Below are 144,179 nucleotides of genomic sequence, written 5' to 3' on the forward strand. Positions count from 1 at the left end.
CAATAGCAATCTGTTTGTGGAATAGAATACCAGAAAGTAAACTAAATGATTTTCTACTCTCAAATATAGAGAATTTAAATATTTTTATTTTGAAATATTTATAAAGCATTCATTAAAAAATAAATTTTACTTAATTAAAGATAAAATGCCTTATTTAAGCCTACGTTTCGTAAAGTTTAGCCTTCTAAGGAGTTTTATTTACCGGAAACGAAAACACGCTCTTTCGCGTGGTGTACACTGTGACACTATAACTTGTTTAAAATAAAATTTTCAGAATGATCCATAGTGCACACACAATAATAATACTGATTTAAATAAGATATTTGTACATAATATTGTGCTACAAATTGATGTGAACTTGCAACTCAAGCAAGTAAACAGCAGAAAGCTTTTCCAAAATATATGCACATTCATTGCTTTATATGGTGCGTGGAAACTTAAATTTTACATTCAGGTTGAAAACACTTCTACCTTAATAGCGCATGCTTATGATATCCATTAGAATTTGTTTGTAAACAACAGTTTATGATATTTTCACACATTCAGGTATATACTTGTTTGAAGTAGTTTATGGAACATTATGTTGGCAGTATGCACGATCTATGTTTAAGTTTTTGTTTGTTTGTTTGTTTAATTTTTTCTCCCATCTTCTACTGAGTTTGGGAAGGGAGTAGAAGTATAGAGGATGTTTATGTGTAGGTGGATGAATAGAGGTTTAATAAGTACGTTTATGCTAGATAAAATTTGTGTGAATTTTATTTCTTAGGGAATATTGTATTTTTCTTTTTTTTTTACTTTTTAAAAACTACCAAAGGAAAATAAGAACACAACATATTTCAGCACACCGAAGCTATTTCGTTGAAAAAGAGCAAAAGAGTGGTGTTAAAATGGCTTCTTCTAAAGGGTTAAATGTTGGAAGGGGAAGGGAGAAACTGTACTCTATAGAAAGAAAAGACCATTTCGTGAAGTCGTTATACCCAGTAGTCCTTTGGTTTACGTTACACACGCGTAGGAGAGGAAAGGGTATTTTACAGTGTTATCGCAATTCTCTCCTACTGCCACTAAATTGTGGCTATAATCCAGTTTAAAGCCCCGCAAATAACGTAACACATACTGTCAAAGGCGACATCTACGCCAAGCATCGATTCTGTTAATATCGACTACAAAAGCCTATATACACTCTACTCGAAGCACATGTATACATACAGAAAGTCTGTTTCAGATACAAGGTACATGAGATATTATGTCATGGTAGAACAAAACCTTTTTGAAAATATCTGCAGTTTTAGATCTATTTTGTATTGTTACTGCCTTTAGATAATTTTGATATTCATACTGAAAGATAGCTTTTGAGGGAGAGAGATAAAAAGATTCTCTTAATTAACTGTTTGAAATATGAATGAAACACAGTAAATATGGATGAATAATAGAATACAGTATCATTATGTAGCCATTAAAATTTGATGGCAAATTATGTCAGTGACCTTTGCACAAATACTAATGTTATTACGTGTATACAATTTCGATAACGTTTAAATTACAAGCACACAATTTTATTGTGTGTTTAACCTGTCAACCTATGATGGTGAACAAAATTATATTCAAGCCACCTGCACAGTGTTTGTATTTATAGAAACTAGTGTGATTTTATTATGTAAAGCTTATTTGAATCAACAGTTTAGTATTTTAAAGGCCTACATTTTAGGTTTTTAGTATATATATATATATATATATATATATATATATATATATATATATATATTAAAAAGTATAGGTATAGTCACGTAGTTTTAATGAATGAGAGAAGTGCACAATTTCTGGTTTCGTTGTACATAAATCTTCCTTAGGTTAAATTTTGTATAACTTACATGAAGCAAGTCTAAGAAAAAAAGTGTTTATTATTAGGAGGTTCCGAGTCCGAATCTCGTGATCAGTCATTCAGGCAAAGTTTTCTCCAATGACTTTTCCTGGGAAGGTCGGGGAGTGTCACTCTGACTTCGTATCGAAACTATTCTCATTCTACTCCTACTTACATGTGAAACAATTAGACAAGCAGGCAAATCCTCGATCGCAAGCGTGTTCGAATTACGAGCGTTAAAAGTTGAAAATTGAACAGATTTTGCAAAACGTTTTTGAGATGGAAGCTTCTTTTTTGGTATCGTGGGATTTTCTTGGCTTCCCAGCACAGTGGTGAGCTCAAAACGTATGCATTTTGCAAAATAAGGACAGGTATTGAGGAGAAACTAAAGGGTAATTACGTCTTACAACTTACGGATTGTCTTCCGTTTGGCACACTAGGTCGTTAGGCTGATAAAATGTATTGGCCACCCCTATTATATACATTGATATTTACATATAGTCTGGATGATCTCTTTACATATTATAGTACAATATGTTCCCAGCCGTATCTGGAACTCTATTTATTAAGAAAGCAGTGAGATAATTTACATGTCAATTCAACAAAATAGTGTAACATTTGTGAATTTTTGTTGTCATCGAAATATTATATATATACGGATATAATAAAAGGCAGATTGCCCAATTAAAACTTTCATTAGTTAGTTGCTTGTGAAAACGTCACATTGAAATCTCTAAACAATCACGTATATTGTTTAGTACAACAGCATGTCTCAAGCCATTATTGGTTTTTATCATAGTCAAATTATCACTACCTGAGATAATTTCCATTACAATATCTATTAAATTCCCTTCCTCTCACAGAAGCTTTCAGATGCTGCTAGTCTTACACTTACACCGTAAGAAACAAATATCTTTCACTGAAGATTCACAACATATTTTTTTATTCAAGATATGAACCAATTTATATCTTAGAAATAAGTTTCTATTTTTTGTAGTTACGTAAACAACAAACATAGAATCATGTTCTCCAAATTGTATTAAATTGATTAGTCCATGAAAAATTGAATATATATGAAAAAAAGCTCTTACGTTAGTTTTGAGTTCCACATTTCGTTTTGAGTTCCACGTTTCCACAGACGATGTATGAAAGTAATTGATTATGAAATACGTGGTGGAACGAGAACGTAGTATGAAGCAGGAGAATCACGAGAAAAGTCACACACACGATGTTGTCTACCAGAAGCTTACATGGACTGCGATCGAGGTCCCCTCGAAGTTATCCTTCGCACCAGAAGTAAATGCTGTACAAGTAATCCAGTGAGCCTCTTAATTAAAATTCGAAATTAATAGTCGAAATAAACTCTGGTAAAGACAGTATACAGGATCTTGCAAAACGTGGACTTATGAATGAATAGACTTGCGTTTGTTACAAGGATTAAAAATAAATATTTTTGCCTTGATGTTTATGAAACCTGCAACTCTCTAGTGTTTTGTGGGTTGCATATTACTGTTACTTGGAACATGACTATCCGTATGACAAAGGAATATAGATAGACGCTATTAAAGTTACCGTTAACTTTGTAGGTGTTAATGGATTGTCTCCATCAAAAAACTTTCCGAGATAATCGTTCTGACTGTATGTTGTAGAATACAGAATTTCTTTTTCAAAAAGTCGCTTTCGTTTAAGTTAACCTATGTAGTAACAAACAGACTAACATGTAAGATTATTATCATATGAGACCTGTTATCATGATTCTAAGAAAATAGTGATGTTTGTTTAAGTTGCAATACTAAGAAGGAATAAATAACACGAATTATACACAAAGAAATTATATGGTCGACAAATGGTTACAAATTCTGCTGGGTAGGGCATAAGTGGCTCTAGAAGCGCTCCTGGCTCGACGATTGATGCAGTATTGGGAGAGAGCAATTTACGTTAAACGCAGATTATGGGAATTGGAAATACGAGGGGTGACCGAAAAGTTTTGACCCTTGAGGAAACTATAAGAAGTACAGATTTGGTAATACCTTTATTTTTCAACATAATCCACTTGAACAGCAACACACTCGCTCCAAAGGTGCTGTAGTGCTTTTATCCCAGTAGAAAAAAAATCCTTAGGTTGTGACCACAGAAACTCCTTCACGGCTGTCAGAACGTCATTATCGCTCGGAAAACGTCGTCCTGATAGAGCCTTTTTTGGATTATGGAACAAGTGGAAGTCCGAGAGGTCAGATCTGCAGAATAGGGTGGATGAGGAACGCGCTCAAAGTCGCATTCGTGAATAGTAGCCATGGCAACTGCTGATCTGTAGCCGGGAGCATTGTCATGATGGTAGAGAATTCGTCTGGACATCATTTGTGGCTTTTTTTCTTAAAATTACACTCAAAGTTTTATTTGTTTCAAAAGATCAAAAGGTATAGTATTGTCCTGTGATGATATGACCTCTTTGCAGATAATCAATAAATATCACACCTTGGGAATTCCAAGAAACACAGGTCATCACTTTGTCAGTGGAGGGATCATCTTTGCCTTCTTTGGGGAAGGGGAGGATGGGTTCTTCCATTGTTTGGTTTGTTATTTTGTTTCTGGCTGGTAATAGTGTACCCACGATTCGCCCATAGCAATGAATCAACAGAGAAAATCCTCTACATAACGTTCTAACAGTTTGAAATTGCCCACAGATAGTAGCTTCCGAGTGCGTTTTTGTTCGGGAGTCAGAAGACGTGGGAACCATCGAGCAGAAACTTTTGATAAACCAAGCTCATTTTCAGAATATTATATGCTCGCTCCTGTGATATGCCCATCCTGTCTGCTATTTGTAGAGTTGGCAATCGTCGATCTTCCATGATCATATCAAGTCCCAGACCAATGTTTTCCATGATGGTAGCACTTGATGGTATCCCAGATCTTGGCTCTTCAACACTCTGCCTACCACGCGTGAAGTCCTGCAACCATCTTTTAATGATGGCATATGAAGGGGCAGGTTCACCTACGGTATTGACCATATCCTGGTGGATCTCAGAGTTTTTATCTTCTTTTGATATAACGAATCACCTTCCAAAGTATGTGCAATCTTTTTGTTCCGTTCCAATTATCACGAATGGAGTTTGGGTTCAAGTTGGCACCCCTCTCTCTCTTACAGGGTACGGAATTTGACAATTAGTAAGAGAACTTTTTATCTTCTTTTGATGTCACGAATCACTTCCCGGTGTTTGAGTACATCTTCCAGGTTCATCCTCTGTAACCCTCTAGATTTAAGTGATTTACCTTTTATAGTTCTATAACAAAAAATTAAAGAAAGCTACCCGCAAGCAACACTTCATATTTTGGCGAAAAATTTGAATTAGCTCATAGCGAAATTTCAAATGCAGTGCTCCAAAATCCATTAGGATGAATATTTAATACATGATATCATCATATGGATGAATACATTGATTTCTTCTCTTGTATAGGATAGGGGTACCATGCTACACCCGTTGACATTTAGGAAGGAGCTCATCTTTAAATTTTGAAAATTGTAAAAATTATTTGTTGCTAAGTGGTCTCTAAGACTAAGTTACGTTAACTACTTCTTTAAATTTAGATGGTTCACACGTTGCTTCTTACTATAGGTAAAGAAGTTATCTAAAGAAGAAAAACTACGTACTTGGGAGTTCTATGAAATAATTTATTCCATAAGGTATGGTTTAATTATAACATATGATTATGTGGATCTGCAGGGTCTCGTTTTAGTTCATTGGACATGAATACATTAAGAAATTCTTCTTAAAGTTTGATTTGATTTTGCGTTTAGCGTCTCCTTCAGTAGCAAGGCTTTATGAAACGTGAACCTACAATTTAATGTGGGATCTTAATCACACAAGCTCCTACCAGGAATCAAATCCTAGTCTCCCACGCCAAAAGCGCGCATGGTAACAACCTAGCCACGAGGGAGTTCTTCTTAAATTTTGGAAAGAGTACATTGATCACTTAAATTTGGAAATTTTCAAAAACAATACTTCATAACTCTTCTTTAGTAATTGGTGTAAAATCGATTAAAATAAAGTTTTGTTTTATGATATCATCATATGAATAGGTACATTGGGTTCTTCTCTTGTATAGGACAAGGGAACCATGATACACTCCCTGGAAATCTTGAGAGAAACCCACTCACCCTTAAATTCTGAAAATTGTCAAACTAAAAATTGGTTGACAGTCTATAGGATTAAAACGTATGCTTCTGTGAAATTGGATGGCTCATTTCACTTTATTCTATGGGTGACAAATTGCCAAAAAATCATATTTAGGATCTTTGTGACCTACAGTAATTCATCCTAAAATACGTGCTTTTATTTTAACATATGATTATATGGATAAAAACAGTCTCATTTTTTCTCTAGACATGAGTACCTGATTATTATTAAGTATTCAGCCGTTTCGCAGGCCCTGAGCCTGAGTGTTTTTTTTTGGGGGGGGGGGTCTGGAAATGTTTCTTCCACTTTTCTCGATTCAGCTTTCTCTTTTAACTCCCAATATTTCTTCTATTCTTCAAATATCGATCAGTTGTCTTTTTCTTCTTCCTATTTCTCGCTTCCTTCCATCTTTCCTTCTATGGCCGTATGAAGAAGACAATTTTTTTCGCAAGATATGCTCAAACCAATTGGCCTTCCTACGAAGGATGATGGCTAAAAGCGTCCTCTTCTCTCCTATCACCTTTAAAACATCTTCGTTTGTTGCTCTCTCTGTCCATTTTATCTTCTCCGTCTTCCTGCTGCTCCACATTTTAGACCTCCCTAATTATTTCTACTCTAACTTTCGTAATGTCCAAGCTACAATCCAATACTCCATATACAGCATTTAACCAACTTCTTCTTTAGTAGAATATTAAGCCTGCTAGTTAATAGAAATCTTTCCTTGTTGAATGGTTCTTTGCCTACGGCAATTCTTGACCTGATCTCTTTGATGCACTAAGCACCTTTCGTCAAAATACCTCCCAGATACTTGAAATTATCGATCTCTTTAAGTTTTCTTTGTTCCGTTCGGACCTGTAATGGCACGTTTCCACGTAATATTCTCATGATTTTCGATTTATCGCTGTTAATTTCCATTCTATATAGTTTTCCAATGTCAATGAATACTTTGAAATAATCTTATTAAATTTTGTGAGGAATATATTATCCCACCTCTTGAAGTTGGAAATTGTCATATTTATCCTCTAGGATTCTATGTATGCACTTGTGAATTTAAATGGTTCACGTACAGCCATTGCATGGTCAAAATATTACTAAAAATACAAACCTATAAGGGTTTTGAACTAATCTAAGAGGAGAAAATTTGTTATGTCGTATGAGTATAGGATATAGTTTAAGGTAATTGGTGAAAACTTTTCTTTGGTGAAACCAGATTGGTTGAGTCCTACATCTAACTCCATATATTGGGCTTCATATCTGATAGGTAGTTTCCTTAACCTATTGATATACTGTTCATCAACAATCTCATACTTTGGACTTTAGGATTGTAGTTACGATTCATAGTCTAAGGTTATTGGCGGAGGGAATTAGAGCCATAAACCTGATAGGTAATTATTAAAACCGATTGACATCTAACAATAACGATTTTACACTTGAACTTAGATTGCAACCCATAGTTTAAGGTAAGTGGTGTAAAGTTATTAGTAGTGCAATCTAATTGGGTGATCATTTTCAGTCTTTCTTCAAAATATTTCAAAAGTTTTGTTTACATTTGTAGTTTAAAAAATTTGATCATGGTTTGAAAATGTTGATTAAACATTTCGAAATTTTTGAACCCTAGCATTGTAGTTACGATTCATAGTCTAGGGTCATTGGTGTAAAAGTATTTCTTGCGCAATCCGAGTTTCGTATTATTTTCAAATATTTGTTTTAATTTTGTTAAAAATTTGAATTTTTTTGTTTAAAATTTTTAGTCTTATAAATGTTTCAACCATTATTGTAAAATTGTTTGAACATCCCTGGATCTTAGGATTATAGTTACGACTCATATTCTAAGGGCATTACAAAGATAGAGAAAATTTAGAACCTATTATTAGCAATAACAATTTGAGACTATGAACTTTAGTTACAACTCATTGCTTAAAGCTTTTAGCGGAAAACTATTCTTGTGCAATCTGATTGAAAATCACTTAGAAATTTACTTTTAAAATTTTAAAATGTTTTGAAAACCTAAATTAATTTTTTTGAACAGATTTAAGAAAATAGTTTAACATCGTTTGGCAGATATAAGTAACTTTATGAATAAACACTTGTTAAGTTACTATTTTCATAAACGAATAAAAATACTATGAAAACAACTATAAATCTGCGATTTTCTTACGTTCTTTTTCATCAAATTACATTTTTGTAGGAAAACAATGACCAATATGGAATTACATATAATGAGTTTATTTACGAAAATAATTGATTACAATTAAACAATAAACACTATAAACTTTTCTAATATGCTAGATACGATTATTTTACGATTAGCTTGTCCGTGTACTATTAGAAATTAGGGTCACTAACAGGTTGGCATAATTTAGTATAATTGTTGATTGATTTTGATTTATAATTAAGGTCCTATTCCTGAATAGAGTCGTAATTTCGTTAAGGGAGTATTAAGACTTAAAACTCACTTTTACACACAGCAGTGATGTTCGTGATTTTTTTTACATATATTAACTGTAAATGCTACCAGAAAGCAATTAACATCCTTGCTGTAAAAATGTATGACTGATAAGTTTTAATATACCCTTGAAGAAGCTAGTGGAGCCTACGAAGTGATTTTCTATATTACCTATAAATTAAATAATCAGAATATAAACTTCAAAATTGTTGTCTAATTGCAAAAATGAATATTTTCTCTCAATGTTAAACTCACGTAAGTCAAAACTTACTGTCTAAAAAACGAGTATTCATTACACTAGAGCTTACAAAGGATTATACTAGATTCGAATACCATACATTAAACTTCGCAAATCAGAATATAATTTGTAAACCTGTATTTATAGTATTTATGGCGTTTTAGGTCAAATTTCAGTACATCTTAAAGAAGCTCATCAACGGTTTTGATCTACACCAAAAATTCTGTTTAATCACAAAATCAAACTAGGAATCATTCGTATCAAAGGCCTGTTTGTGTCTCTAGTACAAAAATTGTCTCAGTAATATTCTAATTATTATTAGTATGGGAGGAATGGTGAATTAGTAATCTAGCGGTCATATTTGCTGTGAGAGATTTCTGGTTCAGTTCCAGGCTAAGCGGATTTGTTGTGGACATCTTTGTGTCTATGAATTTTCTCGGGGTTCTTACGTTTTATATTAGCATTATAATTCCACTAATTTGATCAAAGTCATTTCAGGTTTCTTAATTGTCAATCTTCTTTAGCCAAAAGAACATAATAGTAGGGCATTCCATTTCCATTTCTAATTAGTAGCAAGAAACATAATTGTAGGACATTCCATTTCCATTTCTAATTAATAGTAAGAAAATTTTCAAAAACAATCATTATTTTGTACTACTGAGCTAATACAACTTCACTAAACAGATAAAGGAAATGTTAATATTATACCGGATATACCATCTTTAATTTTTGGGTGGTTTGAAATTCGTACGTGGGATGCACGGTGCTGTGTAACCAACACCTTTAAGAAGATACCGATTAAACACATACTTTAAAACTCAACACATGAGAAATAAAATAAAAAAGGCAGAAGCGGAAGATTAATTCGATTAGCATAATGCGAGGAAAGTCCATAAAAAGAAAACTTTTACTGTGAGAGAAAGAACATCAGGGAAAAAATATTGAAAAATGATATTCGTGATACTTGCCTGCAGCAGGAGAGAGCTTAGTAACAACGCCCCAGCGTGGCTTCCACTAAAAAAGAAGGAGAGAAAGAAAAGCAGAAATCAATACACAATCATATACACCCTTTACACGAAATAGGATTATAATATATTACTCACAGAAAGAGAAAAAAACGTAACTCAACTATATTACCCTAAGTGAAGACTAGTGACACAGATAGTGAACAAACAATAAATTATAATATACAACCTTTATAGCTTTTGTTAAAGAGAAGGGAAAGAGATGTAATGTGATACGAGATTTGGTATACCTCCATCTTTAACAGGTGAGTGTGGGGTAATGACGCTGTTTGCCATTGACATTATACGTTGCGTGAGTTAAGCTTTTGCCAAATAGGAATATTGGTTAGTAAAGTTTTGAAATGACTTGCAATATGAAATTAAAATGTTCTTCGGCTTTAAAAATGATGTTTAAAAATATGCTGTGACGTAAATTAAAAACGATACTTCCTTTAATTGGCCACTTTGAAGGCATTGTTTTATTTGTTAAATTTTGGAAAGCGTGCCTTCGACATTACTTTGCTTTGTATTTTCTAACTTATGCCAGGCAGCTTACTGTTGGAGCTGACATTTCCTGGTAAGTTATAGTGTGCTAGTAGTGGGGTAGCATAATAATAGAATCATGCGTATTGGGATAAGAACATAAAATTTTGCACTGAGCTTACTGACATAGTAACAAATAAATTTTGACGTAGACCCCAAAAGTCTTACGACAATTTCCTGAAATTCCAGGCGCTGGAACATCTGGAGCACTGGAGAAAAGTATGTTATCGCTGGAATAGCCATTACGTGAAAACGGCTTGACCTACAGAGCCAAAGTAAGACTCAAATGCAAGAGAAATAACAAGCCTTTAATTTAAATTCTATATTGTCTTAATTGAACATCATCCAGGGCCGCACGAGGGGCCCAAAATTCACTAAAAAACAAAAAACTTGTGGCGTGCTTTTTCTGTGTGCTTTTTATTTGGTCACTTCATGAAGAAAATGTTACATAAAATAGTAATAAAGTCAAAATTTACATTAAGTAAACCAGAGTTTCTTGCTGTAGTAATTGCATCAGTTTATAGTCATTTACACATACCATCACAAGCACACAAGGCTGTGCATGGAAGGAATAGGCAAGCACATTTACACATATTAGTGCACAGAGATTTGCATCCACAACGAACAAGTTCTTGGCAGTGCTTGGAAAGTTCTGGTAGCACAGACCATAAAGGTGAATACCCTGAATCACTTCTTTTCCAGCTCCACTGTTCAGGATCTGGCAAATTAGGTTGTAGCGCAGACCACTGTGACCAAATATATCCTCCTTGCAAAAAGGCTCTTTTCACATGTTGAAGAAGTGCAGCCTCAGTGAGAGGTACGCTTTCCAACTGACGACATTTTTTAGTCACAAACATTCGACGACAGTCGTTTACATTTTGCAGGTTGCTGGTTCGACACGGTGAAACCTTGCAATTTCATGAATGTAGTATCGTCTAATTTTAAAGGTGCATGTGAAAGTTCTACAAATGCAGCAGTAATTTCTAGATTTGTCCGCCACGCTTCCCAAGCTGTTTTCTTTCCCCGACCTGCAAAAGCAGATACAGTATCGCATCCTGTGAATGCGTGCCAAAACAGGATGCCGTCACAGATTTCTGTCCTTAGTTTCTCCGCGTACTGGTGAATAGGAAGAAAACGTTTATGCTTACCAACACCATACTCAACCCGCAGGTGGGACAGAAGTAGTTTGGGGAAAGCATGCAAAGCCAGGACAACTACATCTGACTCTACCGTTTTGATGATAATGGATTTATGGCCTGCTTCGGCCATCACGGCCTCGCTTTTGTGCTGTCATCTCAGGTATATGTGCTAATATTGTTTCTTTTAGTCGTGAGCTGTGCACCATTTTCTCGGCATCATTTACTCCAAACTCTGACATTCGACGAGCAACAAGGCGAGAAAGTTCTGAAAGTTTGGAAGCTGGTGAAGATTCATCACGAGACAGGATATCTTTAATATAAGTTATAGCTTTGGTTAAAACAGTTCCATATATTATTGCATTGTTGTCCCAACCCACAAATGCGGGCTGTTTCTTGACCTTACGTGCACGGTTGTGGAACTGCACAAGACACTTATGATGATATTTGGCTTCTGTTGCGACCATATCCCCATACTCCGTTTTGCTAATAATTTAGTGTCATTTAGGATCACAGTTTCTTCGCGTACACGATTACTTAGTTCCAACGTGAGCACATTTACTAATGTTTCATCATCTGCTTCATCACAAAAGAAGCAAGTGAATTTGACTTCACCAACTCGGATTGATGATCGAGTAGATGGTATCTTCTTGCTTTCGTTTGGCAGCAACAGCCCGCGCTAGCTTACTTTTGTCGAACTTATTTCGGCAAGTTTTGTGAAATTTCGCATGTTTTCTACTCATCGTCTTCTCTATTCCATTTCCATCGTCGAGAAGATTAAGTTGAATGCTTGATGGAAGTCTAATCTTTTCTTTAAAATCTAGAAGATCATTGCACAAAGATTTATAGCCTGCTCCCTTGTCCATGCGCGAGCTGTTAGCAGGACAGACCAACGATTCAGCTTTATCATTCTGAAATAAAATACACATGTTCCATTCTATGATTTCAGAATTAGAATGGCTGAAATCGGCTGAGATCTTAACAATCTCACATTTTCTTCTTTTCGACGTTTTTTGTGGCTGTTACTGTTTGTTCAGTAGTTGTTTCTCTCTTATAAATACCTCAAAATATATCATACCTGCAAATATATATATATATATATATATATATATATATATATATATATATATATATATATATATATATATATATTGTAGCATTATCAGTTCTAACTGTTATATGTTCGACCATTATATACACATTTACATACAAATTAAAATTTCACATTACCGCCTGTTTTCTGTGATATTTTGTCCAATCTGTTTTTATATTTTATAATCTGAAAAAAAAATCTAGTCAGATATTTTACCAAAAAAGTATAGGAGTAATTTGATGCAAAATAACCTCAGAATAGTTTTCATTCCAAGAAAAAAGCATTTTTTTCTTTTTTGATATGTTATAACCAAACCTAACCAGATATATATCCACAAAATAGAACTCTGGAAGTAAATAGTCGAATACATTCCGCAGATGTCGGGATTCACCTTTTTATTTTCAGAAAAAAAATCTATTCAAAAAATGATCGTAATCCAAAAAATTCAACAGCTAAGTTTTCTTTTATTTAGCATCTCACATCACAAACGCTGTTGTATCCCTAGTTGCTTAACCTTCACTTTCTAGAATCTAATCCAACCTAATGTTTGACATGTTATCGCTTGTTAGGATCATGTCAGTAACAATGTAAATAAACCACATTTTTAGACCTTCTCATACAGATTGCGAGAAAGTTATTCTGTACTTGAGTAGAATTTTAATATATTCTGGTAGCTTAAACAACGAAGATTCTTGTGATATATAAATCTCTCAACTCTATTTCTGTTAAACAAGAACTTTATCAACATTACCTGAATATCAGCATACATCCCAATGAACAGCAGAAAGACCGGCTGGTTATTTAAAGTTCCACCTTTAAGCTTCTTTCACACATATGTAATATTAAAAGGCTTTCTTGATGATAAATATAATTTTATTTTTCGAGACAACAACCCATTTGTCAAATATAAATAGATTTCTTCAGTTACGGCGCAAAGTTGCTATCATTACAAACAGGCCCGTAGCCAGCCCAAAAATTTAGGGGGGCCCGGTAAAAGTTAGGGGGGCCCGACCCAATCATATTATACTTCATCACCATATTATTGTTCATTTGCAAGCCTACCGTGAAATTTTATGGGGGCCAGCCAAAATTTAGGGGAAGGTCGGCCCTCTCTTGCCCCCCGTGGATACGGGCCTGATTACAACCATATTTTCAGCTGGGAGTCACTGTAGCCAGCCACTGCAATTATCTACAAACATCTACCTAGCCGCACTTAATTTCTCACTGCTGCCTAAACATATGAAACTGTATACTGGGAGGAAACACTTACATACCTTTGTTATGCTTCCCTCGGTGTCAGATACAATCACTGTGTGGGTCACTTTTGCATTCATATTTTCTCACAAAATGATAAAGTAAAATGTGATGGTTGCAGGCTTTTATTCAATACTAACATGAATGGAAACCAGTGGTGTAGTGCATCACTTTAAATGCACATAGCTCCGAGACTATTGATCTCATATACACTAAAAGGATATCAACGTAAAGCTTAAGGTTTTGCTAAACGATTTACAAGAGTGTTATTGCGATATCTGTTAAACTAAAGCTCCAGATGGATAAAACCATAAACAAAAGCCATAGGTTTTTTTGTTTTTTAATGAATTTTGGGCCCCTCGTTCGGCTCTGAATGATGTTCAATTAAGACAATATAGAATTTAAATTAAAGGCTTGTTATTTCTCTTGCATTTGAGTCTTACTTTGGCTCTGTAGGTCAAGCCGTTTTCACGTAATGGCTATTCCAGCGATAACATACCGTTCTCCAGTGCTCCAGATGTTCCAGCGCCTGGAATTCCAGGAAATTGGCGTCAGATTTTTGGGGTCTACGTCAGAATTTATTTGTTACTATACTAGCTGACTGTGTGCAAAATTTTATGTTCTTATCACAATATGTATGATTCTTATGAATTTTTCCTTTAATCCACTCCACTACTAGTGGTTGATACCAATTTATTGTCTCTTTGTAGAACGTTGATAGGCTACTAGGGTACTATTGGTGGCAGTAAGAAATTATAGAATCTCGCAATTAGGCTTTGTCTAAAAAAATAAATATAACCACATCTATTTTGACACATCTGTTAGTTATTCTCCGATACTCTCCAAGTGAAGGTCCACATTTGTATCATAATAGTATCCCTCTACTGGCTATACCAAACACCAGAATGTGCCTCATTCGTAAGAATATGAGCTGTATGCTAGTGCCAGCTGTATACTACTTCCTAAATGGACATCTAGAAATACACACATCATCAATAAACATCTCTCATACTTTATATTTTTGTATGTATACTTAAGTATCACCTAGTAAATCCCCTACATTAAAAGCTAAACGCGTTCAGCTAAATACATATCTAAAGAAAACAATTCATTTGAAAAGAACCTTAATATTTGAATGTTGTTAAACGATACAGTGATCACAACAAACACTTTTCTTAAAACATAATCGCTATTTCCTCATGCGGTTATCTTTCTAACAGCTTCGCCCGAAGAAAATTTTCTAGGAGGGGGCCCATCTCCATGCGTCCTACATTACGTCTCTTATTCCTGGTATTTAATATACGTGGTTGCTATATTACGTATACATTCACTTGAGCCAGGGTGCGGGCCCCACCGTGCCCTTACATTCGGGCGCCCATGCTTTCCACCCATACGTGTGTACCTGGAATAGAATCGATATGCAACAATTGAAAATAACTAAACATTTATCTTTTCAAAATAACATTAATTTGTTATTCTCTATAAAAGTAGTTAATCGGAATAAATGTTAAAACTACAAAAGTTAAGACATTTTTAGAAAATTAGTTACCGGTACATTTCGTAATTGACGTTAAAACAGCAGAGTGAGAATGTATTAATGTATGCTACAAACTCAAGACAAAAGTGATCTGCAGCCTAAACTCTAATTCGGTACGTATTTATTTATTTATTTATTTATCCATAAAGTTTCATACATCACTAGGCTAATTAACTGAAACTGTACAACATAAATGCAAAAATAAAACAAAAACAAACAAAAAACAACAAACAGGTATAATACAGGAAAAAGTTCATCTCTTAATATACAAGGTCCTCATCAATTAAGTTCCAAAGTTTCTCTCGGAGGTAAAAATGTTACATTATCTTGATAATGTATTGTAATCGTGCGCTAGTCTGTAAATAAGGAACGCTTTATAATCGATAATCTAGGTGCCTCATAAGTTAGCAAAATGAGAGAGTGAGTTCGCATCTGAAGAGAGTCAACTTTGCCATTGATGATCTTATACAGGTAAAATAAATCAGCTACGAAGCGTCGTTTGTCAGGCGAATATAAGTTCACTAAAGACATTAGCTTTTGTTTTGAGTAGTTACGTAACTCGAGAATTCTAAATTTAACACTGGCAAGAATGAAGTTCAATACAAAGTCAATTCGAGCTAGATTAGTAGTACTGTCGTATTTCATACAGTTGAACAATATCCAATAATCGGAGAACTAAAAGCCTTAAAAACATCATAATTTAAGGGAGACTTTGTATTTCCGGAAATCTAAAGAGTAGACCAAGTATTTTCATAGCTCTGGACGAGATCCAACTGGTATGATGTTCAGAGGAGAGTTTTCCATCAAAGACAATACCTAAATCTTTTTGAAATGAGACGCGTTTGATAAGTACATTGTTTACATTATATATCTGCCGAAGAAAACTCTTTTTTAAAGGAAATAGAGATAGTGGTACATTTATTGGGGTTTAGAGGCAGATTCCACGTAGAGCACCAATTACACAAAATACCTATGTCAGTTTGCAATGAAGAAACATCGTCTAAGGTGTTAAAGACTCTGAAGAGTTTAAAAGTCATCAGCAAAAAGCAGTATATTTGATGAAGAGGTCGAGAAGATGCTAGGTAAGTTGTTCATGTACAATAACAACAAAAGTGGACCCAATACGCTTCCTTGAGACACACTGAATAAAACGGGACTAAACGGTGACATTGATTCAGGAAGAGTCACGAGTTGTTCTCTCCCTGAGAGATAACAATCTAGGAAAGAGAGGAATGTTATATCTATCAGAAAGTTTATAAAGAAGCAACTTGGTGTTTATGGTGTCAAAGACCTTTGATATGTAAAAATAAACTACATTAAGCTGGGAGATAGCTATGAATGCTTGGGCCGCATGAGTCAATAATACTGGCAAATTTGCAAGACACGAGCGTCCAGGTAGGAACTCATGCTAAGAGCTACTTAAAAAAGGTTTGACAAAGATGTATACTCTAATGATACCTTTTTCACAGAAACCTATTAAATCAATAGTTCGTGGAAGTGTGGATAACTTACCTGAAATTTTAAACACAACTGAATTTAGAGACTCCAAAGATATTTATTATAAAATGAATTGATAGAACTATAAAGGTAACCAAAAATTTCTGCCGCTTATTGTGGAGGTCTGTGTTCAATTGGACCTCACACTGTGAGTTGAATGTGAATGAAGATAAGGCGAAACTCAGTTGTTGGTGTGGGTATATCCAACATACTACCTGTGCGGCAGTTCAGTTACATCGTGAACTTTCGTAAGGACAGAGTGAACATGGGACCTCCACAGAGCATCATAAGGGCTTGTGTGCTGCACGAGCTCAAACTGGGGTCAAACGCTGATGCAGAGAGGCGGAAGATATGCATGGTCTTTAGTTGAAGTGTCATGACTACGTGTTAGTGCAGCGGTGGTTTAACTAGTTTAAGAAAACTGACGAAACACTCGAAGACTCATCATGTGACGGAAGACCAACACATGTACAAAATGAAGGTATTCCAAAGTCGCAGATTCTGGGGGGCCCGGATCCCCCAAAAAGCTCATGTGTGCCCCCCATTGTGTTTATGGATATTCAATATTTGGCAATATTTGGATATTCAATATTTGAATGCAAATTGTCTTAAAATCCTCATACATATACCTTCTGCATATGAATGACCCCCCCCAAATTTAGAGAGAAATCGGAGCCCTTGAGGTATTCAGGTAGCAATTGAAGAGAACATCGGCCAGACATGTGAGGAACTGAGACTACAATTCAGCGTGAGTGGATAAACCATTCAGCAGTACCTCGATCAACTTGGGAAGTACTACGAATTGGGTCGATGGGTCCCACATGATTTGACTCCGGGCAAGAAGACAACGCGAGCAGACGCCTGTATTTCTTTGCTGTCTCATCTGAGGAAGGAGCCATTTCTGGACAAGGTGTTAACATGTGATAAGAAGTGGGTCCTGCACGAAGCTCCACGGCGTCGTCATCATTGGTTAGCATCCCATGAACCAGTTCCAAAACAGAAGAAACCGGCACTGCACAAATAGAAGGTCACCATGTTTGCATCGGCATCGTGCATTTGGAACTGCTAGCCGCTGGTCAGAGCATCAATGTAACTGGGTACTGTCAGTAGTTGAGAAGTGTTCAAGAAAAACTCAAAACTCCGGGGCCGGCACTTCTGAATCGCAAAGAAACCCTCCTGTTAGAGGACAACGCTAAGCCCCACGTGGCTAGGATGACCCGGGGCACCATTCTACGCCTTGGATGGGAAACACTATTGCATCCACTATAGTCCCTTGGACGTTGCACGTCCAATTATCACCTGTTGCATTATTTGGACAATTACGTTAGAGGCACCAGTTCAAATCCTATTAGAGTTGTAAAATGTACCCGAAATATTACGGTCCACCAAGTTCTAACGCGATGGAATCCATGGTCTTCCAGAACTTTGGCAGAAAGTCATTAATGTTGATGGAGACTATTTTTTTTTATTTTTTATTTTCCAGGTACATCTTAGGTGACATATAGATGTTCAAAAGTGGTGGGTGAAAAAGTGACAGAACTTTCTTGATTACCTTTATAATAATGTCTACATCTGATAAAACACATAGATATTATGTTGACTATTTCAAAATATGATTAGCTACAAATGCTGTGGCCTATTATAGTTGTAATATTGTGCAAATTTAGTCATGGTACTAGATAGTAAACCACATAAAGCAAAGATAATGGGAAGTATCAATTTCTGAAGTGCTTCTGACTTTTTATTGAACACTCATTCACAACAAAAGCTTATGTCGTATTGCACAAATTAACCTCCCAATAATCCTAAGTTACCTCCTTTTCAAGATAGGTGGCTTTATTGTCACGTTGCGTTTAGCATTATTGAGTTAATTGATTTGGCATTTAGTATCCCGTTCAACACTGAGGCTATATGAGACGTGACCAACACTTTAATGTGGAATCAGAACTGCATTAGCTTCTACCAGAATGGAACCCAGGTCTCCCACCATGAAGACACGTAAGCTAACCATATAAACATGAAAGAGTATTAAGGTAAAAACGTATTTAATTTCGTGATAAAAATAAGTTCGGGATAACTTGTATTTGCGAGAAAAACCGAAGTTATTCGTTTCATTTGCGAAGGCAATCATGCAATCCTAGTTATATAAAACCGTAATATATCACTACAAATTCTCTATGTCTGGTCAATCGTCGCCACAAGAAGAAATTAAACTTCAGTTGACACAATTTCCTTGTTCTGAAAGTGTTCTTATCGCAGCGCCTGCATTTGTGCTTTCCACGTAGCTTTGCTTTAAATGTATTACCAACAATACAACATATTAATAGTTCGATTTTATCGTGACAATATCACTAGGTCCTAGTGTTTAAAGAATTATTTTGTTAGGTTTTATTGACCAGAAGGAATGTCAGGGACTATATAATACTTCTTTATATAGTTAGGGTAGTTTGGAAATCTAAAATTCATTTGCTTGACGATTGCATTCTGAATTACAGCATGAAGCCCTATCCATCACTCATTGTGAATTAAGAAGAGGCTCGAAGAATGATTTCCGCAGAAACAATAATTTGTTATTGTATCTTAACATTGTATTAAATTAACCCAAACAATATAATTAATACGTATATTTCTAAGACCCTACTCCACATTATCCTTCAACTTTATCACGTAGGACCAAAGGATCTCTTTCTTACAGACTATCAATCCACGATTATATACATTCACGGCGTTTTTCTCATGTGAGAGAAGAACATGCCTATCTTACTTATCTCGATTTCATTATTCATGCGACTTATTATCCTGTAGTTATTGTAAGATCCTTGGATAGCTCTCTTTCATCATATATCTCCTACTATTCTGATGCCATTTATTGCCCCAAAACTTTGTTCCCAGACAAGTTAGTTTCTTCTCATATGGTGCGACTACAGTAGATTGCCAAACTATAGATATTCAATAGGGTAGAGATGCAAAAAAGCCGGCTTTTTTGAATCGATGGTTTTTTTCACATAAAAAGCCGGCTTTTTTGGGAAAAAAACGAGAATTTTGGAAATTTTGGCTTTTTTCAACTTCATGATTTTTCTATCTAAATAGCTTTCTTATAGTATATTCTATAGTTAGATAAAAATTCTATGACCTGAATGTGATATTTCGCTCTGAAATTCACCATCAAGATGGATGGAGCACATATTTTACGAATTAAAGCTAACATGAAGAATGTAGTATTTGAGGGTAATTTTAGAGGCTATTTAACTTTATTTTAACTTTTGAGTTATCGACATCTTTTTTCTTCTCTAGTTTGTCATCCGTGTTTCATTTCTAAGAGCTTTTAGTACTCTAGCTTCTAGCGCAAAAGTTAAACTTGCCCGTTTTTCTATTTATCCGTCAAAGCGTACGTTTTTCAATATATCCGTCAAACCATACTTCCACATTTCTGTTATACTGTAGCTGTGAAGTGATTTAGCAATAATTTTCCGGACACAACCTTGAATACCAATTTATACAAATAATCAGTAGCGGATTTAGAAAAGTACTTTAGGAGGGTTTTTTCTGATTGTTTCGTTTCCTAAAAAGTTTTAATTTTATTTGGGAAGTGCTTGAAGTTTATGAGTACAGGCATAACTAATATTTCGTTTCGTTTATATGTTTAGCAATAATCTTCCGGATACAACTTTAAAAATCATTTTATACTGAGAATCAGTGGCGGATTTAGAAAAGTATTTTGGGAAGGATTTCTTACTAATGTTTAGTTTTTTTAAACATTCGTAATTTTTATTTGACGGGAGCTTAAAGTTTATGAGTAAAGGCATAAATAATAGATATTTCGTTTGTTGCAGACATTCCGTAACTTTGGGGAACGGGCTTCAGTCCGAAAGACCGCCCCCCTAACCTTCGCAAAACCGTCACTGCTGGTAATTAGTAATAATAACGATTTAAAAACAATAAAAAAGGAAGTCGCCCAACTCACAGTACACGCACTATTTCTACATTCACAGATGGAATGAAGAAAAGCTTTGTCAGAATGGTCGAATGCTGGTTGAATCCCGGACTTCCCGATAGAAGCGCAAAAGCTAATCACTCAGTCATGTTTGTTGTGCAGTTGTATTTAGCTTAACTTAAATATATTCCGTAGTCTTTTTTTTTTTGGGGGGGGGGGGGGGAGTTCCGTAATGATATGTTGAATCCCTCTTGTTAAAAATTCAGAAAACTTGAGGATTGGGTAAACTGTGATGGTGGTTCTATAAAACTTAACTGTAGAATTTCAAGAACATACAGAACCAAAAGCTCTAGATGTGCAGCCTTTAAGTGTATCATATAAATCTAAGTATTTCTCTTATGTTTTATTTTAATTTTATTTTGTTTCAAAAAGAGGGTATGGAATATTTTGAAGTAAAAATACTACATACTATTTTGCTAGTTATTTGTGTATTCTTTAAAAAGAAGTGTTTACTTTTAGGGTTGGCTGGTTTACACCAACTTTTTTTTATTTTTTTAAAAAACTGGTTTAAACCACAAAAATAAAAAGAATGAAAAATGCGAATCGTGTGAACTTCATGGTGACGTTTCCAGATATCAAACTACCTGCAATAGTTTTATTTCCCTTTCACCTTTTAATCAAGGTGTCCCATGTTCAATTCTCGGTTGAACCACAATCCTTCTTTCATGCGTAACCCAAGTAGCGGTTCGGATGTCAGTTTAAGCGAAAGTCTTCTCCTTGATAACCTCGGTATTTCGTAAGGATGTTAAGCCTAAATATACGAAACAAACCAAATTGTATATTTCTACATGCCTAAATGCGTGTTGTTTTATAAAGAAGCCAATATTGCTTAAATATATTGATAGAAATTGGTAAAATTTATCGATTGCCTACGTAGCTTCCAACATTAGCTTGGATTGGACTTTCAATGATATCTACGTACCGGTACTAAATTTGTAATTTAATACCTCAGTTTTAGCGTACTGATTATGGTACGTTGACCTTTAAATTTTACATGCAAAGCAATAACAGGATTTTTTCGTTATTGTCTTACATTTCAAGTAATGACGGGATTTTCCCAATGGCTAGGGCGGGAGATTCTCAAATTAAGAAATTTACTGACCGCACTTCTTTAAGCTTATGGGAGTTCTTCCGGCATAACCTCGCTGTCGCATAATAACATCAAGGCGAAACAAACTTAGGCTATTTCTGTGAATATGTAATATAAATACATAAAGCAAAAAATCTAAGTCAAAAAAGCCTGGTTTAAACCAAAAAAGCCTGGTTTAAACATCCCCCCAAAAACGGATTTTTGGCATTTTCAAAAACAACCACGGTTCTTGCCAACTCTGCTTACTTTTGTATATAGGAGGTTAAAAAATTCTTATTATATACATTGGTTAATCCTGTGGAATTCATAATGTAAATATGTTGAAGAAAAATTGTTTGAAATAGTTTTTCGAAATTCATAGTTTATTTTCGATGTTTTATATTGTTATCAGCAGCAACCACTAATTAAATGATTTTTTGTGTTATAGAGAAGCGATACAAAGTCTGTTTTATCAATCTAAAGCAGTATTTTGAAAAAAGCCCAAAATTTCCGAAGCAAAAAAGCAAAGCAGAAAAAACCGAGTTTTTTTCCAAAAAAGCCGGTTTTTTTCCGAGCCCTTGCATCTCTACAATAGGGTGACTGGTAATTGGACCTATTCCCTTAAAAGAGTTATACTACAACTAATTTGGAACCAACTTGTCCTTATGAACCGGGGAACGAAAATCAGAGACTTCGGAGTAATTTACAGATTTGTGATCTTACCGACTGACAACTAAAATCTCAAATTGTAAACAAGGTACTCCACTCTGACCACTAAAGTAATATTTTTCTAACAGCTAACGAATGAAGTACTCCTGATACAAAGAACATGCTCAAAATCAGCAGAAAGTTAGATACGAATGGGTCGTGAATTGCAAATCGTGGTATTATTTTAACCCTTATCCGGGCAACCGGGGCCTCCCAGGCCCAGTAGCTTCATTTTTCTAAAATTTATCAATAACCATACATATTTCGAAGCCATAAAATACTGAATTCTTCTATCTTTCGTCGAAGTTAAAATCATGAACATATCGAGTTGGTAAAGCTAATGTTTTTTTTTTTTTTTTTTTTTTAATTTGAAAATCTTTTCCTGACGTAACCGGGCAACTGGGGCCTAGGAGGACCCGTATAACTTTAGTGAAATTCCTGTCAAATATTAGATCAAATTGTCACATAATTATATATTGAACACGTGACTATTGTAACCTTTAGTCGGAACAGTATGCGGCAACAGACATTGAATTTTGAGTGTTCTGCACTTAAAATATATACTAGGCCTGACAGGCCCCGGTTGCCCGTTTACGTTACAAAAATGTCTGGACCGAATTTGCTATTCTGCTTGGCTTACAAAAGCGTGACACGAAGTTTCGCTACTTGACAAAAATATATACCGGTACATTCTAGACTAGTCTAAATAGTAGGTGACAATAGGCATTGATTTTGTGTATTCGGCACTCAAAATATGTACTGAGCCTCACAGGCCCTGGTTGCCCGTTTACGCTACAAAAATGTCTTGCCCGGATAAGGGTTTAAACATCTTTTTTATATATCAAAGGGTATAACAAAAGAAACTAAGATACTTGGTGCAAAAATTGTTAAAATGATCACCTCTTTTCATAAGCTTTCCTCAATTATATAAAAGTTGCCAACTTTGAAAGAGTTAAAAAAATACAACACAATACACTGTAGCACTAATCTGTAATTTCTCTAAATTTACTTGAGCGTGAAAATGTTGTTAGTTTAAAGAATTAAAATGAAAATGATATAGTATCAAGTTAAATGGGCAAAGTTTGTTCGAATTCTATTTCTTGGTTGTGTATGCAAACACGGAGCCTGCTAGTGCGTACTTCAGTCACTGTCACTGATGACAAGAGCAAAGCTTTATATTGGGCGGGTACCAAGCTCTCTTCATCTTTCCTATGGATCCTTTCGGTGGTGTAGTATACCAGATCTTTCGTGTGAGTTGAGATGTAAGTCATATGTTGTTAAATCCAGACTTCGCACCGGCCACGGTATCGGGCCACGTTCACAAATGTTCGATTTCACGAAACCGGTTACGCGTAGGTCATGGTATTTTTTAAGGTAGTACTTAATTTCTCAACTATTAGATAGAAACATATCGGCAGCGCGGGAAACAACGCACGCCTTCTTTCTGCTACAAAAAGACTGCATCATATATGAAATGTTTTTAAGGGAGAAAATTGTTATACTGCTACAGGATGTATCATTAGCCACAAAAAGAGAAATAGTTTACCAAACATGATGTCCACCCAGCTTACTTTGAATGAGGTGTGTAACAATGGCTGGACAACAATTACACTGTGCTATAAATTTTCATTTTTTTTCTCTTTCCTCAAGGAAAGTAAATGTTGTTTATAGTTTTTGACCTTCTGATTACGAATATGAAGTCAGATATGCTGTATCAGGTCTGGTTGTTGAGAAATTTGTAAATAAAGATTAAAATACTTTTTTAATGTATGAATTTTAATTAATATTGTGGCTTTGATGTTAAAACGAGATGTTGAAAAAATATATCCGTGGCATATGTGGATCTCAGAAATATGAACGAAAATGTATATCTTTGTATTTCGTGGCATTTCCATTCATATTTGACTGACAAACAATGAATAGAGGCAAGGCTTTTTTTGCAAGTTGATGAAGTGCGTATATTAAGCCTGTATTAGAGTATGTATAATATTGTATATTTAATCGTATAAACTAATTTACTTGGTGACAAAATGCGCAATTGTATAGCCCAAAATGCGCCAAAATGCGAGATTTGTATAAAAGAAATGCGACATTTTGTATGTTAAACTGCGAAAAACTCCTATGCCCCTAACAATGGAAACTACAAAGATTCAAGTGTTAGTGAGGAAAAGCCGCGGCTGAAGTCACTGCATTTATACATTGGCACTCAATCGAAAAGAAACACTTATGAAGCTTGCCTCTTGTGTGATGTGGGGAGCGTGTCACGTGCCAAGTTCCAGCAGGAATCTGCGAGCATTGACACACCAGATTTTCCTTTGTACCGTTGGTCCAGGGTCTGAATAAATTGGTGAAACTTCTCACCGTGCTCCTAGGTTTTCGGGAAAGATAGACAGGTGACTGTGTAGAAAATGCACTTTCAGTGACATGTTGCATCCCATAGTGTGCAGGTTTGACAACAACTCCTTCACTAGTTGCACATAGTTCGCACTTTTGTTATTTCCCAGAAAGTTTTCTGAGAAACTCTTTTTAAAAAATTCCAGGTTTTCCGTCCCACCTCAGTCAGTTTTGATTCGAATATGTAATCTTTCATCAACTGACGTATCTGGGGTCCAATAAATACACCTTCTTTTAGCTTCACATCTGATATTTTTGGGAACTTTTCCTGGAGATAGTTAAATCCTTTTCCAACCCTTTCACGTACACCTTCATAAGGTCTAATTTAATGTGCAAGGGAGGCAGAAAAATTTTCTTGGGATCAACAAAGGGTTTATCTTTCACATTCTTAATTCCGGAAGTGAGGGATGTACGATTAGGTCATTCTCTTGGTGTGTAGTGCAGATCTCTTGCTCTACTGTCCAACTCACACAAAAAACAACATACTATGTATAGCCCAAGTATAACCCTAACACCAAACCAACCACCTTCAAGTCGACACATATGTTTTACTGATGCTCACTTTGTCGAAAAGGAGTTTCACATTTTGATACGTCTCCTTCAAATTAACGGAATATCCAATTGGAATATAAGGGTGCGTATTACTGTTGTGGAGGAGAACACACTTTATACTTGCTTTTGACGAGTCAAGAATAAACGCCACTCATTGACTTTATACTTTATTTGAAATGCCTGGATCAGTCCTTCCACGTCAGTACAATATATGCAATCATCACTTCTGCTGTAAAATTTGAGGAAGACATGTTGTCTATCACGGTAAAATGTCACTTTAGTTTCCCTTTTGAAGAAGGTTTCAACCTTGAAGTCTTGAAGCTAAGAGTTCAGCTTGTAGTTTGAATAGTTTCAAGTCTCTAATAAAGTCGTTCAGTTCCTCTTGCGTTATAAAATATGGTTCTCTGGTACGTGCACTGTATGTAGGGTCTTCACTCTCAGTATACATAGCATCTTCACTTTCATCAACATCAATGCTCTCTACTGCCAATACGACTGGTGACACTGGCACAGGAAAACCTTCACCATGTGGGATGGGTCTTCTAGCTGATTGAAGATCTGGGTATTGTACTGATCGTTTACACTTGGAGGTTATTCCTTTTACATTTGGCAGACAAAAGTAACAATCGTGTACATGATCACGTGATTCAAACAATAACATTAGTATAACAAATACCATACACTTGTGAGAACCACGTAACCAGCCCCTTAGATTTACTGCACAGGATTTACAACAACATTTCGGTGCCCAGGGTTTGTCTACGTCGACTTCCGATGAAACATACAATTAATACAAATTTTTCACAACAGGCGTTATCTTAGTGAGCTTCGGTTTTGGAGTTATCTGTCCACACACATAACACAAGATGTCAAAATCATTTTTACACTTCCTAGATATTTTCAAAATTGTACCAGTATAAAACACAAAACACAACAACGTTTTTAAATGTTACCCAGTTCACAACAAATGATTCACAAGTTGTGAGTCACAAAAACACAAGTTGCAATGTTGTTTATCTTCTATCAACACAGTACGTCAAGAGAAAATGCAGTTCACCACACCAACAAGCAAGGAAGTAAACATACAATGTTGATGCTCAGTTGTCTCACCACCGTCCGATGTTGCTAGGAGTAGTTGGGAAAAGTTAGTTCCGACGGTAAAGTTTTCACTTTTTCCCGTAACATTTTTTCAACTTTAGTCTACGGTGGGGGCTGGAAGTAATATATTTTACATTAATGCTCGTTTGTATATATCATTATTATAAAAAGAATATGTTTAATAACAAATTCAAATTACTCCCAGAATGTAGAAACTTGTAATTACATTTTCCGGGTTTTCCAAAGTTTGAGACCTGATACGCAAAAATTATTATTATTTTCGAATTCAGTGGGAAAATACCTTTCAGAATCGCCTACTAGTTTCCAGGAAAGAAATTTGGTGTTGAATATTGTTATCAACTCAAATGAGTCGGTCGAGATGGCCTGACTTCATTGTCTGTGCGAAGTCCGGATTTATGGCCATGTGAATTCTACATTTGGGGTTCTTTGCACAGAAAAAAAGGCTTAATAAATAAAAACCGTGTCTTCTTTCCCTTTTTGAAGAGTATAGTTTTAGAAAACTATTAAACATATATTTTTTATTTTTAATATAGATTTTATATTTTACTTACAAATTTTTACATCTAAGATCCAAACAAATTCTAACTTTGGGCAGTTTCTGAGTAAAAATAAGGTAGAAAGAATTAATAATTATACCACTAGCAAAAAGTTTCCACGCTTGGATAACTTTCTATTTGCAAGTTTTATACTAATTTGAGAGTGCCGAATCAAATGAAATTACTTTTAGGCATATCTGGCCATCGATTAATGAGAAAAATTACCTCAAATTTGATATATATATCAAATATTTGAGATAACTTTTCTAGAAACTCCATGGACGGATATCTTTAGAAATATTTCTATTTGGTCTTAGTTCCCTCGAATTACTTTAAAACTTCAATAATAAATATATCCATGTATTAATAGTTTCACTATTAGCAAAATCATTACTTCAAAGGTTCCAAAAATGAAATCTTTAAGTTATACGTCCCACGATTATGTCGGTTAGGCTAAAGGAGAGGGTGATGATAAGAAATGAATGGATGATGGAATAAAGAAAGTGCTAGAGAACCCCGATAAAAGCCACGCACATGGTGTTTGTCCACCACAAAGTTTACTTGGCATAAGAGGGAATCAAATCATCGACCTCACGCACCAGAGGTGTACGCTCAACCACTGAGCCACAACGACCCTCAAAGATTCCGATTTTAAGATATTTTCTCTAGTAAACTACGGACGGAGGTGTTTAAAAATTGCTTCATTGAATTTTGTCGTGCCCAAATTAGCATAAAAAGAGAATATATTGAGCCCTTTTGTAGGCTCCTTAGGAAGCAAATTTTAGAAAATCATTTCTTACATCTTGCTTTAGTAACAAAAGGGGTTTAATATTGATATTTCACATTTATAGCTATTACTGTACATCCAAGGTGTTCATAAATGAGTCACGTTTCCTTTTTTTATATAAGAGTTAGGTTTGTGATCATTTTGTATATCCATACAAAACAAAATAGAGAATTATGGTTTATGTTTTTGTCATGAAGACTATGTCAGATATTTCCTGCCACATTTTGTTCGTATTTATTTCCACTGAACACGTGTATCGAAACTTATTCACACTCTCGCAACTATTATGATTGTTTATGACGTTTCCCTGGCAACAGCCTCCGATTGCCACAAGGTACTTCATCTTTTCTACCACATTTAATTAAATGAGTAGGCGTTCGATGTTTTGATATCCGTAGGACATTATATCTCTGATTGTTCTATATGCTTAAAGCAATATATTTCTTGTTGTATTCCTAAGAACAATATGTTCTTCTGACTAGTAATTGACATAGTTAAATGTGAATATTAGTAATCCAACAGTAACTCAAAATGAACTTTACAAATTGATTCTTCCTTTTTATTTAAATAAAGAAAGTGCGAAAAATCTATCATCCCATTCAGGAATATTCCTTTAGAAACATGATTTCTGCAGACATTTCAAAACAAATTATCCAGCTTACCAAGTAACGAAATTCCATCTTCAACACCAGAATTCTGGAATTCCTGCACTGCGACCATTTGGCGACAAGATTATACCACAGGTAGGAAGGAATTCGTAGTCTCCCACTCCCCAAGCCCATTAATTTACAACTCTGGTTGTAGAAGTCGAGTCACGTGCCAAACTGCTCCATACACTTCTAACAAGGTGCAAGTTTAATCCAGAACATGAAATACTATCTCTACTATATAATACAGTGTTATTAACTCTCGTTTTCGAGTATTTTTGTTGTAAAGATGATTTATAATTCAACGATAATTTATGAAGATTATTGTTTTAACAAAATTAGAAAAAGGTTTAGCATAACAAGCATATACGAAATTGGAATGATTCTCTAAACACATTTTTTTGGTTAATCATATATTAACTTTATTCACCTTAAAATTAGTGGTTAATAAATACATGTAAGTTAAAAATTGAAAGGGAAATAGATAGCACATGTACGACAAACTACATATAAAAGTTAGATATTACAACTTCACACACCTGAACTTAAACTTATGATCATTCACAAGATCACATCTTGTCTTTTAAATTACTCAGTTTACGTTATAAAAGTGCACCAAATCACAGTTGGAATTTACGAAAAAACCTTCTTTGTCCGAGTTATCAAAATTCTTTCAAATATCATCATTCTCTATCTGTAAATAACGTTACGTAATAAGAAAATTTCACTACGAGATTTTGGAAGAGCTAAAAGTAAACACATCAGAAGTCAATATCGTGATTAAAAATCATTTATCACTGATGTCATCATATACTGTACGGATAAAATCAATATAACTTATTTGACAACAATAAATTTTCTTTGGTTAAAGACCTGATGAAGGTTACTTAATTTAATTACAAATTTATACCATGAAATTTAATAACAAATCCACATTGCAACAAACATGATATTTTGGCTTGTATGCTTATCCTCGAACATTATTCATTAAGAGCAGAAAAAACTTGAACTTGCACTATTCGGAGTTAGTTTCTTTTAACACTATGCTCATATTTTTGTAATATGCTTTTCTTGTAAAAAAAATACAGTAGAAAACAAAACAAAATCCGTATTAACTGGGATCACGGGTAGTTCGGATTTTCAAATTGTTCGGATTTTCGAAAATTATTAAGAAAATGCCATTTAGGCTTAAATATACTGTACGATATGCTTTTTTATCGATTCAGTGGTTATACAGTACGTACAGTAATTACAATACCGTACGTAAGGCTACTTACATTTAATGTTTCTGAAGAACCTGCTCGTACACTAGATTATACTGTTCTTGTAACTCACACTTTACACTTAACTTGTATATGCCTAAGGGAAAATAAAAATAAAAATATATTTGACAAAAGTTAAATATTAATGAGATTTTGTAAAAAAAGAAACTGACAACCCTATTGTTTGTTTATCGCTAGTGCTAAGACAAAATGTAAAAGGCTTCTAGGGACCGCGTTCGAATTTTTGACGTTCGGATTATCGACGTTCTACTGTATTATTTAAAATAACCAATATTTTCAAAAAATCCCGTAATTTGAATTTTACTTCAAACAAAATTGTGACGTCTTAGACATAGTTGGCGTACCACATAACAAGATACAACTTTTTAAATTAATAACTATTTCAGATTATATCACTAAATTTTCCAACATATTTGTTTCAGGACTCAATCGTCTCTTTGGAAAGCTCAACAATTGGTAAAATAGCTGCTTGCACAATTATTGCTTCGTGAATAAGAATTTTATGTGCAGTTGTTAACATATAGTACCAAGGGTACAATCTCACATAGGGTATATAGCTTTGCTGTTTCCATGCAGTAAGTGTGGAATGCTGTTATACTCATTGCGTACCCACATGAAATTGTTGTAAATATTGTTCCAAAACGAGAGATAAGGTCTTGATTTATTATTGTCAATTCTGAACTTATTTGAGGTTTTCCGAGGAATCTTCAAGCTGTATTGCCGTCATTTGTAGCACCATTACTATGCTTAGGCACATCTACAATACTCCCCATCCTACTCTTAAAGGTGTCTTGGATATTTTTTTCTCGTCTTCAACATTTCATGGATATGTCTTTGTCAATTGCATTCCATTTTAAAAAGCCCAGTCTGTAAGATACATACAGGATACATTTAAAAAAATGTATCTGGGCATGCAATATAGAGAGTCCAAACTCAAGATTAAAAATATCTTCAAGTACTTGTTTAAATTTTCCAAATCATTTATTTCGGAAATTTTTGCTCCATAGATGTAACACTTTATGCTAGAAAATTTGATAATTGCATTGCCCATTTTTCCATCAGTCATTGATAATATTAACCAATAGTGTATAGCCACATTGTTAGATGCTAACGGTTGTAATTGTTCTGATTTTTCATGTATTCCCTTTCTTCTTGAGCAAGTACACTTGTTTCACGAATCCACTGGAAACGAATAGGCGTTCAAAAGCGGGTTGGCCGTTCGTTTTTTCACATATGATTTCCCATTTCCCTATTCACCAATAAAAGAACAATAAATTTATAAATAAACTTTCGTCACTCCTGCCACTTTTAGCCTGTATCTGTTTCTTTTGTCACCTGATTCTTAAAATGGTATTGGTAGACGTCCGGATGCCTGTGCAGAAGAGGTGGAGGGAATGTCTGTAATTAGTAAGTCTATTTCTTCTTGCAAACTTACTGGTCCGGGATTGAACCAGGGGCCCTACGTACCATTGAGCCACTGTGGGTCCACATTTTTAATCAAAAGGATTGGATTTTTATGATATGAACATTACTATCGTCAGGCTTATTTATATAATACTGTAAAGTGACTCTTTCGATAAAACAATTATTACATTTTATCAATTGCTAACCAAACACTTATACCATGGCCAATCCTCTTATTCCACACTTTAATGATAACACACATGTGTATATTAATTCTTTTTCCAGGTAAAAATATACATCTTGCAATATTTATATCACATGCAATTAATGTAAATGCTGTATTCCGTTCCCATCACACTTTTTCCCGTCAAACCATTCGGTTGCCGATACAAAGCAATACAAGTATCTTTATTTTGTCTCAAACGTGCACTGTATAAAATTCGTTAAAATCCGAGATGTATTTATGTTGATTTCACTTCCTCGAAAGGGTGTAATATTGAAGTTGGTTTTGGGAGTTTCCCTCCTTATACCCCATAGTTGCAAATAGAACAAAATATGAGTCTCTTTGTTTTGTCTCTACATAGAATCCAGTATATAAGTTTGAGGTGTTTGTATAGTTTTAGCTGACACCAAAATAATACATTATTGAAGTTGGAATGAGTTACCTCATTTAATCTCACGGTTACCGATATAACAAAATACGGTCTCCTTATTTTATCTCTGGTGTCCACTGTGTAAGTTTCATTAAAGTCAACATGCATTACCTACCTACTTTCCGTTGTTAGGCAATGCTATATGTCCTGACTTATATGCAACCGCGTGCTACTAAGCACTTCGTTGGGTTGCATATGCGTAAGGTGTGTTACACATTCCACATTCTAAAAGTGTTTTAACGGAGCTAATCAGTAGAAAAATGAAATAGAACTTGTAATTAACATATCCGGATTTTGCCCCACGATTAATTCTGGCGAATAATGAAAAAAGAAATGCTTGAATAAGTACAGTAAAAGGAATCAACATATACCATGTTCAAGAAAACAAAGTTATCTACCACAAACTCATATTGACTGGAAGTTAATCAGTACTCCTTCACACAAGAATTTGTTGTACTAATCTATCATGTATTAGAACATTGCAGTTGTTTTATAAAAATATGACAAAAATAATTTGAATTTAGATTGCTATGTATATGTCGTTTGGATAATTTTATCAGAATAGCAGATGATGTGTAGCAGATGATGTATAATAGCTCATGTAGGTATTGTGGACGTAGCATCCATTGGTTGGTTGGGGTTAAGTATCCTTTTTCAGGACTGAGACCGTATGAGACATGCGCCTACCATTTAAGATGTGTAAATGCGTCCAAACTTCAAGGAGCTCCTATTGGGAATAGAATACGGGACTCTGTTAACTAAAGGCATATGCACTGGACAGTAGGTGAACGCAGAGGGCATAACATCCGTGAAGATTGTAACATAAAAGGTATTTCGTTAAAAGCAATGGTCAAGTCCGAAAGAAGGTTATAGTTTCTTTTTCGTCAGTGATGTTTAGAAATCTGCTGATTTGTTTATGCGTTTTGCCCTAGAAATAAACTCTATACTAAAAATAAATAATAAAACTCTTTGAAAGTATTATAAGTGTTATTAATAAACTTATGTGAGTAATATTACTATTAAATATTTCAAATAACAAAATAATTCATAATGCGTTTATTTTTAAGAATGAAATCCAGTAGGTAAAATAAAACATGCTTTTACAATTACATTTACTTTTGCCTCAAAATCTTTTCTGTCCTCTATGGGAAAAGAAGGAACTTAGAAATATATTTTACGATGTCAAGAACAGAACGGGGAATTTTGACGTGACTTGAGCATTCAATGACAATAGATGTTGACTGTCGCGTGCTTCGAGAACCTTTGATTGCTCGCACGACAAGAATTTTCTATGTCTCATTCAAAGTAACCTTTACTTACTATTTCTTTCCTTATTCTTCTCTACAAATGGTACTTTTAAGTAATATTTTGTCTTGGCACGAGATGTCACTAATGATCCCACCTCTTTATTTTTCTTTCTGCGAAGATATTAACGACCAAAATCCGTCGGTTTTTCAAAGCCAGCACACAACTTCATTTCCTGCTGCACTGTTTTTGTTGTAAATCAACTTTATTTTGTTTTTGTTTTATGAAGGAAGTGGGTCGTCTTCATTGCAAACTTGTAACAAAACTAATTACTACGAAACTTGAGACGGAAATCTAACGTCATCTCTCAACAGATGGTTCAAGGAGAGCACTTACATTCTTATTCAGTAATGCTTCGTAAAATATTGCTGTTTTTGGAACTTTGAAATGGTTATAAGTTTTGAAGTTTAAATAGCGTAAGACTCGTATACTTATGGGATATTCTATCTTATATCCAGGAAGATGATATGTTTAATTTTCCTATTAGTGTTCCAATTTTTAAAATTATCAAAAGTAAGTAAATTGTTATCAAGTTAGAAGAGGTCTGACAAAAGGATAACTAGAGAAAGGCTCAAGATAAAACGATCCCGTTTAGAAACGGTTACAGTCAAAAGGATCTGGATCAAAATGATTTCGCGGCCACCTTTTGATGTAGGTTCTTCTGTTCCCACCTTTTCCGACGAACACGTAGCCTTTATTTTACAGAGTTGCACCGCATCCGTGGCTATAACAACCGGATCGGAACCTAAAGAGAAATGCTAAGTTCTCCTGAGGTTTATTTGCATCTTTATCTGGAAATTAATGTCCCTTTAACAACGAACGTATATGACACGAACATGCAGTTGAAATAAATTCCAAGCCAAAGCTTTGACTCTTAATCTCTAGTGTCAAAGATTGCAGAGCTATACAATTTTGTCTGCAATGGTCCACATAGATTTGTGTAGAAGAGCGCGGAATTTGCGTAGAGACTTCTGCACTAAGTATTCAAATCCAGAAATATTTAGCTTAATACTAAGAAAGTATTAAAAACATAGAAAAATGAACTTTTCAGATGAATATGTGTGAAACTATTAGTCATAGAACCAAGGTAGGAAGTTCTCGTCTTAAACTTCTAAAACTACTTGATCAAAAATTTAGTGTCGTTCATTGGTGGTAGAAAGAATTCTCGGATATTGTAAGAAGTAAAGTCCTTTTATTGTAATGTATTGTATTGTATTGTAAAATCAGTAAGAAATGTACAAATTCAAACTCACTACAAAGTTCTGTATGTGTTATTTGAAAGAAGTTCACGCTTCACCTTTTCAGAGAAACTTTTATGATCAAAGCATTTGATTTTATATGCTGTTTTGTATTAAGTTTTATTCTCTAAAGAGGAAAACTAGAGAAGCGCTATCCCTTCAAAACAAAGTCTTAATATTCCATGTTGTAATACAGTAACATTAAATATTGTACACTGGACTTGAGGTAACGAAAACCTGAATCAAAGTTTGCACTATAAAGTTTAGAGGTACAATATATGGAAACAGTAATTATCTTTTTATTTTGGTACTTCTTACAAGATTCTAACTATACCTTTACCTAGATTCGAGTGGAAGGTTGTAGAAAATTTGCTAGAACAAAACTTCGATATAGTACATATCGTTGGAAAGCTATAGTGATTCTATCATAGTTCTTTTAACAGTTTTCTTTATACGACCTACCCTATTCAATTTGAATATTTAGATATACGTAGGATTGGGTGCTTACTTTTGCTTCTGATTTTACAAAATAATAATCCTTATGGGCAAGTTGAAATAAAATCTTCAAATACAAATCTGTCTAATACTTATTTCTTTTACCATAAATGGAATAATATCCAAAACTTTCATTTATTTTCTTTCTTGCGGTAACGATTATTGAAATCTTAAATACACACTTTATCGTTTCTTGATCTCTTGATTCTTAATCTTATTCTGTTTCTATGCCTCTAAATAATCTCAATTCATTCAATCAACCGTATTTCATAAACTCATAATCTTAATTTACATCACAATTTAAAACTGATTACTAAGCATTCATGATTTTCCTAGTAATCTTGTCCTAGTAATGAATCACCCTATATCTTCAATCTATCTATTTGCACATGCTATCTCTCTTAACTACGTAACAGTCTGTGTCATATTTATAAGCACTTTGTGCCATGTTCCTATATCCAACAGCGATCAAGGGCACTGTATCGTTACTGAGCTCTATAACCTTGATAACAAATAATTTAAGTTTTTAAATTTCAATGTGCAGCATGTGTTGGTAGTTGGCCTTATCATGATGGGGACAAATAGTCTCGCTGCTGACATCTCCTTAAACATAATCAATCAAAGCATCTGCAAATGATTTTCAGTGGATGGTGGCCCTTTCCGGCCAAGTACTGATGCTCGGTTTACTGTGTCAGATACAATTTCTTGTGGGATAGTCTCGAAAGTAAAACCGAATAGTGGTTATTATCCCATTTTAAGTCTACGTTTCACCTCGTATAGCCTACAATACCTGTAAAGAATGTTCAACTCCATTCAACTGTTTTAAGTGTGTGAATTCTCTATATTACGCAGACTAGGTACTATCACGCAAAAGCTCTTTATGTATATAGCTAATATATAAAATGTGCTGAAATTCTAAATTAAATAATATGCTCAGGTTTGCTTCTCACCAGGTACTCTGAATGAATTAAGCGGTTAAAAATGTATATTTTCTCTCAAATGTGTAGTTTGTTGTTGCTTGTTTTTGAATTAATCATTTTAGTATTATTTGTACCTATTTATCTTAAACTAAAGCATAAAATGTTCTACATAAACTCCAGTTACTGAATATAAGCACTACTAAACTTAATGTACGTTACAATAGAATTTACAAATAATCATATAATTTCTCGTCGGAGCAATGATTTGGTCTCTTACGGTTTTTATGGTCTGTGTTTAGGTTGTAACGGCGAATTCAAATATTACGCTTGTCATAAGCAGTTCACAATAGCATTTCTATATTAGTTGAGCACAAGACGTTTCTCAAGTGAATACAATTGGTAACTTTGCAATCCATCAAACATGAAATATTCAGAAGTAGCAGGCTGTCATATATAAAATCTATTCCTGCCAAAATACACATGAAAGAAATTCAATCAGTTCTCTGAAAGTGTCACGTAAAATATTATGCTAGTTGACAGATGATTAATATTGATTACATTTTTTATTTTGATCGATAAAAATGACACAAATAGTTTTAGCTGAACTTCAGATATATTTTTTTAAAAGAATTGAAACAGTCTTGAAAACTTCCAAACAAAACAAAAGGGTGAAACTTGTTTTTATCAATTTTAATAGGCACTGAACATAATACTTTAATCGCCTTAATATATTCTAGAAAGGGGGTTTCTCAACCTGCGAGTCTTGACTCCTAGGAGTTGCATGCCTCTAAGTAAGTTTTGTTCTAAGCTGCACGAAATACTCGCGTCAAAAAAAGATGAAACGTGCAAAAATTGCAACAAATGATTCGTTCAAACATTCGAATGACTATACGAGGGCTTCCTGGAAAACCAAAACATCTCGTATGGGTCCGTGGAAATCATTTTAACTGCCGATGAAATGAGCAATGGTGTTCTTCTTCATCACGAAAACGTGTCGTGCCTCTGCTTGCTTTTGATCCGCGGGTTTTTGGCAGAAATAGTATTCCTGTCTGTCCACATTCACTGTGCTCTCCAAATATAGCATCATGCGACTTCTGGCTCTACCCCAAAAATTAAGACCGTGCTTACAGGAAAACGTTTTCATACCATTCCTGACATTGAGAGTACCACGATAGAGGGGCAGAATGCCCTCCCATAAGAAGCCTTCCAGAAATGCTTCCAGTCATTGATTCAACGTTGGGATAAGTACGTTGCTAGCCAAGGACAATACTTTGATAGAGTTTAAATCAAATTCTATGTAAGCTTATTATTTTATTTCTAATAAAATTATTCACCGTATTTTTTGATTACACCTCGTACAAGTTTTAAAATTATGTAAACATTATTGAAAATAAACCCTAGTAAAGGCAGTAGAGGTGATCACTCGAAATATTTCCATGTATGGGATATGGATGACTACTGTTAAGGTCACCGGTACCCATTAAGATGTTAGCAAATTGACTCAATTAACGAATTCATCCAAGGTAATTACTCCAGCTATCTATTGCAAAAGCATAATTTTAAAATAAACGCCTACAAGCATGGAATATGGGCTATAAATAATTACGATTAAAGTTTTCGATCACTTAATATATTAAAGAATTGACTCATTAAGAAGATCGGATGAGATAATTGTTATAACTATCTATTGGAAAAATGCAATCCAAAAATTTGCTTAGATACAGCTATATGGTCCACAGAGAGCCACCGTTAAAGTCTCCATTACCCGTTACGAGGATAACGGATTGATTCTGTTAACGAGCTCAGTCGAGGAAATGCTCTAGCTTTCTCTAGTAGAAAAGATAATTAAATAAATAGCCTACATGTGTGGGATAGGGCTATTGATAGCCATTGTTAATATCTCCGTTATCCGTTAACACGTTGGCGGATTTACACCGTAAAATAATTCGACAGATATAACTGTTCTAGCTATCTATTCCAAAACACAAATTTAAAAATTCACTTCTGTTCAAGAATTATTGCGCAAACTAACGGACGGACGGACTAACAACGCTATCTTCTAAGTCTCATTGCGTAATCCTAGTAAACATTTCTTTGTTTTCTAATGAGGAACTACTTTCGAGATCACTTTCGCAGTTAATCAACATAATCAGTACACGAATCACTGTGTATGACCGGTAAATAATCATTATTGTATTTACCACATCTATTGTATTTAATTTTTCTAAACGCGTAAAGTAAAATTAAATAATATTGAGGATTACTTTTCGTCGTTTCTTAAAAGCTATTTTGAACTTTGTCAGCGTGGTATAATTTTTATTCTGTTTGCGTCTTACTGATAGGAGTCATAGTGGCTCAACCTTAAAGCGCTCACTTCTGCTGCGGGAGTCCGTGGTTTCATCCCTGGCCTCGCAAATTTATGATGAACAACATTGTGTCCATATCTTCAATACATTGTCCCATTTCCTTTCACGTTCTTATCCCATCAGTTATTTTAAAATAATTCACTTTATTTGTTAATCATTTGCCTTCTTTAGCTTAAAGAGTATAATCATTTCATTTTATTTTTTCTTGGTATTTGTTTTGGTGAAAATACTTTCGCCAATAAAACTCTGGTAGCTTCTTTGTCTACATCACTATTAAAATCGGCTAACTAAATTGAGAGTTATTGACAAATCCCTTTATGGTGTATATACGAGATTTTACTCATTTCCTCGTATTCCATTTTCTTTCTAATTCTTCTATACTCATAACAATTTTATTTGTGGAATTCGCACTTTGGTCTGTTTACCTCCTTTTGTAATTTGGTATGGAACTTCCTGTACATTTTTTCTTATCAACTAATCACGATTCTGTTACCAGTCTTCATTAGCTTAATTTTGCTCAACACAACTTTGTTAACCTATAGTCTTCTTAGCCTTCCTTCCGCTGTTCATTGCAACGATCAACTTTTTTCCTACCTGCATTATCCGTTACATCCCATTTTTCTTGTCAAATTTCTTATGGTACTATTTGCTTTTCCTCTATTTTTAAACCGATTTTTATTAAAATTGTTTCGTGAAAATTTCACAAAATCCAAACTCTAAATTCGATAGTCCGTTACTCAGTAATCAATAAACCTTGAACACCATAATATTTTACACACTTGTATAGCAAACCATTAGTACGGCATGTTGGGTTCACATCGGACAAGTTCGGTTAAACACGATTTTCGTTTTTCAAAACATGATCGCCAAATTTGATGGCTCATAACTAGGGAGACAGAAAAGTCTGCACACAATAAAATTTTATGTGCGTTCTATACATGTGTAAGGTGTAGAACCATGTCAGCTCTGATCCACATAAAATGATTTTAGTTGAATTCGTTATGATATACTGTATATTGTTTCTAATTTCTATGTGGGAAAATAAGGGACGAAAAATACTGCGTTCGATCCCAGTCGATATACCTAGGTAGGTATCACAGTGCTCCAACAATTACTATCATATTAACTATGCGTGAAGTTGATATTAATTTGTCGTACCAAACACAACGTTTTTCAGCAGCTTGACTACTGAAAATAATTCTTTCGTCTGTATACCCTATTTAGACTAGCTTGACATAGCTAATCGCAGTGATAGTAATCTCAGCTGACGTAGCAATATATTTTAGTTTAATATGCAGTTGTTCTCAATCAACACAGGGGAGTTGGCTATGTAAATGTGATGCGTACCAATGAGAAAGAAACATAAGAAATTATGGAAATATTCGTGATCGCACAGTTTTTAACATTACTCTAGCAGCAAATGCAAAAAAAAAAAAGTTTCTGTTGGTAACTTTTGATATTTATCAATAATATGCTAGTCCTACCGAAACTTGCAGAGTTGAGAGGAGACATTTACCAAAAGGGTGGCGTCATAGTTTAACGCTCCTATTTTCAGCAAACCATATATAGAAAACAAGGAACAGACAGGGAATTAAGGCTGATAAAAGACTGGGACAAAGAAGTAAAACATCGATGACATAGTCGATCGTTACCCAGCTCTGCTACTCGTGGTCGTTTTTTATCACTAGTGCGCCGCTAACGTTTGTTTCATTCTATTAGTTCTCTCCTCTCCTCTCCTTCTTTGTTGATCCTACAGTATTTCTTATTGTTCTTTCTCTAGTCGAGAAAAGTGTGCTGCTACGTCATACATCGGACATTTGTAATTGACTGGTTTGTAGTTTCAAAGAAAATACATAAAAGCTTCATTTCGGATGACACAATTTATGTATTTCGGGCGCAGGAAACGAAAGAAATTATAAGCAATTATGGAACTACCATATCTCAACACATACAAGTATGTATGAACTGTAAAGTCCTTTTTAAATCCTTGTACTTCATATAGCAATATATACAATCTTTTACTTCACTGTTGCCTTATTTCATACAACAATATAATCCAGGAATATAGATACAAGTAAAGAAAGGACTAATTCTAAGTAGAATCACATATGGAATCAGCTCACATATGGTCACGGTAGTTGAAGGAATCTTGTAATCTAGCTTTCTTCCAGGCTAAATAGTGTGAAGGAGAACGATGTATGGTGTGAGGATTTATCCTAAGTGATGTTTGTGCAGCCGACATGCGCACCGGCATTCATGCCTCAGTCGCAGTGCTCATGTTAATTGTACGTTCAGTCCTTGATGTTGCATTAGGTCACAAAAACTCAAACTCAATTCACGTGTAGAAAATATATTAAAAGAAGCAAATTTCATGTAATGCTGCATAAAGAGTCTTAAAAGTTAGCTGGAAACGTGTTTTGTGAGTCACAATTGATATTTTGTTTGTTCGAATCTTGTATATTTCTCAGTCAATTCCTGACTTGGAAATAATATGCTATCGCTATGCCTACTTGCAATACATTCATTAACTATTTTCAGAAAAAAAATGTATGAAACTTTTTAGACATACTGTAGATCACCAATCAGAACGGCAAGACTGTAGTTTCACATGCGATGAAAATAATATAAGCAAACTGTCCCTTTTTGTAGCAAGAGAAAAAAAAGATTACGAAAAAGCAAGATCTTCGTGACCAATACAATTTTTTCTTTCTTCTTAAGCCAATGACCCAAAGCCAACTACTGGGTATTTATTTTAAAATAACAATTCGTGACATAAAGCTATAACTGGATTGTCACTCGAAAAAATCTTAACTTTCAACAGATTCTTACAGACTTCAGCGTCTATGGTCAGCACACGCCCTCTGCTTTACTTCCTATCCTCCTCTTTCTCTTCTGAACAGAGAGAATTCGTGCTTTCCTTTCATTGACCATTTGAATGGTCTTTATGTGCGCAAAAGTTATCCAATAAAAATTCTTAATAGAGATAATTGGAAATTATTATTGTAGTAAGCATGAGTTTAAGCTATAAAACAGAATTCCTTTCAAACATGTGTAACGAGAAGGAAGATTTTGAGCTTAATCTTTAGGCATTAGATTTTAATTTATCAAGCAAAATAAATCAATTAAATACAATTGCAATATATCTATCGGTATTTCTATGTCTCTAAAGAGGTGCAACCAAACATAGAGACTCAAGGATTTTCCAACAAAGGATCACTACAATGATAACAAAGCGATAATAATTTTTATATTTCTTATTTAAATTATCAGTACTAGTTGCACCACAAAAGCCTTTGGGTCGTCTGTTTAATTTCAGGTAGGACTTCAGGTAGGAAGACAGTGAAGCTTGCGATAATTATTAGCCTGACTGTGAATCATTAGGAATTAAGCCTAACAAACTGAAGTATCATGCGTTTATGATAAAGATTAGAATATGTAAATATTGTGTTGCGTAAATGTTTATTCATCCCCTAACGGTTATATGTTTTGAAGTCTCTACATTAACATTACTCACAGACTGAGATATTTTTGTATTATACATTGGATTACATAGTACTTCAGAAACTCAACTCTTGGGGTCACGGTGGCTCAGTGGTAGAGCGCTTACTTCTAATGCGTGGGATCCCTGATTTCGAACCCCAGCCAAGGAAGTTCGTAGTGGATAACATAGTGTCCGTGAGTTTTCTCGGGATACTTCCGTTTCCTCGCGATTTCTCATTCCACAATTCTTTCCAACATCATTCACTTCTTGAATAATCGTCTTCCATAGGTTAGAGGGCATAATCGTGGGACGTTTAACTAAAGATTTCATTTCATTTCATTTACAAAGTCAATTCAAAGTAAGTAGTCATGTATTCAAAAGTACAGTAAACAAATTTCATGCTAATATTTATCATTATACAAAGTATAAAAAATAGCTTTATTATGCCTATGATGCTGTTGGCGAAATGCTCATATAATGTTGATCAAAAACAGAAATTTTGCTCCCAATTATTCGTGTTAAATGTTTATTTTGTTCTTAAAAATCTGCGTTCTGTAACCGAATCTTTGATCCCAGTTGTATTTATAAGAACTGCCAGTGAAATACTGCTTACAGAGAGCGAATTAATTAAAATACTGCAGTATGTTGTCCTCTTTCTTCTGTACAATTTATTAATTTTTCTGGGGAGCATAATGGCTCAGTGGTAGGGCGCTTACATCTGGTACGTAGGGTCAATGGTTCGATCCCCGACCAAGTAAATTTGTGGTGGACAACATCGTGCCTGTGGGTTTTGTCGGGGTACTACTGTTTCGTCCCACAATATTATTCCACCAATTGTTCCATCATCATTTATTTGAGTTAATCATCCGTCTCTTTAATCTAAAGGGCATAACCGTGGGATATTAAAGGGAAAACATAATTTAATTTTTCTTCAACACACTCATATAGATCACATATGGAACACTGTCTGTTATTTCAAGACAATCCAAGCCAATTCAATTGAGTTGTAATTTTCATATTCAAAAACTGCTAAAACTACACACACACACACACACACACACATATATATATATATATATATATATATATATATATATATATATATATATATTCAGTAATACCTATTCATGTTTATTTTTTAAAATTACACGAAACATTGAGAATTTCATGAAATAGTCATCTTTTTATCTACTTACTTAGAAGTTACATAACCTCTATGTGTAGAAAATTGTTTTTGATTAACAATTCATTATCCGCCTATAATTCAGACTTAGAAGTCACACCGTTCAACAAAACAACTTATGATTTGTAAAATATTCTCAGGAGATTTGTTTTTCCCATATTGACTAACAAGGGAAGAGAGGGAGATTATATATCAAAGTGGAAGATGGCTTATACACCTATCGAAAGAACTAATGACACCTATTACGAGACTCTAATATAAACTTTCCGAATGCAGATACTGTGCGAGTTATATGAATATACAGGGTGTCCAGAAAATCCGTTTATCCCCTAGAATCGCAAACGATGAGACAGATGCCAAAACAGGAAAACACGTGTTTGATCATTTTAAAAGTACAACATATCAAAGCAAAAAGTGTTGTTCCAGGGGCACCCACAGGGTCCCAGGCGGGGTCCAACTTAAAAATTGCAAATGGTAAGTTGGGTCTAGTAACACATCGTCGGAAACGTGTTGGGAAATTGAAGAAGATGGAAAAGGTCTGGACTCTCTAAAAATCATGCTGTGTTAAAATGTCAGCAAAAACGTAATTGTAAAGTTTATGGACACCCCTAAACAAACCTGAAACGGTGAGACAGATGTCAAAACAGGAAACCACGTGTCATCATTTCAAAAGTACAGTGATTGAAAGAAAAAATATTTGCGCCAGGGTCCCAGACGGGGTTCTACTCAAAATTTGCAAATGGCAGGGGGTATCACGTAGCATATCGTTGGAAAGCTGTTGTTAACTCTTTGAGGCACGGGAACCAGCGTTATTTTGTGCCCCTTGCTGTATTTTGTGCGGAAAAAAATTCTTTTGATTTTTTAAAATTTTCATTAAAATTATGCATGTAGACAATCTCAAAACACACCAAATAAATTTAATTTAATTTTCCAGTTAATAGATGGACTAAAAAATGAATATCAAATGTGTTAAGCACAACTTTCCACCGTGCCTTAGAGTTAAATCAAAGTAGATGAAATAAGTCTGGACGCTCTACGATAACACTGTGCACATTTTTCAAAGTGGTTCTTTCTGTAGTCGGGTTTTACTTTGTTTTCACTTTAATTCTTGTACTCAACGGAAAGAAAGGAAATGCCCCTATTGTGGGATTCTGCTCTTTGGGCCCAGTAATGTCTAAATGAATAAATAAACAAAGAGATATAATAAAATAAAATTAAATTAAGAAATAAAAAAAGAAAAGAAATAACATTTGACATCTTTGATCATAGAACTGACTGGGTAACATATATTGTACAATAAGGGTACTTATCCTCGTTGTCTGGATTATTAAGTAAAAAATGACTCAAACAAGAAAAAAATCTTGCACCAGGAACAGCTAATACGTGCATATGTCTCACAATGACAACAAAGTGCAGATTGCAAAATGGAAAGCGAATGCGCTTGGAGAATCGAAATGAGGATGTTACTTTTGACTGACCGAAAGTTTGCACAGGCTAATTTTATAGAGTCGAGACTTGTTCCATCTTCTTTCATTTCGCAACAGCTTTCAACGATATGCTACTTGACTTCCGTTGCCATGTGAAAATCTTGAGTACCACTCTGTCTGGGACCCTGGGACAAATATTTTTACTTTCAATCATTGTACTTTTGAAATGATGACATATGTGTTTTCCCCTTTTGACATCTGTGTCATCGTTTCAGATTTATAGGGGTAATCATAGACTTTACAATGACAATTTTGCTGACATTTTGACCGGCCGCCATTTTGTATAGGGTCATTTTAGAGAATCGAGACTTGTTCCGTATTCTTTTACGGAAAACGTTTCCAACGATATTCTACTTGACCACTTTACCATTTGCAAGTTTTGAGTTGGACCCCGGCTGGGACCCTGTGAGTGGCCCTGGGACAACACTTTTTGCTTTGGTACGTTGTACTTTTAGAATGATCAAACACATGTTTTCCTGTTTTGGCATCTGTTTAACCGTTTGCGATTCTAGGGGTGGAAACGGATTTTCTGGATACCCTGTATATTCATATAACTCGCACAGTATCTGCATTCGGAAAGTTTATATTAGAGTCTCGTAATAGGTGTCATTAGTTCTTTCGATTGGTGCATAAGCCATCTTACACTTCGATATATAATCTCCCTCTTTTCCCTTGTAAGAACTATTCTAGGAAGGTGCATGTTTTTATAAACAGTATGTGTGTCACCATGAAGAGGAAACTAACAACAATTTCTTGGGGTATAGTATATTATATTATATATACAATGCACAAATAATTAATAATTTCTTTTTGAGAAACTATCAATTATTACTGGAAACGAACAATATAAGACCTATATTAGTTAAAGAGGTCCAGCCTTATTTTAGAAAAAAAATGATAAAATTTCGCTTATTTCTGTTAATATTAGGTTAGTTACGATTAGGTTATATTTGATTAGGTTACGTTAGGGCTAACTACTTGCATATTGGTATTCATATTCACTTAGGTGGGCTTTTAGTAAGTACATATAGTCTCTACAGCATTTTGTATTTCTCATTTCTACTACATGTAGTACTATTACGTTCTTAAATAACACAGTAATAAATTGCAATTTCCTTACTTCAACTCATCTCTCCTGTAAATGTTCTATTTTATATGTACTTGTGGACCCCTTCAACTCAGCATACTCCCAACATAATTTTTAACGCCATAAAAGTTTAATGTTTCGACTTTCTCGAAGACGACGCGTATTTTAGTTAAAGAGAAATTAAAATTTAAGCATTAACTATACTTTCAGCTATTACTAATAAACATACTGTGTATTGTCATCATATTAGCGCCATAAAGTAGAATTTAATGAGGGTAAATTTCAGTATCAATTTCAAATCAGGTGTGGAAGACAGGAGTTCGATTACCAGAGGGAGCTCATATGGTTCAGGTCGCACGTTAGACCTCTCATATACACTCTGTAAAGAAAAAATAGCGACACTTGCTCGGATAAGGTTTTCTCAACATACTTTAATCAATATGATTTTTTACATGAATTGCTGATAATATTACAATGCATATTCCTAATGAGCAGTTCATTCTTAATACTTGCGTCAGAGTTTCAGGCTTTTGACATCAATTTAGTGAATTTATATGCATATATAAGTAGCTATGTGTGTTTTGAGCAAAATCGTTTGTAGGAAGGAGTAATACATAAAATTGAAAAATATCAACAACTATAGCAGAAAACAAGAAATGGAATTTCTTAAGGGTAAGACATATTGTGTGCAAAAATCGGGAAGTACGATACACCAAACTAGTATTTTGTATGTGCACCATGGGCTTCCCACATTGCAGCGAATCATCGGAGCCCTTTGGTAACAAAGCTATTGCAAAATGCAACCTCGATATCACGGAATAATACCCGGATTATCTGTTCCTTGAATTCCATTCTATTTGAGATAGTTGTCTATTGAATTTTCTACTCACATTGATCCACAAATTTTGAACTGGATTCATGTCGGGTGAGTTTGTAGACCACATGAGTCTCTAAATAGTCATATTCTTGAACGACGTATTAACAATTTTCGCTCTTTGACATGAAGCATTATCCTGGGAAAGAAAGTAGTCCAAATTTTCTTCAGAAAAGTCATCTTCAGCTGTTGTAAGAACATTATGTACCAGAATTTGAAGATATTTTCGTGCATCAAACGATCCGTCACATTTATCCGTCGTTCTGACGTTTTTAACGGTGAACCATACCATCACTGAGTAACTGAATGTTTGCATCTCTTAAACAAAATCCTTGTCAAGCTCCTTGCTTGTTCGTATCCACAACTTCACACCACCATCGTTTCCCACTATTCTAAACTTCTTTTGAACGAAGAAAACGACATGCTTTCAGTTGTCATAAGTCCAAGTTGCATATCGACTCACAAAACTACTTGTTGAAGTCCTCTGTGTTTTGTCTGTTTCGACTTTCTACGCGGTTTCTTCTTTCTAATATCCTCTTCATACAGTCAAGACAATACAGTTGTACGAGTAACTGCAGTTCCAAGATCATGTCAAACTACAGAAGCGATTTTTGGGAAAATCATTCCTTAAATCTGCGGTACTATTGATTTCATTTAGCAATCTGCTCTGGGTGATGCTTTCTTTTTTCTTTCACATTGTTGACGAAGGGACGATTTATTATACTGTTTCCACGTGTGAATTATTCTTCCTGCCGTAGAATAATGGATTTTCAGAATTCCATCTATTCCTTTAGAGATTTGCCTTAGTTGCGCAAAGTAAGAATTATGTCTTGTTCACATGGCAACAACTCACATTTCTTACTCGTCTTATTTGTTTACAGTCGACATGTAGCAACAATATCACACACAAACAACACTGCACAACAACACTTTCGCCACTTGACACTGTCCAAACAATAAGAAAGCATAGAACAATCATAAAATGCTATTTATCTCAGCCTACACATCACAAATGCAATGTAAAATTCTCACTACAATAATTTACGAGATGCACTCAGTGCCATCTATCGAAAATACTACTGATATACAAACAATTGACAAGCGATGTCGTACACCACAAGTGTCACAGATAACGAAAATGAACTATCCCACTCTTCATTTCCTTCTATTCCTCTTCTAACGGGCTGCAACTATGGTTTCTGTGTAAGTTACTTTGAGAATTGAGGTGTCGCTAATTTTTCTTTACAGAGTGTAGTCTTCCTGCTGAACAGAAGGTAAACTCAGAAATCAAAATCAATTTCAAATCAGTAAGTAGCATGTTTCTCGTACTGACTCAATTTTTAAGTTTATACATTTTTTTAATCTTAAAAATTCGAATAAACTTTCACACTATTTTTAATAAACAATTTATCCTACAATTACTGGAATGAGCCAATCAATTTCAATTAAGTATGTGTCTGTGGATAGATCCTAACTTTCACTATAGCATAGAAAACTGTATTGTAATAATGGTCGAGTCTTGCAGCCATTGTCAACGAAAAAACATTTAGGCTTACAATGTATATAATTTATTTCTACTAATGACTTAACATGTAACTATGCGCAAAATATAAATTATGTATTTAATGCAAATTGACGTGTGATCACACACATATATAGATAACAAATAGTTAATGCACATCATTAGTAAAATAATCCTTTCTCGTCTGTCTCACTAACTTCAACACAAAACTATACTAGCAAGGCATCAATCTCCCACAACATCACACTATGTTTCATAAAAATCAAAGTATTTTAAAGAAATATTCAAAGAAGATATTTTATTTATAATCGTGCTGAGGATATTTTCTCTTCCATTACTAATCATTTCAGTACCAAGTAGTGAAGATGCTTTGTATTCTCAGGAAAAAATCCGTCAAATTTCACACTAATGTAAATTTTTAAAGAAATGACGGAAATTGTTATGGAACATATTTTTTTAAAATCAGCATGAGAATAAGGGCCTAGCCAACATTAGAGGGCTTAATCTACTATAAATCTTGAGTGATTTTGATTCTAGGCACTAGTGATTGTTAGGATGCTTGAATGTGTATACATACCATTATATCAAATTTTGAAACAAATCTGCAAAATAAAAACATATGTGGCATAGGTAGAAACGTAAATTACATGCATAAATCCTGTATTTTTCTGACTTAACGTACGACTATACGAGTACACGTAGTTAACATCCTGCAGCAAACTATATCTGAAAAAGTATGTTTTATAATATTATACTTTTCTATCAGTATTCCATTTATGCGTAACTTCGTTATGAAACAAGGCAATGTATTTGTATAGGCGGCCAGGATCTCACATTCAGATGGACGTATATAACATATAGCTGACGTATGTAACATACATATACAGAATATACATAATGTAACATACATGTACCGAAGATTGTTTGATGTTAGACATCTTGCAACGACATGATATAACATCTAAGCGGGAAAGAGGCAGTACGTAGGTATTATATGAATAACGTATACTCCGTATAAATTTCAGTACTAAACTTATGAATCCCGTATATTTGTACAATACACCAATGTTCGGATACCAGATTTTTCTCAGTGTGAGAAGGTCTAATCAAATTTTCTATTCGTCACTGATTTTAAGTCCACTCAGACGGAATGATGGGGAAGCATCAAAGAAAATATAAACATTATTACATCAGAATCGAAGATATAAATATATTACAAAAATTATCGTGGAATATATTTTTGAATTAAAGAAGGTTAGTCCTTTTGTTTAATTCTTGACAGATTTTAATACCAAGCTGTAGGGATGATCAGAGGTTCCTAAATAAATTATAAATTAAGTTTTAATTAAACTCTATTAACTTTTCCGTAGTTTGTTCTTTAGTACGCACATGTTTAAACTTGCGACATGGGATTGATTCTGTACGGATTGCAACCTCAAATAATAAGCTGATTTCAGAAGGTCGTAGGAAGGCGTATACTAAGTTTCATTAAAATTGGATAAGTTTTACAAGAGTTATCATGGGACAAATGGACAAAATGTACAAACAAATGCTGATCGATTCAAATGACAAAAGCTTCCTACCCTAGCTTCGAATCATGGTACGAAATTATGATAGTAGTATCAGAAATTTAAAATTTCGCATATACTAAGTGGCTATTTTATGGCGTGCTACAGGATTTGGGAAATCTTAGAAGCTGTATTAGTTATAATAATAATAATAATAATAATAATAATAATAATAATAATAATAATAATAATAATAATAATAATAATAATAATCACCATCATCATGAAATCAACCATCTATTACATGTAATAAACACAAAAGCTACACCACTTCGTCTAGCCACGGCAGAGTTTACCACAGAATTAATTACCAATACTAAGCTATAACGTTACTTCAAATACCTACCAAATCCAGTACTTGACGATAAATTCAAACACTACTTGGATCGAGAAATCAGAAGGGATGTAACGTTATCTGTAAACAGACTCAATATCACTATTATCAATAAAATAGACCAAGAAGTAACTCTCACAGATGTATCAGTACCATTGACTCATATATATAGCATTCAGTACGAAAATAAACAAATATAAAAACCTGGCAGAAGAAATCAAGAAGAAGTTATGGAAATATCAGAAAGTTAAAGTAAGATCAATCATTATCTTAGCTACTGCAATTCCCCTGTAAGTACTGTGACGCAACTGGAACAGATAAACGCAAAACATCACCTAACAAACCTACAAAAATCAGTAATACTAAACGCCTGTCATATGGTTACGAAGTTCTTTGGAGAAGAACTCTTCAAATAATTTCCACTTGCTAGAGACTGTCGTTAGATTAAGCTGAAACCGAGTTAAGCCAAGATACAACACTAAAAATAATAATTCTTCCGCCACTGGTAGAATTCTTGCTGCTTCCAATATAGTGCTTCACTAATAGCTACATTTTAACGTAAGAATATGGGTAACAAAATTAAATAGTAATCCATTTAAATTGTAGTCAATACCTTATATTGAATGTAAATGAGGTATCACAAAATCTTGCAGAAAGGAGAATAACATTGCTGTATAGTATAATGGTATAAGATAACCATCTAAGCTAAAATACGAAACAAAAGGAAAAATAGATGATCAGCGAACCACAAAAACACAAAATAACAGATTTAGCATAATCTCACTTAACCAAAAGAAAAGGAAGAAGAAAGGCTACCAAGAAAACAAATAAAACGTTCTTTTTTCTTTTTTCATTCCCTCTTTCTCCTTTTCTTTCTTCCTCTCTCTCTCTATGTATTTGTGCGTATAGAGGCTGGCATGTTTTCCTTGAACCTTCATGAAATATTAAAACCGAGTCGCTCTTTCAGAGATCTTCTCCCAGCTACTTTAAGAAGAAGAGGTTCTAGTATCTTCTTTTTTTCCGCTCCGCTACTACTACTACATAAGCAAGAAAATACAGGAAAAAAGAATGTGAATAAAGAAAGAAAGACAGCGAGAAAAGGCGTGGAAGAAATGCCTTGAAGATAAGGCTTGATAAGTGTGATGTTATTTGTAGGCACCTATGAGGAATCTCCTTCCCTTGCGATACATCTGATTTGACTTGGCGTTCTCCATGCCCTGAGGCAATATTTTCTGCACACAGATGTTCACTCACATAACAAGCAATTCCTCTCTCCCTCCACATGTCACATGCCTAAGCTTAAGCTTTTTCAACAGTGTTGCAAGCTAGAAATGTTTGACAATATCTTACGCTTAATGGAAATTTTCATAACAAACTACCAAGTTGGATTAGTATGGAAAAAGTCGTTTTACATTCATTTTAGCAGATATTTTGTATAAGTACGTACAATATTTAATAATACATCTAATGAATCGTCTCATCATTTACTTTTTTATGGGTTGAATTAATTTTAAATAGGTTTGCTTTAAGTATTTTTTTCTTAATAGCAATTAGAGAACTATTTCCGAACGGTTGACTGACTTGACTTACAAGTCCAAACGCCAACTTTGATAGCCTATAATTCAGGAACCAAAGGTCAGGACGAGAACGTCTTTCACATGCTTTGGAAGTAGTCTACGATCTACCACTATGTTAAGTCAATGAAGAGCGAATGAGTTCATATAGGAATGTTCAGATGCGCATTAACAAGAGCAAGGCCTACCGTTATGATAAATATGACGAAGATAGAGTCTGTTCATCCGAGGACGTTTAGAAAAGTTTTGAGTTAGAATTTTTGCAAAAACATCTAGGTAAATAAATTAATAACTCAGTGTAAGCCAAAAATTTAGTTACTCTTAACTTGTTAACCAAAAGCTCCATGATAAATTTGAATTAAATATTTTCTGTTCCAAGTATAATTACTAAATTTCTGCTTTGGTATTAAGCACAACATTACCGTGTACAAGGTTACCGTAGTAAATATCTTTAATCGTAACCGATATATATCTGAAGATCCTTCACCACAGCAACAAAGTCTACTCTCCATCCTTAGCAGGGTGTGTTTTATAAGTTGCGTCAAGCCAGTAAGAACTGCTTTTTATATCAAAAGATCCAATAAATATTTCAATCAATTTTTTTTTTGTATAGCTTATATCTAGAGAGCTACATAAAGTGTAGCCAAACCCAAACTATCACGTAATTCAGTATGATGTTCTTATTCCGTAAAAAATACGAAAACTCGATTTAGGGTCCGTTCAAACATTTTGTGGCCCCTGATCCGAAAACTAATTATTGGGCAAGAACGCAATCTTTTGATGCATTTTGGGATCATTCCTAAAATTCGTGAAGAAGATTTCTACCTATTGATCCATTTTTTGGATCATTCCTAAAATTCTTGTTTCATTAATTCCGCAAGGACATCATTATTTTTCTTCCACATTTTATTTGGTTTATCCAGATCCTTACGATTTGTTATTAAACACCATACATCCCACGCGTAATTCTTGAACGAGTACCGTGTCCCATCTGTGTTGACGCCTCAATCTCAGTAGCCATCTAATATTTAATGACGTATTACCTACAGCAAATTTCATCACGATAATAATTTTTTCATTCGCTTGTTTCTCATACTTTTCACATCATAATATAGAAAATACACTTATGTAAGATTAATTTTAAGATTTACATTGGATAAATATTAGTGAAAAGTTCATAAATGTCTTTAAACTTTTATTTTGTCAGTTAAGCTACTTGTAAACAATGAACTTTGTATTAGATCTCCAACATGATTATACCAAGCTATGACTAGCATACTTTAGGTATGAAAATCCGAGTTCGATTCCCGTCCGAAGCTCATGTAGTTTGGATCAAACGTTAAGCCTGCAGATTCACTTCTTATATAAACTATGTGCTAAATATGGGAGTCAAAACTCACAAATATACAAAACAGAAATTATACTAAAAGCATCTATTTCATTGATCGTATTTGTAACTTTCCATTAAATAAGACCTTGATCCAGCACAATTAATCACAGCATATTAGAGCTTCTACATGTATCAAGCTATTGACATTGTGTATTATCGACCACACCAAATCGAATAACGAGAACCTTCGTAGACATGTCATTAATAAGTAATCGTGTGCTGATAATCAATTTAAAGAATTGTCAGATATATCTTAAACCAGAAAGAGATATCCCGATATATACTTTATTTTTAGGTGTATGTACAATTTAGAAACAATTCTCGTTTAAACTTATTTATAAAGGTAAACGAGCAAGTTAAGTCGCGTTTTGTGGAGGTCTGTGTTTAATTGGACCTCACAGTGTGAGTTGAATGAGAATAGACATAAGGCGAAGGTCAGTTGTTGGTGTGGGTATGTCCAACTACTACCTGGTTGTGGCAGTTCAGTTACACCGTGAACGTGCGTAAAGACAGAGTGAACATGGGACCTCCACAGAACGTCATAAGGGCGTGTATGCTGTATGAGTTCAAACTTGGGTGAAACGCTGCTGGAATCAGGGGGGAGGATATGCCAGGATTTCCGTTAATGTGTCGTGTCTAAGCGGAGAGTGCAGCGGTGGTTTAACAAGTTTTAGGATGGTGACGAAACAATCCAAGACGCATCACGTGCAGGAAGACCAATACATACACAAAATAAAGATCTTCAGGCAAGAATTGAGGTAAACAATGGCCAGACATGTGAGGAACTGGGACTACAATTCAGTGTGAGTTGAGGAAATATTTGGCAGGACCTCCATCAACTTGGAAAGCACAAGTAGGGTCGATGGGTCCCACATGATTTGACTGTAGCAGACACCTGTGCTTCTTTGCTGTCTCGTCTGAGGAAGGAGCCATTTCTAGACAGGATGTTGACATGTGGGTCCTGTATGAAGCTCCACGACGTCATCATCATTGGATAGCATCCCATGAACCGGTTCTAAAACAGCCAAAACCAGCACTGCACCAGGAGAAGGCCCTCCTGTGTGTTTGGTGGACTGTTCGCGGTATCTTGCATCGGGAACTGCTATTAGCTGGTCAGTGCATCAATGTAATTGTGTACTGTCAGCAGTTGAGCCATGTTTACAAAGAACCTCAGAACTCTGGAGCAAACAATTTTGAATCGCGGAGGATTCCTCCTGTTACAGAATAACGCTAAGCCAACGTAGGGTGACCCGGAACATCATTCTACGCTTTGGATGGGAAACACTATTACATCCACCATACTCCCGGATATTGTACCATCCGATTATCACCTGTTCAATTTCTTGGACAATCACCTTAGAGGACGCCAGTTCAAATTCCTAGTAGAGGTGCAAAATGCACTTGATACATTCTTCGCTTTACGGACCACCAAGTTCTACTGCAATGGAATCCATTGCCTTTCAGAACGTTGGCAGAAGGTCCTCAATGTTGATGGCGACTTTTTATATTCGAGGTACGTCTTAGGGGACATATCGATGTTCGAAAGTGGTGGGTGAAAAAGCGACAGAATTTTCTTGGTTACTTTTATAACTTGGATTCCGTTCTCTGTACGTTTGACAGGAATATATGAAAACAATTATTTTGACTGTGCATTAAGGAAGTTGATTTTTACTATTTTTTCTCGTTCTTTTCGCTGATAATTTTTTAAAAATAATTATAAGATATTTCCTCCTACCTTATTCTTGTATAGGTTGTAAAATATTGAGATACATATCATTGGAAGAATAATAAAATTACTTGGAATTAGTAGTGTCGTTTTCTCTAGCTGATATTCTTTTATGATTTTATGATTTACACAATAATGAAAAGTTAGTTTTCTCACTGCTACGGTAGAATTGCAAGAATACCATCTATCAAGAAACAAGTATCAGAAATTTTACATCCTTGTCCATAGCTTGGAGTGCAGCTTTGTCTCTGTAATCCATATCTTGTAGGTATTTGTATGTAATAGTGAAGCTATCATCTGGTGTGATTAGAGATATTTCAAAAGGATGGTACATATTCAACTTTAAAATATGACTGTACATAGGTGTATACACTTGAAAATATTATTTACTGCGAATATTTATTTTCATTTTTTTCAAATGTTCCTTCGATGTAAAGAAGATAATAACATAAATTCGATTTCTTTAGGAACATATAATAAAAAACGGTTATTGAGTATCATAAATTTAATGCTGATTCCGTTACAAACTTATTGATTAATTCCTCTGGATGACTACATAATGAAAAGTGTCTAACAGTCTATTCGAATACAAAAGAATGTCTTAGGTATACGTGCACTTAAATAGCTATATGTTAAACAACATAATTTGAATTGCAAAAATATTATGGTTATTGAAATATCTCATTTTACATTTTCCTTCTAAGTACTGATTCTAAGGCCGAATAATGATCGAATTTAGATTCACATTGACTGTAAGCCATGCATTAGCTTGGTATTTGTTACTCCGCAACCCAAAATATAATGTAGGTGTAGTTTTCCGCCTTTGTTCTATTCACTCAAGCCTAATTGTCCATCAACAAATACATCTACTGCTTTTGTATACAAGATTTGACTATTTAATTCACATGGTGTAGCAGTATTGTGGTAAGCAGATAAAATGAAAATTATACAAGTAATGCCAACCAATTATCGAAGTGACAATAGAATGCCCAATAAAGAACGATGGCATAGACGATTACTCAGTCAAGATGTCCTAAACTATTTCCAAGTATACATAAAATGGCTGCTATGAGATTATTTGTATAACTTCTATTTACAACAAGTAACACAGTCAAACGGGCTTGAGCATGTTCTAACGTGTTCCAACAGACAACTGACTTGGTTTGCAGACTACTTGCTTTAGTCTTTACTGAGTCTGTATTTCATCTTGGAAGAAACTGACTGACAGAATTCTTGAGCATAGTTATGAGTTCACTATTTTGTGGCCTAAAATACGTTTCTAAACTTGAACGAGCACCTTATTCCAATGATCTAGCAAGATACAATTTTCTAGAGGTTTTGAAAATTAGAAACTGACTTAAATTTGACAAAAATGTTCATGTTCTGGAAATTTTACAAGACGTTACGAACTTCTAAGAATTATTTCTGAAAACGTATTTCAAAAGAACATATTACCAGAAGTGGCACAATAGTCAACCAAAGTCAAAGCTTGTAAAGAGAGTATAGAAAGATAAAACAACCACTACTGTACAGGAGAGGAAACATTTCTTTTTGCGGCCGTTTTTTGGATTAAATTGCCAACATAGTAAATTGTCAACAATTGTCAACATATATATTAAGTTGGTCCTTATTTTCTTCTTCCCAGAAAAAAATGCCCAGTTAAATAATATTAATTGGTGCTCCAAGTGGTCTGAAGTTTCCACATTAAACAATATGAATAAAAGCACCGTGTAAGTTTGGAAAACAATTTGAGTTAATAGGCATATTATGAAGCTAATAACTATTGAATAATGTTGTGAATAGATTCAGATGTGTTTGCAGTAAAACCCTACCCCAAAACCATATGTCACATGCGCCTTTTTCTAATAAAAAAAGATTGGACCTGAATCCGAAATTGCAGACTTAAAGATGACAGCTATGACGGTACTATACAATAATAGATGGGCCAATTTATTATTCTATCCATTACTTTATTGAAAATATGGTGTCACTACCTCCAGTCACTTTAAATTTACAAAGTATTTTCTCTCATATTGTATCCTGTAAATAAACTGACAACTTGGACGTTTGGGGCACCATTTACTATTTGAGATAACTTTTCTCATGGACTATTTTAGTTGGTATGGAACCATTTTAGGAGTTGAGAGCTATAAAGATTTCGAAGTCGTAAAATAAGAAGCATACTAATATATATGAACTACGTTCGTCCCCAGACCCCCACATTTCCTAGTCCTACTACCTCGCACCTCTTATCCTTAACGTATATCTAAATTTTAAGGGATTTTGAGATATGACAATCTTGCTATAAAAATTGCAACTCCCACCTTTTTCTTCTCGCCTTTTTCGCTTCTAAGGGAAAATTTTAAAAAAGCACTTGAAACACGTCTTTAATTAGCATGTCTCGATTCTTAAGAAATTTCCAGATATGGCTATCTTATTTTACCAATTGTAAAATCCATTCTTTATCTTCCTGCCTCTTTTCTTTGCTTCTAAGAAAGACGTTAGTTAAAATGCACTTGAATACGTCTTTCATTATTTGAAATTAAAAATCTGAACAACAACTTTCATGTCTCTAGCCTTAAGGAATTTCGAGATACAGACATCTAATTTTAACAATTGTAACCCTCTTCGTTTTTTCTTCCCATCATTTGTTCCTCTGTAGAGGAAATATCAAATAACTTAGAAACATGTCTTTATTTTTTTTAAATGAAAAGTCTAAATACCAAATTTCATGTCTGTGATTTTAACGAATTTCAAGATATGACCCATACTATTATAATATATATACAAGTCCAAATACTGAATTCCATATCTCTAGCCCAAACAGATTCCGAAATATGAACATCTTAATATGTGATTCCCATCTTTTTCTTTTTATCATACCTTTTTATCCTGTCAGGTCAAACTGTGATTTAAAATAATGCTGTAACAGGTGTTTTGGGAAGTCTATATACCAATGTTCATCTCTCTAATCTTCATAATTTTGAGATAAGGACATTTTAATATAATAATTGCCACTTTTCTTTTCCCCTTGCTCGTAGAATGTTCAAAAATTCTTCGTAAATAGAACATTAAATCACAGGTCCTATGCTTTGTCCAAAATTCAATTTTCTAGTTTAAGCGGTTGGCTTGGGCTTTGATCAACTTCTTCCTGTATATAGAAGGAAATGTGTAATTTAAACGCGACATTACAAATTCATATAACAGATTTGCTACAAATATATATATATATATATATATATATATATATATATATATATATATATATATATATATATATATATATATATATTATACATTTGCCAGAAAAAGTTCTGACAATCCTCCAAAGAATGTTTTCACATTATAACTATCTTCTATTTAAAAGTTTTGTTATTTTTGAATCTACATTAATCTGCGGTCTACGAAATGTTTCTAGTTTATGAGATATTTGTAATCTACGACGTGTTTCTTATAACAAGACGTACAAACTTAAATGTACTAAACATTGGTAATCGGCCTTCCTTGCTGCTCTAGTGGTTTGCGCTCTCGCTTAGACGAACGTGTTCCCGTGTTCGATTCCCTGTAGAATAACACTGAAATTTAAACGCTTTACCGTGGTTCGTATTCTCCTTTGAACCGTATCTATAAGTATCATATCGAGTTGGTTCTGAAAAGGGGATGAGAAACTTCCGTAAACGGAAGTTAATAATAATCCTTTTGCTTTGAAGATCTTTTTAATTGAAAATGAAATCTTTAGTTTAACGCCCCATGATTATGCCGTTTTTAGGCTATGGGAGGCGATAATTATAGTACGTAAATGACGATGGAAGAAGTGGTGGAATGAGAAAGTAGGAGGACACGAGAGTGAACCTGAAAAACCCACGGACACGATGTTGTCCACCACAAACTTAACTTGACCGGAGATCGAACCAGGGACCCCACACATCAGAGGTAAGAGCTCTACTACTGAGTCAGCATAACCCTAAGATCTTCATTCATTGGATATATATAAATATAACATATTCCATCAAATAGCTTACCAGAGTAGTGTGCGTAACCACATTCATTAATTGAAACTCCTAACGATATCCTTTCTAGTAGAAAGTCTATTTTTCCAAGTGGGGGGGGGATGATTTGAAATCCAACTTAAGTTTGAAGTCCATATCTAGTCGCTAACAAGGAACCTCAACAAATAAAATCAAGGATAACTACGATATGATTGTCTTTGGATGCACCATTATTTAATTAAAATGTAATGGCTCTTTCAAAAGAAAAAAAATAATGAATGGACAGTTTCATCCTGAGAAATACCAAGTACAAATAACGTTAATTTTCGCAAACCTTTATTTACAGAGAAAAATCTTGAACATTCTGCTGGACATCACTTTAATCAAAAGCCACGAATTAGGAAAGAATAACTTAATCAAGCACATCTTTATAATAGAAAGAGAATAAGGGAGAAAAGTAAATGGAAGAACGAATTCGAGACTATGAAATACGTAACTGCATAAAAATGATTCAAACGTCCTATTCCACTTACCCTTTCCTTCTGTCGGTTTTCATCCCCACTCTACACAGACCACCCCAACCCTTTTCCGTGTACTGTACCAATAATGTTCATTTAGGAATGAAAAATGATTTTAGAGCTCATTTTACTTTTTAACCTCGCAATGAAAAACCACTAAAAGAAGAAACAGAAAAAAAGTTTTGAAGAGAAGTGGGTTTTCTGTCGGTATATAACCCACAATTTCTTAATTAAACGCAAACATCTAGAAAGGGGTTGACGAGCAAGCAAAAGAGAGAAGAGAGAGAGAACCAGAAGAAGAAAGACATTTGGAGCAATCTGTGTGAGGAACAGAGATTGATAGCTTAAATGATAATTCTTCCCGTCTTCTTGGTTTCGCCTTTGCATTTCCCTCTCCTCCCAATAGTTATTCCGTCCCCCCAAATCCTTCTTTCCCAACCACATTGCAGCGTTATCTTATAGGTCCAAACTTTATCATACAATATGTCATGTACCACTCCAGAATGCCTGACAAGAAACAATGGGGTAAACGGGTTAAAATGTCGAAGAGACATGGTACATATTACAAATGAAAGTAAGAGTTGGTAAGGAGAAAAAAAAGTACGTCAAAAGAAGAGTAGAAATTCCAATGAACATCACTCATATTGTCTAGCAGACTAATTAGTCTTTAAGTCAATTATTCAAATGTCTCATGTTACTCTGTCTTTTATCTTGTCTCTATCTTCCTTATGTCGACATTTCTCAACATTCCAATACATTATTTGTTCTTTCCATTTATTTTCTCCCTTCCTTTATCAGTGCTAATATAAACAACAAAGTTATTTTGCTCCCTCGATTTATTCCTTACGACTAAATTAAACAAAGCTCATTTTTCTTCTTTCTAAAGTGGTATACTACGAGTAAAACAATTATTTGTAGAAAAAAATGCAATTAGCTTTAAATATGTCTTCCTTTCTTTAATAGAGACTTTTGTTAAGTTGAATAATGTTTTTTGAAATGTCAAATTTATTTAAATAACAACTGAGTCCTGCAGGCTTTTCAACCTTCCTTCTTTTTTGTTTTGAAATGTCAACTCTAAAATATATTTTCAGGAAATATCCAATAGTCTGGAATACTGTTTCATTCCTAGTGATTATAGGCCTATAGCATATACGTACATATAATACGTTAGTTAAACATGATCTTTAAATCAACAACTCATGTGTAAAATATATTTTAATGAAACAAACAAAAGCTATCGTTTCTTGTATGTTCTGAACATAAATAAAGATAATCTAGTAAAACATATTGTGCAGTCGAGCAATCTAAGAGCCATAAAATTATTACTGAAAATTTATTGTTTCTTTACATAATTTACCACCTCAAAAAGCTTATTCTACTAGCAACTCTGCGGTTTTACTTCTCCTCGGTTGGTAAGTAAAAGAACGCGGAATGTCAGCGTATAACGATTACTCAAGCATGTTGTATTCTAATGATTTTAAACTTTCGTTCTATTAGCACCTTCCTACCTTCCCTAGGTATGTTCGCAGATTTGCTAGAAATTTAGCAGGCAGAGGGAGGCTTAAACAAGCAAGTAGAACAGGGTTTGAGTGCAAGGGGTACAGGAAACGGAGCTTTCCGCTTTCACTTCATTTGGAATGCTTTGAGAGAACGCTTAGAAGGTACTGAAGTCTGCGTTCTGTCCATAAGGCTGCTCCTATGAGGTATAACATGAAATTGAACTTACACTATTTTTGTTGTTTCTACCCTATTACCTTAGTTAAACATATATATAGCTTACACGGGAAAATTCTTATTCATTAGTCCCTCTCTATGATGTAATAGATTTTATTTAGTAATCAATATCATATTTATCCGGTTACTTCCCGTTTCACAGAACCCTGTTTCATAGAATCCTGTTTCGCATAATGTCTTATCAGTGCGCAATATTGCCAAGTTTACATATTCCTGTTTCGCAGAATTGTCTAAAGCGTTTGGTAGCACCTCAATATTAGAAATAGTTGGCGAAAGGAACAAAACTTCAGCATGGAATGAAATGAAATGAAATCTTTATGTTTTATGTCCTACGGTTATGCCGTCTAGGTTAAAGGAGACGGTGATGATCAGAAAAGGTGGGAGGAACGACGTGGGAAGAAACAGGAGAACTCTGAGAAAACCCACGAACATAGTGCTTGTTCACCACAAAGTTCACTTGGCGCGAGCTGGGATCGAACCAAGCATTCCATCCACCAAAGGTGAATGCTCTACCACTGAGCCACCGCGGTCCCCAAAATATCAACATAAATCTAGAGAGCTCCGAATAGCAATGGAGCCTTGTCGTACAAATGCAATCGTGTTTTACTGCAACAAGAACAAATTGCAAACATACACACACATAAATAAAGAAAATCATTTGCATCCAATAATAATTGCATGAACCTTAGTAAATTTAGTGTACAGGTGCGAATTTTAATATTAGTTTGTATCTATTGGATTGTAATTTCAACTATCCAAATGAATGCAACTATCCAAATGAATGCTAATGTGACCGAATTAAACAGTTGATTTCTTCAGTTGGTGTAAAGCTGAAAAAAAAGGAAGGACATAGTTTAGGTGAGTAAACATTTCATTTTTTATTTTTCTTTCTTTAAGATTATTTCTGTCAATCCAATTTCTTTCTGAACTTGTACACACTTTGTTATTCTTTTTACGGTATTTACTTACGGAAAAGGGCAGAAATAGAGAAAATTTAATTGAATCGGTGAGTGGGAAAACACTACTAGTCCACAAAAGGCATTTTGAGATATTTGAAGAAGGAACTTTCGTTTGTTAATGCCACAAATATACAGTCCACATTATAGCATTCTGCTATAACGTGTGAAGTCTTGCAAATTGTACTGCTCTTCATTACAACTTGTAGTTCTACATCCTTAGTGTTACTTTTGCCTTTACCTCAAAATAGATTATTTTGGACACACACTGTTTTCCACTCGCCGATTCAATTTTAACGTTGAGGTATTCCCAAAAGTTCTCTGTTTTGTTTGGATATGCACAATCAGAGTCCTAAATACACATAAATTCACATGAATAAACGCATAATACTTATTAATGGGCATGGAAAAAGTACACATTACGGGGCCTATCTTGCGTACAAGATAGTCCTCCAAATTCATCCTCTCTTTCTCGGAAACTATCAGGGTACAAACAAAACTTTTTTCAGTACAAACGGTACAAACGATTTGCTTTCGAATGGAGTATTTCAATTTTTTGTGCTGTGATACGGGGGGGGGGTATCTTGGCGCCAAGATAGATTCCCAGTTGACCTCTCAAGTAATCCTATAAGGAAAATGGTACAAACGAAAATATTTTCGGTACAAACGGTACAAACGTAGTACAAACGAATGACCTAATCATTGTTTCAATTTTCTAAAGTATCTTGCCAGACGTCAAATATCGGCGTACTTCTGGTGCAATACAAGCTTTCCACAAACTTATATAAACAATAAAACCTCTCATTCTGTGAAACAGGAACATACACATTTAATTATTTTTGTGTTCTTTGAAACATGGCAACGCTGAACGTTAAAAAACAGTTTGAATCCCTATCTGCGAAACAAGAAACACAGTTTCTCACAGGTTGTACAACTGGTAATGGTGTAGAATAAATAAGGGAAGAAAGGAAGTTTTTATAAATGTCCACATTTTACAAAAAAAAAAAAAAGTGCTTTGAAGAAATCGAAGTCAACCTCTACTACTCGAAATAAATGTTTATTGCGAAAATCCCCCTTGCGTGTCAGGTGCTCGGACTTTTATTAAGTTTTTTCAGTCAATTGTGATTTTTAAGAATTTGAAATTCCCTCCGAATTTTCTCTCCTATGTGATAATACGTAAGGCCATTCTTGCAGCGATACTTTTCCACAGAAACTCTTTAAATTCTGAAATGTAATGTACAAGGATACATAAATCTTGCAATATTTTACTGCACAATATACTTGTATTTATTACATTACAATCAAAACAAGTTAACAATCAACCTATAGATTCTCGAGCCAGGTCGATATCTCATCTTGTTCTTAGAGGCAAAGAAATCAGCCACTGCTGTTTCCACCTCCTGCTGGTTGGTGAAGCATCGTTATTTTAGAAAGTGTACCATGGGCTGAAATAGGTAATAAAACAAAGGGGCAGCGTCAGAAGTATATGCCTCAGTTTGATGCCATCACGTTCATGAATTTTTGTTGCGTTTCTCGAGACAAGTGTGAATTTGCGTTATTCAGTTGCAATAGGACTCGTTTTTGGTTCACAAATGCAGGACAACTTTGTCGTAGTGCACCGTGGATTCGCTCCAATTGTTCGGATTAAAGGTAGGATGCATATATATTACCATGTGTTTCCATTGGTACATGTTTTGAAGAAAATTATCTCATATCTTATATATTTTTAAGAAAATATCCTACATTCCCGCCATTGATATGAATTTCCCGTTTTGTGGGAATTTTTTTGCCACCTAGAAACACTGCTGACTTGTTGGAGCATGCTAAGGGAATGAGCAAGGAGTAGAAGTGATCATGGAGAGTGGGTAAAATGGCAACAAATCGGACGGTGTGAGGTAGAAAAGACAAATAAAACATCCTTCACGTAAACAGCGAAAACCGGATCATTCAAGACCCAAACAAAGAATTGTTTATTTGTGGTTGACAAATAAAGAATTCTAGGATAATAGAAGTGTCACTGCATGGTACGTAGGTTAAAAGAACCATACTTAGGCCAATGACCGAAAAAAAGAAGAAGAAATAGGAAGAAAGCCAAAACATTTATGGGTCAAGAATGACCCGGTTTCCCTTGGGCGAGTGTTAAACTATGTATATATTTAACAACTTATGCAATGAATATAAGTATTATTGTAACAACTTGTTGAGACAAATTGATAAAGCTCAAACAGATCCGCAATGCGGTATGTTGATCGCTTTGAATGCCATTGTTGGAATGCAAAAGGAAGTTAAAATGTGATATACAAATTCATACAAGATGCTATGTTCCTACAAAAGCTCACGTATGAAACACCTGCGCTATATCTTGTCTGTAAGCCAAGATTCAGAAACAGATTCTAGACAGAATACAAAGCACTATTCACAATACAAATACAAACTAAAATAAATGTCGTAAATCTGGTTAGTAGCAATATTTATATAACTTTAAAAGTGCCAACAGTTTGACAAAACGCACTTATTTTTTGTATTACTAATGGTATCGATTACTGATTGACTTAATGTCAAAACTTAATGTTTTGTTCTTTTTCCTAAGATAATGTTACAAAAGTTTTGACTTCAATGAACGGTCAATATTTATGCATCCCTTATCTTGTACAACCATACCACTTATATTTCAACTTTTGTATTGTCTTTATTTTATTTTTATGTGACTTCATACGAAACTTATCGACCTTTCTACAGTAAATTTCTTTAAAATCAGAGAGTGCATTGCTATTGATGTTAATAGGACTGTATTTTTCGCTTTCCTCTCAATCTTGCACTCAACATAGGACAAATGACAGTCATCTAATTATAATAGGTACTGAATCCATATTATTTAATAGTTTTAATCAATATACAGTACCTACACAAGATATGTTCATTTAACTCCCAGATCGTTTTTTTTTCTTCAAAGATTTCAGAATCTTCACTACATGTAAATGTGGCAAGATTTCATAAAAATGTCTCTGCTTTATCGCGCACCTAACAATCGCGCACCTGCGTTATCGCGTTGAACCTAGGCGTGTTTAGTGAACCACGATTCCGTACCGTGTGTTATATGATTCATGCCAAATCGTCAAGTGGAAATTACAGCGAATCTGCTTAACTTTGTTTTAAACTTCGAAAAAAAACGAAAGAGAGTCGTAAAGATTTTGCAAGTAGCATTTGATGATGTATCACTAACTCAGGCAATGAACCCAGTAATTTTCACATTTTTAAGCTGGAAGAATAATTCTGGAGGATGATCCTTATCTTAGTCGCCTGTTCGTGATTTATAACGAGAAAAAAATGCCAAAGTAAATATACTTACGAGATCCCTGGTCAGGTAACTATTTCTGAATGAGCGAAGGAGTTAAAAAATTCTATCTGCTCATGTCAGCAAGTCTTATACGGAGATCTAGAGATTAAGCTTGTATCGGCAGAAAGTCATGTCGATCATTCTCAGACAGGTCCAGGACACGTGTCATCACCAACAGGGAATTGAAGGGAACAGCCGTAAAGATCCTACATCCTGGTCAGAATTATCACAGAGGTTTCAGAGTACGACATGAAACCAAAATAATGTCTCAATCTCTCAAACCCAAATATACTATATAAATCCGATTATTGGCGAAAGTGCTACTGATTGTGTGCATGTGTGTGCCGTATTTCACACCATTGAGATAATGTATCGCGAATTTGATCCATGTGACTAAACTGTCAGAGAGGTTTACTTGGCTGTCTTATAGGAATGGGTGGACGTAAAGGCAATTTGACAATGGCGTTTGTTCCTAGTTACACTTCAAAAATTGTGTCTGACGTCTTGGTCAAAATCAACATCCCATCGTACCCTATCTCATTACTCAGTAAATCTAGCTTCATGCGTTTTTCCACGCTATTCCATTTATCTTAAAACAGAAATGATCTAACACCATCCAAGACAACAAGGCAAGGAATCCGTATGCACATGCAGCAGGAAAGTACATTGAAGGAAAACAGCACACAAATAGGCAGTAACTCATCCCTATAACTTTTAAGCATAATTCTAGAATTTAAATGAACTGCTCTTGAGTGTATTCAATTTTTGAAATGAGTGAATTAAGTTTCTACCACTGAACTTACCTGGCATTTGTGTATCTGTCTCTCTTTTCAACGATAGGCGTAGTAAAACTTGTCCAATTATAATGAAAGTTTGTATATGTCTTTTCCCAACCTTCCAAAATAACCCTATTGCTTGAGATTACAATTCATTAAAAAAATAATGTGGCAAAAGGTAGTAAAACCCACCCTGTGTTTACCCAGTATTGAATAAACTAGGTAAAGTATTCGCTTTTAATAAAATATAAACATAATGCATTTTTTGTTTACAGCATTTTCATCACTCACATTAGTTTTGATCCAAATCGATCAAATACATGTGGAACAAAGAGGGCAAGTTCCCCAAACTCTAGGTTTCTAAATTTTTGTGAATAGAATTGTACATTGAATTATATTTCGTAGATTTCAACTACAATAGCAACCAATTTAATGCTAAAGGAGATGATGATCATGAGAATCAATGAAATTATGAAAATAAAGGAAGTGGGAGAACTACGAGAAAACCAATGTACATGGTGTTCGTCCACCACAATGAATACTTGAGGATGACACTGGATGACAGCCCGGGAGAACAAGGATCAGTTATAGAGCGCTTACCCCTGATGCTAGAGATATCTTAAATGGCTAAGCGGTCATCGTACGCATCTTTGGTGTAGGAGATTCGGGTCGGATTCCCGTTAGAAGCTCATGTGGTTCGGAACTTACATTAAGCTGCGGTCCGGGTCTCATTATAGCGTCGCTGTTGAAAGAAGCGCTAAACTAATAATCAATTCTGACACGAGAGATAGTTCGTTCGGTCACATGATATGTAAATTTGTGTGGTTGAAACGTACCAAATTTGTATGATGATGTAACATCGTTTAATTCTCCCAACACGAGGAGACGATAGCTTATTAGTAGAATACATCTCTGATGCGAAAGGGTCCTGCTTTTTACTCACACCATTTGAGTTTGTGATGAGTGAAACGTTCACGATTTGTATAATTCTGATAATGTTGATCTAAGAAGAGACGAATATATAATCGAAGTGCATGGCCACAGTAGCACAATGTAAGAGAGCTTATCTCTGGTGCGAGATGTCCCTGATTTGATCCAAGTTCATGGTGAGCTTGTTGTAAATGAAAAGCTACAACTTTATATTATGATGGCTCGATAATAAATGACAAAACAGGTGTACGAGAGATCAGTGAAAGGACACTGATCTCCTATGTGATGGGTTGCTCATTCAATATCAGGCCATATGAGTTTGTGGTGAGTAACATCGTGTCCGTGGGCTTTGTTGGTCTCTTCTGTTTCCTCTTATATCATTCACTATCATTAATCATCCGTCTTCTTTTAACTACAGGGACGCAAAAATGAAAAAGAAAAACGAGTATAGCATAAAAGGTTAAGAAATTTCTTAGTATTTAAGGAAATCAATCCATAATCGTATATATATTAGGTAAAATTCTCTAACGAAATAACGGTATTGAAATCGTGTATTGAAAGAAATAACGGTAAATTATTGCATGAATCATAATATAGTAACATAATGAATCAGAAACTGTCGTGTAGTTCTGCAACCTGATTCCATTGCAAACTCAAAAGTATAGTACGAAGCACTTTTCTTTTAGATGTGACCTTGCAGATGACATGAATATTCAGTAATTACATTGGATTCAAATTTATTTATATATGTGATTTAGAGCAGTGACAACGCCAGCTTAAAACTTTTTGGAGTGCAGGCGGAAGAACAGAGATCGTTTTATGGGGTCAGATATACGCTTATTTATTTATTACCAAAACTGATAGGTTTATGTTACATGATTTACATTACAATAGAAGTCGTGAAAAATGAAATAAAATCTTTGAGTTTTACGTCCCACGGTTATGCCGGTTAGGTTAAAGGGGACGGTGATGATGAGTGATGAAAGAAATGGTGGAATAAAGAAAGTGAGAGGAAACGGGAGAACCCCGAGAAAACCCACGCACACGGTGTTTGTCCACCACAAAGTTCACTTGGCGGAAGCTGGGATTGAATACAAGTCGTCTGGAGGATTGATTGATTGATTGAAAGGGGTTTATATGGGCGCGTCGACAGCGAGGTCTTTTGCACCCTTCCCTGACTAGAAAAATGAAGTACCCAAGAACATAAAAGCATAGTATCACAGATATAATAAAGTAAAAGCAAAGTCTGGAGTACGTAAAAGGTGTTCGGTCATTTATGAAGTAAAATGTCATAGCATTCAAGAAATGTGCAAACTCGATACACAAACACAAGGACGGGTTAGTACACAACAGCATGTTAATCTTCTCTGCCGGGGCAGCTCGGCAATAGGTGCACACACGTGGGGCAGCCCATAATTAGTAATGAATATGACAGTGCAGTAAAGAAGATAAAAGCAAGGAAATGCTATGACAAGCATAAAACCACCATGTAAAAACACAAACGGTAGATAAAACCAGAAATAAATTAATTAAAAGAAATGTGAGAAATGCACTCACAGATCACGCAAGACGTGCAAAAGCTGCAAGTACGTGAAAACTTTCTGGAGCATCTGGACATCGTCTCCAAGCAAGGTGGACAGATCAGCTGGTAAGCCAAGGCGGGCTCGCTCAGGAGCAAGAGGAACACATTCCACAAGAAGGTGGCGGATGGTCAGGAATGCACCACACTGGGTGCAGGAAGGCGGGTTCTGACGACGTAACAGGTAGCCATGGGTCACATGGCTGTGCCCGATACGTAATCGTGCCAATCATCGTTCTTCCAGTCTTGAAGGACGAGAACTCGTGGCCCAAACACCAAGTCGCGGCTTGACAGCATGCAATTTATTCTGAAGTTGCTCATCCCAGTTTGTCTGCCAGCGCTGAAGGAGAAGACGGTTGATTACAGGGTGAATATCAGAGCTGGAAAGCGGTGACGGATACTCAGGTCCTGTAAGGGCAGCTTCTCTGGCAACACGGTCAGCACGCTCGTTCCCTGGAATACCAACATGGCCAGGCACCCAACAAAATTGGACATCGCAACCTGCAAGTCGTAAGGAATGGCAAGAGAGTAGAATTTGCTGAACTATAGGGTGCACAGTTGACACATCCGTGAGACTATGTAAAGCGCTGCTGGAGTCAGAGCACAGGAGAACATGTCGGAGATGGCGTCGACAAATATAATGCAGAGTCTCCAGGATAGCAACCAATTCAGCAGTGAACACAGTGGAAGTAGGATGGAGCTTCAAGCCAGCGCTATGATCATCCGTGACGAAGGCACAACCAACAGAATCTTCATGCTTCGAACCATCCGTGTAGAAGACAGCGTAGGTACGGTACGCATCCAGAAAAGAGAAGAACTCCTGACAAAATTGTTGATTGCTGGTAACAAACTTCTTAAATTGCGTTAGATGAAAGCTGACAACTGGTGGAAGAACTGTCCATGGAGAAATGGGCAGGAGGCCCAATGGATAGATGGCAGGGACATCGAGTCCAAGAGAAGCCCCAAGGTCTATAGCACGAATGCCAAAAGGCCGGGTAGCAGTAGGTCGTGCTTGATATCTGTCATAGCGAGCACCAGTCTCAAGGGCAAAGGCCGAAGGACGGTCAGGTACGGCACGGATATGAATATAATAGCGCAGGAGCAGGCTGTCCCGACGGTGGGAAAAAGATGGTTCATGAGCCTCGACATAGAGACTAGGAATAGGGCTAGTTCGGAAAGCTCCAAGCGCCAAACGGAGGCCAAGATGATGAACAGAATCCAGATGACGTAGGATGGAAGGTCGAGCAGAACCATATGCAACACAGCCATAATCCAATTGGGAGCGGATGAGGCTACGATATAGTCGCAACATCACCACACGGTCAGCACCCCACGAAAGATGGGACACCAAACGTAGTAAGTTCATGGAGCGGAGACAGCGGTACTTCAGGTCTCGAACGTGAACAGCCCAGGTAAGTCGTCGGTCAAACTCCAAGCCCAGAAAACGAACATGATCCACATAGGACAATCGAGAACAACCAAGGAACAGCTCAGGATCATAGGCACAGTGGCGAAGGCGGCAAAAATGTACGCAGTGTGTTTTGGTGAGAGAAAAGCTGAAACCAGTAGTGGTAGACCATCGGTGAAGGCGGTTGAGCGCTAACTGCAACTGGCGAGTAACTGTACGGAGATCACGTGAGCGACAGTAGATAGTAAAGTCATCCACATAAAGCAGCCCATGAACAGAAGGGGAGAGCTGCGACATCACACTGTTCACTGCGACAGCAAACAATATGACACTCAACACACTACCCTGTGGAACGCCAATCTCTTGTGGAAACGGAGCAGAAAGAGTAGCTCCAAGCTTGACTCTGAAAGAACGTTGTTGTAGAAAATTCTGGATGAAGAGAGCCAAGTGGCCACGTAAGCCCCAGAGATGGAGTTGCCTCAAAATGCCATATCGCCAAGCGGTGTCATAGGCCTTTTCAAGGTCAAAAAAGATGGCTATCAGATGTTCTTGATGACGAAATGCATCCTGAATAGCACTTTCAAGATGCGCCAAATGATCAGTAGTGGCACGGAAGCGCCGAAAGCCACACTGAAGATTGGAAATGAGGCCATGGTGTTCAAGAAACCAGACTAAGCGGGCATTGATCATCTTCTCCAAAAGTTTACACAGACAGCTAGTCAAGGCGATCGGGCGGTAGCTTCCACTGGACGTGACAGGTTTAGCAGGCTTCAAAATAGGAATAATGTATGCTTCACGCCAGGCGTCGGGGAAGGAGTCTTCAAGCCAGATGCGATTGTACAGGTCAAGAAGATGTTGCTTGCCATCGTCAGGCAGGTGCCGGAGCATAGCATAACAGATGCCATCAGGTCCAGGTGCCGTGTCCTTCGTAGAATCCAAAACAGCAGCAAGTTCAGCAGTAGTAAAAGGCATATTATAAGCTTCAGCGGTTGCAGAGCGGAACTGAAGTGGTGTACGTTCGGTGCGTTGTTTATAAGTGAGGAATCCAGCTGAGTAGTGAGTAGAACTGGAGACATCCGCAAAATGAAGACCTAACGCAGCAGCAATTCTGTCCTGATCAGTGACCATTACACCATCGATAATAAGGGATGGAACCCCAACGGAGGAAACATGTCCCTGTAGACGACGAATTTGCGACCAGACCGCTGTCATGGAGCTGCCAGCAGTAAGAGAAGAAACATAAGTGCGCCAGCTATGACGCTTAGCTTGCTTAATCAGATAGCGGGCTCGAGCACGAAGAAGTCGAAATTGAGCCAAATTATCAGCTGTAGGAGCACGATGAAAAGTACGTAGTGCTCGACGTCGGGCCAGAATAGCGTCACGAATCTCCTCTGACCACCAAGGAACGGTGCGTTTACACCGGGAACCAGCATAGATAGGAATAGAGTCGTGTGAAGCTGCCAGAATACTCTGCTGAAAGGCCTCACAATGACCATCAACAGTAAAACGTGGGTCTAAAGTGAAATGAAAAGTGGCGGAAAAATGATCCCAGTCTGCCCGACGAAGATTGTAGGCAGTGAACGGAGCAGAATGGATGAGCGGAAGACCATGTACAAGAATAGGAAAGTGGTCACTGCTACAGAGATCATCATGCACGCGCCAAGTAAGATGGGCACCAAGTTGAGGACTGCAAATGGAGGGGTCCAAATGAGAGTAGGTTCCAGTAGCAGTAGTAAAATGTGTGGGACTGCCATCATTGAGGAGCAATGAGTTAGTGTTGTCAAGGAAAGTGGAAATCTCTTGACCTCGTGGCTCAGTACGAGGAGAGCCCCACAGTGCATGGTAGGAGTTAAAGTCACCCACAAACAGAAATGGGGATGGAAGCTGTCGAGCAATCTGTTCAAGATCGACAGCAGTAAAGGCGTCATGACGCGTAAGGTAGATACAACAAAAAGTAACAGGTTGTCTTAAGAAGACACGAACAGCTATAAGCTGGAAAGCACTATTCACACGGATGAGAGCAGAATGGTAAGCATCAGAGACCCCAATTGCTACACCACCTGCTGCACGACCTGCAGTAAGCTGATCATGACGATATACAGTGTAACCAGAGAGAACTGAATTGCTAGTAGAGGTAAAATGCGTTTCCTGAAGACAGAATATGGTAGGATGAAACAATGTCAATAACTGCTTAAATTCCTCGTAGTGAGTGGAATAGCCATTTAAATTCCATTGAAGAAGAGACATGTTCAACAAGCATCGAGAACAAAAAGCGAGGTACTGCGCTTGCCTTTTTCACGGCCTTCCACAAGGGTAACATCACCGAGCTCCTCCTCCACCATATCATCCATAAGAGACTCGTCATCACTAGGTGGACTACGTGAGGTATGCTTCTGTTTCTTCGCCCCAGGTGGGCTAGAAGACTGGGTGCGTGAAGATTTCTTCGATGCCTTGGTAGAAGAAGCAGTTGAAGAGGGAGAGACAGCTTTGGAAGCTTGAGCCTGGAGCTATTTTTTTCGTTCCTTCTTAGTGAGGGGTTTGGTAGGAGGCTGGCTGTGTGACTGCTTCAAAAACTTAGTTATGGAGTGAATAGGAGCAGACGAGATAGAGCCAGCTGCCGGAGCGGCAGGAGGCTGAGAAGCAGGAATGGGCTTAACAATTCGTGGAGGCGAACGATCTGTCAATGGAAGCTTAGGCTGTGAAGCGGATGATGATCGGTGCTTCGTGCGGGATAGTCCTGGGTTCACAGAAGCAGTGGTAAGGGACTCCTTGGAAGAGACTGGCGCACTGGGAACCTCAACGTCAGTTTGGGTAGCAGAATTGACTGTCTGAGTACCTTGGGATCTGCTGGTCTTTAGAAGGGAAGAGAAACTGGTGCTGAAGTTGACTTTTAGCTGTAGTCTTCGTTTAGCCTCAGCGGCGGAGATCTTCTCGATTACCATCAATTCACGGATCTTCTTCTCAGCCATAAAATTAGGACAGTCACGTGACCAAGCTGGGTGGTCACCTTTACAATTAGTGCACTTCGATGGGGCCACACATGTGGCCGGACCATGAGCTGCAGAACTACAATTGCCACAGATGGCAGAGGCATGGCAAGAAGGGGCTGAGTGGCCAAAATGTTGGCAGTTAAAGCACCGTAAGGGTAGTGGTATGTACGGGCGGACCTTCAATCGGTGGTAAGCAACGTTCAAATGCGTTGGAAGGTCAGGTAAAGCGAAAGTAATGACATACGAATCCGTGGGCTGTATTGTACCATTTTTCTTCGTAGTAATTCGATGGACGTCCGTTACATGGCTATCCTTAAGTTCGGCACATATTTCCGCCTCTGGTAACTCTCTCAAATCGAAGCAAGTGATGACTCCTTTGCTAGTGTTTAGTTGTCGATGAGGCTCAACCAGAATAGGAACAGGTCCTAACTGCGTACTAGCTAGAAGTAATTGTGACTGTTTTTCTGTGGTCGTTTGAACAAGGAGCGTCCCATTCCGTAATTTGCGAATATGGCCAGGAGGAAACGTTCCTGTGGCAATGTGATGAAGTTGACGATGAACGATGAACGGTGACAATTTACTTAATGCTCCAACGGTATCACTGGATCTATCTTTAATAATTAAATATCTTGGTGCAAGACCAAGCTTTTTCTCTCTCTCTCTGTCCTGGGTGGGTGGTTGATGCGTAGCCATAACTATAGAAAGCCCAAAATCCTCTCAGCTTCCCCGTCATGGTTCGAAGCGGCCAACGAGGCTGGCAGGTCCTACCTGCATGACCCTTGTCAGCAAGCTAAGCTGTGACACCAAGTCAAAATGACAAGGAGGCAGAGCCACTTGCACCGCCGACTGATGGGTACTTTTGAGAGGACCCACGTCCCACCGTGTAAGGGGAGGAACCAATGGTTCATTGGAGATTCCCGCACCGCAGACTCCCAGCATTCCCTTTCAGGGCATCACTCCTTCCGGTCCTGCTGGGTGCGCATGCGCTGCACTCCTCCGTCCCACGGCCCCGGGTCCAGCGTCATCCAAGAAAATCCAAAAGCAAAACCAGTCCATTGCAAGGTTGTCTTCCAAAAGAGCAGTCCACATCCGAGGCTTATATTTTTAACTATGCTCGATCGCAGGTTTTAAATGCCGGGTGATCGGCCCGGCACAACCCCCAACCTGGAGGACCAGTGGCTGATTGCAGTTCCGAAGAACTGGGCGATGGGGGCGCCACATCCCGACGCCGGGTCGTCTGGAGAAGTTAGCCCCAGTTACTAGATGGTGGTCGCCTCTTTCCTCTCCTTCGTTTTCAGTTTTAGAATCTAAGTAAATCGTATTTTTTGTTCATTACGTTTTTTTCTTTTTCGTTTTTCTTTCTTTCTTTTCTTTTTTTTTTTTTTTTTTTGTAAACACCATACAGCAAAACCAGTCAACCTTCAGCAAAGATGGCTATTTTGCAATCGAGAGGTACATTTCGCCAGGCCCCTCGCCTTGGAATTTTGAAATAAAACGTGTGTCAATCGTTTGTACTATGTTTGTAACGGAATGTACCGCAAAAAGTTTCGTTTGTACCCCTTGCGTTAGAAAGATATATGTTTGAAATGGGGGAATGTGGAGTCGTTTTAATGAAATTTCAAATTGTGGGCTGCGTTTCCACAGACCATCATATGAAAACCCTTATATCTTTGTACCGAAAGTGGTTCAAACGAGAATTGTTTAGATAAATTTCAGTACAAACGTAGTGCTAACTTTTGACGTACTTTTTATTTCTAAATTCCAAGGTGGAGGCTATGGAAACGGCAGCCTCCAGTTTAAAACTCTTATATTTTTGTACCGGAATGGTACAAATTAAAATATTTGCGGTACATTCCGGTAGAAACGTAGCACAAACGACTGATATACGTTTTATTTCGAAATTCCAAGGTGGTAAGACTGCCGTTTCCACAGCACAGCATTTTAAATGTCTGATATCTTTGTACCAGAAATGGCACAAACAAAATTTTTGTTTTACATTCCGGTACAAATGTACAAATGATTGGCATATATTTTATTTCGAAATTCCAGGACGGGGGCTGCAGTTTGCACAGCCTCTAGTTTAAAACCTATCTTTGTACCGGAAGAGGTAAACACATTTTTGCGGTACGTTCCGGTACAAACGTAGAACAAACTATTGAGAGACGTTTCATTTCGAAATTGCAAGGTGGGGCTATCGCTTCCACAACCCCCATTTAAAACTCATATCTTTGTACCGGAAGTAGTACATGCAAAATTTTTTGTGGTGCTTTCCGGTACAAACGTAGTACAAACGATCGACATAGTAGTAGGCCCCCCTCTATTGCTCAATATCCTCTGCCTCAGGACACATGGTTCTTGGCCCGAGGTCAATGACTTAGGGGTACCTATGACACCGCCTCTAAATTTTAGCAGGAGTACCTTGGCCTACCCCTAAATTTTGGCAGGTGTACATAGGACCACCCCTTAAATTTTGAAAAGTGCGAAATTTAAAAATTTGGTATGGTAGCCTTGGATCAGGGTATGTACCTTCATCAGTATTGAGGGTCCACGTGGTTCCATTTTATGGGTAAAAAATTGCCAAAAATTCAAATTTCGGAGGTTTTTGACCTAATTCATCCCCTTTTGATGAGGTCATATTACCTTATATGGTTATATAGGTATGTACAGGGGTCCATTTAAACATTTGGTATAATAGTACATGACTCTAATATATATTACTATAAATTTGGGTAGTACATTTCGTTTCATTTCAAGGGTAAAAAATTTCGAAAATATAAACGTAAGCAATACGTTGTACCACGTGTTCGGTTATTGGCTCATTTTATCCCTTGGCTCACTCATAACACTTTCTGATTCTGATTGGCTAATAGAGGTGACGTGATTATAGACCCAGCTCACGCTGGAAAATCAATTTTTTCAGGTCAAGTGGTATGGCATCATGAGGTCATGTGATCCACCCTTGACCGGGAATTCAGAATTACATTCCCTTTTATGGTTATCCTTTGAGATTGTGTACTGAAGTTCACCTTAAATATTATCGTTTCCTTTTATGGGTAAGATGGTTAACCTCTTTCTTACCTTCATGGAGAGGGAGCCCATCTTATATGTTGTCGTGTGAAGATTGAGTACAGAATCTCGGAAGGAGGTTGTCTGTCATAGAGCAAAGGTAGATGAACGAACCCATGGGAGATGTCAAAGGCCAAGGACCAATTTCTTCCCTTGGATGGGTATAAGGATCAAGACAGTTTAACGCACCCTTATCACCGTGTTTAGGTCCTACTGATTTGAACCACATGAGGACTCAAATCCCGGTTTCTCAAACCAAAGACGTGTATGCTAACCGATTAGCTATGAATGAGCTTGGTTTTAATCGTGCTTAGTGAGTTTCGAATCATGGTCAGTAGTATGTCCGTGAAAAGATATATTAACTTTAAGATGGTAAAACAAAATAATGACACAGTGTAACGTTTCCGGTTATGGATTAAAATAAAATGCTGAAAGACTTCTTTGTGTATTGACATAGAAGCACATATGATTTAAATGCAAATGTCAGCGGATGTTGTATCTTATTACTTTTGTTTTACTACGAACGTGTCAACATGATTCATGAAAAGCAAACATTGACATTCTCTTATTGAATATGAGGTAATTGAAATATTACTTTTGTTTGGCGTTACAGTTACGAAAGTTAGTAACATGATCCTAGCACAAAGAATTTGGGATGATGTCATGATCAGAATTGCGATACTAGACAGTGTAATAGGGATTTCATTATTATTGAGATCGTTATGAATCGCGAAATGAACCCTAATATGTATCACTATAAATTAAGGTTTTCCATCTTGTTCCCTTTCATGGGTAAAAATTTGCCAAATTATGAACGTAAGCAATATTATGTACAACGTGTTCGGTTTTTGACCTCCTTTATCCCATTTAATGAGGACGTAATACCTTATATGGTTATATGGGCATACATACGTGTCCATTCCCTATCATAAGACATAGGAACATTGGTGCATCCTTCTAAAAATTTGGAAGGGGTACATTGGCCCACAACTTAAATTTCGGAAATTGTCAAAATTAAAATTTTGGTATAATAGTACAGGACCCTAATATGTATTAGTATAAATTTGGGTGGTCCATTTCTTTACATTTCATGGGTAAAATATTACCAAAAAATCAAGTTTCGCAGGTTATTAACCCATTTTATTCCTTTGATGAGGTCTTATTACCTTATATGGTTATATGGGCATATATTGTAGTCTATCCTATTTCTTTAAACATAGGTATAATGGTGCACCTTTTTAAAATTTGGCAGAGGTACATTGGACCTCTTAAATTTTCGAAATTTCCAAATTTAAAATATAGTACTAAAGGACCCTAATATGTATTAGAATAAATTTCGATGGTCCATTTCGTTCCCTTTTACGGTCAAAATTGCCAAAAATCAAATTTCGGAGGTTGATTCAAAATTTTGTTTGAAATTTTTAATTTAAAAATTTTTTGAAAAATTTTGTTTTTTTTAAATTTTGAATTTTTTCGTTTCAAAAATTTTGTATGAAAATTTTTTGTTTCAAAATTTTGTTTGAAATTTTTTGTCAAAATTTTGTTTGAAAATTCTTTGTTTCAAAATTTTTGTTTGAAAATTTTTTAAGTTTGCACTCATTGGTAAAGAACTGTTTCGCAATTGTTTAGAACAAAATCATCTGGCAACAATGTTTATCATGATGCAATCGTACACCTCAGAACATGGTAATGCAACGTCATGAGTTTTGCATCATATATAAGTATCATTCGAGATAGTATTCATGATAACGTCATGATGGCTACTTGTCTGCAGTTTCTAAACACACGTGATGTGATGAAATCATTTACCAAGATTGCCGATTTACAACAGAATGTACATGAAGACAAAACACATGAAGACAAAACACACTACATTCAGGTTACCAGTAATATACAGTCACAAAATATTTTAACATAATACACCAATACATAGAGCAGAAAAGCCACAGGTAGTACGGCAAAATATGTACATTTCTCGTCCTAGCCGCACACTCGATATGACGTATCAAGGCAGTTATTGACTGGATGTTGTGCATGCTGTGGTTTACTTCCTACTGCACATTTGTTCCTTCTGCTGTCTTGTTGCTGTTGTACATTTATTTGTTTCATTGTACGGACCCCATAATTTCTCAAATTCAGAACCTCGTACCTCCCTTATTTGGGAACACTGATAACTCGACTTTTGTTTATTTTCTTTCATGTTTTATGAAAATAGTTTTAAGGACGTTAAATGGTATAGACTCTATTCGAAAAACTGTAAGTTTGTGTTGGGATGGCAACACTGCTTGTGTGACACTTCTCGTAGGTATCAGGTTACCTGCATACAGTTTTCATTTTCTGCCTTTTCCCAGCACTTTTGTGGTACAACTCGACACAGTATCACCCGGTCACTGCTTAGTATAGACCCTATGTATTATACGTTGCGTGTAAACAAGGCATTTTCGCGCTGAGTGACTATCACCACGATGATTAGCGATCCACAATTAGTCAGAATACCAATTTGCATAAATATTTAGATGTTACGGTTCTCATAAGTCCCTTGTCAGTGCATTGTAGACTGCATCTTCTGAACACTAGTGAATTTCTCTACGTTGTTCCATTTTTCTTCCTTTACAGATATGTTTTCATTTGTTTCTATTTACTTACCTGAGATGAGCATATCTAAGTAAAAAAAGAACTTCAGGCACTTTTGGATATTGATATCAGTGGCTTTTGAGACACAGCCTGTGAGATTTTAAAGGAGCTAAATACTAGATTTTCGAATCAGGTGTAATTGAATATAACTATGTGTGCGTGATCATCACGGCCAAATTGCAAAGTCAAATGAAATTATTTTTGGCATATAATTAGCCCCCAATCCAAAAAGTATGTTATCACACCGTTTTCATTATAATACATATCATAAGGGGGAGTGGGGGTCCGAATTTTTGTGAAGAATTGAGCACCTCACGAACCATTCAATTTAGGGAGCTGAAATTCAGTATGTTAATTCTTTATTTAAAATAAACAAAACACATTTTTTTTTTATAATTTTCTTTTCCGGCGGGTACTTTGTATATAACCTAAGGGAAATTGGTAGTGAGTTGATTTGTAAAAAAGAATGAAAACGATCGATATTAGTTAAGAAACAAATTGAGGAACAATCATTAATTGGGGAGCAAAAACTACAGCGCTTCGCATTTTATATCCATTACAACAATTGCTAAAACTTGTGTTTTTATATGGAGCGTTCAGAGCACAAATCAACCAAGGCATAAAGTTGTGAGAAAAGTTGACATAAAATTTGTACTCTAAGCATAATTTTAAAAAGTTTTAAGTTTGGTATGTTTAATTATATGGCAAGTTTTACACTTCTTTCTTTACGTTGGTCAACTTTACCTTAATTTGAGACTTTCAAATTTCATCCTATTTTCTGCTTTAAAGAATAGGTAATTCACCTAGGAAATAATTATATATGATGATAAAATTGAAATTCATGGCACTTTGGTCCATAATAAACACTTTACCATTTTCAGTGGTAGAGCGTTCACCTCTGGTGCTTGGGGTCCCGGGTTCGAACCCAGCCCCCGCCAAGTGAACTTTGTGGTGGACAAACACCGTGTGCGTGGGTTTTCTCGGGGTTCTCCCGTTTCCTCCCACTTTCTTCATTCCACCATTTCATTCATCACTCATCATCACCGTCTCCTTTAGCCTAACCGGCATAACCGTGGGACGTAAAACTTAAAGATTTCATTTCATTTCATTTTACCATTTTATATTGTAAAGTCAGATCCTCCAGTGTTGTAATAGAGCTATTTATTGTAGAAATTTAAACTCCCATACGTGATAAATTCGCAGCCATGTTTTATTACAAGTGTAATACCCTTCAGTCAGTGGAGAGGAAGACGTGGATCATGGGTCAGAGTTGATGACGATGACTTCGGTATGTTGGAGTGGATCAAAGTGGTCAAAATGATTCATGGTATGTGGTTAGTCGGAGTGGGTTATGGAAGGTCAGAATTGGTCACGGTGGGTGGTGGGTCGCTGACCAGAGTTGGTCACGGTGGATCGTAGGTCAGTGGGTCGTGGGTCTAGCTTTTATTGATCCACGTCATCTCTTATTACAATGGATTTGTGTCGAACAGTTACTTATATATAGTTGTATATGAATACGTTGATTAACTCGGTTATTATTGTATCTGAAATTTGAAATAATTAAGATAAACAATGCACGCAAAATGGGCGATCATTGTAAAATATTTGTTTAAGGATGACAATGATGAGATGGATGACCATGCTGGAATGAATAAAGTGGAATGAAGCGAAAAGTTGTTGAGAAAACCCCCACACAATGTGATTGTTCACAATGAAACCCACTTGGTGGGAGTTGGGATCGAACCAGAAACCCCCACGAGCCAAAGGTGATCGCTCTACCTCTGAACCACCGCGACTGTGCCAGGGATTTTTGGAACGTATTAAGTAAATTTTGCATATAAAGAAAAAAAGGAATAAAATTTAAAGATTAATTTATAAAAGTTAAGATATTTTTTAATATTTATTTATATACGAACTTTCAGTTTCACTCGTACTTCTGTTAGATCGCATATAAGCGAAAAGCTACCTAAAGAGAAGAGATTCGAATTCGAAGTGCAATAATTAGAATCTTGGTATCAAATTACAAACTGTGACAAATCGAGATTCGCAATAATCCAAACACATATATTTGAAGTATTCGTGTATTGATAAAACCTAGTTACGTTTAACACTTTGCATGCACTTGTCAACACGCTCGACTTGAATATACTTCAAATTAGGAATTAATTCAGGAAGAGAACTTTAAAAGTACTAAGATGATAAGAAACTAAAGACATATTGGAGAAAGCAATCGAGCAATAACATTAATAGAATTTATTTGCAACAGGATATTTTATTTCTGCTCTGACGAAAAATTCCAGAATCATATAGTGAGACTTATTCATTAGTTTAAATATGTAATTGAATTTACGATTTGCTAATTAGTCATACGTAAAGAATAGGTTTAGTACTTTGAAAATAAGATCAAATGGATATAGCCCATTTCACTTTGTAAGTATTTCACATAGATTAGATTAAAGGGCAGAGAGCTAGCAAGAGATGAGTTTTCCCTTTTTGTAACTCAGTGGATTTATTACTACTTAGAGCTTCTTTCGCTTTAACTGTTCTGTAAAAAGGTTACATCTCATTAACCCTGAAAATTATCTGAAACTGTACATGTTGGGAGGAAGTGATTTACCCTCTAAAATAGAACTCAGTTGGAATTTACGTATTTCAAACGTAGTGGATATGTGTGGGAAGAGGGAGACACTAAACCACGAAAAAGAATGTTAGGAAATGATTAATGAACTCGTTACTGGTTGAAACGAATGAATTCACCATTGCCCCCCCTCTCTCTCTACACTTCTTCCAAATGTATCGTGCTTTTTAAGTATTTCTTTTTTCTCTCTTTGTCTTTACACCTGTCAGAGGGGTCACTTTACCCTTTCAGAGTCAGACATAGAAATATGGATGAAAGATACGTAGAGCAGATGTTTTTTGAAACATATTTTGGAACTTGAATGAGATAGCCTAGGTAAATGTTATGTACACGTGGACAAGTGATGGCTCTCTTCAAGAACATTATTTAAGATATACATACGTTTATATTTAATCAAATGTAAATAGTTTACAACCGAGAATGATTTATATCTCTATTCAGATATCAGTGAATGTATGTCGTTTGCTAATCAGCTTATTTGCAATTTCTCACGCTCAAGGATTTAAACAGTCCTTATGCAAGTGTAATTGGTTTGTTTAATTGAAGTTGAGCTTTCTATTCAGCGCCGAGGCTACATGAGACGTGGATTTATAATAAAATGTGGAATTTGAACCACGTGAGCTAGCACTGGATATCAAACCCGAATCTTCTGGGCCGAAGACACATCCGGTAATCATTAGCTCAAAGCAGCTCTTTATGTACGTATAGTGTAATTTAGAAAAAGGAAAAAAAACGTTACGCCAATTTACTTGAGTAATACATAACAATTTCCGTGTACAGAAAGAGCATTGAAACTTTTCCCTTGGAGAATACATTATATTTTTTGCAAATATAAATTGTTCAGTTGAGTTGAGTTGATTTGGAGTTTTATGTCCCTTTCAGCAGCGAGGCTATATGAGACAGGACCTACTGATTAACGTGAAATCAGAACCATATGCGCTCGCGCAGGGAATCGAACCCCCGTCTCCCACAGTAAAAGCGCGTACGCTAACCCCTTAGCCACAAAGGAGCTCTCAAGTATAAATTGTGTTAAGCCTTTGATTTCATTAATAATTTGAGAGCGTAGAATGAGTATTACAACCTGAATATTCCTCATTCTAGCTCAGAACTAAACATAAATTAAATAGAAAGAAAAGGTAAGCAAACTAATCCGTTATTAATAATCTGTGATACAGTTTCGGAGTTATAGCATTGCCTCCAACAGACACTATCTCTGATTAAGACAATAATGTATTGACGAAATTGTAACACCGTTTATTAATGGCAAATGTTTGATTTTGTCAAATTTTCCTCTTATTTACAGGTTTACAACTTTTCACGTATGTGTTAATTACAACTTAAGCGGGTAAAAATCATGTTGCAATTATTCACTTGGGCGATACATAATAATTAGCATGTGCTGGTGTTTTCACTAAGATGGTACATTTTTATGAACATTACAAAGTCCCATTGAGATAATATATAGACCTAGAGGTGCCCTTCCCTATGTCGCAGTGTTGATTCGAGCGAACTCTCGATTGTAGCGTTCGATTCGAGATATCCCTTCCCAAGATGGCGTATTCCGCAATTTACAGTCAGCTGATATATGTAAACAAAGAAAACGTACATATCGAACTCTATTTGTATACAATGTACAAGGATTAGATAGGTCAAGGTATCGACCAACCTTAAGCCTTCCTTGAGTTCTTTAACAGTATAGTCATTCATTTTTTGGTATGGATTTTGTTGAATGTGGAAGAACAAATATAAAAAATATTACTTTGCGATGACTAATGATGCATCAAGACATACGAGGCACATATAAAATCCACTGGAACTGTATAACAATAATCAATTCTTTGAGAGCTACAGGTAAGTCAACTATGCGTCTTGATTTTAACTTTTATGCTAATTTAATAACAGTAACATAGTGACAAAAATAACAAATATTCATTCTACAAACTAAGTATGAGTAGTTTCACTCATTTTCCTTTATTTTTCTGGCAATTTTTACAGTTGTATTCGCTACGGATCGTAGAACATATTCTCGTTGGGTACTTCTCCCTTTGGACCTTTCGTTTTAACTTTTTCGTCACATTTTTTGAACCAAGAAACGTCTATTTCATGGCGTTGTATACTATGTTTAAATTGCTCTAATCATAAGTTTCATTTAGCCTATGTGTAAAAAAATCCCAAGTATAATTTATAGTTTCAAGTTTACAGCAAACTTCTTAACACAATAACTACATATTATTTTACTACTATGCAATAACAAAATAGGTTAGGGTGGTTTAGGTTAGGATAACTTAATTTTCACAGGAGATCCTTGTAATACATCTAGTGCAAGATACAATAACATAATAACCATACGTATGGGTGCTGCACAAGGTTAAGACAGAAAATCGTGCAACTCAGGAACCAAGGAACATGAAGAGAAAGGAAAGTAGGACCTTATATATAGTCTATTACCAAAATTCATTACTTGTGTTAACAAATCTTATACTTGATACTGGTTTGTGTTTGTGTAAAATTAAATTGGCAGAAGGAAATTATTTACGTGCTCAACTTGTATCTCAATATATCGGCACGTTCGTATCATTAGATTAAGAAGGTAGTGTTTTGTTGTCTTTAGCCAAAAAGTATAATGCAATTCGGAAGCAGACACAACTTGCATAAAATGTAAAATGTTTACGATTTGCTACCGAAGTAGACACAAGATTAGGTTAGGCAGGCTTTAATTGTACACAATGTAAAATTTTCACAATTTGGTCTATTCTAGATTAAGTATACATGTTTCAATTCATTAATTATGACTTCTTTTGGTCCGGAAATGGATCTTGTAAATTGTTTCGGCCTATGTTTAGCAGAAGGGGTCCAGCTCTTTTCTCTAAAAAAATGTTACAGTTTTGGTAATTTCTGTTCACATTCGGTTAGTTTAGGATAGGTTAGGTTAGATTAGTTTAGGTAGGTTAGTTTAGTTTGTGTTATACTAGTGTAGAGGTCCTGTATAATCTTACAAAAATAGAATTTCGCTTATTTCTATTAATATTAGGTTAATTTAGGTTAGTTCAGGTTAGCTTAGGTTAGTTTATGTTAGGTTAGGTTAGATTTGGTTACGTTATGTTACGTCTAAGTAATTGCATCATTCATTTCTCCTGTAAATTTTGTGTTTTTACGTGCTTCTGGACCGCTTTACTAAACATACTCCATTGTTTATTATGGAGGGAATTGCATTCATATGTATAGATTAACTTTAGGGGGACTTAAACATTATATGACATACCTTGTGCAGACATGTCGTAAAAACGACAGTTCAAAAATCAAAAGTTAATTTGTGTTAGATAGCCTTTAAAGAGCACGAATGCTATTTAAACGAGCCAGGGCAGGGCGAAACTAATTGCCCCGCTCCGTAGCACGGGGCTACGTCCGAAGGGAGCAGGTGCGTCAGTGACGGTTGGTAGTGTTGAAGCTTTGTTTTGCTCCACTCTCTTGTACGTCACATATACGCTGCTCGTCTTGAGTGTCATTTACCATTGTGATATTCCTCGTTTTTCATGAAATTTTCAGTAGAGATACAGGGACCTTCACAGAATACACCTGTGTAAGAGTAATGTTACGGAAATTATGAGGGGCGGACATAAAGGCCTATTCGGTTGTCCATATCTCCGCGCCTGGTTATTTCCGTAGCATGTCTCCTGCACATGTGTATTGTACAAAGGTTCATGTACTCAAAAACCGATCTCACTTACATTGTTCATATATTCGCCCTGGTCATTTCTGTAGCATGACTTCTACGCAGAAATAGAAATTCATTTTGAAGTATGAAATAAAACGACAGCAACCTAACCTAACTACTAACACCGCACTTATTTTCCTTCTCCAAACAGGTCATGGCCTGTCTTCCACCTTTAAATTCAGCTAACACGCTAATTTGATTTTCAAGTACTAACTGGAAATGTTTAGGTTAGGTTTTATTTCTGTTGATAATAGGTTTATTACACAAAGTGTGTCGATTTTGGTTTTAGTTTGAAACTGTATTCTTTTCTCGTTTCAGGTTTTCGAAAGTAATATTTCTGAGACAAATTTTTCCATTACTGGGAGACGATTTAGAAAATATTATTTTGCGGGAACGTTCACTACCAGCAATTCTTAAAGTACTCACGATTTTAAGATTCTGTGAGTAGAAACTATCAGGTAGGCGCTATTTTCTTTGAAGCACATAACATATGAATTTGAAAATGTAGTTTGCCATTATCAGTTTTCTTCAAAAACTAGTTTAATATTTTATTGCTCAATATTACCAGTAGTAAAATCATGTTTCTCTTTCATTATTTTCAGACCATACTATTATACAGGGTGTATCAAAAAGATTCATCCACTTTGGCAAGTCTGTATTTCTGAAACTAATAAACATATACAAATAGTTTTTGTTTTGAATGACAGGAAACTGAAAAAGTTTTTATTGCACCTGTTCATAGGTGTAAAATGTGCTCCCCGTGAGATGCACGGCATATGTCCATGCGGTATTCAAATTCGTCCCAAACTGCAGCTAGCATGTCTTCAGTTACAGCTTCCACAGCTGCCGTTTTGCGATATCGCAATTCATTCAATGTACTTGGTAACGGAGGCACATAAACGGAATCTTTTATAAACCTCCACAAGAAATAATCACATACAATAAGGTCAGGTGACCTCGGAGGCCAGTAATGTAACGCTGCATCATTTGGTCCAGTGCGACCGATCCATCGTTGTGGAATCGTTCGATTTAAAAATCCTGCACTTTCCCATGCCAGTGTGGCGGTGCCCTATCCTGTTGGTAGATGAAATTATTCGAATTAGTCTCCAACTGTGGCAAAATATAGTACTCAAGCATATCAAGGTAGGTTATCACCGTCACAGTGTTCTCGGCAAAGAAAAATGGACCGTACACCTTTTTTCGGGAAACTGCACAAAACACATTAACTTTTGGCGAGTCCCTCTCATGTTTTACAACTTCATGTGGGTGTTCCGTTCCCCATATTCGCACATTGTGGCGGTTCACATTTCCATTCAAATGGCATGTTGCCTTGTCACTAAACACTAAGCGTTGAACAAGACTGTCGTCCTCTGCAATCTTGCCAAGAATGAAATTACAAAACTCCATACGTCGTTCTTTGTCACCTTCACAAAGAGCTTGCAGTAGCTGAATTCTGTATGGTTTCATGTGTAAACAACACGCAACACACCACCAGAGGGACATTGAGGGCATGTTGAGCTGTCGAGCTGCACAACGAACGGATTTCTGCGGACTGCGTGTAAAACATTGACGGACGCGCTTCACGTCTGCGTCGGGTACTCGAGGACGTCCCGATGATTTTCCCTTACAAAAACAGCCTATTGTTCGGAATTGTTCATGCCATCGTCTAATGCTCTGTGCAGTAGGAGGATCCACACCATATTTAGTACGAAAGTCACACTGAACAGTTATCACTGACTTGCACTCTGCAAAACGTAGTACACAAAACGCTTTCTGTTGTCCAGATGCCATTTTAACCAGAATCGTAGTGGTCGTTCACTCAAGCACACTGCTGCTACCTAGCGGAAACCATGTACAACTAGAGATTTTCCTCTTTCCAACAGTACGTTGCTCAGTCAAAGACAGAATAGATACTATTATTGTTTAAAACCGGATAATTCTTTTTGATACACGCTGTATACTGGGTTACACATCATATAATAGAAAATATACACCTTTGTAGCAGAGATGTGCGTCTACGCGTAAAAAACGATAGTTTACGTTTACGTGTCAACTATGCGTAGACAATGTAAACAACGTAGACTATGTAGAATATGTCAACAACACGTAATTTAGCGTCGTGGACAATAAAGGAGCTTTCTTTTGTCGTTACCTTGCGAAATTTCGTACAAAATAAAATGCTTAGACCAGCGAATAGTAACTTTCGAATATTTAGTTTCGTCTTGATGAAGGAAAATGAAAAATGTTATGCATTTTGTAAAATATTCCAGAAAAAATTGGCAAATACAGCAGATTCAAGACTGAAAGCCAACAGGTGAGAATCAGTTTTATAAATTTCATTATAAAAGCAGTGCTCGAAGTGTAAAATCTAAGGAAGTGGTATGTGCAGAGCAGAGTAACCATACAGATTAGATAATTCCCTCTACTTTTTATATATTAGTCGTTTCCCTCATCTTTCGCTGCTCCGAAGCAAAACAACTGAATGAGGAAATATGAACAAACGAGCAACGAAATTCTTCCTTACATTTGATAATGCTTGTCTACATAGTCTACACGGGAAAAGGTGTAATGTAGATTACGTATAGATTACAGTAGACAATCGCGTAGACATAAAATTATAGTTTACGGCACATCACTGCTTTGTAGTCCCCAATAAAATGTTACATCACCAAACACACAATGCAATTTCGATTATTTAATGGTGTTGAACATTTCACAGCAAAATTTTGTCACATAAACAGTAGGTACCAGCGATTATGTGATTATATTTTAATGGCGAATTATACAAAAAAAGTTTATGCTGTTATCTTTGTCTTATCTTTCCTAATAATCAATATTTTAATCTTTTACATAATTGCTCTTTTCCTTTCTTGAAAGTTTTGCAGCTAGAAACCATGATTCAGTGCTAGATATCAAAGTTCATATCTGATGAATCAACCGCATAATTCGCAATACTGTTTGTTAATATGAAAGTCACTTTCGTAATTAATTTATATCATACTTTTAGAAAATAGCTCAGAACAAAAATAACAGATTAAATCAATTTATTCATGGTTCAATAATTTTCAACAAGATAAAGAACTATACAAGTTGTTAAAGAGAAGAATATACACGTAGACATTTCTTCCTACTCTCCCATTGCATCTTCATAATTGATAATTGATAAAATTATGTAGGTGTCTTAGCTACAGCATTTGATGCAAAATAACATAATCTAAGAAACTTAGTTATAATTTTCATTTTCTGATTAATATAATTTATTTTACAGATATAAACAAATAAACTGTAAATTAGAGTTGTTAAACTTAACGGCAATGAGGCTGCTCCAAAAGGGATTTTATTAAAAATTAGCTAATCTTTTGCCATTTTTCATCTACTCATTCCTATAATCAAAAGTAAACACAAATGTGACTTGCCATAATTATAGGTAGCGTTGTTTCTCACGGGATAGGTGCATCTGAATAATTTTCAGTCTTATCACCTGAATAAATTTTGAAGTTGCTAAATTAGCAAAAAAGATTCCAAAAAGAGTATTCCTGATTTTTTTTATGTAACGTATTTCTGTGCTTGTTTTACAGATACACATTCAAGGTAACCAATTTCGTGAGCCACCCAACAATTTGCCAGCTTGTGAGGAAAGTATCATCAGTCTTTGCTCGTCGCCTGATGTATGTGATTGATTCCCCATTCCTGATTGTTTGAGGACAGTTCAAGTTCAATTTTATCAAATGGCTAGTATTCCTAGAGTTGTAGGATATATTGACTGTAGCTATATTCCAAAAAGAAATCCTCGCAGGAAAAGCAGTGAAACATTTAGAATCAGGAAATGCATCCTTAATGTACAAGTGGTGAGTGGCCCAAATAAAATGGACAACAGAAAATATTACTTAAGAAATATTGGAAATGGTTAGCTGTTCTCGCACAGACCAAAACGTTTAGAACAGAGGAGTGTCCACGTGTATGCGTCACACAAAGGCTTCAACATATTGATGTTTGTGCGTGCGCATTATGTGAAAACAAGGAACGCTCTGTCACCGGATCCACCTCGTAACAATGATTCTTCTAATGACTGATCAGTTTGTATTGCTAATTTGGCTGTAGTCCGTATTCCATCTTTATCCCTGTGCATTCATACTATGATAACTATTTTGAAAGTAAGCAAAGCGCAAATATTCTAACAAACAATATGAAGTTTTAATATCGGTTATTGATTTGTATATTCTTAAGACATTTACCACAGTAAATAAACTTCTTTCAGTACATTTGTAACTATTTGTTGTTCGAAATTTTATGTTTTATAACTTCATGCAGAGCAAACATTGTCGTACAAATCATTGCTACTCACAATGTCCATGCTTGGCTACTCGGCGTCCATATCGTTTTTTTTTAATGATTGTCAGACGTTTTCATAGGACGGTAATATATATGTTCAATACCTTTTCAATATTGTTTTCACTGCAATCAATTGTAAAATCTATTCTTAAAAAAAATGCAAAGTAGGCTTCATCGTAACCAAACGTCACAAACTTTAACATCTTGTTCTACTGTATGCGGCAAAACAAACAGTACTGAAATCACATCGCTTAAATTTATTTATTTATTGTACAACATAATGAAACATAAGAAGGTTGGCAAATGCATGTCAACTAAATGTTACTCAACACATATTGTAAATTTATGGTTCATTCCATTTATTTTCGTTCCTGTATATCTTGTGTTCAAAATGTTGAACATTATGTCGCACATATTCTTCATAGCGGTCCTGTAGATCGATGAACATGCTAGTGAACACGGTTTGCTAGAATGACAAAGCAAATGATCGAATCTTTTCTCTTAACTCCGGTATAGTGGTAGGAAGTTATCTGTTAGGAAAATTGCCTCCTTCAGCATGCCCGTATGTAGGCACCTCGAGTCATGAGGTGAGGGGAGTGGGAAGGATATGAAAAATCCGTTCCACAGGAAATCAAGCGATGACCAAACTCTTGTGAGCAGAAGGGTAGGTGACTCACTTGCAGTGTGGACCTTCCTTTAAACTAAGAAACTAAATAAGGTAGGAGCGTCTCGGTGCAGTAATACCTCTTCTAAGTAGTTCATACAAAAAGAAAAAAAACCTGAACATCTCGCAGAGGGGGTATATTATTGCATGTTTCTGCATTTGATGTTCAAAATTTTCCTTTTTTTTTTTCAAAGCAAACTTACAGCGTTTAATATTGTGTACAACAGTTCCTTAATGTGTTTTTAATTCAGTCCTCTGATTTTGTGTTCGAATCGTTAATTCATGAAACAAAAACTCCAGAGACAAAGCTTTTTCAGGAGAGAAAAATAATTTTAAAAATAATCAATTTTTTTTACCAGGATAAGGATCTGAAACTCATAACTAACTTTCTGACAAAAATGTAGTTACGTTCTTTCATAAATAAAAGATAGGTTTCTATATGAACGTGCCTGAATATTCTCTTGAAGACGGTTCATTCCATTTAATTGAAAAATCACCTAAATGTGGTCTCTGGAGTTAACGTTGTTCCATAAATAAACGATTCAAATGCTGAATTAATAAAACATTTCACGTAGAGGGCTATTGTACACAACATTAAACGCTATAAAATCTGCCCTAATACGTAGTAAGTTTTGAACATTAAATGCATAAACATGCAGTAATATGCGCCCCCGTGCTAAATATTGAAAGTTTTGAGGACTGAATCCATGAACTACTTACTGGAAGAATTACTGTACCGAGAGGCGCGTAATATGGTAAGGCCATCTCACTTCAAACAGAGAAAATCATAGACACTCGGATTCAATGTGAAAAAAAAAAAAAAATAGAGTATCCTGAGTTTGTATGCGAAGCGAGCAAAGGTGCATATTTTCCGATCCGGGATATATATAAAAACTAAGAAATTAGAAATAATCGAACTTTTACATCCGTCGCAGGTAGCCTTTATCTGAATTCGTTGCTATTTTAAGAAGTTCGTAGGCAAAAATTATACTCTCGCTATGAGGTAATACCCTCCTTCTTTTATTGAAATTTCCTACCTTGTATTAGATTGTCTTAGAAAAGGAACTCACGGAGACAACTTCAGCCTATTTAACTTTACAAACACAACGAAGCCCAATCCCAACATAATGACGTAGTAATTGCGAGTGAAGACAGAAATTAGGTCCCTAGTAACCATGAGGATTACTCTTAGAAAACTGAAGGTTACTTTCACATATTTGAATAACGAACCCAGGATTTACCCGCTAGCAATCAATGCTTATTTTCACACACAATGCAGTAATCTGAATTGAGTACCATACATGATTCTGCAATATCTGTACACTATTACAGTACGTTATGCATTCCGTAGCATTTTCGTGAGCAGAACTATATTAGTGGCAAAGCGGCGCAAATTTTTCGTTCATTTCAGTTACTACACTCACTACTGACTAAATACTGTCATAGCAATTCATTCACTTTAATTACACTTTGTTTCTATCAAAACGACTAGAATGAAGCCAAATTGGCAAATGTATTTCCATGAACTTGGCTCATAGAAGTAATTTATATACGTCAATAAAAGAATACATAATTTACTTTTCATAATAGTTATATTCATTATTAAGTTGTTCATTTAGGTTTGAGTACATTTGTATATACAATGCTTCAGAAATACAAGAAATACAGAAATGTCGTCGCTCTTAGAACAGAATATAATGTCTTATACTTGTCACATATTCTCAACCAATTTAAAGGGGGATGCGTAAAGATCGGCCTTTTTCGCCTATTAAAGTCATTATTAATAAACGTTCATGAAAGCATGCAAATGTCATAAATGTGAAGTTAAAGCTTTAAATATTGCATCTGTGTATGATGTAGAAAGTCACAGAAAGAACCCCACAAAAAAACATTTTTCTCTTTTGTCAATATAGACGTTTTCTAACGCTGTACATCAATTTTTGTATGAAGCGTTCAATAAACCATATACATCTAAACATATAAAAGCGAAATACAGATGCAGACACATTCACTCAATGATCAACCCCCAGCAAAAAGCACTTAAGCTAGAAGCATGAAATGTGAACAGTATATTGATTTTGTAATGTAGAGGTGTACTGAAAACGTATTTTGGAAAAATCGAACTCTAAGGAGGTAAATAAGGAGAGGTGGACAGAATTTACACACTGATCAACAAGCAGAGAAAACTACCGTAGCTAGAATCATTACGTCTGGTCAGTAGGTTCATTTTGTGATGCAGATGCCTACTATGAACAGATTTTACAAAATTCAAGCCCTAAGAAGTTACATAGGTTTACCCAGTAATACTTGAACTTTGAATTTATACAACATATTTGCTTCCATGAACACTTTCGGTTTTCATGACAGTCAATAGACTTTAAAAAATCTTTACCCACTTTCTTTCTATCAGATTTGATTTTTTTTACATAAGATTGGCCTACATTTCATAAGATCTGTCAATTTAAAGAAAAAAATTAACTGGAAATAGGTTAATAATAAGTATACAAATAGTTAGTCCTTGTAATATTAACAGTCCAGAATAAATTCTTGATTAACCTTTCTTGAATTCTACATGTCAAGGTCACCAGTTAATGAAAAATTTACACAAGCAATATCATTTCAAAAAGCATAAGAAATTGAATCAGATCATTCAATAAACAATGCATTTATATATCAGCAAAAAATAAGGAATATACAATGCATAACTTTCCACTCACTGAAGAGTACCATTTTTTAAAAGTCCGTGGGTGCGGTAACACACAGTTAAATGTTTTACGAACATACGCATATGCAGCTGGGGAATAGGAGTCAAGTGTAAACGCAAAACTTCGGAGAGCCGGATCAACTTTTTTGTTACCCGACGGACTCAAGAGCGACATCACCACTGCATTACCTTCCACACTGAGGGGTACTGATTTTAACAACACTTCTAAAGTACCTTCTGTTATCATACACTTCTCTCTAAGATTTTGCACAATATCCTGAATACTTGCACATTTCTCTCTAAGACGTTCATTCTTCAAGTACAATGCTTTCATCTTCTTTCTGGATTCCATACATTTGGTTTCTGTTTCAAACAACTTCCTTTTCAAAAGTCTTTTTCGTGGTGTCAATTCCGTTCCACTGCAAGAAGGGTCAAGTGACTGCGTATCAACATTAGAAACACCATGAGAAGGCTGCTTTAAGGTAGGTAAAGTTGTGTTACACGACTTCAACACCATATTACGATTGTCGACTTGTCTGGGAATTAACTTGCTTGATTGAATAATCTCACGCTGAATGCTCTGATCTTCAAAATCTACACATCGGACGTTTGGAGATTTCCACTTTTTTGTTGCCTGAAACAATGTAACAAAAATCAATGAGTGTTGATATTTTTTAAAAAATAAATCAATACATAAAAATTATAATTACGTCTATAGAGGCGCCATAAGATTTTGAAAAATTTCCAAATTCAATTTATGTTTTGTAAAATAAATGGTTTTATTGTTGGAAGTTCACTTCCGATACTTTGTGCGATAAATTACGGATATTTTACGAGCACTTTTTTTTTTGAAAATGCAGCTGTATTTACTCATATATTTTTCCAAAATCTAGTAAAAATCACTTTCAATGAGATCAGCTTAATTGTATCAATAATATACTAACCAAAATATCAAAAATCCAGGGGTTTTTAAAGGGTCCAACCCGGAAAAACCGGGTGTTTTTTCTGAGGATGTGAATGAGAATGACGAAAGAATTGGTGAAATGAGAATGTGGGAGGAAACTGGAGAACCCGAGGAAACCTGAGAGCACGTTGTTGTCCACTAAAAGCTCAAGTTTGAATTGGACATGGTTTGAACTAGGGACCCTACCTTTAAGAGTACTCTACCACTTAGCTACGATGCCCTACTGTTTCGCTTTATAGCCAGTAGTGGCGTTAAGATCGACTAGTGTTGCCAATGTTCTTCAAGAAAAAATATTCCAACACAGTTAAAAACTGCTATATTATTATGATTTACACTGTCAACTCTGTCCAAGTGTGAAGGACCTCAAATGTCTTATAAGCGTGTAGTGGGTGAGAGTAGTCGGAGTAAGACGTGTTTAACCCCCACTACTGTTTATGCGTATAAATAATGGCGCGGACACCCCCAGTTGGGAGCTCTCTAATTTGTAATACGAAACCATAGGCAATGCTGTATGTGAGAAGTGCGTCAACTTCACAACAACCCTGCGAAACTTGCCAATAAGTAACATTTTAGTCCTTTACGTTTTAGAAAATACTACACTTACTAATGGTACACATATGAAGGGATAGTTATCTACGCCTCTGCCATATATTGTATTACTTGTCATATTTTCAGCGCTCTGCTCTTCAGGTATTAAACTCAGTTTAATTCCTCAAATGGTGCAGATGAAAGAAAAGTGGAAGTCAAGAAAATCTGTGGGAGGCAAACTTGGAACAAGTGCCTAAAAATTACCGTAGATTTTGAACAATACCAAATGCAACAACCCTTTACGTTATCCGTTCTACGCTTTAGAACACTAAATCAGAAATTATTATTTTTGAAGGTAAATCGAAACGCCTGTGATTTTTAACTAACAAATACCAGCAATGCAAACATATATATAATACTGTACATGAAATATAAAGGGTTTATTCAAGCAGACGGATCTACCAAGTAGAAAATTGATAGGTGAAACATTTTTCGTGAGGGAATGGAAGTGTGAATATAAGTAATTACTGGCAGTGTACAGCATATTGAAATGAATTTTTAGTTATAGTGAAAGTATTGTATGTGTAAGTGTCCTCTTCCACTGTTCTCGCTTATGCGTATACCCTCTGTCGCTGACGCGCCTGCTCCCTCCGAAAGCACCCTCTCGCTGCCTCTCGGGCCCCCTTGCTGCGCTTCTCCTCAGACTCGGTTGCATAGCGGCAAGGATCTAGAACATAGGTCCCCCTCCCATTTAGCTGTAATAGACAGAAAACAACGTGCCCGGTGGGGCTCTAACCCGCCTTCACTCGCTAGCGCTCGCTCGGCAATACTCTGTGAATTAAAAGTTAAACTTTGGTACAGAAAGGAACCAACCTAGGTACTAATCTTTTGGGGGGGGGCTGTGCTCTAGAACATTCCCTAAAAACTGCAATACATAAAACACGAACTTGGGTAAATGTTTAGTATTGGGGGGCCAAGAGTGGTAAAATACAACAGACCTATATAATTTACAAGGGACATGAGTTGATAGTAGTGTTCAGGTAGTCAAGACAGTATCGTACAGAATTTTATGTAGGCAGTATGGGACCTGTTCCAACTATAAAGGTAAGTGGTAGTGATTGCCCATTTCATGTCGAGAACAGAACCTAACGAACCCCTGCGAGCCTTCTCACCTGTTACTACTACTACTACTACTACTACATATGCTATGCATCCTAATTTAAGGTATGAAACCATACAACGACCGGAATGAAACAGAATCGGAATAAAATATCGCAAAAAGTAGGTGAAAAAGCTGCTCCCCCCAAGTTTAAACAATAGCCCTAACTTGTGCTAGGTGGCCACTAAATGGCACGAATGCTATGCAAGGGGGGTTCTAGAACACAGGTCCTCCATATAGGTTAGTAGCAAGGTTGGTTCCTTTCTGTACCAAAGTCTAAGTTTTAATTTACAGAGTATTGCCGAGCGAGTGGAGGCGGGTTAGAGCCCCGCAGGGCACGTCGATTTCTGTCTTTATTACAGCTAAATGGGAGGAGGACCCGTATTCTAGAACCTTGCCCAGTTTTTATGCCATACGTCCACACTGTACTTATACAGAGCCCTCCTGAAGTCAATCTACAATTAGTAATGGAGCTCCTAATTTAGTGCATGCTCCGCTAAAAGAAATACAAAGCTCCAATCTATCCTGAAAATATAAGATATGTGTAAAAATTTGGTAGAACCGTCTGCTAAAGTGAACGTGAACCCATTTACAAATAACTTTTTTTTTGGTACAGAATATCGATAAATAACGTGCGACTTGTATGAGAGATTTGTCTATTGCTGCTTTTAACACTGAGTGAGGATTATTTTATCCAGTAATTGACATCATTAGCAATTTTTAACATAGGCAAAGTAGACCTACTCCCTCTACAATCATCTAGTTTCCTTGCCAAGGTGTCACAGAACACTTGTAGGTTCTATAATTTTGGCAAAATTACCAACTCATAAACATACAATTTAATAAATAAGCAAACTTAATAACAGTTTGACAATTCTCTAGGTAGTAGTCTTTACGAGCTTTTTGTCAGTGTAAATGCAATGCATATGCCTATTCACCCAATATTATTATAAGTACACAATCACGTTTTATTATTTATTTAAACCTTAAAGGAAAGAAAATAACTTACCTTTGAAATATTATAAAATTCCAAAGAAAGTTTATTCATTCGGCATAAATTTCTCTTCAAAACACATAATCAACACATAACACAAATATACATTATCATTATCTTTTATTCCCTGCACAATATGGCGGATCGATTCGATTTTTGCGAGTTCGATACCATCAAAGATCTCGCATTAGGGCACCTCTAGGTCTATATATTATCTCAATGCAAAGTCCATATTGTCCCGTACCATTATTACGGGAGCTCCGTATAAACGAAAATCTTTGGTGTACGTAATCGGAGGCTAAATTAAAGATACCAAAATAGAATTGCTAGTTTTGAGGATGTAATTCTGAGGGAATAGGAAATCTACCTCAATTGATATGTTACAAATATTTCTCAACATAGAACATTTGAGACATAATGTTAAGAGATTTATCAAAAGGTTTTAGCTTTTGAAAATAAACGAATTCGTTATTTATGACTATTATCAGCTAGAACTTTGTGAAACTTCAAACCTGTAGTGATGTAGCAATGAATGTTATAGAAATTATGTAACATCTGCACTGAAGAAAGTTAATAAATTATTGCATATTGCGACTTTATGCATAACTTTTATGAGTTGACAATAGTTCTAAGATTTCGTTATTGTTATTAGTATTTTGTTTCTACCTATTAATATTCTTTGAGTTACACAAATTGACTAAATAATTATATTGTTGTGATGTGTATATGATTTGTAGTTTGTTATTTGATAGTGAACATCATGTGATAAAGGGCTGATTTAGTTTGAACATGCATCCAGTTTTACAACTACACAATAGTTTTGCGACACTACAGTTACTTCAGTTTACGATGTAACAAAACCTTCAAGGTATCTAGTAAATTCACTTCCTAGATTATCAAAACTCATATTACAGTTGTGAAGGATTTATTGGAAAAGGCAAGAACTCCAGTCTACTCTTCGCGATGGCTTATTGATAAAGTGTTCACCTCTGGTGCGTGCGGTCACTGGTTCGATTTCTTCGCGCCAGGGGAGCTTTCTGGTGGGCGAATACGTGCGCATGGGTTTTTCCAGAGGTCTTCCTTTTCCTCCCACTTTCTTCATTCCACATTATAATTCGTTTCTTATCATCACCGTCTCCTTTAGCTTAGAGCATATCCATGGGACGTCAAACTTAAAAATTTTATTTTATTTTTCCAGTCTAAAGGAGCACATGTTAATTACATATGAATACCTGTTTTTTTTCTACTCATATAGGTGTTTGTAGATAGAATCACAAAATAGCTTTCTTTTGACTTCCAATTTCAATAGAAATAATATTACTGTCACATATATTTTCATATTTGTCATAGTGATGGAATGGCCATTTGAAACCGGTAAGACAGCACAAGAAATTTAATTTTATTTTCATTTACATTCACTTCAATGAACTATTCATCTCCTTTAGCTTAAAGGGCATAAACGTAGTACTAAAAGTTCCATTTTATTCTTTCTTTTTTACATTTGAAGTGTATATTAGTTATCAAAATAATAGAAACACGTATAGTTTACCACATGAAGATATGTGGCGAGCTAACACTGATGTCGCATGCTTAGTAGCTGACACCTCGTCGTTGTTAGTGGATCCGGATAGAGCGGAGGTATGCTATGAAATGAAGAATTGAAATCCTGCGATTATATCCTTTAGGTTAAAGGAACGAGTGATTAATGAAAGTTAATGAATAACGACTGATTATGAAACACTTGGTGGAATGCGAATTTGGAGGAAATTGAAGAATCCCGAGAAAATTCACAAACACGATGTTGTCCACAACAAACTCACATAGCACAGAATCAAACCAAGAAATCTTCGCACCTAAAGTAAACGCTTAACCTGCGTGAAACCTTCCATGAGCTCATAACAAATGTAAGTTCTCAAATTAGAAATGTAGAACACCCAAAGCACTTCGGTTTGGTGGAATTGATGTAGTTTGTTGGGAAAATAAATAAATTACTTTTTCTTTTCTAAACTAAAATGAATACAGTAATGTAATGTTTGAATAACCTTTTCCATCTTAAACTTTTTTGTTGAATTACGAAAGTTTTATTGTTTGAATTCGTGCATGACCATTCGTAGACATTCCTTTTTTTCCTTCCTTTATTTCGTTAGATAACTGGCAGCCAAAGCAGAAGGCGGTCACTGTGAGGCTTTATAAGTAAAACCAATTCTCTCGTTTCGTAGTCATTTCTTGCCCTCTTACTGATGGCAGAATTATTTGCGGTTATTTGACCTCGAAATGTCATGTTGCTCCAATCCTACGCAAATCTAAATTAACTATTTATTTTGTTCTCCACAAGTTCTGATCACAACCTACTGCGTATGTTTCCTAATGCAATGTTTGGATCGCACGTAATATCCTTTTTCATGGTTTTATACATACACACACAGGCGTACTTCAATTTCCACAGACAACACATGCGGTGAATACGATTACAGTTTAAACTAACTGTAAGCTCTACGTTATTCAACTTTCTAATTATATTTTGTAAATTGTATTCATTAAATTTGTTAGTATTTTCTCTCATTAATACTTGATACATACAGCTTGAATCATTCGAATACTTAGTTACCTCTATGTAACTTGTATTAACGTAGTTGCTTTGTTAAATTATTATTGATTATTTTATTTTATTTTACATAATTTTACTAAATGCACTATTTCATTTATGATATACAGGATATTGAAAATTGTCTGCTGGCATTTTAAAGCTTTTGCCATTAAAATAGTAGGATGTGCGCTGTAATATAACGTAAACCTTTATTTTGTTTAATATGATATATTTGAATGGCTCGGAGAAACACAATGGTATGTCACATTTTCTAATTTGAAAGTAAACTTGGAAATGAAGATGGAATATTTTCAATGCAATTGCATATAACAAACAGGCTACCTCTGTCATGTACAGTTTCATTTCGGAAATTAAAGTACCTACATACTCTTCTGTGATTCGATCACAACACATTCCGTCTAATAACTCAATTGGCGCTTACTATTATGTTAATTTGAACGGGTCATTTAATATCATTTTAGTATACAACGGACATTCTTTTGGTACAACTAATATGACGTCACTTTTGATGTAAAAGGTTCCTTGTTCGATCAAAAGCCACGTGAGTTGGTGGTAGACAACAGAATGTATGTGGGATTTCACGAGGTTTTCCCAGTTTCTCTCCACGTTTTCATTTCACCAATTCTTTCATAGTCATTTATTAACTAAATTGACTGTTCTTTGGTAGCATGCAGGGTATAATAATGGAACGTGAACTTACGAACTCCACTTCATTTCATTTAGAGCTATGATGTATGACAATATATAACAATAAATTTTCAGAATCGCATACGGTTTCTTGAAGTTTGAATTAAACTTTTATGTTTTTTTATAACTACATACTAAAAAAAGTCGCCTAAGGAAAAAACTAAATAAGCTATATTTTGCGTAGAATACTAGAGGTTAATGTGTAAGTATATCGAAAAATCTTTGAGTTTTACGTCCCACGTTTATGCCGGTAAGGCTAAAGGAGACGGTGATGATGAGTTATGTATGAAATGGTGGAATGAAGAAAGTGGGAGGAAACAGAAGAACCCCGAGAACACGCACACGGTCCACCATAAAATTCACTTGGCGGGGGCTGGGATCGAACCCGGGACCCCAAGCATCAGGGGTGAACGCTCTACCACTGAGCCACCGCGGTCCCCGTAAGTATATCGCCTGTGGGACCCGGTTCGATTTCTGATGTGAATACACTATTTTGTACTGAGATAAAATTAAATGTTTCAGTTTTATACCCACGGTTATGCCGAGTAGGCTAAATACGGTACGCTGATAATTATAGTAATGAATGAAATAGTGAAATGACAAAAGTGAGAGGAAAAGAAAGAACTCTGAAAAAACCTCTCACATGTGTTGGTCCACCACAAAGTCTACATCGTGCAAGCTGGAATCGAATCAGGGACAACATACAATAGAGTAAAACTTCTTTATGGTGGGCAACATTGTATACGTAAGTTTTCTTGGGGTTTTTCGGATTGATTATTATTACTAATCAATCTAGGCATTTTAAGCATTGGCTTATTCGGCTTATTCTTTAAGTTATGTACAAATTGTTTATAACCTCGGTCGTGTAAAGGCTAAAAAAAATTGCAAATCACATTTGAATGTAGAATGTAAACAACAAAACCTTTGAAAATGAAATGAACTCTTTTACTTAACGTCCCAAGACCATATTTAAAGCAAGTGATTGGTGGTAGAAGAATTGGTGGAGTGAGATTGTAGCAGGAAACGGGAGTATCCCGAGAAAATTTATAGGGATGATGTTGTCTACTACACACTTACTTGGCCGGGAATCGAAGCAGGAGCCCATCATGCACCAGAGGTAAGCGCCCTACAGCATACCATTTATTGGCATTTCTGTATAGTATAAGTTTCGTGAAGAAGAAAGTAAAACGGTCAAAGAAGGGACAACATCAATCCACTGAAACGGATAATCTGTGTGTTTGTACATCTTTGGTCTGGCAAACGCAACCCGTTAACAAGCCAAATTTTACCAAGTCTAGGTTGAAAATGAATCAATATTGGAATATAGAAAATATTTAAATCTTTAGAATAGTCAAGCAGAAAGCCATTTAGTTTCATTTTAGCGCTGTATATTGCAGACAACTTAGTGTTCTGTATCCTCAGCGTTATACTAACCAGCAAATGGCAACAGTGTTGCGGGTAGTCTATCACGCAAGGTAATTCGATACACTTCCATAGAAATATATGGGGAACGGATGCTTTGATTTTTCCTATTTTGGGATCAACTGAATGGATCACCTTCATGAAAGAATTAGATTCCTAACTGTAGACCCTCTACAACCTGACAAAATTAATGGTAATCCATCAATTGTTCCTTGAGATTTTGTATATCCCGGACGGAAACACGAACAGAGTAAATATATAAAGAAGCTGTTGGGAAACCAAACTCCTTAAGAGCCTGCCTTACTAAAAATAATACAAAATTTACCATTTTGTTTTGCTTGATTATTCATCAGTGAAAGAAGATAATGAAATGCAAGTTACCACAATCATAGATAATGCTATTCTACAACAGAAAATATGAACCTGAAGAATGCTCAGTGTTGCCAACCATAGAAATTACAGTGTTGCCAGAAAAACAATTTCCCTAAAATCTAAGTTAAGACAGCGAGTAGAGGAATGAACTCAACTGCATTTGATTACGTATCATGTTGTTTTGGTTTCTTGTGAACTACTTTTTAATTAACATTATTATTTAGTTTTAATAACTATATGTTAAAAGTATTTTGCTTATTACAAACTAAATACAACTAATATTTAAAAAGTAGTTCACAGGAAACCAAAACAATATGATACGTAACCAAATGCAGTTGAGTTTGTTCCTCTACTCGCTGTCTTAACTTAGATTTTAGGGAAATTGTTTTTCTGGCAATACTGTAATTTCTATGGATGGCATCACTGGACATTCTTCAGGTTCATATTTTCTGTTGTAGAATAGCATTATCTATGATTGTGGTAACTTGCATTTCATTATCTCCTTTCACTGATGAATAAACAAGCAAAAAAAAAAAAAAAATGGTAAATTTTTTTATTATTTTTAGTAAGGCAGGCTCTTAAGCATGAATACATTTCTTATGTACTCTTGCATACAGGTTGGTTTTGGCATTGCAGTGAAGATAGTAGTTACAGTATGTTCAAACCGTTTATAATTATATATTTGAGAACAATTGAACTATTTGGCATATTTGACAATGATAGGAACAGTATGCCCTGACTTAACACCCGCAGATGCTGCGGTGTACTTAATGCATATCCCTGGAAACGATTCTCAGAATACACTTTAAGTGGCTTTACTCCTTGTGTCCGTTCACATTCACCCAGTTATAAGTATAAACGCGACCTTAGGAATCTCTTAACTATGTTGAATACCTGCGTAATGTTTGTTTCCAATATTCATGACGTAATTGGAGAACTATTTCTCTGTTAATTTTAAAAATGAACATTCATTTCAATAGTTTAGATTTTACGGATTACTTCTTCAAATTTGTTTAAACCGTTACATCGTAAAAAATTAATTTTTTTGATGTAAAATTTTAATATTTCATAATCAATTCTAAGTTTAGTAATATTAAATTTACTTTGTATATATATAATCCAAGTTTAATTTTAAAAGCAAAGGACACTGAATACTTGCACAATGTTCAATCAAACTACATTTGAAGAATATAGAAGAAAGTGACGTCAATAAAGTTCCAACTTATTTCAAAGAAAACAGAAAAAAAAACAATTCTCTATTTAAATCAATGGGCTAAAAATAAAAATGGGTACTCAGCACTGTTATGGAATTCGTATGATCCAGTTGTGCTCTATGGTTTGCGCCCCTGAGGCCCCCTCTCTCTCTCTCATTTCTTAACATCCACTTTACTGTTTGATAGAAATTACATTAGATAAACATTAAATCCCATCACGATTATTAATAACAGATACCTTACACGATAGAGATTATCATCAAATCAACTGGTAGTTATTTTCCAGTTTTCTTTTAACTAAATGCTTCAATGTTAAAATCCACTAAGGACAACATTCACCCTGAAGTCTTTGGTAATGTGTGGTCAACAACTCGTCGTTATATCGGACTGACTAGATAACAGTTCAATGCATTATAATTGCAATAACTCTCAACTACCTCAAGATGCTATATCACAGCAGAAGTAGTATGACTTCATAGGAATAATATGACCCAAGATCACGAATACAAAAGGAATGTCGACCTCTTACCATTTGACAATACTCAAGTAACGAAATCACATTTTATCTTCTTTTGTGGTTTATCATCTCACGATTGTGTCCTTTAAGCTAAGGGAGACGATAATTAAAGCAAGTGAATGATGATGGAAGAATTGGTAGAATGAGAAAGTTGAAGGAAACTGGATCACCCCAAGGAAACTCAGGATCCCGATGATGTCCACTACAATCTTATTTGAGCGAGGATCGAATCAGGAACCCCTCATACCAGAGGTATGATCTCTACCACTGAGTCACTATACCCCGCGAAATCCTACTAAAAAATTATAAATATGTTGTAACGACCTAATGACTCCTGCGTTACACTTACAATTAAAACACAATGTGGATGCAAAAAGTCACCGTATTTGGCATTACCCGTGTATCGATAACAGTAGTGAAATTGACCCTAGTGGAAAATCCATTCGAACTGATGGTAAAAAAGCTAATAATCTGTGATCCACTGTTTTATACAATCTGAATCGTATTCTCAACACGATTATAAAGTTAGAATGTGAGCAAAATACATAATTTCCCAATGACTCCATGGGGAAATAACACAAGTTCACAGTCTGGATGATTAGTAAATATAGGAAGATTAAACATAAAATACGAGAAAACGCAACATTTTAATACGGTTTTTAAATTTGCTTTAAATTAAGTTTTCTCTCGACTTTTTAATCAAAATTATATCTTTTAAGGTAACAAAATTCTCAGTAATTTTGTAAAACTTGGAATTACTTTGAAAGACTTTTATTGATATATTCTTATATTTAATTCACTAATCAAATATAATGTAGGTAAAAAATATATAGACAATATGTTGTTGTTGCTATTGGTTGGAGTTCAGCACCTAGGCTATATGGATACTAATTTATAGTTTAAGGTGGAATCCAAACCACCGTAATCCATTCACTTCTCCAGGTTCTTCCACTGAAAATCAAATCAGGATTTCCGTTTTCCAAAGGCGTGCGCTCTAGTCAGATATAAAATATGGATAAGTGACAATGACAGAATTAATGGAAGAAAACAACAGATTCCCGAGAAAACCTAGTAACTCAATGATAACCGCTATGAATTTATTTGGCTTGAAATTGAATTAAATTATTTTCTCAGGGATAAGCGATCTACACTAACGCAATAAGGTTCTGAAAATATCGTTGCATGAGAACCAGAGAAACGTAACTTCATAAATGCAGATTTCGTTTTCTTCATGTTTGGACATAATTTTGAAAGCCTCCCTTGGTGTAAATGGAACGGAACACCATCTATTCTAATTGTAGATCATCTGTTGTAATGTAGCTCAATTACCATCTTATTAAAAAATAAATCTTTCTAAGAAAATATTTTTGTCCTCTCGCCTGTAAACTTACGTAAATGGAGTTACGATCCTCTGGTTCTCATGCGACAATACAATTTGTTGTATTCGAAAGAAGCACTCTTATGCATCCGAATGGAAGTTTTAGGCGTGCAGTTTGAGGCATTGAACTCATATTCACGTGCTGGATCAGTCATGCGTTCGTAAAAGTCTATGTGTTGACTAGTGGTAGTTAGAAAACCATAGCTAAGTTCAATTAAAGAAAAATAATATCCCGAAAGATCAAGTAATGCTAAATATATTATATATGACTTGAATATGTCATGGTTCTGGGTTTGAGTCCCGATAGTGACAATTTCTGGTATTGACATCATTTCAGTAAGGAAACTGGGAGGCTATTTAATACGTGAATTAGGATAGCAAAATCCTATCTTTAAAGTACAAATATATACATTGGAAACGTATTAACTTACCTCATATTCAGTTTTGAACGTATGGTATCTGGCCGGCCATGTCTCTCCTCGGAACGTAACCCTACTTTTTCTTTGTTATTTTTGGTTAATAATAATGATAGGATTCCGTATGAGAAAATCATAGGTTTCCTCAGCGATCGTTGGAGGTGAGTGGTAATGCATTCAATCCCACTGTATCTGTTCATATGTTCTAGTCTTGGTTAATAAATATTAATGACAAACAAGGAACAGATGAACTTTTTTTTTTAATATTTGGATATCAGATTTTTCATTTGTCGTTGCATTAAGAATACTCTAATATTTTACTTGTCAATTTACACATCACTGTCTACTTGGGCCTTAAGTGGTAATAAGGAAATTTAATAATTCAATGACTTTTATTATATATCATTAAATTACATCACGTGAACCAAAATGAAATGAAATCTTTGAGTTTTACGTCCCACGGTTATGCCGGTTAGGCTGGTGAAAGGAGACGGTGAATGAAATGATGATGGTGATGACGGTGATGAATGAAATGGTGAAATGAAGAAAGTGGGAGGAAACGAGACAACCCCGAGAAAACCCACACACACGGTGTTTGTCCACCACAAAGTTAACATGGCGCGGGCTGGGATCGAACCCGGGACCCCAAGCACCAGAGGTGAACGCTCTACCACTGAGCCACCGCGGCCTACACGTGAGCCAGAATACTTAGATTTGAGTCGGTTCTCGTACACAGAAACAATTTGACCTGAATCTTATGCAAACTACGGTTACATAAGAATTAATTGGGTTGCATATGATGAAGGGGCAAACGGTTCTGCCGTGCTCATACACAGCCTGAAATTCTTTTACCGAATCTGATTTCTACGTGTAGCCCACTGTTGCTAATACAGCTTTTTGGACACACTGAAACACTGGTGCAGTGATAAGGTGGTTAGTTTCTACTAAGATTCAGAAATACAAAAAGAAAAAGATATTAAGGAGCGGAAGTGAACGAATTTAGAGCACAGGGTAGGATTACTAATGCCATATATATCTGAATACATAATAATTATGGTTGCAAGACACTCATATTCCATTGCATATTCAACTCATAATATTCAAATTCACTCTTATTTATTATACTATAAAAAATCCAAACCTTTCATGTAGGAGCATTTTCTTAATTACTTTTGTTGTTCACTCCCCTCTTTGCACTTTTTGTTTGCAACATGTAAACTACTAACTTAGCGTGGGTTACCAGACGCATATGCTTCCGTGAGCTCCTTTGTGGCTAAGCGGTTAGAGTACACGCCTTTCTCGTCGGGAACTTGGGTTCGGTTTGCGGCAGGAGCTTTTGTGGCTCAGATTCCACATTAATCAGTACGTTCACGTCTCATATAGCTTCGCTGCTCAAAGGGATGTTAAACTCAAACTAACTCAACTCAGTACCATATGTTTCCGCCGGACAGAGCTGTAAAAACTCAGCCATTCGTCTTTAATATAAAAATTCTCAAATTTGAACTGTTTAATGAACCAACTTTGTACTTAAACTTTTTTTCGGTGTACGACTTTGGTTCCAGAATATAATATTATTTCTATTATTTATAACATGTTTCTTGCCGTTATTGTCTAAACTTTCGCTAAAATTAAAGTGACATTTTAAACTGAAAAACACTTTGTTTTGAGGAAAATAAATTCTTACATGTTATATTTCTCTAGAATTGATAATAAATAACTAAAAACCCATGGCAAAAACAATGATTAATAATAATAATAATAATAATAATAATAATAATAATAATAATAATAATAATAATAATAATAATAATAATGTTATTCAAGTTTTGCGTTTGTATCCGTATACTACAACAAAGTTATAAAGGATGGATCTGCTATTAATATGAATTCTGTTCAATCTAGTGCAGCTAGCAGATGCACAAGGTATAACGTAAAACCGATCCTCGAAATTTCCGCTATTCCCCATCACATTATAGTGCTCACAAGAGAGGTGAATTTCAAGACCATGCTACTGGTCCCAGGCATGATTCTAGAAATTAAAAACTGGAAAAGTTTTAGAACTGAGATGTAATAGAAATAAATGCATTATAAAGATATTTTGACGTTCTTGTGCCACCTAATCTGGTGGCAAAATACTTTATATACCCAACTCTGATTCTTGAGAGCCGGGTTCTATTCTCTATGACGGCTCGTATGATTTCCATATTAAGGTAAGCAACTGATCTACTTCTCATATTGCTCCAGCGATAAAAAGGGTGAAGAAATTTACCATAACAATAGGGTTCCGGTTGAGACTATTTTAGATTTCAAAGCATATTAACAATAATTCATTTTTTAAGATCTTGGAGTTGATTGATTTATAAATTGAAATTTTACTACAAAAAAACTATAAATCTCAGTTTCTAATTTTCCTTTAATATTAAGTTTAGCGAATAGATATTCAAGCTGTCCTCTAGAACATTTAGCGATTCTTCATTATAGGTTTATGCAGTCTATTTATTCTGATGTGATCTTGTGAAGAAAATATACTAATTACTTAAATGTAATTAATAATCAAAGTACTTTCTGCTGAACTTAAAAGAACTCATTTCTTCTAATATATTTTATGTATTTGATGAATGTAAGGATCAATTTTCAAATATCAATTTATGTTTATATGTCAAAATCAAATTTCATCGCAATTTTGATGATTCAGGAAGAAAAGTTGAGGAAGATATGCCATTCATACAGCTTCTTAAGACTTTTGCCTAGTTTTGCACACTTAACTCACATAAACTTAAGAAAACTTACCCTTTTCCCGTCACGAAATTTCACAACACCTTCAACCACAGTACTACTTGGGTCGATGACCTCCTCAACTGGGCCAACTATAGGTGGCGGCGTTGAAACTTCTTCACACATTTTATACACTTTTCCGCAAGAAGAAATAACTTAACCGAACAAAACAAAGGGAACGTTAGCTATTCACTTCAAAACGCACTAATAACACGACTATTGTATTCCACGCGAATGTGTTACATTAACAGAATCACCCGAACACTTATTTCCACTGATGCATATAATCGGTGGCAAACACTCAGAAAATTGTATCGCATTGTACTTTATAAATCAAAAATTGCAAAACACTATTCTCCAACTTAATTCAAGTTTTAAGTAAGGCAATAATGGCCATTACTTAAGATAAAGTATATTTCAATAATCACTGAAAATATTTCGTAAGACATATCAGAAGTGATGTTACAGTATTAGTTTAAATTAATTATGTAAAAGTAATGTAAACTTTAGTGTTATCACTTCTATGCCGATAAGAAGATTGTTTTGATAAATTTTAAGGTTGTAAACAGCAATGGTTTCTATAATAGTAGCATTGCAACTAATTGTTTAAGGAAGAAACTAACTTAGTTTTGATAAATATTTATTATGATCACCATTATTTTCGAAAGAGTTTGGAAAAGTTACACATGTAACATGGAGAAGAGTATTAAATATTTTTTATACTTTCATTTTTAATCACTGCACTTTCCAATACGTTTATCCCTTCCCTACGCAAATTCGCTACTTTCGAGAGGGAGAAAAAGAGAGAACCCGGCGCTGAAACTCGACAAAATTTCGCGCTCGCTCCGCGTGCGTTTAGCACTCACAGAGACTCTGACCACATACGACCGCACTGGCGAACGGCACAGTTAGATCTGAGGACAGAACTCTCAACCAACAGAATCGATCTCCGATTGCACCGCCATCTAACAGGATAAACGCGAAACAATTCACAGACTGAGACTCAGACGTGAACCTCTTTCCCAACCCCCAACCCCCATTACTCTCACTGAAATAATAGACGAAAGGGTATTCTTTTTTCTGAAGAGGGAGAAAGTTTTACGCCCTGTTCACGTAAATCGATGCAAAAGTTGAGAAGAACACGTAACGCTTAATTGACACTGGAAGAATTCTTTTTATTAGTTAGTTCGGCATAGACATTGAGCAGCACTTAACTCTAGATAAACTTGGCAGATGTGAAATTGAAATTCCATTTTCGATTTTAATGATACTTCTCAAGTTGTCTGTTGTATCTATCAGTTACACGGAGAAACTCTGTTTAGAAATTTTATCCATTAATTTATTACATGTATCGGAATTAAGTTATTGCCTGCACCTAAATATAAAATTCCACTCCATACTTTCATTTATTATGATTAAACTAAAGTTTTGAATTTTTAAATGCAATTTGCGAAAATCAAGAAAAATGTTATTATTAAAATTAAAATAAACTTTAAATCTCTTTATCCCATTATTCTAAAGAACACAATGGACTGTAATAGACTAACTGTTTCTGTTACATTTGTTCTATCTTGTGTCTATTTACAGACTAATTTTGATTGTGTCATCAACTTTTCTTAATGCTTACTGTTATAAAATTTATCTATCCTATTTTATATATTGTATTCTTATGTCCATATATATATATGGTCTAATTACTCTTTACTAATTCTTAATATTTATTTATTTATGTTTGCATCCATGTCCATAAATGTTTATGGCGTTACATATACTCATATAATAGTCATATTTGTACATGTGTATAACTTATGTTAAATATACATATTTACGGTTTCTCTAACAAAGTAACTCAAGTTCGTTGATACAAGAAAAAAGTATAAGCTATTTAAAATTCATATATCATTTTTTTTAGAATCCGTCCGAAAACGGTTCTCAAAAAGAATTTTGATTTAAAATTTTGAAACAAGGCTGAGAGAAAAAGTTAGAATATTTAAGGTGCCAATATGGTCTCTTAAATTAATTTGGCAAATTAGAAATTTTATGTGTGTGCCAAAGTTATTTATACAAAACAAAAGAAATGCTACTATACCAAAATAACGATTCCATTCATGCAGCTCAGGTCGTTGTCTTTTTCAGCACAGTATAAGATTTCAATCTTTCGTCAAGGTCCCTACTCTCAGCGAATAGCCTCAGGAGACTTTTACATCTTCCCAAAAGTCAAAGAATACCAGGAAGAATCTCGCTCTTGTACCTGAGAGGAGATCTAGTGCAACGCAACAGCTGCTCTTGTAGCATTCCCGATGAAGGTTCCAGACCTGCTTTCAACAATAGACAGGATCCCAAAGTAGGTGTGTGGTAGCAGGAGGAAACTAGTTTGAAGGGAGTTAGGACGAAGAAAACGTCAGGTGTGTGTATTATTTTTCCGAGACTATGGTCGGATACTTTTCCGACAGTCCTCGTATGCATAAATTATTACGTAAATTCTTAATGCCATTTTAAGAAATTCAATTGTATTGCCTCCATCTAAAATAATCAAAAATTTTCATTTTAAAGATATCTAATATTAAATTATAGTTTCAATGCAAATTTTAATGCACTAATTTGTTTGGATAGACTTCAGAATTTTTAATAGCAAACAATATTGGATTATTTTGTGCTTTCTTAGCACTTCTTTGAAGTCGGTTAATATTTAAAAAAAATGTACAGATGTTTAAAAACTAAATCCTTTTGTACTGTTTGATGTTTAAAGCCGGAGTTATTATTTAATTAATCAAGTATTTTGAAGATACTGGACACTAAAGGTAAATTCAGTTTCAGTTGTTAAATAGCTTAAGAGGTTATACCATCTCTTCAGTTCAGTTAGGCATGAGTACAGTTTCGGTGGGGGTACAATAAAATTCAGCTTTGTTTAATGTAATTATGAATTTACAGTAATTATTTATGCATATAGCTTTCATGAAAGTTCATTTACCCATGCTTCTAGAGATGTTTATCACCTTAACAGAATCCATTTCAAGTTCTTGTTACACAACTAGTTTAGTTGCTTTCTTTAGTCATTAACTCTTCCATGTGTTATGAACAATCTTTTCTCTGCTACGGAGGAGGGAAGAGGAGTAAGTGCATTGCGGGTTAGTGGTAGAGTGTTCACTTCTAAAGTAGAATTTATTTCTGTCGATCCTAGGACAAATGACTTTGTAGTGGAGAATATCATCCTTTGGGATTTCCTCATTTCTTCCCCCATCCTCATTGAACCATTTTTCCAAAATCATTAACCACCTCACCTGTCTTCTTTAGCCTACAGAGAAAGGTCTAGGTCATTAAGCTTAAGATTTTGTTTAAGTTCATTTTATTCACTACATTCATTCCTTGCTATAATTAAGCAAACCAAAAAATGATCCTAATGGCTAATAGTTTATTTTTAGATATTCACCTCCATAGTTCATTTACCCATGCTTTTGGAAGTACGTAACTCTGAAACTAAACGATTCCGAAGAAATGGTTACTGAACTTTTTCTTGTTTCTATGAGCGCAATCATCCCTAGGCGTTGTAACATGTATTTTGCTAACACCCTACAGAAAAGTAATTAGTGCAACAAAAATAATCGAGTCGAGAAATATTTTAACGCTTTTGTCCTTCGCACGTGATAATACAAGGGAGTGGTTCTGGTATTTAGAATCGTATTCCGAATGTTAATGAAGTCGTTTCTTACTCTGATAACGCATTCAGTTGGTTCCACCTAAGCATGCTGCACTAATTGTGAGTTCTCATCACACACTACAGAATTTGAAGTAGAGAAAGAATTTTTTTTCCACATAAGGTACACAATGCAAAAGCTCAGAGAAACAAAGGGCGAATACATACAACAAGGATTATCTAAACATACTCTTTGTCATTTGAGCTCCTACTATTTTCGGTACTTTTCTTTAATTAAATTTCCAATGATTATATACCGAGGCTAAGAATGACGATGATGATAAGATTGATGATAATGAGAAATGATGAAAGTGGAAGAAAACATTAGAATCGCTAGAAAATTCTTGCAGATGGAAGTTGTTAACATCAAAGTTCACTTGACGGAAGCTCAGGTCGAACCAGGCACCTGAAATGAATACTGTATCCTTGAGCCACCAAGGACCCCATTTCCGGTTCTTATACTCCATTATTTCGAAGTAATGATGTACGTATAGATCGAATTCCTAGAAGACAAATGGATTTCTAAGATGTTGAAAGCATAGAAGACGGTACAAATCTTAAAACAATAAAATGTTTACTAGAAGTACAGTGGTTACACTCTGTAGATTTAAAGAGTCGGATGATTGTAAAGTTGCAGAATAAAAGCAATGAGTTAAAAGTGAAAATTCATAAAAAAATCCACATAAATAATGTTATTGACCTTAATCTGACATAATCTGGGAAAAAGAAACTCTTTCACTCTGAAGAATTTCTACAACGATGATTCGTAAGTCTTACAACATTTCCACAACCCAAGCGACAGGTGCGTGTATACAACCTGGTCGACCGTAAGTACAAGGTCAAACTTGCCGAAGAGGTACTATGATAAGCAGCAGACTATTTAACACTGAGGCCGCCCCTGCGTCAGTTTTTGTTTTCAGATATTTCTAGTCCCAGTGGTGATGAGTGCTCAACAATGTCTGATACGTGAGTTGTTATTGCATGGGTTCAAACTCATGTAAAACGCTGCGACAAGAACCCAAAACATTTGTCATGCAAAAGGAGAAGGTGCAGTGAACCACAGCACAACTTATAAGTATCAGAAATTTCGTACAGGTTGTAAAAATGACAGAGATCAGCCAAGGCTCGGCCGCTCCTGAGTAATGATTCTATGGTCATACCACACACTGGAAAAACAATCAGAAGCTGCCGCGTAGTGCCACGTTAGTTGATCTCAGCTTACGCACAGAGCAGAGTAAAACCAGACAACTCCTATGAAATCCACGTGTTGTGAATTCCCTGAAACAGATTGCCATACGCAAAAAAGTGGATGTTTCTCCGGAATCCGAGTGTGTAAACACAGTGGTTGAATAGGGCTAACTTCCGAAACAGGTCGTCAAATAGGGCCGTTTTGAGCATAAAGTCATACTTTATGTGTCGTGGAAATACGAAGAGATAATTCACTTTGAGTTCGTTCCTAACTGTACTACTATCAATTTAGAACTTTATTCCGAACAGTTGGAATAGATGTATGTTGCACTACGCCAAAACTATCCTGCATTTGTGAACCAAAAACACGCTCTGCTGCAATAGGATAACGCACTCAACTAGTAAAACGCAACAAAAAGATCAGGATCTTAAGGACATTCAACTGATGTCGCATTCAGACTTTACCTGCTCGGACTTCTACTTCCCTCGGTCCATGGGTCACTTCCTGAAATCACAATAATTGGCCAACGAGGAGAAATGGAAACAGTGACTGACTTCTTTTATTCTAAGGACAAGACATGATATTGACGGAGAATCGACGAAGTAGCAAGACTATGACTAGGGACAGTCCAACACGAGGAGCTATACTTTTAATGTTAATGTGCCATCATTGTACTACAATAAACTCAGATACTTTGTGTACCAGAATATTTTAAGATTTACGATTCGATCTTGTAAATTAGAATCACCATATTCTTTGCAAGTTTTCCATATTTTGGTATTTAGTATGTGACATAAACAGTTATTGTATTATTCTTATTAGCGGCATAGTGGCTCACTAGGAGTAGTAGGTTATGGTGAATTCATCACTGGAACAAATGTTTCAAGCGTTATAATTTTGATTGACAACATCGTGCTCGTAGGTTTTCTTGGGGTCTGCTATAATCTGATTCTTCAATTTTTTTCATGATCATTTTCACTTGAATTTATAAACTTTCTCATTTAGCCTATAGGCAGAGTTGTACTGTCAAATTCATCTGTGGCGAAGCGCTTGATGGGAGATAACAGAACCAAACACACAATTAAAGCATAAACCTGGAACTTTAAATCAAATGATGAATGTTTCTTTATGAATGAACAAACATTTAAAACTTAACTTTGAACATTTCTGGTGTAAGTTAGATGTAGCTAGGTACTTTTTTCACTTTTTACTTCATCTTCCCTGATTTAAAAAGCAAGTATTTTTGTGATTCTCTATCAGAGCGTTATTCCGCTATGCTCTGCTCCTTCTTTATTACAACCCTAACTATAGGACGGACATAATCTTTTGACGTTAGACTAATTATACAGGGTGAATTTTTTAAAACTCACGGATTTCATTTGGGTCTAGAGTTTCTAACAGAAGTCCGATTTTCTTGCGGTTTGTGGCAAATAATCAAGGAAGGATGGGAGATTTATGGGGCCATGTTTACTGGTTTAAATTTATCCGGAGTAATATCGTCCACGCGTCAAGGAAACCGCAAATATTCGCCAGTGTATCTTAAAATTGGAATCAAGTCCTGTGCGCTGTGAAGATTTGAGTTTTCTTCGTACATGAAAACCTCGCCAAGGTCAATAAGAATAAGAAATAGGAAACTAGGCCGTTGTATTGAGAATTGCGCTGTACAATTCTGTGCTACTGTGTGAGTATAATCAGGACACAGTGAGAATAGTGTACTCTTTGGAGCAACATGAGTTTATTGTTAAAAGTGTTTGGTAAACGGAATCTGTTGTTGCTTCACGAAGGTCATTTAGATACAAATTTGCCTCACATTCGGCCCCAGATAGTAACATAATATACCTATGGTCGCTAGTGAATAAATTTGCAGAAACAGCATCGCTTCGGAGTGAGACAGGGAAGCATCGGATCCTGTAGGCAGCTCTTGTGGAAAATGTCATTTGTCGAACCCTTAGGTCGCCCAAGAAATCTTACCGTTGTTTGTCCCAAGAAATCGGCTGTATCTATTCAACATGGGATTTTTGGGTGTTGCCGCTAACACTTAATTTGTATTCTCACTAATACTTAATTTATATTCTGCAATTGCTTCAAAAATCGAAAACCTCATTCCAATTGCAAGGTACACTGGCGAACATTTGCTGCTTTTCTTGAGGCATGACGATATTACCCCGGATGAATTTAAATCAGTAAACATACTCCCATAAATTTCCCATCCTTACTTCATTATTTGCCACAAACCGCATCAAAATCTGACCTCAGTTAGAAATTCTAGACCCAAATAAATCCGTGAGTTTTAAAAGAATCACTCTGTATTATTTCATTGTTATTATTAACTGTAGATGTAATGCAACGTTCATTATGCTGCAACGTTCACACAATTCTAGAGAAATATAAATTGAATATAGGTCTACTTATTGTAATAGTGGTAACAACGAAAAAGAAAAATGAAATAATATTTATTTAAAAATAGATGCTAAATAGTCAAATATACTTTAATTTATGACATACAAGTAATTGGCAGTTGTGTAATTGTAACTAATATAGATTAAGATCACAAAATAATATTTTACATTTGTAATAGTTAACTGCTTCATACACAGGGGTCGGGCAAAAAATCTAAAACCTTTGCAAAAGTATGAAAATCATACCTAATATGGTGTGCGGCATCCTTTTGCACCCAAAACAGCTTGGATCCGACATGGATTTAACATATACAGCTCCTGAATCGTGGTGGATAGAATTTTGTACATTGTTCCACCAAAACATGCTCCAGTTTCTTAAGGGATGCTGGTGGAGGGTAATGAGACCGAACACTCCTTTCTAACTGAGACCACAATGGCTCAATGATGTTCAGATCATGTGATTGTGGGATTCAGGGGAGGTGTGATAGCTCCTAGTCATGTTCTTTAAACCATGATTTCACCGTTTTTGCAGCGTGACAGAGTGCCAAATCATCTTGGTAGATGCCATCACCATCAGGGAACAATATTTGGGCCATGGGTAGAACCTGGTCCCTCAAAATGGCCTCATATGCCTTAGCATTCATCACTTTATGTAGGGCTATGATGAAACCTGCAGAAAACCACGATACCATTGCCCATTCTGTAACAGAACCGCCCCCATGCTTTACAGTTGGGAGCAGACAGTCTGTATCATAGACCTGCGACGGTGTTCTCCATACGTAAACAAGATCGGTTGTTGGAAACAAGGTGAAGATTGATTCACCGGACCACATTATGTGTTTCCACTGCCCATGAGTCCACGCCTTGTGGTCCTTGCACCACTGGATGCGCCTTTTCGCATTTACTGCTGTGACCAGGGGTTTGGCGATAGCGGCCCTGCCAATAATTTTCATTTTATGAAGTTCTCGTCGCACTATTTTCGATGAAACCGGGTTCTGTAGGCCAGAATTGAGTTCAGACGTAATTTTCATGGCAGTGGTCTTCTTTTTAGCTGCTACAATTCGTTTTAATGCTCTCCTGTCTCTATCTGACAGGGTTGTCTTTCGACTACTGTTGTGCTTTGCAGACGTCGTTTGCCCTTGAATTTTGTATGCCGCCGTGACATTGGACACAGTGTCTTTCGATATCCCCACAATGTTCGCCACTGTTGCCACTGAAGCTCCAACCAGACGGGCACCAACAATCATGCCTCTTTGGAAGTCTGTCGGGTAGCCCATTTTACTGCACCACTTTCACACCACGACACTCACAGGTGAACTGGTTTCTGCTGACGGAAGAGGAAGGTCCACATGACACATTAAAACAAAACACGATCGGCAACAGCAACACGTGTTGTACAGTGGAGGGCCTAACTTACGTGTCCTGTATGAAGTGCTTTTAGATTGTTTTGTCCGTCCCCTGTATAATTACAAAGCTTATCAACAACATCATGTTTTAATAATCTATCTTATAAAATTGAAAGTGACTATGTTTGTGACTTAATCTCTTGAAACATCCGATCAATTTCAATCAAATTTTCAGCATAGACGAAGTACTGAGCTGGAATGTTTTTCATTATTTCACTTTTGTCGGAGCAACAAAGGGTTGGAAAGGAAAAGAAAATATACAAACATTAACATATAGAAATGAAAGTGACTATGTTTCTGATTAAGTAACTCTTGAACCACCCGACCGATCTCAATCAAATTTTCAATATAGATGAGGTTCGCGCCTGTAAAGTATTTTGTCATTTCACCCTGACGGTAGAACTTAAGGGACGGGGAAGGAGGGGGCATATATATTTAAAAATAAATAAAACTTATTAACTTTTGAATCACCACACCGATCTCAATCAAAGTTTCAACATAAATGAAGTTTGACCCTGGGATGGTTTCCATCATTTCAGTTTCCGGTGCTACGTAGGGAAGGGAAGGGGAGAGATATAAAAAATGAAAATGAAAGTGACTGTTTTTGTATCTTCATCACCCTTAAACCACCCGACCGATCTCGTTCAAATTTTCAATATAGTTGATGTTTGGGAATGGAATGGTTTTTATCGTATTACTTTGACGGTGCAAATTAGAGGAGGGAGATATTTAAAATGATCGAAAAGGACCAATATTACTGTCAAATTCATTGTTTTTGGGTCGCTGAGATGAACAGTGACACTTCCGATGCCGTTTATATCCAAATTCAGCTCCGCAACCTTGGGGAGAAGGAGAGAAGATATAAAAAAGATCGAAAGTGACCGACGAGCTCGCTGAAAGAAACAGGGACGCTGCCGATGGCGTTTATAACCAAATTCAGCCTCGCAACTTGGAAGAGCCGGAGTGGGAGATATATAAAAATGATCGAAGATGACCGATATCAGAGAGAGCTTTTGTAATAATAAAAAGTGACTGAATAACGGAACACATTACTATTTTCTCTTAATTTAGCCCAGTGAAGCGGATAATTGATACTAATAAGAAATTAAATATCAGAGAACCAAATTCATGAAACAAATAGCTTACGCAAGCACGGACATTACTAGTGAAGTAAATGTGACGATTTTGGGTTATGGTGTTTGTTTAGAGAAACTTTATTTTAACACAGTAAGGTTAGCTTGATTGCTGCAGAAACAGCTGACCCATTTGAAATTTAGATCGCAAATTTATTTTTAAATGCCTACAGAATAGTGTGTCCGTAGAAATATTTTTATTTTCACTGTATCATATTCACGTATTCAATATGATATTCGCTTTGCGAAATAACTTCTTCATGGTGGTTGAGCTTGTTTATATCAGTCTGCAGCATGTATTCATGAATGTAGCCACAGAACTGAAATATTTAATCTCAGATTTCCGTAAAATGTACTTGCTTGAACAGACAAAGATTTCCTTTCAAATAGCCCGCCAGGAAAAAGACAAAAGTGTTTAAATCTGGGCTTAAAGTCGACCAAAAGAAACCTCCAGTGCAGCCTTTTCCATTTGTCAGGTTTCGTTACCTTATGTAATACAGTAATTTTACACGGATACAGCTTTAGATCACTGTGTTGTGTCCTTTGAACTGAACATCGATAAATGTTCTTTTGCTGTGAAGCACATGATGTAGAATTTGCTGGGCTGCATGTCATGGTAGATCAAGATCCTCAACGTTTAACTCAACTGGAGAGATGCGATATCGTCTCTCTCCTTTCACTCTGCCTTCCTTCTTGAATGTTGTAATGAATTGGAGGAAGAAAAAAGGTTATCATCATACATCGTTCAAACTACTAACGCCAAATGTAGCCATTAATATAACTATAATTCGAGCTGGTGGAAGACGGAATGACAAATGCCACTTCTGAACTAGTCATCAAACAGGTAAAATATGGCTTTTCTGAGTTTAATAAATCTTTGTATGTCAAGAAAATGGGTATCTGGAATTGGAGATAAGTGTTACTTATTCTGGTGAACGACTAATATTAATGAGTAGTGCAAAAATAGTCAATGTATGGCTCTAAGTGGCACGAACATCTCAAGCAATATTTGGATAAGTAGTAGTCCACTTTTTTTCTTTTTAGGATAGACCTTTAATTGGAGGAACTACGCAAAAATAGTAGTTTGAAGTATGATATGTCGGCTCTCTCCATGTCATTGGAACTGGAAATGGCATGCATGGCTTTTCCCCATGTAGAAAATCCTGCAAGTTAGTAGAACAAGTATTACAAGAAATATGTGATGCCCATTTCTTGTCCATATCTCCCACTTTACAACCAAAGTACAAGTGATAGGCTTTCTTTATGATAGGCGTGTAATTCTACTTTTCATTTCAATTCGTCAAAAACAACAATTTGCTCTGCACTCTCCTCAGTATAGTCATTAGAGATGCTAAGGCTCGGAAAAAAACGGCTTTATTAAAAAAAACTCGTTTTTTTCTGCTTCGCTTTTTTGCTTGGGAAATTTTGGGCTTTTTTGAAAATTTTGCTTTAAACTGATAAAGCAGACTTTGTTTCGCTTGTCTACAACAAAAAACTCATTTAATTAGTGGTTGATGTAGATAATAATATGAAACCTTGAAAATAAACTGTGAATTCCAAAAAGATTTTTTTAAAATTCCTAACATATTTACATTATGAATTCCAAAGGATTAACCAATATATGTAATAATATTTTAACCTCTTATATATAATAAGTACATTAAATTTTTGAAGCAAAATAAAGAAAAACATGAGAGAAATCTGCACATCAAGAGCTTTGTTTCGGGTGGTTCTGTATATTCTTGAATTTTTTCAGTTAAGTTTTAACTTTCATATACATTGTATGAATTTTTCGAACAAATTTTTCATTGATTGATCACATACGTAATAGTCTGCTACCACGTATCAGGTGCTTCGGATCTGAAAAATCGGTAAAGCTCCAAATTCTGTAATGCACTGACTGTTCCTTAAGCTTCTTCAGAATCGGGAAAGTATCAAATTTTCTGTTCATGGATCATATACGTAATAGACGGTTCATCTGAGCGTATGGTTTCCTAGGCTGTGGAATATATAACCACCATCACGGTTTACCTAGTCCTAAAGGTTTCTGAATTTTTAACAAGAATTCGTTACGATGTCTGAACATATCGTTACGATTTTTTTACAGAAAAGAACTATGGAATACATTTAAAAAGAGTGGAAGAGTCAATCACTGTTCGAATTCACAAGAAAGACGACAAAATTGATTGTAATATTTATCCAGGCATTTCTCTTAACATTCTATTAATAAGATTGATCTCATACGCAGATGAAATTGTTGGAGATTATCAGTGTGGATTTAGTCGAAATCGACCAGATATTTACCATTCGACAAATACTCGAAAAGAAATGGGAATATATTACCCAATTCATCAACTGTTTATTGATTTTAGAAAGGTTTACAACTCGGTTAGGAGGGAAACATTGTACAACATTCTTACAGAATTTGGAGTACCGAAAAAGCTAAATTTTTTAAGTGTTTAAATCAGTTTTGGCTGGTTTAAATCAAGGAGGTTTAAACCATGGTTTAAACCTTGGTTTAAACCAGCTGTTTTTTTTTAAAAAAAAAACAATTGTTTTAAACCAAAAAACGAAAAATGTTCGTAAAAGTGTAAGTGTTCTTAAAATCTTGATGAACACACATTTGTGGGTTATCACGTTTCACTCCCGTATATTATTCGTATTATATTCAGACCTAATTCCCCATCCAGTACTCAAAGAGATTATGCTACAAAAGCAAATTTTGTTCTTTTTATAACATTATGAATATTTCTTTTGTGATATTTTTATAGTTTGTTATTATTGTTATGCAATTGCAATCAAAGAAAAATTCTAAATATTGTTTCGATTAGTTAATGTTTACTGTTGGTAAAATACATCAAAGTGCCGTACTTTTTGGGTTGTGGGGGAGGAGAGGGTCATACGAAACCCCACCAGAGGTATTTATTGAAATCAGAACTATCTTTGGTATGTATTTATGTATAAATGGTTCAGAACCAAAGTGAATTCAAATAATTCGTATCTTTATTCACTTTCCTCACTGATATGCAAATTAAGTCGTTGTGTTTCTTTAACTTGGACTAATAAAAGTCGCAGTGAACTAACTTGGACTAAATTAGTTCTTCTGCACTCTTTGAAATTGTTCATATGTAATTCTGTATAATGGTTTCACTTGTGCAACTGTTTATTTTTTTTTTGTCCTTCTAAAATGGCTCTTGACAATTATAATAACAAGTATGTAAAGATCAGTACGATGTATTTTTTTTATCAGGAGTCCTTCGTGAGTGAGTCAACAGACGTATCGCCAGTTAATCCTAGTTTCGAGTTCAAATAGAGGACAATCTCTCGGATGTAAGCCGAGAAACGGTTTTAGATTTCGCTTTAAGCTTATGTAACCCCTTCCAGTGTAACTCGATTGTTGTATAATAACACCAAGGCGAAACAAACTTATTTCTGTCCATATGTGATGTAAATGCATAGAGCAAATTATTTAAACCAAAAAATCTGGTTTAAACAAAAAAACTGTTTTTTGTTGTTGTTTTTTTAAAAAATAAAAACCATGGTTTTTGCCAACCCTGGTTTAAATGAATCCCAGAGTAAATTCTGAGTAGAGAAATGCGAGCTTCCATGTCGAGATTGGCCTGAAACAAGGATATGCGTTATCGACGTTATTTTTCAGCTTTGTTCCAAAGTACGCTATAAGAAAAATCAAAGATAGAAACCAGGGCCTAGAGTTTACAACGACTCACCAAAGGTAGTCATCAACCCTGGTTCGGCTAATAATATAAGTATATCTTTAGTGGCAATACTCATTTACACCTTAAAATATCTTCCCTAAATATATTCACTAGTATTATCTCCTTTTATACTGAAATTATAAGTCCATGATAAGTATTAGATAATTTATTCGTTGATACTCTTTCAACGTATATTCACACAAACTGTCTTGCAATCAAAACATGTCCATTAAGTATCTATAAACAACTACATAGTAACCAACTATACAATAATAATGTATATTTTTTACATATATTAAAACATTCTTCTTTTGTTATTTTTAAGTAACATTATATCAGGTATAGTGCTTGTGTAGAAGCACTTTCTGCCCAACATACAAGTAATTATCAACCGATACAAAATATCTCGTTGTATAAAATGTCGCCCGATGATGGGACTGAATATAAAAGTTACAAGCGAGCTTGGCTTTTATATTCAAGAACTACTGGTCCGTTTATAATGATGGTATTCTATTAATTGTGTCCTTTACATTTTGATCGACCCTCGTATATAACTTCATTAAGTTTCATATAAATACATTTATAATAAGTCTTTTATTTCATTAATATTTATCTTTTATTATTAAAAAAACGTCGTCGTTTACTAATATGATCAACGAAGGGTGCGAAGTCAAAAACGTAAGAAATAATTTCATTTTAAAACACATTACAATGATCAACAGTTTCAATCATCATTAAAAACGGTGATGTTAATAATGTTTGATTTTTCCAGGGCGCATTATATAACAGTTACGTTGGATGATATTTTTAATGTATACATCGTATCAATAAGGCGTCATGATACAAAAGGATCTTATTCGAGTAACGTATAAGGTGGCGCATGTAGATAGTCGTCGAATAACTAGCTTAATAGAATGAACCTTATACTTAAGATAATCCTTGATAATTAAGTTTCAACACAAATCAATATAATATAAATAACCTTTGCTTTTAGTCAATCATGAAGCGAATTATAATTCTTCACATTAATAAGAAAGAATTAAAAATCATTTGAAAATTATCATTTGTGGAAACAAACGTGATAAAGTATCTAAAAGTAATAAGGGTTGTTTTCATTATTGTCATTAACACATAAATTTGAAGATAAATGTTCATAAGAATCTATAACTGATATGGGTTTAACCCCTGCCACATCAGCTGCAGTTAGTTTAAATTCATACTGGTATATGGTTCCAATAAAGTACATTGTACTGCACAATCGTGATTATGTTCCGCACTATTTTGTACATGAATTACGTCATTGTTTTGATTTTGGTACGGAGTGCCATCTCTTGAATTACGATTACGTCCATCCATGTAGTTTACTGTATTTCTGGAATTTCGCCATGTATTTCGACTGTTTTTGAGTCTACTTCGATTAAGTGATCTGACATAATTATTGTCACGGTTGATTAGGTTAGGTGGATTCACAACATATCTTTGTCTATTTTGATCGTTCTGATTGTTTAAATTTGCTCGACTTAGGTTATGTTCCGTATTGTTCACATTACGGATATTTAGATTACGAACAGGTACAAGGTGATCTGAATTGTTTTTAATTTTTCCTACTCCCGCTTGATGATTCAGTGTCTGGTATTGAGTTTCATAACATTGGACAAGCATTAATAAGTGATTAAAACTCATGCACTGCGTGGAAAATAGGATCTGTTGTAATTTAAACGGTAGTAAATTTCGAATAGATGCAATCACTCTAGATTCCGATTGCAACGGATTTACGACTTTTAATTCGTTATACGTATTTACAACAAAATCAACAACAGATTTATGCAAGCGAGGATTAAAAGGTTGGTTTCTAATCGTGGCATCTCTGTTTGCAAGTAAAAAGTCGTTTTCGTAATTTGCAATCAGCGCGGCTTTGAATTTCTCATATGTATTGACGTGATCCCGTACTGCTTTAAACCATAAAGAACATGGTGGGAGTAATAAATGGGGGATTAGTTTCATATATTGAGATTTATCTATACCCATTATACTACACTCATCCTGAAATTTTTCTAGGAAAGAAGTAGCATTTTCATTACATTTACCACTAAACTTACTCATAGCACGTATTTCGCTCATCTTTACACTTAACTTTACATTCCTTTCGCCATTTCGTGTTCGCGTTGAGTGACAATTTTTACCTACTGCGTTATGCATGGTTCCACCATCTCTTTTCCGCCCATCTGTATTCCTTGGGTGAATTCTTTCCAAAATGATGTCCTCATCGGATGGATTACTTGAAGAAGAGATAACGTAAGGTCCACGTTGATCTGCTGCGGGTGAATGCGATGTCATCTCTTGTGAACAAGGGAACTCCAAACGATCATTAACCATGTTGTTGTGGTATGCGTTGTCCTTAATCTGTAACGTCCTAATTTCCTCTTGTAAGGTAGATATCAATTGAGTATTTGCACGTATTTGGTTAGAATTATCTGTGACCTGGATCTTTTGCTGACGAACAGAAGATTCTATTACTTCCAAATCCTTTTTTACACAATTGACTTCTTGGATTACATGGTTGTAATTATCCTGGCAATCTTCAGATAATCTTTTTAGCTTTTCATCAAACTGTAATGTGATGTCTCTCACGGCCTGGATAACAGATTGTTTCGTCTCCTCTGATTTTTGCTCTATTTGCTCTAATCTTCTACTCAATTCTTCTGACTTTTGATCTATGTGCTCTAATCCTTTACTCAATTCTTCTGACTTTTGATCTATGTGCTCTAATCCTTTACTCAATTCTTCTGACTTTTGCTGAACCGTCTGTTTTAATTCGTTGGACATCTGAGCCAAATTTTGCTTCATGGCTTCTAAATCGTCTTTTCGGTTTTGTTCCTGTCGCTGTAATGCCATTAAAATTTTGTCTTCTAATGTCAACATTTCGGGTGTAACGGGAGCTATATTTTGCTCGTTGTTAACACTGTCAACAGTTTCATTCTCTACTATCTCACCGATCATAATTTTTCTTGTGATTACTCTGCCACTTCTGAGAATAGTTGAGTTCGTATACATGAACCTTCTTACAGAGGTAAATTCACCCTTACTTTAGACTTCGGGATATGAATTTACAAGAATCCCGGGTGAGGTAAACCAAAAATTTTACAACGACTCACCAAAGGTAGTCATCAACCCTGGTTCGGCTAATAATATAAGTATATCTTTAGTGGCAATACTCATTTACACCTTAAAATATCTTCCGTAAATATATTCACTAGTATTATCTCCTTTTATACTGAAATTATAAGTCCATGATAAGTATTAGATAATTTATTCGTTGATACTCTTTCAACGTATATTCACACAAACTGTCTTGCAATCAAAACATGTCCATTAAGTATCTATAAACAACTACATAGTAACCAACTATACAATAATAATGTATATTTTTTACATATATTAAAACATTCTTCTTTTGTTATTTTTAAGTAACATTATATCAGGTATAGTGCTTGTGTAGAAGCACTTTCTGCCCAACATACAAGTAATTATCAACCGATACAAAATATCTCGTTGTAAGTTGAATGGTATTCACCAGGTTATGGTGTATAATGATAATATAAATATGATAGGAGAACAATCGAAAGAAATGCAGAGGCCTTATTAAACGCTTGCAGGGACATGAGTAAATGCAGAGAAATCTAAATACAAGGAAGTTCACAAGGATCGTAATACGGCAAATTATGAATGCATTAAAATATCAATTAATACTTTCGACACAGTGGATACTTTCAAATATCTTGGATCAAAATTACCAGACCAAAGTCATACCCACAAAGAAATTAAATGTCGACTGAAATCAGGAACGTAGACTGAAATTATTTGAGAATAAAATTCTGAGACGAATATTTGGACCCAAGAGGAACGGGAATGGGGGAATGGCGGAATCTTCATAAGGAGGAACTACATAATTTATACGGTTTAGCAAAGATCGTTAGAGTCATCAGGTCTAGGAGGCTCAGGTGGGCAGGTTATATAGCCAAACTGGAAGAAAGTAGGTATGCTTTCAAAGTTTTAACTGGAAATCCAATCGGGAAACGTCCATTAGGGAAACCTAGGCAAAGATGGGAGGACAATATTAAGATGGATCTAGCAGAGATAGAAATACAGAGTAGAAACTGGATTGAATTGGATAAGGACAGAAGTCAATGGAGAGCTTTTGTGGCCATAGAGAAAGAGAGAGAGAAAATACATATAAGTTAAGCACAACTGCTTAACAAACATGAGTGAGTGGTTAGCTTTCGCGCTTCTATCGTGAAGTCCGGGATTCAACCCCGCATTCGACCATTTTGACAAAAAGTTTATCTTAATTCCATCTGTGAATGTAGAGATAGTGCGTGTACTGTGAGTCCTGGCCGACTTCCTTTCTAATCGTTTTTAAATCTTTGTTATTAATAATTATCAGCAGTGATGGATTTGCGAAGAGGGTTAGGGTGAGGATGTCTTTTGGATTGAAGCCTCTACCCCGAAATCACGGAATTTCTAAAACAAACTAAATATTAGTTTTGCCTATACTCATAAACTTCAAGCTATCCTCAAATAAAAAAAATAGGAATTTTTAGAAAAACTAAGCATTAATAACAAGAGACCCTCCCAAAATACTTTTCTAAATCCGCTACTGATTATCAGTATAAAATGGTCTTCAAGGTTGTATCTGGAAGATTATAGCTGAATATACAAACGAAACGAAATGTTTGTTATGCCTGTACTCATAAACTTAAACTCCTCTTATGTAAAAGTTAGGAACTTTTAGAAAAAACAAACATTATTCAGAAAAAACACACCCAAATATGTTTCTAAATCGGATACTGATTATTTATATCAAATGGTATTCAAGGTTGTGTCCGGAAGATTATTGTTAAATCATTGAACAGCTACAGTATAACGGAAATGTGGAAGTACGCTCTGATAGATATATTGAAAAACGTACGCTCTGATGGATATAATGAAAAATATAAGTTTAATTATGTACTAAGTTCTAAGAAGTTAAACACGGATGACTAAAAAGAAATGATCTTAAGAAGACAAAAATGTCGATAATTCAGAAGTTAAATTAAAGTTAAATGGCTTCTAAAATTGTCCTGAAATACTACGTACTTTATGTTTACTTTAATTCATAAACCATGTGCTCGATCCATCACAATGGTGAATTCCAGAGCGAAGTATGGCATTTAGGTCATGGAATCTTATTTAACTTTAGAGTATTCTATAAGAAATCTATTTAAACAGAAAAATCATGAAAATCAAAAAAGCCAAAATTTCCAAAATTCTCGTTTTTTCCCCAAAAAAGCCGTCTTTTTATGTGCAAAAAATCATCGATTCAAAAAAAGCCGGCTTTTTTGCATCTCTAATAGTTATAGAACGATAAATAATAATAATAATAATAATAATAATAATAATAATAATAATAATAATAATAATAATAATAATAATAGCACACACTCACCCAATATCTTACCACGACCACGTCCAGGATAGCAAATTGTAATTACAACAGAACCTTACACAACACGTTTTCTCTGACATAATCTTCAATACAAACTAAACCATAATGTGGTTGATGTTTCATTGTCAACGATGAAGTGAGAAAAACAGGAATAGCCAGAGATGTATACATGTATTTATTTCGGGAGTGGTTCTAAGCTTTTCGGGAGGTCCAAGTACAATTTGAGGCTACGTTATACTAACATTTGTAAAACTCCACCTTAAATTAGACTAAATTTACAAAAAATGTTGGAATTTCGGGGGTCAAGATCCACAGAACCCACCTCCTGCGTTCGGCCCTGAGGAGAGCATTGAAACTAACCGTCAAACAATGAAAGTTTGTTGAAATAAGCAGACAGTTCCTGCTGCCACGAACCCTTAATTTCTCCATCGGAGCACATCCGGTGATAACGTATTTCTTTGAAACCCGAACCTATCTTCAAAAACTAATTTCATATTCATTATTAGCATCCTAGGCCATTTTAATATATATTATTTTTAAGGTAAAGCAGACAATAAAAGCTTAGCAATAACTGATTTAACAAGATTTTACAATCTTGTTTTCTTAAATGTAATGTATTGTAGATTACATCTTACGAGGTATGTTATTCGTCGATTTATATTGATGTACAGCACTCATGCCCGATTTTTTAAAAATTGCTTATTGTATGTTGTTGATGTTGTTGTTAAGCTTTCTTACTACATTTTCCCTGACTTGGCTTTATCATAAGATTATTTATAGTATACGAGATACATAAGTGAAACAATTTCAGAAATTTTATGGTTTAAAAAAGCCCAAAATCTACCAAAGCAGAAGCAAAATTTTGTTTTGTTTCAATCCAACTCAGTACGAGTTGTTCTTACACACCTTCATAAAATTCATCTTTACCGTATATTGCATATTATCTGATCCGGTATTTAGACTTTCCCACAATACACTAATTGCTCGTTTCAACGTACTAAGAATCCGAAGTTGCTGATTGTCCGTAATTTCCTGTACGTAGTCTGCAGTGGTTATCATCCCCAATTACATTACAATAGAAAAACGAATAGTATATTATTTTGCTATCAATTACACTATTTAATCTATACAGTGTAAAATATCTGTATACTGCTCTGTGTATATATAAATTATAATTCAACATTTTTAGTTTAAAATCAGGGCTTTCAGACTGAATCGTCCGCTCCAGATTTTATCCGTTACTTCGGAGCTCCGAAATGAGAATAATATAATCTGATTATTTTTCCGTTGCTCCGAAAACCGTTAAATTGAGTTCCAAAAAACAGGGATGTGAGTATATTTCCAAGTGACTCCCTGAGTAAAAAGAATACAGATATAGCGTATTTTCTATGCGATTCCTGCACAATTATGTCGAGTGTCTCATATATTTGATGGATGAAGTGCAGAATATTTCTTAGATTTCCAAATTATGCTATGCGTGATGAGGGTAGGGTGACGTGGCATTTTTATCTAATCATTAGTAATATTCTCCTAGGATAGTTTTTAAACGAAAATTGTAGTAGAATGTATTTATCATTAGTGTATCAGAAGTTAAAAGTAGTTAATTGATTTTGATATTAATATTCATGTATAAAATAAAGTATAATAATTTGCATACTTTTACTCATTTTTGATCTGAAGTGTAAAATATGTTTTTTTTTTTTTTAATTGACTGCCTTTGGTTTGCTTTGTGCACCAAACAACGGCGCTTTCTTCTCGACATATTATCCAATACTTGGAGCTTAGTTTGAAAAAAATATGGGAATAAGGCAAACCAGAAGATTCCAATGAAATCGGAATAACTTTGAAATGGAATCGGAGTAATTCAGAGTAGGCTAAAGACTTCTATTGTATAACATATAGAACGTCTTTCATTCTGTAGCCGTAATTCACTTTACTTTTTCTGGTCCGTGGTCCATAAAATACGTACCCAAGGAAAACTTATGAAGTTAACCGAAATATTGTGTTCACTACATCACCTCCCATATGTGTATGAGTCAGTTAATGTGAACTCTTACCCCTCCCCCAAAAGCTCGTAGGTTCTATTTGTCTGTTCCTAATAGATTGTATTCCTTTACTTTTAGTCATATTTACTTTTTTTAAATATTACATTAACGCTTTCAATTCCAACTCCGGCTACCTTATTAATGGAAACGGATGAATACCGAGCCAAATTCGGATATTAGGTATGAAGCTCATAAATACTTTCCCCGGGGGGTAATAGGTTCTATGTGGAAATCTTATCTGGACCTAAAACCAAACTATTAATTGCTTACATAAAGCGATGGAATTATTAAGATCTTGTATGCTAAAACGAGTGGTTGATAGTTTTATTGTTTTGCTGAACTTCAAGGACGAATATAGGTAAAGTTTATTTCGTCTTATGATCAGTTTACTCTTTTCTGTAATAATACATGGAAAATGCTATAACATCAAGAGCACCACAGCAACTATTATCAGTATTTGGCTGGTCACCTCCACTCTTTTAGTTTGCTCGTAGCTCTAGGAGCTACCAAACCTAAAGCTTTTAGCTTGATCAGAGTTCTAGGCCTCCTGTCGTGCCCACTTAGATTGCTCCAAACCCTGTGGGACTCTTAACCTCAGCCAGCCAGCTTGTATGAAGGTTTGTGGCTTTCAAACCCCTCTCTGCTTGCATGGAGCATTGAGGATTCTAAATCCACCTCACCTAGCTTGCTCAGAGGTCTGTGGAGATCCTTCCCTAGGCTGTTCGGGCCTTGGGATCTTCTCTTTATCCAGTATTAGTGAATTATTTATATTACAGTGATTTTTTATTACACCATTTATAATAAGGAGGCTTTTTTAATGAAATTTGGTGGCGAGAGAAACGTTTCCATCTATAAATTAGCTCTACCTATGCTCTACCTATATTTCCTTACTGCAGAACTTTACAAATAATAGATTCAAACATCTGTGGAATACGGCGCCTCATCTAGTTGATTATCGCATTTACATTTAATATTTGGACATGTTCTTTAATATTTCACAATAACATTGGAACATACAACACATTTACAATACGCACAGGAACGCCCACATGATTCCAATGGGGGCAAAGGACTAATTTCTAGAGAAGATGGTGAAAAGACCGATGCAGAAGCATGATTGCTAGTACACACACAATTTGATAAATATGTGCACATAATACATGATATACAACAACAGTTATACATGCACATATTCTTATTAAGTACAATACATAAACAGTAGTACTATAGTATTTAGTATAAACATATTAAGTAATATAATGTTATTATTCAATTCAAAATCTTCTGTCGTCTCGAGTCTTGTCGAAGAATTTGAAGCTTAAAATATGTAAAGCGATAATCATTCGTATGCTCTGTATGGTTGTGAAACATAGTCGTTTACTCTGAGGGAAGAAGAGGTTGTAGACTGAAAGTATTTGAGAACAAGATCCTAAGACGAATATTCGGACCCAAGAGGAACGGGAATGGGGAATGGCGGAAACTTCATAGCAATGAACTATATAATTTACACCGTTTGCCAAACATTGTTAGGGTCATCAAATCTAGGAGGCTCGGGTGGGCAGGTCATGTAGCCAGAATGGAAGAAAGTAGGAACGCTTTTAAAGATTTAAGTGGAAGTCCAATCGGAAAATGACCATTAGGAATAACTAGGTGCAGATGGAAGGACAATATTAAGATGGATCTCGCAGAGATAGGAATACAAAATAGAAACTGGATCCAGTTAACTAAGAATAGAAGTCAGTGGAAAACTTTCATGAACGTGGTATTGAACCTCCGGGATTCATAGACCATAGAGTTAGTTAGCTAATTAGTACATGAGAGCTAATTAGTATGTTTTGACATGTATTTCCAAGAACTTGATACTCTTTGAAAATACAAGTAGGGAAACTTCCCCCTTGTCCCACGTGGCCAAGGGGAGCATGATTACGTATATTTATTTGCTGTTGGAGCTTTTCTTTTCAACATTGATTCTATACGAGATGTCGGTCTACAGTTTAAAACCAGCTAAATGCTTTCAGATTTTAATGTTCTCTTAGCGTGGATTGAACCAAAGGCGCAGCCACTAGACCTCTCAGTAAGGTGCACATTCATCTTATATAAGATCGTTGCATACTTTCTGTTGTATTCTTATTAGTACTTCTTATACGTTGTATTTGTATAGTTGTATTCTTATACGTTTCGCAATAGTCGTTAAAATAATTCAAACGTAACTTTTGTTTGTATTCTTGCTTTATATTAAGGTACCGTATATTGTGTTCAGGATTTTACATTACTTTGATATTTTTGTTTAGCTATTTATTTCAAAAGTTTATTCGCAGAAAAATGGAAGTCGATAAACTTCTTTTGAACCCTATTCCTATATGATATATACCAATTTCAAAAGTGGAACAATGTAACAGTTGCTAAGAAACCCTTATCTATACGTAAGATTGGAATAGAATCTTGAAGGTTGTATTATTCAGAGTTAGTTCAGAAAATTTCGTAGGGGAGATTTCAATTAAAGATAAACTCCGTACAATATGGTGTTCTGGTTTCAATATTACGAAAGGTTTTCTAACTAATGATGCAGTTCTAATAATTAGCAAGTTTAAGCAAAGAAGAAGATTTGATCGAATAACAGTTCAAAATGTTATAGAAATGAATTTCTCCAATCAACCGACTATATGTCCATCTCTGCTGGAAGACATAAATTTTGTGCTGATTCTAAACAGTTCAATAACAGTGGACGAAAAAATAGATCTTGCGTAATAATTTAGTGCATAAAGGAGCCAAATGGTTTCTTTGTGGAAAAGTTCCAGCTTATAACTAGGCTCAGTGTATTAACAAATACCTATCTTTATTTTCCTTAATTGCTCCGATAGTAATGGCCATATTTTTCCGAATGGGCTCAGGAAACCATAACGTTTATATAAAGAAAATACAGTTAATAATCAAGCCTCCAGTTAGGTATATTAAGACGGTCATCTGCGCTTTTCTTCTTATGCCTTAAGAAAATGAAAAAAAAAAAAAACATACTTTTCTGCAGGCCTTCCCCATCAGGATTCTGCCGCCTATAGTCGGACAATTTGTCCATGCCGACCAGATGCCGCGGTCGGATTGCCGGCGCCGGACGCCGGCATCTTTCAGCGCGATTTTCGACCGCGACGAATAGTTGGCTTGGCGAGCGGTCGGCAAACAGCCGGAAATGAGCATTAAATTGCGCCAGCACCGCCGTCGGAAAGTTGTCTTGCCGAGCAGTCGGCAAACAACCGTAAAGGCGCAGTAAATGCGCCGGCGCCGCCGTTGAAAAGAGGCCGGCATAAGGAGTCGGCAGAGGGTCGGAAAGAGGCCTTTCCGATTGTTTTGCCGGCTCTGACGGTCGGCAACAGTCAGCAAAGAGTCGGCAAAGGGAATTTTACTTGATGATTTTCGACCGCTTGCCGCCTCGGCAAAAGGTCGGCAACTTTGAACAAGTAGATCGTCGTGCCGCCGCGGACGAGTGCCGGCTGCCTCCGGCAGCCCGCCACCGTCGACGGCGGCAATCCCTCTTTCCGACCGCGACGTCCTGATGGGGTTATTTATGTATCACTGATGTAAACAATGCAGTATAACATTTTTTGCGACAGAAAGATAAGACCTACATTCGGAATTAACAAATTACCTTATAGATGGAGAAAAGTTGTTGAAAGTAATGGTCAATTATCAATTATTGTCAATTATGATTATCAATTTAATGAAAGTTTTTCATAAGATTGTGTTGGTTTATAATTTACAAAAAATGCGCAGAAATTATACATTTAAATTTTACATATATATATATATATATATATATATATATATATATATATATATATATATATAGAGAGAGAGAGAGAGAGAGAGATAGATAGATAGATAGATAGATAGATAGATAGATAGATAGATAGATAGATATAGATATATATGTGTGTGTGTGTGTGTGTGTGTGTTTGTGAACTTTCAAGTAAAGTTTTTTTTTTTTTTAAGTTTGAATAGTTCTATTGAACAAAATGCTCACATGATTTATAAGTCATACTTCTGAAGCTAAAACATCGAAAGTAAGAAGAAAACTAATAGGGAGAGTAATAATTATCTTATTTGCTCATTTTATTGAATTACCTGGCAAGTGAGTAACTAAAGAATTTTAGAGACGAAGCGATATCAGATTCATTGGAGATTCAATTATAGACTATCGGAAACAAGAGATTCAGAAACTTTTCCTCTCAGTTTTATGGTTGAATAAACTGCTGCTGCTAATCCAAGCAGAATTCATTTTAATGTGTTCTCGCTGCCTTTATCAGGAAAATAGTCAATATTTTCTCGCTACCTGGAAATTAGCAAAGAGAAATCATACGACTGAAATTGTTCCTAAATTACTAAGTATCTTTTCCAGGAAAATATTAGCAGAAAGCGTTTGTATATTGTACTTGAAATATGTTCCAGTATGAATTTTAACCAATTCATCATATTATAGAAGGCGACTAAACTTTAATTATGCAAAGCACTTTGGGTGGTATTCAAAGAGAATTGAGAGAATTCGCTAATCAAGCACTAGTCACGCGATTAGTATCGTATTAGTTCCGTACTATGCAGGATTTAGTTTTTGGTATTTAGAGTCTGCTTGGAGTTCAGCTAATAAATGTATTTTTGTCATTAACTAATAAAACTTCAATACATTCGAGTGAGAAAAATAAATGTGGCAATTACGGAAAACGAGATGTACGAAAAAAAGTTAGTAAAAATTAAAATGTATGAAATCCGAGTTTTTTTTTTTTTTGTTTATTGTTTTTGTTTTATAGTTTAACATTAAAACAAATTATAAACAGTTAAGAAATCGAGTTATTAATATATTCATTTTTGAGAGATGTATTTAGGGGGGATAAGTAGAAGTCAATATTAGCGACAACAGAAGGATTATGTTAATTATAAGGGAAGATAATTTATCGATCAGTTGTATGCATCTCTCTGAAAAATTGATATTTTTTTACTGATTTCTCACTGTTCACTTTAAGAAAGAGTTCTGCTAATGTAGGGACCCGGCTTTATACTGCTTCATAGTTAATTCACTCGATGAGGTTAAAGGAAAAGAAGAAAAACAGACAGACAGGTAATTAATTGCATTTGTATTCTCATAATATTAGCTTATGGTGGCTAAACTGTGCCAAAGCAGGACACTCTCTGCTTTGTAATTAGTCACATTCGATTAACTTAGTCAACTTCTACGTGCTAATCAGAGATTCTGAATACACTTTTGATGACCATGCGTTAGTCAAGCCCTTAGTATGGCTCTAATTATTCATCAAAACGACTCTGCATAAGGTACTTTATTTTTAAATCAAGACAAGTAGGAATTACAGTATACAAATGCTCGGTGGTGTCATACATATAAATAAAGTACACAAAGAAAGGCATTTAATATAGTTGATGACATTTTACTTTTTTCATCAACACCAAAGTTATGAATTGCAGGACTTACTACAAATGTGAGCTCCGAACAACAACCAGGCCTTATTTCGGTGAAGATATCGTTTTCACAAACCATAATATTTAATATTATGATCATGTGGGGCGTTCAGAGCACGAGGGAATCAACTCCAATTACAGAAGTTATGAGATAAAGACATTTTGCGACATTATAAGATCTATTTACAATAAATCATTCAAACTTTGACAGAAACTTCAGGTAGAGATATTAAAGATGAAATATGTCTACAGTAAAATGACCAATGAATGGATTTGATTCCCTTGTGCTCTGAACGTGCCATGTGTAGGTCTATGCAAAAGGTGTATAACGCTACCTCCTTCGAATCGGGAGATACAGATTCTATTCGTGGTTGCAGATAATATGGTTCATAACACATACTAAAATGTAGTTTCACGTTTGATTTGACTTCAGTGCAGTAAACTTTTTAACAACCAAAAGTGATGGTGTTTGAACTGAACCGAATTAAACACTGTATTTAAATTATTCGAATATTCATAATCTAATCCCGAAGGGAGATGAAATGAAATGAATCTTTCACTTTAACTGCTCATGATTATGCTCTTTAGGCTAAGGGAGACGGATGATTAAGGTAAGTGAACGATGCTGAAAAAATGGGTGGAATGAGAATGTGGGAGGAAACCGGAGAACCCCGAGTAAAACCGTAAACATGATATTGTCCATCACAAATGTATTTGACCGGATATTGAACCAGAGACCGCACACACCAGACTACCACTAAGCCCCGTGCCTCTTAATTTCAAAGGGAAAATAATGTTAATAGTAACGCTGAAATAATACTACAAATGTCTCGTATGTCTTATATTTGTTCTTATTTTTATATGTACTATATGATATGGACATACAAAGACAGGTGGTAGAGCTCTCACTTTTGGAATAAGAGTACCTAGTTCCACTACAAAGCATATGCATTTTTATTATAGTCATGCAAGTTTTCAGATGTTTCCTCTCCTTCAGCAGTGAAAATTCCATTATGGTTTCGTTATATATTATTACCAAATTCCTCTAACGCATACAAAGATTTAATCTTGAGATGTTCATCAACATGTCTCTTCTTAATTACTAGTATTTTCATTGTGATACTGAATTTGAGGAATGCTATCTTACAAATAGTATGTGCGTAAGCAAGCTGATAGTTCACAGCACATCTAGTTACATTAGATGAAAGTGATCTACTTCCACGATTTGCACTCCTCAAGAGACATGCTGCGGTCATGTTCTATAGACGTATATATGTCTTATATTTTGACAATATTTTGGTTAAACAGAATTTAAAATTTAAGATTTGATAACGGTTTTATACCATATCTCATTAGCCATACTATCATAATGAGTCTTTACCTAATATCATAATGAAGAGCGTAAGTAGGTTATCTTTCAGTATTATGTTTCAACTCAATAAGTGGCCTATATCTCCTACAGCACCAATATCTAACTAGGAGCACCCACGAACTTGAACAGGAGAAACCGGATAAAATTTCTACAGTTAACTAATTTCAGGTCAATAAATCCAGTGGTGATAGTTGTTTCCAATAAAATCAAGCAGCCAAGCAGTGGCGGTGCCAGTTCGTGGAGTATGGGCCAATTATCTAGACAAGATATGAGAAGAAACGGGAGAATTAAGATGCTTAATGTAGTATATATGATTAACGATTGAGTCTAAAGTATGTAGAAGCTCATGTGAATGCCTTACGTTAATCACAGTATTGCCAACTCATTGAAAATATTGTGTGAAAATGGTAATGGAAGAAAGTGTCACAATAACGCAATAAATTGTAGTACATAAAGAACCCAACACATTATTCGGGAATGAGGCCTTGTCATGTTATAAAACAGTGTTGCTAACTTCATAAAGTATAAAAGAACTAATAAACGTAAGGTATAAGCAAAAAAGAAAAAGAAAGGAAAGAAAGAAAAGAAAAGAAAACTTTCAATCAAACAAGAAAAGCACTAGTGAATCAGCACGCACAGAAAGAAAGAGTGGTGTTACTGATGGCCATATAATACGTTGCATCTAATGACAGGCGTCATCTTTTTGTATGGACATTAAGAGTAACACAGAAGTATTGCGACAACATATCATTATTATAAGAACCAAACTAAACATCGAACCTCCGAGACGACTGTGATACCAGTAAAACGATACAATACTGAAGAACTTAAAAATACATTACGCGTCTACATTGACCTGCTAGTGTGCAAGAACCAGTTAATTCTCAAAAAGCAGATGTGGTTGTCAAGAAAGTGGTCAAAGCACAGAAACAATGTACAGTATGCACATTTGAGGATTGCTACTGACTTACAGTCAACATCACCTCTGCATGGTAACAATCCAATGTCAAATGCTACAGTAATCACATTATCAAATGACAATATTATTGATCCTGTGTCGTACCCTGTCTTTCGCCAGGCATACTGCAACATAAGCTTGTTGATTGGTGCTGAAAGTAGATTGTAGATTACAGAGTGCAGCATGATAGTGAAATAACGATAGTGTAAATTCACCTGAGGTTTGTCACATTGGAGCCGTACGAAATCAACGATCTGCCGGAAATAAAACTTGTATTGCCGAAAGAACCAGACATCAAGGGGTTGACATTTCGTTGTCTTGGGTGGAATTATCTTCAACGTAACATCTTTGTTTGGGAAATACCCTTGTAACAGTGAATGATCTTTGTGTCGGGACCAAAAATCACATAATAATACGCACTTATCATCGCTGATATAGTCACCAAGGACAGCAGTTAGAAAACTTTTCATACGTACTTTCGAGATTTTGCCACTTTTACTTTTCTCCACGTAAAATATTATGAGGGCATGTTTCTTCAAGTTTCTAGACAAAATGTGGGCTAAATCTGCTTTGTTTGCTCTTGAAAACATGTAGAGCTTCTTGGCTAATGTGCCACCCATTGAGATAGCCACATCAATTCTATATAACTGTCGGTAGAGCTATGAACATACTGCAGCATGCGACATGTGTGTTTTTCTCTTCTGTGAGATAGTGTAGACGATGAAGACATAATAAAACTGGCTTTGATCACTATTCCACACATTGTCTCGCACCACAAACTTTCGTGTATTCTGATTAATACCCTGATCTCCAGTTATATCTTTACGTGTGAAGAACATAGTAATGTGTCGCGCAGCAATCCCGTATTCAGCCATAAGTTTGTCAATGAATGTAATAGACGTTTTGAAATTGTTAAACCTAACAAGTCGTGCAGCTTCCGGGGCGCACATTTGCATGTGCCAGTAGTGAACGGATGAACCATATTTCCTTGCCCTATCGAACTGCGTCATTATGTGCTGTTTTATGCTTTTTTTTTTTTAATTTTGATTCTCTCTTTTCCTTGAAGAGCGCACCCTGTCTTTTGTTACTGACGTAATCCAAAATTACTTTGCAATTGGCTTTAGTTTTAATGCACTTATATCGTATTTGCAATTTACTGTACGAGCTGAAGCCATGGTTATAATACTCGTAAATCTTCTCCAATGTGGCGTCAGATATACATTCAATAACATTAGACCCAGGGGTGCCCATCCCCCCCAAAGCTGATGGCGCACTCCCCCCCAAAACTATTAATCTCTTCCCTCCTCAAAACTCAAGTCCTCTAAAAACAATTGCACAGTGTAGCAGTAGTTTTTATAGTACTAGTAATTGTTATTTTTGTTGTTGTTTTATTTTCTGTAGTAGTATTATATAATGCTTGTAGTAGTAGGGGCAGTAGTAATTATAAAAATGGCATTACTTTTATAAGTAGTCTTGGTAGTGTACAATACTAAATATGTTCTATAAGGATATTGAAGGGTATAAAAACTTCTACACACTGTGTATGGCACAGGTATTCTTTTTTTACAATTAGTAGTATTATTTTTTTCTTTACAAAATTTTGATATAATTCCCTTGTACATGAAAAGTAAGACGCAAGTTACACGTTATTGAGTTTGATACCAAAAGAAAATGTTGTCCACGAAATTAGCCTACAAAAAGAAGTGATATCCAACAAAAAACATTCCTGTAAAAGAGCCAAGTACAAGTGGCCTTAAAAAGAATTGAAATCACAAAAATAGGCGCCAAGTTCTGGTGGACAACAGTTACACACACTTAAGGAATCACTTTCAAATTTAGATTTGAAACTGGCTGTTGTCTGTATGGTTACTATTAGCTCACAATTATGTCAAACTACTTTATAATTTTCAACAGACAACATAGGCAAGTTTCAAATCTAAATTTGAAAGTGATTCCTTGAGTGTTTGTAACTGTTGTTCACCAGAACTTGGCGCCATCCTTTCATATAGCAACTTGCGCGGTACTTCATTCATAGAGTTTCTAAGCAGGGGGTAGGGGGATTCATTCTCGAGATTAAAAAAAAAAAAATCGCATCGTGTTCCAATGTTATTCTGACGACAGCAAAATTACTTATTCGACATTAGAGTAAAATTCTTCCCCAATTTTTTTATTCCCCCCAATTTTTTTCTCGATGGCACAACTTGCGCCATTCATCCCTCCTGTGGGCGGCCCTTCTCTCTTAAAACAAACCAACCTTTCCTTTCATACGGCTACTTGCGCGGTACTTCATTCATCGAGTATCGAAGCAGGGGGTACGGGGGTTCACCCCGGAAAATTTTTGAAAATTAGCTTCTCAAAATCGTGTTTTAGTGCTATTTCGACAGTAAAATTGCTAGTTCGAAAGTAGAGTAAAATCCCCCCCTAAAATTTTTCTCAATGGCACAGCTTGCGCCATACATCCCCCCTGTGGGCGGCCCTGATTAGACCTACTCTTTTTCGGTGTTGATTGCTCATACTCACTTTCCGTAGCGCTGTCCTGTTTTCGTTGTTGTGGGGATGCATGTCCTGTATTTGTCGACTGGCCAATATTGAGTACAAGCTGTTTCTGTTCCTCATAATCCAACCATCTCTCCAACGTCCCTTCCCGTATTTCTGTGTCCTCACCATCGTATTTCTGCATTATTTCATACAACACATTCGCGTACTGTACATCTTCTACTCGCGAACTGTGCATTTGATAGTCGTAATTTTGAGTCTATTATCTTTACGACATTCATGGGGTTAATGCATCCATTGTGCCACTCTATACTGTTATCACTATTTCACACAACTACACTCTACATGGTACGAGATCCATCTGCTATTACACCACTCACACGTCTGTAGCGTTTTATGCTGGAGATCCCAAATACCACTGTCAGATGGCGTCTGGCACCAGACGCAGCGTATTACATGGCTATGAGTAACACCAGTCTTTCTTTCTGTACCGACTGATTCATTGCCGCCTGCCTTGTCTGATTGAAAGTTTTTCTTAATGTTTGTTTATAACTTAAATGTATTATCTGTTTTATACTGTCCCCGGTGGATAAGTGAATACGCTCATCACCTGGTAATCAAAGAGTCCCGGGTTCGATTCCCAGTGGGGCACAAGTGGTTCGAATCCCACTTTAAACCGTAGTTCCCGTCCTGGGATATCATCATCATCCCATGGGAGGCAATGGCAAACCATCATGGGTTCACCTTGCCCAGGGACCTTCGGGTAAAAACCTGCCTTCGGACAGAATACCATCCGAATTCATCACCACTATACTTTATGAAGTTAGCAACACTGTTTTATAATATGACAAGGCCTCATTCCCGAATAATGTGTCGGGTTCTATATGTACTACAATTTATTGCGTTATTCTGACACTTTCTTCCATTACCACTTTCTCACAAGATTTTCAATGAGTTGGAAACACTATGATTCACATGAGCTTCTACATATTTTGGACTCAATTGTTAATCATATTTACTATTGAGCATTTCAATTTACAACGATATATTATTATTATAACGGTATTATCAATCTGTACCTGTTTTTGTTGACATGATCAGAGGCACATTTATAGAACAGATATACCTTTAAAACAGAGAAAAGAATTAATTAATAGGTTGTCATGGAAGAAATTGTTGTTGATAATATAACTTATGGATGTATAGAAGAATAAACAAGTGATATCTAGACACAATTCTTATAATTTAAAAGGATAAAAGCTATAGTTATGGTCAGTAACTATTAGTTAATATGTCTAGTGTTATAACTTATTGATCTAAAGTTGATATGTTAACGAATTAGGGCTAAAACGAGAATAAAAGTTTTATCGTTTTAAATTTTCCCGTTTCTTCTCTTATCTTGTCTAGAAAATTAGCCCATTCTACATGAGCTAGCGTCCAGCTCGGACTGGCCAGGGCAGGAGGGCAGGAATCCCTGCCGGGGCCCTCTCTAAATATATATTGTAGTTTGTTCCGTTCACAAGGGTCGGTGGGCCCTAACATTGAATGTAGTCTTGGGATCCTATTATTGGAATCAAACTAACATTATTATAAAGTCCTGTTTGGGGTCCTTTGTTTGGGGCCTAGTAAGAACATATTTCCATGAATGCCGAAATGAGACTGATTTTTAAAGTCCTGCTGGGGTCCTCTGTTAGTCATTTGACAAGTTATTGCAACAGTATATAGAAAACAGACCAGGTCCCCAATCTAGGGCCCCCTTAACGAAGCTGACAGCTCTATGAAGAAAAGCCACACACACACCCATTGCAAGGTTTTACGAGACTTTTAATCTTGTACTACTACTACTACTACTGTTACTACTACTACTACTACTACTAATAATAATAATAATAATGATAATAATAATAATAATAAGGGAAGATGGGGTCCTCCGAGTAAAGCCGGGGCCCTACAGCCCCCAGTCCGGGACTGCTGGCGCCGCCACTGGTTGACTGTTTGATTTTGCATGGAAATGACTGTCAGCACTTTATTCAGTGACCTGAAATTAGTTAACTGTAGAAATTTCATCCGGTTTTTCCTATTCAAGTTCGCAGGTATCCCTTGTAAGTAGCGTTGTCCTTTACGGATTCATCCCGTCTCGAAAACAAGAAGAAAGTGTACATTTATAATTCGACACGAGAACATCACAATTTTCTTCTTCTTTCCGAGACGCTAATTGAGACGAGAAATTTCACGTTTCCCGTGGCTAACACTAGTTCACTCAAGTCTTAGATCTGAAACCTGTTTTAGTGTTACATGATGCATAGTTCTGTATAACAACTATAAATTCTCGACTGATATGGCAAAAGTTGATATGTCCATCTTTGTACTTTTTCAGAAAATGCGTTTCAAAATTTTCGCACCCTTTAAAAAATCGATTTTTTCATGCACTTTTGTGAAATACCTCCAGTTGCTTCCTTTGAATGTTGTCTCTTACGGCCCATCTTGATTTGAGTCGTAGCTTGCCATAATCGTCTCAAAATGGCGGTTAAAGGACATATCAAGTTATGTCACATTAAAATTGTTCACAACGTGAAGCTGATTTGGGTGCTAAGCAATAATATAATGAAGTAAATACAATTCATCTAATTAATATATGCAAGTAAGTTCTGAACAAGGAGTAATACAGGAAATCTTTTTTGGCGAACAAGTGAATAATGCATAAGTGCATAAATGCTCAACAGCACTGTAAAAAATTATAGTAATATTTATTGAACGATTACGGTCAAATTTGGCTGTCAAACAATCATCATAAAGTTTAGGGTATTACAGTAATATTCATGGTAATATATGCATAAAAGGCGTTATTTAAGTCCTATTACCTTAAATATTACGGTAATGCCATAAATTTTAGCGTAATCGGGTTGGCAGCCAGATTTAATGGTAATCGGTCAGCAAATGTGACCGTAATATTCTACAGTGAATATAACATTGTAGTATTATTATGTCTGAGAATGAAATACCAAAATATGTTTAAGAAAAGAAAATTCAATGAAAAAGTCTATGAACGCTGAACACACGATCAGACGTGTTGGGTATGCAAACTTAGTCTGCTTCCTCCTCCTCGGATGTTGAATTGACATCAAAAACAAGACGAGCGCTGGTATCCGTGCGTAACTCTTTGTAGAAGTCATGATAGCAAGGAACCATGAAAGGTATCAAGTCCAAAAGATCGGACTTCTTGAGCGGATTTATTGGCAGGGATTCACTGTAGCATGCTGAAAGCTCAGGCAAAGTTGGTGGGCAACCACGACGATTTTTGCAAAAGTCAAGAACACGAAATGGTGCACCTTCGTCTAATGTGTACTTAAATTTGACAACACCAAACTCTTTTGTGTACTGCATCCACCTGATCGTAACCTAATTAATAGAGTTAAGATCAGTGTCTTTCACACGACCCACTAAAACGTCTGACATCAAGGATTTCGGATCAAGAAAGTCACGGGCAATCATTTCCTTAATAATGAATTTCTTCTTTCCACAAAGAGTACGAACCAACAAGTACCAGTCTAGAATTAACTAGAATTGACATGTTCTCTAACAATTAATTTCCCGAGGTGTCAAAACATGATATGTCAAACATATCACGTTCTGCCAACTCAGTGTTGTGCACATTTTGACTTATCAAGTTTCGACAACAGGGAGCTGAGACATAATCATTCATTATACCTGTATCAACTTTTACCATATTGTAGATCTACATAAAAGCAATACTTTAAACCATATACCTCACAAATGGAAAAAATGGACATATCAACTTTTGTCATATCAGTCTAGAATTGTTGAAGTGGCTCAAAGAAGTAATGAACATCATTTATCTATGTTTAAAGATTCGAAAGTCTAGTATACAACATATTCTTAATAAATATGGTTTAAATATTGTAACACATCCTTCGCAGACTTTTCGTGAGGGAGAGTAATTCTGATAACTTCTACTTTATAACATAAATAAAATTAAGAATAATTACAATTTTTCAGTTTAACGTTCCAGGATTATGCCCATTAGACTAAGCGAGACTATGAGTAAAGCAAATGAAAGATAATGCAAGAATTAGTGGAATGAGAAAATGGGAGAAAATGAGAGTACCTTGAAAAAACTCACGGACACGATATTGTTAATCGCAAACTTACTTGTCCGGGAATCGAACCAGGGACAGCACTCACCAGAGGCAAGTGCTCTTCCACGTAGTCATTGTGGCCCCCAAAATAAGAAAAATCAGGTAATTTTTTGCACATAAATCTACAAATTCAGACGAGGTAAGAATAGCTTTCCGAGACGAGACGAGAGTTCTATAAAAAAGTTGACAAGATGATAAAACTTACTTCTCTTCCCGTCTCGTGGGTGTAAAATTTTGTTTAGCTCTTTGAGACATAACGATTGGTAAAAGCCTATATCTCATCTTTGCTCATCTTTCCGATAAACTTTAATAATTGTAGAATTTGAATTAGAAATCATATTGTAACTAATAGAGATTGCCGACAACTTGTGGGTGGCCATATTGCATATAGGTAGATAAACCATTCCAAAATATGAACGAAATTATGTGACATATTAAACAAAATTATATTCAAGGAAAAAAAAATATTCTATCGGTTCACACAGTATATTTAATATATTCAACTTACTTTGCTATAAAATATTCCTTTTCTCCCCCTCTCCTTTATTTATAATGTTACTGATCTGACAAGGAAAGGACGTGAACCTGTCAATGGAACTTCCTAATCAAACCTAGTCCATTCGATAAACATAATAAAGATATGTTCATGCACAAAAAATATGTGCCATGGACTACGAAGAAAGTTCCTGGGGCCCAGGAACCCTGTTAGTAAAACATAATCTTACACTCGCAGTAAAATAGCTGTTGCATCAACACTGTTTATTGGAAAGTCATGGTTTATAGTTCATTCTCTTCATCATGAAACAAGCTTTCCAGTGGTGGTGCTGGGGCTTTTAACGTACTTGAACAGGGAAAACTGGGAGAATGTCGGGAAAATTCCCTCCAGAAATCCTTCCCGTCAACTTTAGATCCCTCTGAAGTGGACCCGGGTAAAAGCACACAAATGTATACTAAAAATAGTATAGGGGATAAGAAATGTGTATACCAACTTTTCTATTGCTAGACGGAATAGGTAGGAGGGGAAATCATGTATTGGTATACAAGCTTTTCTCTCATATCTATACCGTATATCAACACGAAACTTCTTATACATATTTCTTATCCTCTATACAATTTTCAGATACATTTGAATTGTGCGTTTTTACCCGGGGCCACTCCAGAGGGGTTCAAAGTTAACGAGAAGGATTT

The sequence above is a fragment of the Thermobia domestica genome, chromosome 10 (assembly GCF_964235325.1).
Source record: "Thermobia domestica chromosome 10, izTheDome1.hap1.1, whole genome shotgun sequence".
NCBI classification, from domain to species: domain Eukaryota; kingdom Metazoa; phylum Arthropoda; class Insecta; order Zygentoma; family Lepismatidae; genus Thermobia; species Thermobia domestica.